Genomic DNA, 129,620 nt, shown 5'->3' with positions numbered 1-129,620 from the left:
CAAAATAGGTACCTTTCTATTTCGATATGGCTCAACATTAATGTGAATACTGTGTGCTGCAGAGGGCAAGGAGCAACATCCTTGAAATTCTTGTTGCCTGAGATAGGGATTGTAGATGGGATAGACAAGGAGTAACCAGATATTCCAGCAGGCATCCCAGGGGAAGGATTCTTTGCTGTCCTTGTAATGTGAAGCATCTGTCTCTGAATGTGTAGCTACCAAAGATGAAAAAAAGGGGCAATGTCTCCCAAGTACAGCAGTATCTGTAGAATCAGTGAAAATCTTGTAAATTCAGGTACATATTTTTAAGCATATATTTTAATTAAGCATACTCCTTCCCTCCCCCACCCCCTTGTCTTTACCCTAAATCACCTCCCCACCTCCCCCTCCCCCTTCCCCCCCTTGAGAATTCCTCTGTAGGGAGGCTAGGTGGCAGTGAGTAGTCTGCACCTGGAAGAGACAGTAGTGTTTGTGAAAGGTCATGCCTGAAGGAGTGACACAACATGTTGAAAGTTGAGAGGAATGGAGTGGTGTGGCAGGACCAAATGTAAAATCAGCTAAGGAGCAAACTTCTGGTGGGACTCTGCAGGTACAAATAAAAGAGAGGTAAATTGATAGAGAAGGTGGGAACTGGATTAACATTTATACTCAAGGAGACTTCAAAGACAAGTCATGGGTTCCTTTTCAGCCAATAGCTCTTTGTATAGCACTTTGCTTCTAAAACCAGCTCTGAAGTGATTAGAAAACAAAAAGGGCAATAAAAAGAAATAAACCAGCTTGTAGCTTGGCATAGATCTCACAGGCGACATGTAGTCTTGGGTAATCTAACCACACTGAAGTCCTCCTGCTTAAAAGTAGAGAAAAAAGGTAATTTGTTTTTTATCTCTAGGTACACGTTACATTGTTAAGAACTGATCTGCTCTTCAGGAGCCTTTGTTATGTGACACATGAGAAATGAGTGATCCACCTAAAGTGTGCATTCCGTAGTAATACTGCTGATTGCTTTATTTGCATCTTCGTGTAAAATACCAAATTCCCCTCTGGCAATAATAATCCCATTTATGATGGGATTATCTTGAGTGTGAACGTAATTCCTGACCCATGAGTACGTTCTTAAATTATAAACTGTGACTTGTGGGAAGCTGCCACAAAAACAGGGAATACTCAATCTCAGAAGAGCAACAGGGTTAAGATGAGATCCTATCAGAATATATGAAATACGTGTATAAATCATAGAATCATAGAATGGTTTGAGTTGGAATGGACCTCAAAGATCATCTAGTTCTACTCCCCCCCTCCCAGCCACCATGGCCAGGGACACCTTCCACTAGGCCAGGTTGCCCAAATCAACAAAGCCATATTTTTTTCTAGCTGCAGTAAGACATTAAATTGTTGCTAAACGAGCGCATAGCTATATTGTTTTTGACATTTCTCAGAATTTGAAGTAACTGGCTCACTGGTACACAAATACTAAGAAGGTAAAATACACAAGACCATTTTCTATACCTGGTTAAAGTGTGCATGCAGTGCCTAGGTCGCTGTTCAAAATCAGTGGCAGATTGACATTCCTAAAACACTGAACCTCAGTTTGCTGCAAACAAGAGTGGTGATTTTGCTCACGTGCAGAATAGCAGAATGGAGAGCTGTTATTGCTGAATACAACTGTTGGGCATGATTGTCTGTGGGAGAGGTGTGTAAATAGCTTTTAATGGTGACTGTGGGCTGCTGCTGGCAAGGAGGGTAGCCTTGTGTTCTGAGTTCAGAATTCACTTTGTTTCAGAGTTGTTGGAAAGGATCTGTTGATTGCAACCTTATTTAAGAGTCAGGTTTGTCACCTGTGAATTGTATATCCTACACTGCTTAAAGGGGAGCCTAGTTGAAATCTAAGAATGCAAGTGAGGAGAACTGAGAAGGTCACTCATGAAGTGGTAAGACCTTAGGTTTTTTTTGGGGGGAAGCGTCACGTTACTTAAGCAAACGAATGCAAAGTGAGGCTGAAGTTGAAGTCATGCATTTGATGCAGTGTATCTGATGTTCATACCATCAGGTGGCAGAGATAAGGTGGTGTTTTTAAGGAGAGAGAAATACCCTCTTGGAAGGTAGTGTGGCAAGAAAAATAGGTGTGACTAGTGGGGCTTCTTCTACTGCATGGGCGAAATTCTGCAATCTTCTGTGTATTTAGATTTTGAAGTCACTGACGCTGCAGTTTCTTTTCATGGCTGCACTGCCGGAGTTTGTGGTGTCTTTAGAATTATGCCTTAATATGCCCTGATAATACCTTTTGAATGCCTTATATCTAAGTGATTAGGCCTGTGCTTACATAAATAGGTATCTTAATAGTAAGATGTTATTTACATGATTCTGATTTGTAGGTGGAGAAACTGCAAGCTTGTCATCATATTACTTATTCCAGCTGAAAATACTCTGTCTACTTGGCTGGCACATCATCTTCGTAGCCTCCATGGAACAATTAGTTTATTTCACAAGTGTCTGGAAGATTGTTTTTGTCACTCTTATGTATTTCTCCTTGGGAGTTTTGCTTTATGATGAGAAGAAAACAAGTAATTTAGAATGCTGAGACAAATGAAACAAAGTTTTCTATATACTAGATTACCTAATTACTAGATTGTGCTAAGCTCCGGTTTTGTGTGTTTGTAAACGCTCCAGTGCTGTTAAAAGGGCTGCAATTTTTCAGTAAAAACAGTGGCAGGGTCATGCAGTGGCCTTAATTAGATGGAAGTATAGGTTACTTAGCTTTAATCCTGCTCTCCCTTCACCTCTGACCCCAGCCACAGTGTTGCTTGTCTTCACGTTAACTCTCAGATTTTGTAATTGTGGATTTAAATACACTTGGGAGATAAAAAGGAAGAATGAGCAGTTCAGCTGTCAAATTAAATTAGCAGCTACAGAAGTGTAGATAGAGGTGACAGAAAGCTAACCAGGCTTCTTGTATAGTTGCCTTACAGGGTAACTGTGAGAAGAGGCAGAAAGGGACAAAGTGATTCATTGTGCATTTGGGGCAAGAGAAGGTAAAATATTTGCCAGGTCACTGTAGCAGTCTGTGAAGCTCTGCTGGGGCTGTAAAGTTTAAGTCCTAGGTTAGAGTGTCTAACCACATGCAAATGAGGTGGCTAGAGAGGGTAGATACCTGAAGAAACCTCTCTATTGTTTATGAGAGGGGTTTTCTAGACATACGAAAGTGTATGCAGTTCGCATTTTCAGGGTTGGACTTAAGTTGTTATTTCTACTCAAAATTGCATCACTTTTGTCATGCACACTGAGTGTAACCTCATGATACCAGAATGTTTGCTACTTCTTAATGAAGTCTGTTATCGCAGATCTGAATATCTAAGTCTAAGAGCAAATAAAACTTTGGAGAGCTTGAGTGTAGAGGTGGGAAACACAGTCATTGCAGTTTGTCTGAGAGAATAGACTAGAGCTTGATCCTGTGCTTGATCAGAGTACAGGCTTTTGGGCAAATCTGAGCAACTTAAGTAGCATAAAGGACTAACAATTGCACTCAGAAAAAGTACTAAGGAGGCAGACTAAAGGGCATTTGAATACTCAGTTCTGCCACCTTCATCCTATGTCTTGTCATATTTTAAGGAGACCTGTCAAAATTAACAAAGCAAGCTTGGCTGTTAGTTCCTTAAAAATTTGTCAGTGATGTCAACGCAAGTTAGATTAGGCTTAAATTTATTTCTTTCTTAAGTTCTGATATGTGAGGAAAGCAAGTTGCGGAAACAGGTAGAGTTAGCTGACAATTCTTATGCAATGATGTGTGACATTACCATAAATTAAAAAAAAGAATTTTTGAATAGCTTATAATATAAATGCCCTATGCATCTCTGTGTTATTTAGTGTAAAATTGTCTGGCCTCCTTTACCTGGTATGGAAGCAACTGCCTGTTTGTTTATTTTCAAAAACATTGCTTCCACAATGGGCTTACTTTCCCACATCTCCTCCTCCAGCTAAAAGCATCTACTAGTGTTTGTGAAAAATCTTTGTTTCAAGAGGCAAAAGCCCTCCCAAAAAGCTTAATTGTGTGGTGATTTTTTTTTTTTAACAGAATAAAGCACACAAATTTTCTAAAAGTGTAGACTGAAGTAATTTTAGAAAATTTTACTAGGAAGTCCTACTATTTTCAGATCAGCCATACAGCTCGCCAGTCTTGTTCACTCTGTCTGGGTTGGGAAGAAATGAGTAGAATACATCATAAATATCATACAGATTGCAGTGACATAGACTCCCAGGCTTGCCTCGAGGAGAAAACCGGTTCAGTCCCTTGGGTGAGTTGTCAGAAGGTGGGAGAAATCACATAGCAGAGTCCCTGTAGGCTATAACAGGGATTGCTTAAAAATTATGTGGCAAGACTGTTCTGCTGGAAGAAACAAGGTGATGTTTCACAGTGTGCCAGTGTGTTGTGTTTTCAGACCATTCTACTGAGCATGGAACAAAGCAGATGCACAAGCCAGTGCTTGCTGTTCCTGTTTTCAGCTCTGGGTTGGTGTGTAGCTAGACGTCATTTCCTTTGATACTCTCTGGCTGTGGGACTGCCATGATGGATTGCCAAGATGAGTGCATTTACTTTGTGGGGTTATCTTTAAGTTCAGCTGGAAACGATGATTAAGGGGGAAGTAGCACAGTGGCATTTCTAAACAGACTTAATTTTCTTTGTCAACAAGTTAGTTCTTTGGGTGTAAGTTGGGTTGAGGTGGAAATCTTTCCTATGTCTTGTAACAGCTAGTACTGAAAATTTAGAAACAAAATGAGTCTCACCACTTACCATTCTGTGGTGACTACTTCTGTCACATCTCAGATTTTTATGCTTTGGAACTTGTACTTTCCAGCTGTCTATGTCAATGTAAAGTGAGACTGTCACTGTCCTGAATCAGTCTGTCAGTCCATGAGGTGTAAAACAGTGTAAGCATTTGTCAGGAATTTTAGGAGCCAGAAAGTCAAAGCTCCCTTTCATCCACAATAGTAATGCACTTGTTTCTTGGGAGATGCTTGCTGAAATGTCTCCATTGAGACTAAAGGTTGAACTGCTTTGGTCTCCATGCCACTAAAGCACTTTGCTCAGTGAAAAATGACAATATGAAAAGGAATACCCATGTGGAAGCTTCTCAGAGGATTTGTCACCTGATGATTACTGAACAATTAAGAGCAGATCAGGGGTGGGAGGAGGAATTCCTGTTCTGGAATGACAGGGCAGGAGGCAGCACCAAATGAGGACTTCTAACTGTCTGTCTGCTATTTCACTTCAAAGGACGCCCTCATTATCAGTCCTGAAGTTATCACACGCCTTTCCAGCTGTGAGAAAATGGAGGGATAGAAGGAAACATTTGCTTCTCAAGCCTGTCTCTGTTGCTAATGCACACAGTCCGAGCTATCTCAAGCCTAGAAATTCTTGAGCTCATTCCTGAGGGCTAAAAGTTTGACAAACCAACGAACAGAACTTTCTGCAGTGGATGCAGAGAGAAATATTCAGGCTAAGAGAGCGCTCTGCTTTGTTCCTGAATGAAGGTCTGCATTTTGTGTGCCTACCTGCCCGAGAGGAGGCAGTAATTGAAACAAGCCACGCAGTGGATGGGTACTCTGTGCAAACAAAAGAGCTATCTGCTGACCAGACAGTATCATATTGTACAGGGTTTTCTGACAGAGAACACTAATAGTGATACTCCTGTTGTGTGAGAACAATGTACTCGGTGCTGTGAAGGACTCCAGATACACTCTGACAGTATAGGAGTAACACCACTAGGTTAGTCCTTGATGCCAATCTGAGAGCCTGAAAATGGTCTTGTCTGCTTTTTAGACTTTCATACACTATAAACTGTGGCTTGTTTGCATGGTGCCTGTTTTCTGTACATCTCTTTGATTGTATTAGCAAATTAAAAAACTTGCAACTGCTTTTCTTTTTTCCATCCCTTCTGGACCCAGTGTTGGAGATTGCCTTTGAAACGGTCACTCTGACAATAAATGGAGACTCTGTGGTGACCTGAAGGTGTAACTGATGTAATGAAGGAAGAAGGAAGTTTTTCTCAGCCTCCCTAATCCAAAATAACCCTGGTGCTCCCCAGATCACCTCTCTGTTGCATCTTGGTCTTGACTTACGAAAATGGTGGTGGTGCCTAAATAAAAATGGAACTGTGATTTACATCAGTTGGCCTGAGGGTATGTTGCATTACAGTGTATAGTAAAGGATGCTGTTATGTTTGATTTCCTCTTGTCCCTGCAAGTCTCCTGTAATCAGCGTGGAAATCTTGCTCACATTAGGAACAAACTGATCAATAGGTGTTCTTGCTTTGCTTTGTAGGTCCTTAGACTTTAAAGGGTGTACTCACATGAACAAAGATGGCAGTTGTCAGCCTGAGAGGGGATTATCTGTGTGATACCAAACTAGGTAGGGCTATGTATGAGGCACTTGAATCACACCTCATCTTGAATGGCAGTTGGAGTTTTATGGGTCATATGAAGTGGAGGGCTTTCAGTGCCTAAATGACAGCCCAGCCTTCACGGGGATTTTAGTGAGAGTTTGGTTTCTTCAGAAGGACTTCAGTTCTCTGAAAAACTTTTGAGAGTGGACCTCTCGTACAAAATTTTAGGCAGCTGGGTCATTTGTGATCACCTCAGCACCAGTAACTTTCATCATTCATGGCAAGAAATAATTTAGAAAAAGTGTAATTAGAAATTAGCCTTATGGGAGTTTTTAGTAACTAGAGCAAAGACAAGATCACTTGTAAAGAATGGGTCAACTGACACGTAGCCCCATCGGTGCCCCTGTAACTAGGTTAGCCTGCATCATCTCTGCTGTCGTCTGAAGCAGCTGGCAGTGCTGAAGTAAAGCACTAGGCTGCTTTAGATCTGATGTGGGCTGATAATTACCCTTCTCAGAAGACACTGCAGCCTGTTTTGAGACTCTTCTTGTCATGTGAACATGAATGTGTCTGTCTTTGAAAAGTCAAGCTGCCTTTGGTGATCTGATAAGTAGAGTGCATTTACTGCAGCAGAATAGTGAACTGGGGAAGTAGGTTTTACTTGTCCACATAAAAAAAAACAAACCACCCCACCAAGTAGTCCTTTGAGTGCCAGAAATAATAAAACCTGGTTACATGTGGGTTTGTGGCTCTTAATACACATTGAACCCTCATAGAACTTTTCCCTATGTTGAGATGTTTATAAAACTTTTCTTTCTTCTGTAAATTTTTTGATTTCTCACTGTATGTGGATGAGTTTGCACAACAGTCTGCTTTTCTGCAGCATGATGAATTTTGTCTTTTGCTGCTTAACCTCCTAGAGATGCAAACCTCCATCCCAGTCAAATTTGAATAGGTTTGGGGGAAGACTGGAGGTGGCTAAACAGATAGTATGGCCACAACATACTTGAATATATCAATCTCACTGATACAACTTCTTAGGAAACAAGGTTCTCTTCAGAAACATAGCAAAAACCCTAAACTCTAGAACTGAACCCTGTCCCTCAGTGGCATATGAACTTGTCACTGTCAGTTCCCTGTGTCCCATTTTGGACACTTTCCTCCACATTGAATGCCTGAGCCTATCCAAAATGTTTGGAGGCATAGCCATTATTGAGCCATTATTTCTTTTGCTGATGGATATCTCTGATTGCTACTCCAGTTTTCCCAACTGCCCTTCCAAATAGGCCTTTTTTATTTTTAAAATGTCTGATAAAGATGCAGTAACCTTCAAGCTGATCTGTGTTGCATAATTACATTTCAGATACATTTTTTTAACTTTTTCAGGTCTCCCTTTAACCCCTCTGCAGGTTTTGTCAGCACCCCATAAGATCAGTATGTTACAAATGTTGCACTGTTCACAATGGCTTGCTGGCCGCTGCAAGTTTCAAATGATGTTGATCTTTTCCAGACTCTGTGCAGAACAGGAGGAACCGAACAAAAACTATGAGGTTCCCTCTTGGAAATTCCACTTCTCTTGGGCGTCTCTTTCCAAAGCCAGAGCACTGTAAGGAAGGCTAAATGTCAATAAGAATCAGACACTGTTTAGAGTGAAGAGGGCTGGCAGAGCCGTTAATTTTCTTTTTGCAATAGAGAAACGAATGATATCACAAGGGCCAGAGCATCTGTTGATGTAAGTTATCATTATTTATCTGGTCAGGGGATTCATATTCCTTCATCCCAGGTGGGAATGTGTCACTGAGAGATAGTTTAGTGATTTACACCATCAACACTGAGGGTCACAAAGCAATGTTAGAAAAAGCAATGTGCTTAGGTGGATAAATGGGGTGTTAAAAGCCTACTTTAACACAAAATAGAAGCAGCCTACGCTTTGTAGTTAATTTGGATACAGGGTTCTAGTGACTGTTCCAAGTAGAGTGATTGTGTGGGCAGGTTAAAAATAAGGCTTTTTGTTTGTAATTACTGGCTTTACAGATGAAATAATGTTAAGAAAGTGCAAATTAGTGCCCTGCTCTTCAAATGCTCAAGTATTCCTATAAGTAGGTCCTTAGACTTCAAAGGATTTACTCACATGAGCAAAATGCAGAACTGTTGTGTTTTCATTCTCTTTCTTCTAGGTTCGTGTCTCCTAGTGTAACTTTAGGTGCTTCATTCTCACCACCACACAAAGGTCCTCTAGAAATTCCTAGTGTAATTCACTATCTGCTAATAAACAGCTCTCTTCTTTTTCTTTTTTTCTTTTTTCTTTTTTTTTTTTTCCTCTCCACATAGTAGATTACTTTGCTATACATTATTTCCTGGGTATTAATGAAAGGCTGAAATTAACTTTTGGCTGGTGACGCTCTTGCCAGGACGTGCAGTCTGGTCAGTCAGTGGTCAGAGACATGACAGGTATTATCACTCATCTCAGTCTGGGATAGCCAACTTCCATACTTGTAGGAGACATTCCCAGTCCCGGGCAGGTGTCTGAAGAAGGCCAGGCTAATACAGCCAAGTTTGCGAGAGGCAGCATGTTTCACTGCTGCTGAATTTGTTAGAGATCTGCCTTCTCTCTGCCTCTGCTGTTTTTCTTGCAATTATATTCCAGTCCAGTTGCATGGGGCTGGGGCGAGGGAGTGGAAGGAGGGGAGATCAATAAAATCGTCCCATGGGCTGACAGCTAACCAAACCTGTTTAACACTTTCGCTTGTTTGTACGGCATATTTACTGGTGCATTTTATATTCAGAACACTCCAGTGACTTGGTTTACAGATATGGCTCTGAGAGTAGGTACATGTGACCCAACTGAGGGGCATTATAGCTTGGCTAATTCAGCCTAATTAGTCCTGAATGCCAAATACACTAGATTCCACCAAACTTGTGAGACGGATGTTGCTTCCATCACTTCCCACTGAAGTTTTGTATGTAACTTTGTATGCTGTGTTCGGGGTGTAGGAGTGTAGCATTTTGCTTTTTAACCAGATTAGAAATCCTGTTCTTGCCCCCTCCATCTGTATTGAATCCCTCTTTATGTCTGTTTCTGACACTTCCCAGGCCTATCTGCAGGTTTGCATCCATGCCTCTTGCTTCACAAAGGTAAACACAAACAAGTCCTTTGTCTAATTTCCATTAAAGTCAATAAGAGTCTTTCCACTCAGTTCAATGGCAGTCACAGTGAGTCTTTCATTTTTCTTTCCTATAAACTGGTTGGTCCAGGTCCCTTTTTGTTCTTCTTGTTCTTTGTCCCATCATGTCTGAGCACTTAAGTCAGCAGCAGATCACTCTTGTTCTGGTACTCTTAGTCTCTGTTGCATGATGAGGCTGGGGAATAATAGTGTCTCCATTATTCTGCATGCCCTCATGTTTAACTGAGGATAAGTGGCAAAGATGAAAGGCCAGATTTTCAAGATGTGAATGACAGTCTGGTGTGATTTTTCACAGGTATTTAGAAGAAATATCCAGAAACGACCACTTTGTTCCCATAGCTATCCTGAAAAGACCTAGCATTAAATAGCTTGAAAAAGGTTGTGGGGAAAGTCTGTTGCAGAGGAGCTGAAGAGGCATCAGTTCCACATCTGCTGATGAATGCTCCCTCTTCTGAAATACGGACACCTCTCAGCCTTGTGCTTCACCACAACACTGGCTCTACAGGCAAAATGTCAGCAGCAAACACCTGAGAGGAGCCCTGCATGGAAAAGCCACTCTTCTGTAGTACATGATGGTGGCTGTGGCCACATTTAAGCATTTGAGGGCTTCTGTCCCTTTAGTTATCAGTTTTCAGGGACCGGGTTGCGTGATTTAAGAGAAACCTAAGCAGACTAATACTTGCAAGGCTCAAACCTCACAGAGTGACCATTATGTGAGTATGAGTAAGCTTTCAGACGCAAAGAGCAGCCCAGTGACTTGATCCTTTCAGATAGGAACAGTATAGGAGACACAGGGATGCGATAGATGAGAGATCTGTAAAACACTTATTCTATGCCCTATGACCTGTTGATATAAACCAGCTCAACCCTCCAACTTGCAGCTTTCCTAGAAGATTTAGCCTGGTTTATGGCTGCTCTGAAGTGTCCAGATATGCATGCTATAGCAATTAGTTATGCTGGCAATTAGTTGTACCTCCAAAAATTGAGTCCTTCATTAAAGCCTGGCCCAAGATGTGAAGACCTAGTATTTCACTTGGAATCTTTGAAGTCTCTGAATGTTGTAAGTCTAATAGTAATAATAATAATAATAATATATAAACACATAATAATATATAAACACATAAACACATCCCAAGTGTGTCACAACCACATGAAGGATAGACTAAAGCATGCTGGTAAGAATGCAAGAAGCAGCAGAACAAAAGTTCAAACATACTGACTGCACATCTTCATAATAAACATCACTATTTTAATACAAAATGTGTCCATTTGACCAAATTTTCTTTTCACTTACACTGGTACATGCTCAGGGTACCTCATAGTATAAATGAATCACTAAGTTTACAGAGAGAAGGACTGGTGTTCTCTGAAGTGAGCATGTGACTGGGCAGCTAATGGTAGCCATCGTATAAAAGTGTTGCTGAATGATTGCTTGAAAGGTTAATGGAAGTACATCCTTCCAATCTTGGCTGACAAGTAGGAGGAGATCATTAAAATAATCTCTGGAATATGGCAATGACCAGGCTTTGCTCCAGAAACTGCTGTGTTAAGGAAGAGATTGAAGGTTTAAAAAAATAGAAACTGCCATCGTTGGTTAAGGAAAGTTCACGGCCCATAAGCTCAAGAATATCTTGAGCCAACAGAATATAATTGTTGGGAACTCTGCTGTGCGAAAGATCTTTTTCAGTCGACAATAGACAACTAATTCTCCCTGAGCCTTAATAAAGCCATCTGCAAAAGATGTTACGCCCTTTGTGAAATAATATGGATGTGGCATTGTATGGAAAGAGAAAATGACAGTTTTGAGCATTCCCAAAGGAAACCTGTGGAAGCTACCGATCAGACATCCACAGTGACTGCTGGCTAGCTAATTTACTGTTTTAATAGCCCTCCGAGATGGGGACAATATTGTTATACAGAGCTGAGAAGAAAATTACACTAGTAACCTGTGGGAAGCAGCAGTGGCATAATTTCTTTTCCACAAGCTTCTCATTTGTTGAATTTGACATATGGGCTGGGGGGAGGGGCAGAGGGAAGGGAAGGGGGAGTAGGGCCTTAATGCTAGGTGACCAAGTCTTTTCAGAAGGAAAGATCAGAAAAGAGTTTTGATCCAAAAAGGTTCTTCCCCCCCCCCAAAAAAAAAAAAGCTCAGAAGCTGAGGGAACAGAACATGTGTGAATACAGTCTTAATTGCTCTCCTGTGGCTTGTGCACAGAGGAGGGCAGGATTCACACGTACTTAGATGCTGAAGTTGGGTGCTAGTGCAGGAGCAGAGCACCAGTCTGAACCTCCCTAGCGAGACAGGTCTGGCCATCCTCACCTCCTCAGAGCTCATGTCATGTGTGAAATGAAACATCTCCATGCACTGCTGGACTTGCAGCCCTTGGCTGTAGCCTGTGCCAGGTAACGTGCAAGACTCCTTTGGAGCATCATTGGAGTTTGAAGCTCATCTGAGCGTACTGGTAAACACACAGCATTCGAGGAGCTGCTCAGTTTAGAAGGTAGGGTGTTGGTTCAGCGCTGGGGAAATATCAATGCTTATCTTCACCACTGATTTCCTGTGCATTTTGGGGTAAGTCCCACACCATTTTAGCATGCAGACTGATGTTGTGTTTCCAATCCTGGGGTGACTGCTTTTTTAAGTAGAAAGCTGTGTTACTTTAATTTTGTTTTGTGGATGAGGTGTAAGCCTCAAAAGAATGAACAGTCCTGTGCTTATTGCCCAATGGCCATTAACGTCTCAAAATAATTACAAAACCACGTAGTGCTGGATAGAAAATGAAATCTGTGAGTTGTTTGGGTTCCAGATCTGAACCAGTGAAACATTTCCTGAGATTTCTTTGCAATGGCCTGTGCATAGTAGAAAATCGGACTGAGTGGCATAATGAATTACTCTGACCACAAAAGTCTAAGCATCTGCGACCTGTAGTCTGCATAGAGGTTTTTGGGAGGATTGCACTTCCTATGAAAGTCTAAAAGCCTTTGTCTAAAAAAGAGACATCCTAGATACATTAGTTTGCAATCCCTAGTCGGGGGTTACAGTTTAAAACATGAAGGGAAAGGGGACAGCATTTTCCATGGTATAGAGTGAAGTCTGTAGGTAAGAATGTAGTGGGCCATTTTTTCAGGAAGGAGCAGTGCATTTAGAAAATCGTTTGGATGGACTTTACCAGGAGGTACCAGGCACACTTCTAGAAAATCTGAGGCCTTGTGCATTTAACTTCCAGAAAACATGCATTACTTTTGAAAATGTAAGTCCTTAGGGCTTCTGGGCTATTATGAATCCCAAGGTCACTCAGGCTCTGTTGCAAAGATTTTCAGAGCTGGAAACCAGGGAAACTGATCAGCATTGCAATAAAATACCTCCTGTTGTCCTGCCAAGAGTTTTAGGCTGAACAAAGGTATTACCCTTTTTAGGAGATTAAATTATGCCAAGCACAGAAGATGAAGTCCCAGGACTTGATTTCTGAAACTTAGCCACATGATCTTTGCTGGCAATCCATGTAATTTATTGCAGAGGTCAAACAGCCCTCTTGCTGTGTCCATGCCAACCTGATCTGCTGCAGGGAAGTAATTTCTTCTTCACATCTATAAACAGTCTGAGGTTTTTTTTACTTCTCAAGGTAAGGGCATGTTTCTTTTCAGCACCAAGTCCTGGCTGGTGTTAATGTCGTCTGTGCTACCCCTACCTGAACTCAAGCACTAAACACTTGTTAAAAAATCGGGAGATGTATGGGGAAAAAAGGAAATCTCTGGTGTTTTTCAGAATTCCAAGGTAAAATAGGCCAGTACTGACAGCTGTCATGATGCAGACTTGTAGCTCATATCTTAAGAATTGCCTAGTTTCAACTGCTAGCCACTTCAGCAGCTGTCCTTGTTGGCAAGCATGAGTTACTCTCTAGCATCTGATGTCTTTTCCATGTGCCAGTATCTGGGTTGAGCTGTGTCTCAGTCACAGTGGCTCCCATTCTCCCTCTGCACCTTTCTTTGGTAGCTCTCCTGTTACAAGCCCTCTTTGCTTATCTTTGTCTTTCAAGCTCCTTGGAGCGGGGATGGACATGGATTAGCTATAAGGAGGCACAGGACAGCATCCCACCCTGTTGGTATGACACTTGCTCTGTGCCCAGGGATGGTACCTAGTTTTTAGCTCTACAAAAACATGTTTTTGTTGTCTTGTGACCATTAACCAGTCTTTTCAGATCATTCTGTAAGGATGACCCATCCTCCTTAGGAGGACAGCCTACAGCCTACATCCTTCAGCCTCTGAGTCATCCACTGAGCTTACCTGCAAAGATTTGGGATTGTTGTCTAGATAGCGGGTAGTCAAACAAAACAATATTGCAGCAAGGATTCCATCTGGGGGTGTTGGTAAAACAGACCCACACATTTCTCATGATCTCATTAGGAACCACAGAACTTGGAAGACCTGTCACTGGAGAGAGTGTTTATTCATATCATGTCTATCCTCTTAAACTTCCATAATGCAAGATCTTACAACAGACTGTAAGGTAAAACACCTTTGAAAATTCAAGTATATCAAGTCAACGCAGTAATCTCATTGAAATAAAATGTTTATTCCTTAAGGCATGCTGGCTGGTATTAATTATGTCAGTTAGACTCTGTCATTATATCCCAGAAGCAATTGTCATTTTGCTCCCTGAAGGAGGTCTAAGTCTGAAGCCAGTGTACCAGAAATGAGGTGGCACTCTATGTGCTGGCTGTTCACAAATTCATCCAGAATTAGAAAATGTTTGTAATTCCTTGCAAGCACTAACATTTGCACATCAGGCAATCCTTTCTGCCAACAATCCCCCCACCCCAACAGTCTGTTTGGCTGGAAGTCACTCATGCCACCACTGTATCAGCTTGCTCAGAGCTCTTACAGATCAAGCGCCGTGCTTGCTTCACTGAGTTGGCATGTGTGCATGCAGGTATGCATGTTGCACATACAGAACATGTAGGATTATCTCTGAAAGGCTCTGTGGTTGTCAAGCACTCCCCTGTGAGTGCTGAGGATGGCTGAAGAGGTTGGCTGGGTAACTGCAGTCTGCAGGCTCTCATGGAAGCCTGCATCTGCATGTGTGTATGCAAGGTTGCAGGAGGTGTTAAACCCTGCTTAATGCATCAGTGCTGCCACATTTAAAATTCACAGAGTAAACAGACTTCAGACTCCTCTGCTGCGTGCATTGGATTACTTTAGTGCTGCTTTGTTTTCCAGTTTCCTCCAACTGTAATTTTCTCTTGCCAGTTCCACTGTAGGGGAAGAAGTTGAAATGCAATTCATAGCTAATGCTTACTGAACCTCTTTTGGAGTCCTGTGAGGTATCTAAAGATGGCACACATCAATTAGCCAAACTACAGAGGGAGAAGTCTGCGTAATGTAAATAGGTACTTTCTGCAGACTTCCTTTACTTGTAATGACCCTGTATCAAGGAATAGGTGATGTAAAATATGTAATTAAGGGCAAAGGTAGGTGGTGATACCCCAGGACTTCCAGTATCTTCTTTCTGGCTGATTGCAGAGATCAGCATTTTGTACCACCTTGGGCCAAATTCTCCCAGGAGCTTACCTCTTTGGAAAACCAAACTATTTATTTAGATGTAAAGTTATTTTTAAACTGGTTTCCTAAGGAAATCAGGGATTAGGCATTCCCCCTGCCTGTCCCTCTGTGACCATCTCTGGTTTTGAGGGCTCACCCCTGAATAACTTCTAAATCCATTTGCTAACCACAGGTGACCCAGCAGCAAATAGCCTAAAAGCATGTGAACTCTCTATCATAATTGATTTTTCACATGAGGAAGTGGAAAGGCTGCTGAAACAGCCTCTTATCCTACTGGTGAGAGAATCAAAATGCCTATTGTTGTGAATCAACTTCTGTTCACTTAACCCAAGGGGCAAAGGGCTGTAAGAAAGGGGGTGGTTGCATAGCAAAAGGAGTTGGAGACAGGAAAGGATCCAGGGATGCTATGGGGGCTCAAAGAAGAAAGCGACATGAGAATATTGGGTACAGAGTTGTAGGAAACTGCTTCAATGTGAGTGTTCCCACAGTGGCATCTTTGCTTGGGTTTCTGCTCCTGGGATGGCTCCATGAAACATGGGCCTGAGTTAACATGTACCTCAGAAACAGCTGAGCTGAGAGGCATGTCACGGTAATCTCTCCTACTCCTACGGGGTTTGAGAAATGAAAGGTATAAGAAAATGGACTAAAATAGGTGGGGATCTTTTTTTTCAGCAGGTACCCTCATGATACCTTCCAGCAGAGCAAGTCTCTGCGGTCAGAAGCCTGCCACGAAGACCAGTTCTGCCTCCCTCTGCCATGGCATGGGCTGGGTGGGTTGCTGTGCAGCTCAGGAGTTTGCACCGTCTGGGTTCCCACCTGGAGCAGGGAGGCAGCGAGGCGCTCGGACAGGGCAGCGAGGACAGTGGCAGCATCTGTCCTAGCACAAGCTGGGTTTGGGAAGGATGTTCCTAGGTCCCTGACTTGCTGCTTCTCCTTGTTCACCAGCTGGGGCAGGAGTGAGCTTTGTCCAACATGTCATTTAGGAAGGCAAAATCATTTATGTCAGCACAGCCCACCTCCTTGGTCTGATCATTGATCCAAGGCTAACTTGCTGATAGGGACTCTTAACACCCTCAGCAGTGAGGAAAACCTAGAGGCAGTAGGCCACAATGGTAAAGGGATGGCTTCGGGACCCTTATTATCTCCCCGTGTAACAACGCATGTAGGTACTCTTGCTGTGGCACTGGAGTATGATCTGCACTGAGAGGAACATGAGGAAACTGTATGGCATGGATGAAAGCCACTGCAAAGTCCTGCTCACTTTCTACTGTCCAAAGTCCTTAAGCTTCACTAAGCACATATGTCATTAAAATATGTATTTTAAGTTGAATAAATATTTTCCCATTCATATCTTTGTTACAAAAAGCAAGAATTTGGCCAGAACTGTAAAAATACAAATTAATCCTTTTTTTGATTAGCCAAAAGATGAAGCTGAGGAAAAGGACATCTGAGTTCTGGTACCACAGCTGATGCTCATGCAGTGTTTGATATGTCTAGTGGTAATATGTCTGGTAATTCCCAAGGAGTGTCTTACTGTAACCCAGGTTTAGCATAGTGAGGTAGCTTTACTCCAATCCTCATAAGCAGGTCTACCATCTCAGTCTCTGCTTATTTCACTAGCATTACATTCCCTCTGCACCTTTCCCAAGTATCTGCCCCCATGTAATCCCAGGAGCATTCGGGAGACCAAATATGGTCACACAAAGAAAAGCCATCTAATGTCAGAGCCAGAGGGAATGTTGAAGGAAAGCTGTCCAGGCAGGTGTATATGTTGGCCTGGAGAGAATCCCAGTCAGCGACGTTTGGTGGCTGTGCAGCCTCTGCTTGAGTCTGTGCCAGGGCACCTCCCAGCAGCCCTGTCTGCACTTCCTCATCAGTACTGCCCACAGCTGGGTGCTTCCAGCACCCTCCAGCATTTCGCTAGATCATTGGTGAGCTGTAGGCTAAGCTTTCCCCTGGGGGAGGCAGCCGCTTGTCTCCTCAAAGTCAGGCTTGCTTCAGCCTTTGACTCTCTGGAGATAGAGCTCATCCAAAACTGATGGTGTACTACGAGCCTGCTCATTTCCAAACTGGATGTGCCTGTCTGTACATGCTATTGAAAAGGCAAGCATAAATCTCATTAATGCCATGTGTGAGGGGGCCCCACATCCTATGTGTCAACTCAAGGACATTTTTAATGTTTCCTGAGGGGCAGGCTTCTTGTGCACTCGGGCTGGGAATGTTACCAAGTGGGCAGGCAGTCTGCTCTACCAGCTGAACAAATATCATTGCTCTACATATTTTGCCATAAAAGAGCATTTGTTGACCTTATACTTTCTAAACACTATCACAAATCCCATCCCTCTGCCTCCACGCCAGCTTGAGTACTCTGTCACTGACTTTCTTTGGAGTTGTGGCATGTGTGATCAATGGTAATATAAAGGTTGCCTTACTTGGCGTCCCTGACAAAATCCCAGAACATTGCGTATGGATTGGGACCTCTAGAGGTCTCTACTCCAACCTCCCACACTGGGCTCCACATGCCTGAAGAGTAACTTAAAATACATACATACCCATCTTCCTATTTTCACTGGAGCAGCTCTTCCAGGATGCACCCCGCAACACTGCTGCACTAATAGCATTCGCTGGGGTAATAGGGAGTAAACCCGCTGCTTTTTGGAGCCTATAATTATGATGAGGCTTTAATGTAACAGGAAGATTTAAAAAAAACAGTGAAGGAAGAAGCTTATGTGGAAGGGAGAAAGGTTATGTCTCTCAGGTTGTTCACCCACTCAAACTGGCCTGAGCAAGTTGTATTTCAAGCTGGATGACCTTATGACCACAACTGTGCATACTGGTGGCAACAGGCAGCCCCCACTGTGTACAGCCGTGAGGCTGAAATCACAGGGCTATAAGGGGAAGTGGACAATGTGATTTGCACCAGTCATCTCACATCCTTAATTGCAGTTTCTGTACAGGAGTTGTTATTACTCGCCTCCAGCGAGTCTGCTACTGGGTCAGAAATAGAGCCCCACCATTCCTGCTTGACTCAATTTCAGCCGAGGTTGTATGGTTAATGCCATCTTGCTCAGTGGTGGTGCATCTCACAGCTGATCAACAACATGTCTGGGATGAATATCATCTCATTAAATTATTGCTTGTGGCATTCAACTGCATTGCACACATTTCTGAAAGAGCAACACAAAGGAAAAGAGAGGTCTTCAAAGCTGCTGTGTCAAAAAGCTACAGAACAGGTTGCCAGCTGCACTCATAGTTCATTGCTTCCTCTGCAGATGTCCTGCCAGGGTTCATGGTCTCATGCATCACCTAGGCAGTCACCTAAGGCAGATGCTGGCAAATGATTGTTTCCAAATCTTATAGAAAAGTCTGCAGTAGCAAAAATGTTGTCCTTCTCTGTACTGATACTGATTTGATTTTGCATATCAGCTTGGTTCGCTGGTTGTTTGGGCGGTGGAGAAAAGTCAACTCCCCTAATAGTGCCTGACTGGGAAACGTCTCTTTTGTGTGGGTGTTCTGGTTTCATCTGAGACAGAGTTAATTTTCTTCATAGTTACTACTGTGAGGCTATGTTTTGGATTTGTGCTGAAAATAGTGCTGATAACACAGGGATGTTTCTGTTCCTGCTGAGCAGTGCTTACACAGAGCCAAGGCCTTTTCTACTCTTCACCCCACCCCACCAATGAGTAGCTGGGGGTGCACAAGGAGTTGGGAGGGGACACAGCCGGAATAGCTGACCCCAACTCACCAAATGGATATTCCATACTATATGACATCATGCTCAGCAATAAAACCTGGGGGAAGAAGAAGGAAGGGGGGACATTCGGAGTGATGGTGTTTGTCTTCCCAAGTAACCATTACCCATGACAGAGCCCTGCTTTCCTGGAGATGGCTGAACACCTGCCTGCCCATGGGAAGTGGGGAATGAATTCCTTGTTTTGCTTTGCTTGTGTGCACAGCTTTTGCTTTACCCATTAAACTGTCTTTATCTCAACCCACGAGTTTTCTTTTTACTCTTCTGATTCTCTCCCCAGCCCCACCGGGGGGAGTAAGTGAGGGGCTGTGTGGGGCTGAGCTACCGGCTGGGGTAAAACCACGACAGTGGGTTCACCAGGCACTTTCACACTGAGGAGTTAATAGAGCTAAAAAACAAAGGACAAAGGACTAAATTCCTCTGTGGAACAAAAATAAACAAAAATTAAATTCCCCAGCAGACAGTTGTGCCTTTGCATGGTCACAACAGTTGGGACTATGATCCAAGAGCTTGGTCCTGGTGGCAACTGTTCCATTACTGATGCCTATGAAGGATCTGGGTTAATTTTCTTTGTAAATGTGTGAGAGGCAAAGGGATGTATCCCCTGAGAAAGAATGGTGAAACAATTCTGTTGTTTCAATGCCAATAGACTATTCTACTTCAGCTAAGCTTCATACACCAGGATCACTTTAAGTAAAACACAGTTAGACAACGTATTCTTACTGTCCACTTCACAAATGAGGTGACAAGACAGACAACATGTTGGGACCTTCTAGCTTTCTGCTGTATGGCTCTTGCTGTGCATGCACTCCGAGTTGCCACATGCAGTCTGTGCAGCTCTGTGCACACATATGCCACATCCTACAGTGTTTAACATCTATTAGAGAAAGGCTTAAGAGGAACTAAGGATGAGCTATGGAAATCCTCGCCACGGGCTGCTGTGGAGACCTTCTGCACTGATGTGCACTGGTGTACGAGCACTTAGCATTCTTCATGCTTAGTTCAAGAAGGAAATAAAACTCAGAATGTCTATAATGAGAATCATACAGTTCTGGCAGGAATGGACCTCAGCGCTCCTGAGGGCAGAGCTCATCCTGAGCCTCCCTTGAGGGAACAATGTCATGCACAGCTCTAACTAGTGGTTTACAACACACACCATTCCCAGACCTTCTGAGGGCATGCCTGCTTCCTTTTCATAAAAAACGTGCTGAAAAAAAAACAAAACAAAAAAACCCAAAAAACCCAGCATTACATAGATTGGGGACACAACTGAAAAGTAGAGTAAGTAAGGAAATAAAGATGATGTGCTTTGAATACAGATAATCTTTTCATTGAATTGGAAACAGAAGACCAGCAGGTCTTCTGGCCCTGATGTTCACCACCAGCTATTATGCAGTTGCCAATCTGTTGAGATCAATAATGAGTTTTAACTTGTACGTATCTTCCTAGCCTGACATAATGTGAGAGTGTCAAGGAGTAGTGACTCTGGCTTCCCTCTGCTGTTGGTTATAATGTTATCCAAACTTCCCATTGAAAAAGTAACCCTCATTCCTAGTTTGAATATGTCCACTTCCAGCTTTCAGCTCCTTAGTTCCTCTTAAACCTTTCTCTAATAGATGATTAAACACTGTAGGATGTGGCATGCCCTTCTTTTTCAAATTGATTATGTCTGCATGGTGCTGTAGTGCAGAGATACCCAAAGACTGTAAATGAGCAAAACTGGGTTTCAGAGAAGTCTCAATATAGCAACATATACCTTTTCTTTTTTTTTTTTTTTGAAGCAGATGGTGTTGGTCACAGTGAAAGAAAGCACATGGGGAATTACATGGGCTTTTGGGCTGATTTATTCTTGTGTGCTGGGTTGTTTTTTCCAATCATTGCCCTGCTGTGCAATTCATTAGTACTTTTCTCTGCCTCAGTATCTTGACTGTGGAACTGGATTCAGTAATTTTGCCTCAAAAGACGGGAGTGCTGGGCCATTTCAGTGACATCCTTAACCCTTTTTGCTCTGTATTTCCAAAAATTTCACATAAAATGCTGTAGCTTGCCATCATAGCAGGGAGAACCTTGACGTGCTTTGTTGCCTTTGCTTTAAATGATCATTATGCAATGTGAAATGCATGGCTTGGCTTTCCTCAGATTTGCATGGCTTCAGTTTCCATGTGTGCCCATTCTGAGCTGCCATGACTCCATCACTACCATAAAGCTGATGTTACACACTGGGATAAGGAGCTTGGTTTCCATCTGGCCCACTAGTGAAGTGCTGTCTGTGAGAGTGTCTCTCCAGCTTTGTGTCCTGCACTGCTAAAAAGAGCCCAGACTTCTCTGAAGAGAACACTTAGACTTGTCTGGCTGTTGCATTTATGTTGGTCCATGCTCTGCAGCCTATTGATGGCTTCCTGTCTCATCCATAGTGAGTATTTTGGTGATTGTGTCCTCTTGAAGATTTCCCACCCTTTCCAGGCATTGGATGGGTCCAATATTTGTAGGAAGCTCATGAAAGTTTGTGTGAAATTGCCTCTTCCAATGTACAGGGACCTACACAGAAACAGACACTCAAACATCTTTCAGTGGGCTGAGACTTGGGATAATCAGCCTGGGCCATTTTCTTCTACTATAGTGGGGTGTCGTCAACAAGCTCATCCCTCACCTTGGCCTCAGAGAGGACATAGGCACCACCTCTGAGTTAATTGTGGCTATGTCAAGGGCTGATGGCTTTACAGTAGCTTTGCATTAGGCTGCAACAGCTCTCCAAATGCACTGAGAGGCGAGCTTGAAGGTAAACAAGATATAAGCTCAATGCGGAACCTCTGCTGAGCCACAAGAGGAATAGCAAGTGCTATCAGCCCTGCTGGCCAAGCGACCTTCCTTGGGGCTTGTGGTGGCATGGTCTTGATATTCAGGGAGGATGGAGGGGATAAGCCTGGTGCAGCTCTACAGGGACACTTCCTTCCACCTGCAAGCTGGCAGGGTAAGTGATCCAAGCCTGGGAAACTCAAGAGTTGATCCTATATAAATAAAAATGGTTGTTTTAAAAAGCAAATAAGAAACAGGTCCTTCTCCTCTTCCACCCACCTTTTATAAGATAGATCAGAAGCAAAGCATGGTGTGCCACCACTATGAAGACTCAAGACAGTGAACATTCTTTCAATACAGTGTGTCTACATAGGCTTCCTTGAACAGAGACTGATATGTGTGAGGATTTAATCAGTGTGTGAACAATAACAGAACAAAGAGCAGCAAGTCAGCAGGCCTCTCTGCTCACCACTTCATGGTTGTCTGCCTGTGTTTATCTGTACCTACACACTGTGTATCGCTGAATCTCATCCTACACTAGCATTGCTGCTCATGCCAGTTTAGCACCGATGTGCCAGCTCTTCCATGAGGGCAGCTCTAGCAGCTCAAGCTCACATGGTCATATGCCATAGTTTATTGTGAAACACTAAGCTTTTTTGTTTATAGATCCTAGATACAAATTTTAGATAAGTATGATGAAATAGTGGGTCTGTTTTGTTTTGTTGTGCTTTTCCCATATGCTAAATACCACACTGAAACATGCTCAAACAGCTACTAAAAAGGAACCATCTGGGAGCTATTTAGTTTCGCAGCCAAATATGGACCTTGGTTGAATCAAATTCCAGGATGCAGACAGTCGGGATCAAATCTAGATCCAAAAGTCAAATTCCAAACTTTCGTAAGGTACATGGAAAACAAACAGCTGAAGCCATTCACCATGATCATTGAGAAGTAATCCTTTAAAATCTCTGGGGTTTTTTGTAGAACAGAGAAAAGTCAGCCTGACTTAGAGCAGTAGGCCCCATCTTTCCTGCCCTTGTCACACAAAGCCATATCACACTTGGAACGGAAAATGTGAGGATCCTGCTGACTGAAGTGCTGGGGATGGGCAGCTGAGGGGTAGCGCTGCTGCACCCTGCCTTGCAGAGGCTGGCAACAGGGCTGGGATCTGCTACCAACCCTACCGGTAATTCGGCAGGCATCCTGGGTGAGCTGCTCCACCTCCCACCCTTTGCCTTTTCTCTGTATCATAAGGTCTTCAGGTCAGCAGCAGAGTCTGCCGGCGGTGCTACACACAGGGGAACGGTATGCCTAAAGCCACATGGCAACATGTCAATTAGCATGATGGTATGACACAGTGTTTAGGTTTCACAGGGTTTCATCCCCCCTTGATGCACCATGCCTTGCAGCTGAGCACCTCACCTGCTGGCCAGAGCTAATTGGCCTCACTGCTGCTTGTCTTTGGGAATCCACCTGGTGCCATGAATGCCTTTTGGGTGCACCTCTGCCGTTAGACAGCCCACAATTCAGACCAGCTCCGTTGCAGGACTGGGCTTTCACCCTTCATCTCAGCTCAGGGCTGGAAGAGCTGCTTCCCATCCACACTGCAAGGTGGAAAGCGTCCTTCGTGGCCCTAAATTAGTTTTTAATTTGTACTGAAATGGGAGATGCCCGACTTGAGCACAAATTCTGCGCTGCTACACAGGGTGCAGCAGAGGCAGGTGAGTGCATGAGCCAGGCTAATGTCAAAGCCGTTCACCTGGGGCTTTGAGCCACATCACTGCTGCTGATACAAGGTACAGCAGCGGTTCAGGTTGTTCGCAGGTGGTGACCTTTCATTTGGTGGTTGGTTGGGTTTTTCTTTTTCAAAGTGCCAGATTTGTTGCTGCATCAGACACATGCTGTAGTGGATGCCTGATGAAGCATATGTCTCTTTGCTTTCATCAGCGTGTTCTACAGCCTCAACACTTGTTATTTCTTAAGGGAGGGGAAGGTTTGTGTGTAAACAAAGGTTTACAATATACATTATAAACCTGTCACGTGCGGTGTGAAGCACAAAGCTCCTCATAAATGTGGCAATACAAACCCAAATACTCTAAGCAGGGCTTCCACACTGGTGCTTTGGTTTCAGTTTGACTGTGGACTGGAAAGAAAAATTTCTCTTTCAACTCTGGTGTCTGCTGTACATTTCCAAGAGACCAGTGTAAAGTGTTTTGGCTGTTTTAAGAAGGGGCAGGAGCATTTGTGTTTGGGGTCTGCTCTGACTGGTATAAATAGAAAGATAACTGCATAAAAGCAGAGACTGTTGGGAACAGGAATCTGTAAAACATTTTTCATTCTTAGAAGGTGTGAATCTTCTTCTCATCATTTGAAGCAAAGCAGTAAGAACAACCAGCTTACCCTTAAGGGAGAAATGACAAGGATAAATCACTGCTGCACAGTTGTTTTTTGCCTTCCTAGAATGAGCAGGGATGGGAAGCTGGAAGGCAATGAGTTCTTAAATGTCTCTCTCCTGGACCACTAGCCCAAATCTCAGCTAGTCATGCCAGTAATGAGAAGTATCAGACTGTCTTTTCCAGGAGCTGAGAAACTAAATTTGTCTTTCTGAACCTAAAATCTTGTCTAGGTTGATGGGCATTTATTCCTTGCACCACAATATAAAAGCTGTTGATTCGAATGGCATGAGATTTGAGAATTTTGTTTGCTTGATCTTCTTGAAGCATCTCTTAAGAACCAAGTGTGAGATTTGCTGATCTTTTCCACCCACCACACTCTGACTGTGGCTGGCCGGGTGGCTGTTTCACACGCCAGAGAAGGATTTCCCAGAAGAGGTGAAACTTCCAGGATATTTAGGCGCAGCAGCTCTTCCTGGCATGCTTTTTGCCAAATGCATTTGCAAACCTCACCAGGGTCCTGGCGAGCCTGCCCGGATCAGGCGTGTCCAATTATGCACACATGGCAGCATTGAAAATAGGCTGCCCCTCCTGGCATGTGGCTCCGCAGCACCAAAAGCATGCTGGAGCTGCTCAGCTGCAGCCAGGGGACTAACACCAATTTATTTTGATTAACAGCTCTCCTGTGGTTTTCTGACAGAAATCTCTGCAGCAGCAGACATGAGACTGTAATTTGGTGGAAGACCTCTGCCCTAGGGCATATTATGCATTAGCCTAACAGCTCTTTTCCAGAAGTGCTTTTGGATCACTGGACAGTGCTTACACACAACCTTTCTCGGCCAGCAGGTCTGTGTTCCTGGAATAGCATGGCATGCTCTGAAACAGCCACATTTCCAACTAGGCTGCTGCTTTGAGGCCAGCTGCAGGGTGCCCGAGCCATTCCTGCCCTCCTGCACCTGTTGGTACCTCATCAACAGGTTATCACACTCTGGTGATAAGGTGCATGTTGCCTTCAAAGTGGGTGGCGGTTCCCCGAGTAGGAGGTGAGGTAACCGACCTGTGACACTGGTTGCCTCCAGAGCAGATGTGCCAGCTCAGCAGCTCTCCTGTCACTGAGGCTGTGTTTTAGCTAAGCCAGCAAGAGAAAACAAAATCAGATGCTTTCTCCTCATTAATCTCCCCATGTAATTGTGACAGGCAGTGACTGAGCTGAGGCTTCTCCACAGTCACTGCCCCAGAAGCCCCAATGCAAGAAGAGATTTTAATGGTACCTCCTGTACCACTGACCAGGAGACCACTGTGCACCGAGACGTTCATGATCCACACAACAGCTAACGAGGAGGCACAGACCTGCGCTGGGCTGCGTGGGGAGGCAGGTCCAGCGTGGCTTTCAGGCTTGGCTGTGCTGCAGGCATCCCTCAGCTGTGGGGCAGCCCCCCAGCTCACCCTCATGGGGGGGCCTTCGGGGACCTCCCACTCAGTACCGGCAATTAACACCACCTGCATGGCCTTGCCTTTATCTAAAAGCGCAGCAAGAAGATCTCATTTGAACATCACCTTCGTTTGACAGTTCGAATGATGAATAGAGTTGTTTTCTTGTAAGAAAATTCTATAGTGTCTCAAATGATCAAAATGAGATAAACCTCCCATGGACTGGATCTGCACAGCACACTGCACATGGGTTGGATCATTAGATACTGCACAACTCAGGTTCGCCACCATCTGAAGGGATATAATATTATCTACAGTTCTGTCTCTTTCCTCATAGTGTTAGCTCTAATAAAAAGCATGTAAAATGAGACTGCCAAAGTTGGAATGCCTTTCTTACAGTGAACACGATGGAGCAGCACCTCCTGGTGCAAAAACACCGCCATGCAGGCAAGAGCGTACCACTGTAAACAAGTAACAAATAGCTGGACAGAACATGAAAGTTCACGTTGAAAATGGAGTTCTGCAAAGAGGAATCTGATTTTGCTGAGGTGAGACTGCTACTGGAATATTTTAGCTTAAGCTTTTTCATGACTGGCTCTAAATATCCTGTGGAAAGCCCAGACCCCTCAAACAGATTTCATGCATTTACAGGCAAGCAAATGAAAAAAAAAACCCAACCCTAAATTATATCTGATAGTGCATTTGAACACAAATATAGAATGACCAGGAGAGATCTGCTATGGGGCTAGCTAAAGACACCCTGTCTCAGAAAGAGAAGAACTAGCAAGAGCCTTGGGTGTTTTGATCTCAGCTCCTGCAATCAGGCTTGGAGACAGCTTATGTACACTTCCAGATGCTCTACCACCAACTCTCTGAAGGTGGTAGTGTTCCCTTCTCCAAACTTGCAGCTCTTACTCCAAATGAAAAAGTTAAATCTCTAGGGACAAGGAAAAGCCAAGCAGGTGGGAGGAAAAAAAGTCACAGAGGGAAGCCCTTGCAGAAGTTAATCAGCACTGTCCTGGTGAGCTGAAAACTGTCCTGTTCATCTCAGTGAAGAAGTATCATCTCCACTGTTCTGTGTTGAGGGCTCCTTCTCCCAGGGTGTTAACTTGTTTATCCCTTTCTGGAGCAAAGTGAGGGAGTGACACAAAGATGCACAGTACGTTGTGGTCACTGCCTCATTTTGTTGCTCTGAGAAGTGCTGTAGAAAAGGAGATCCTTCTGCTTGGGCCTGTCCATGTCCCATGGACGGGAAACTGAAAAATAAAGATGCAGTGCAAAGGTATTTAGATATCTCCACTGTCATTACGGTGACTTGTGTAGGGACAGGCACATTGTATTTTGTGGAGGGAATTGGAAATGCTTTTCACTTCATTCTGCATTTGCAAATGCCAGATCTTGTTCAGAATAATCTCTGCTGGATCCAGTAGTATCCCACCAGCAGAGATGGGGCAACCCGCAGTTATGAGTTCTGGAAGCTCCCTTTAGCATATTGGATGCAATCTGGGGGAGGAGTGGGTGTGTGGAAAAGAAACTTTACTGACAAACCTATAGGTAGGCAGGGAACCAAAGGTCTTAAGGAATCAAAGGTCCTTCTTCATAGCAGGGCAGTACTTAAACTTGGCTTTCGAGAATCTCAGGTTTGTCCATATCGTGCCTCAGAGAGGAGGAAAAGTTTCTCTGAGTTGGTAATACCCTGTGCGCAGTATTTTGTTGAAAAACATCCACAGTGACACTTGAAGGCAGTTTAGCACATATTATGAAAACCAGATTGTGATGTGTATGGCATGAGAGACTGTATCTGACTGTATCCCAGCAGCTGACTTGGGATAACTTATTGTAAAACAATAAGGCACAGGACAGCTAAAGCTCTTAAATACCTGCTTGGTGGTTTGTGTCCATAACTAGTCATGAAGCCACAAACAGGGCCAGTTCTGTAATGTGGGCAGTAGCATGGGCTCCATGGTTGATGAATGCCTGGATACTCATGTTCTATGCTAATATTGACAGAAAAACTACTTAATAGAGGAAGGCTTTTCCAGATCTAAATCTTGCTTCTTCATACGCACAGATTTTTCCTTAAACTTTCCTTGTGTTGCACAGGACATGAAGTTACACCTTATGCTTTACTAACAAGCCTCCCACTGTGCATACTGTTCCATGTTATCAACAGCTGGTCAGAGACATAGAGTCAAAGCAACATCCCTTCAAAGCATGTGGTTCTGTGGATACAGAGATGGCCGATAAATCTGGGCTGCTGTCACTTGCATTTTGTTTTGGAAGAAGCAGCAGGGCAGGAAAAAAAACAAGTATCGCATTGCTAACGTGCTTCAGGCTGCTTTAGATGGGGCAACCATGGCCAAAGACATTTTGAAAAACCCCTCCCTTGTGGTAAGATGCGGGCTGAAAGTTTGCCAGTCAGACTGATGTTTCCACTGCTAGTTTTCCACTGCTAAAGTGTGTCAGTTTGTGAAAGGATGAGGACAGCAAGCATTGCGAGGACATGATATACTTTATTAACAATTATTCACTTGTCATCTTAAATAAAAGAAGACAAAATAAATACAAAATTTAGCTGGAAGTAGGTTCTTAGGGTAAGTCTAAGATATGCCAGATATAAAATAGGTTTTCACGTCTTTTCTCACCAGCTCAGCTGCTGATCTGAAATCAAATCAAACCAAACAAAGCCTTGTGATGCTGGGCTCTAAGTGTCTCTCCAGGAAGCAGCTTGAGATGGAGACAGGAATTTAACTTAATCATATTAGAAAACAAAGAAGCAGAAATTACAGCATCACTAGACTCACTGAAAGTATTTTGAGCTGCCTTCTCAGAGTCTTAATAAAAGATGGATAAACAGGTTCCAAAAGTATGTGAAACCACCACACCTAAACCCTAACCCATTCTTAGCATTAAAATGTTAAATTAAATGAAATGTTTTCAAAGGCTTTGAAATGTTTGGTGATTATTTATATGATGGCCTTCAAGCCCAGACAGAATCAGGGCCCCACTGACCATGCACAGCTCTTGCCACTTAAACAGTCGGGGCTGCACTTCCAAAAATACTAGCATACTGCATCTTGTAGAACTGGGCTGCTGGCTGCAGTGACTTGAGAAGGCTTCAGAGGACCATTCTTTGACACTGAGGGAATTTTAACTCCTTCTGCTGTATCTTTATTTTTCCCCTGCTTTCTTTCTAAACGCGTTTTCCCTTACATTAAACGTGCTTCCAGGTGCATGGTGGTGCAGCAGGAGACATGGCAGCAGTGTGGGGTCTCTGCTTGGTCCCTGGGGGCTGGCAGCACTGCTGGAGTGCAGGCACTACTTCAGCTAGGAGGACAGCCTGGGGCACTGGGGTCACTTTGGCAGGCACCTGGAGCCTCTGTGCTTCTACGAAGCATCCATGATTATGGAGAGGCTGCAAGACCTCTGGTCTGTTTCTAAAAAGCAACTTATAACCACGTCCCCAAGTCCTATAAACTGAATTTTTTGCATGCTCATGAGAGCATGCTGGGCCTGAACCTGAGTTTGGCCGCCCCACAAGTGCTATCTGAAAGAGAGTTCTCAGTTCATGCGCTGCTGACATCCATTTGTTGTGGCATGCCTTGTGAATTACCACGTTACCGGGCTTTGCTAGCATGATTACATATAAAATGTTGTCGTCTGTGGGGGGAGGGAGTTGCATGCGTGCCCGAGTACCGGCTGATGAAATTCCAAGCTGCGCAGCTCCGCGAGGTAGTTCATCTAGCGATTTGCTGGGGGGGTGGGGAAGGCTCTTTGGTATTTTCCTTTGCAGGCACCCTGGAGTAGTCCCTGTCTTGGTGGGCTGGATATGCAGCTATGCAGGGGCAGAAGCGTGGCCCTGGCGTCTCAACCCACAGTCAACACACACCGTGCTTTTAAAACCTTTGTACATCATCTACTTGTCTGACTTTCTCCATGAAGATAACCCTCAAACCACATTAAACAACTAGTACATGGGAAAACTTTGTGCAAGTTCCCAGAAGTTTTGTAGATGGAATAAGGGAAAATAAATTGGCTGATTAGATTCATTCTACCCACTTAGCTCAAACGTGGGGGCAAAGGTTATTTTAACACAAGTGTTTATCTTGCTGGTTATGATTCAGCTTGCCGACTGTTGCCATATGATCAGAACAAATTTATTCTCATAACTAGAGAATCATTAATAACCATTTTATCAGTCAGATGTCTAAAAATCTCATTTGCTGTTCTAATGCACGTCCCCAGCATGGAGGGCCGCTGAATTGAATGACCTGTTTGCTTTCTGCTTCCCCCGTGGACTTTTTAACTTCCTCTTCAGAAGAGCTAAACAAACTGCTTGACGCATTTAATGGTGAAATCAAAAACCTAGTGTAGAGCGTGAGTAGTTCGCTAAATGTCCTGGAGGGCCTCGGTCATGCTCGTTGGCTTAATGTTGGCTGTAACCGTCAGGTTGGAGCCATGCATATATACCTGAGGCTTAAATAACCCGAGCCTCATGGAGGCTGTCTTTGGTTACTCCTTTGCATATTCAGATTGTGAGTGGAGGCAGCCCAGATGTCACTGCTATATGCCTGGCCAAGCCAAGCCACCACCGGTGGATCAACTGTCTGGGCAAGAGGAGGACCTGGAGGAGAGACCTGCAAACGCATGACTTTTGGATGCAGCACTACTCGCAGCAGCCTGCAAAGACCTGGCCATACTGCCTGTGCCCCGATAAATATCAAGACCTGGCACAAGCAGCCTACCGTATCAGCAAGATCCAAGATCTATTTTCATTTCAAAAAGTCCCCTGAAATAAATAAATAAATGGAACTTGAAAAAAAATGTTGTCAGAAACCATCCTGAAACAGATGATAGTGAAAAGTTTTCTTCCTGATGCATGCAAAGTCAATTAGCGTGTTACTAAATACAGGCCGGGAGACATCATCATAATAGGAACAATCAGGTCATTTGAATAGCCAAATATGCTTTTATGCCATATTTGTTTACCTTGTAGAGCATATCCGCGATATGCATGTAAATGCCAAAGTCTATTTCTTGTTAAGCGTGGTAATCCCTCCGCCCCTCAGCTATCAGCGCGGTTCCTTGTTTGTACCTGTCAAGGGTTGCTGAAACTTACAACTGTTGGTTTAAGCAAATGCGCAGTCCTTCGCCAACAGGAATATCCTGTTTAGGGGAGTGCTCTAAGGTGCCAGTTATATAAACTTAGCTGTATACTGTTCACGACAGACCACTCCATGAAAAAATGAAGAGGTATTACAAGCAAGGGAGCCCCTTACTAGAATCCTAACCATTTGTCTTAGCAGAGACACTGATTTTTCTCTATTAAAGTAGGCTGTAAATGATTAATTCCCAGTTATCTGCTGGCAGTGGAGAAAGCCCCTCTCAGCGTGAAGAGGCTGGCAAGGTACCACAGCATCCGAATGCAAAGAAAGGCAGCCAAACTGAGGCCTCCAGCAAGTCTGGTTCTCACTTGAGCTGCAGCTTATAAGGGAACAGGCCAGCACATAACATGGTCCCAGTCATTACGCTCAGTTCTATGCCAAACAGACTTCAGCCTAAGCATGCAAAGTGAGTGGGAATAGGGAAGCGATCTTTGTTCCTTTTCTAGGTGTAGGAAGCTGAAACGCAGGGAAGTTCTGGCACTAATTCAGCAAGGTGCTTAAGCCTGTATTTAATTTTTAAGCTCTGAAATATGTGGGTGGGAGCTGGCTCCATGAAGTCAAAGGCAAAACTCACACGAAGTAGGATTTTGCTTTCTCTGACTATGAAAGTGGTTTGGGAGGGAAATAGCTTGCCTCAGGTCACACTGGGAGTCTGTGGCAGAGCTGGGAATTGATGCCAGTTCTCCAGCGTCTCAAACTAGTGCCTTAACCTGTTTTTAACTGACTGCATGCTTCCTCCCAAAACATCATTGGCCATGCTTAGATACACCAGATATCCCTGAATAAGCCTGTCACTTGTTTTGGCCAGCTTTGGAGAGTAAGACAAAAAATGCAGTTTTTATTTCATCCTTCTATTGATGTTTAAATAAGACACAAACCAACCTGATTGCATGCTCATGGAAGATTATGTTATGTGGTGCACATCATTGCAGAATCTCTGATTTTATGTATCAGAGAAGTGTAGAGGTGAAAGCCAAGAACAATGGCATGGCACTGGCCCGTGCAGGTAGCCTAGTGCTGTCTTGAGCTTCTTTCCTAGGTTTCTAAAGCTGGAAAGCACGTCTGTGCTGGGATTGCTCAGAGATTGCATCCAGCACCAGCTGTGTGCCATGCGGCTAGCTCTGTGCACTGATTTATTTACACAGATTGATTCTGACCTAAAATGATGCTGCTAGCCTAAACTCCTGACAAAGCCCCCCTGCCCCTCAAATAAACAGGCTGCAGTCAGCTGGCACTGACTGCGGCGGCCTTGGCAAAGGGAAAGGTGCAGATCCTCATAAAAGGCTTTGGCACGGCCACCGGCGTGCAGGTCTGGCAGCAGGGCTGCTGGTGGTGCTTGGGCAGAGCAGAGCTCACGCCATGATGAAAACCCAGGCCCAGTCATCCTAGCAGGAGCTGCTGTTGGACAAACTCAGCGAACCCACGCAGCGGACGCCTTCACGGGGCCCGTCCCCTGAGACACCCGGGCCGCAGCACCCAAGGCCGGACGGGCTCACCCACGGCGCCGCTGCGGGGGGAAGTGCTCTGCCCTGCCGGCACACATCAGAAGCTCCCGAACAGCTCGCAGCTGCCCGGGGCCAGGCTCAGCTTCAGCGCTGGTTTGGAGGTGTCACCTCTTGTTGTCCTCCGGCGTCTCCCGGCCTTTTATTGTCGTTATCTCGGCGTGAGCCAGCGCCCAGCCGCCGCTCCCCACACGGGCCGTCTGCCCGGTGCCCGCTCGCCGCCGCGGCCCGGCGGAGCCGGCAGTCCTCACGGTGGCACTAGAAAACAATTAATCACGGCTCGACAAGCCCATATGCTGCTGCTGCTCTTCGTCAGCCGAGCCTCTGCTGCGTAGTACCTGCTCCGCCAGATCCTCCTTTGCACTCCGGTTGTATTACCTTCCTGTCAGCAGCAAGAGACTTTTAGGGTGAAGTCTGCACCTACTCTAAAACCCACTTACACTTCTGGAATTACTCAATATTTCTAAGCTAGACAGATGTGAATGTTGCCTGATAATGTTTGCTGAAAGGGTTTCATCCAGCCCCCGAGTCCTAGAAAGTGGTACCTCATATTAATGCCTTCATTCATGTTCTAGTAGCAATACTTCATCTAGTTTTCCTTATATGAAACACTAGCATTAAAAGGAAGGAAAAAAAAACAACAACCAACAACACACAACCCAGCAACTCAAATATCGGGAAACATGATTATTCTCAGCATTCAATTAGTATTGTGGTTATTCAGTCCTGAATATCAGCATACAGGTTTTGCCTCCTAGGAGAAAGGCAATAATTCTTTCTTCTTTGTTGCTGGAGCTTCAAACAAGCCAAATTCTGCTTACATGGCCTTTAGAAACCAGGGACAGCTGTGTCTCTGTAGGGCCTGATTCAGCCAGGTAATAAAACATGTGAGCAGTACCTGAGGGGTGATGAACAAACCTGGGGTTACAGGGTTACCCTATGCCTGCCAACAACAGAATGCGAGGAGGAACACAAACACAGCCAAAGATTTTCACAGGTGACTAGTGGTGTTGGATTGGATTGAGGATGTTATGATGTATGTGCAGTTATGAGGGTGGCTGATTATTCTGCCTCTGAAGATCCAGGGCTCTTTATGAGATGATCTTTAAGCATCAAAGCAGTGCAGCTATCATTTCTTTCTGAAATGGGAGAAACAAACTGCTCTCAAAAAGGAAAGGGCCAGCTTTACTTCCTCCAACAGGAATGCATCATGTGTTGATGTTGGCTGCAGTTGGTGCTGCCATAGGACTCAGACCACCGCATATCCTCCAAATTCCTACCTAAGAGATATACCAGCAGCTGGTCACCGGTCAGCCCTGGGCAGGGGGATGACTTCTCTGCCGAAGGGAGGCAATCTCAAAGAGCCAGCTCTTATTTCTAAACACCATTGCCTGTTCATCCGAGTATGAATTTGACCCCTCAAGTACTGCCATGCCTAGCACCACTGCACTGGCCACCCACCTGAGCCAGTGACCATTCGCAGGACCATTAGCTGGTGCACAGCCTGCTCAGATCTGTTTGTGTATTTATACAGAAACAGTTTCCTTTACCTGGTGCTGTGGAAGGCATCTGTTCCAGCCTAACCTCTATTGAATTCAGGTTCCCACTGAGACTGAGCTGACTGGCAGACCTTTGCTCCAACTTCCAGCGCAAATCTGTGCTTGACCTGTTGTCAACTTGTCCTTCACAGTCCTTCAGATCAGCTCTGCAGGACACCCAAGACCATCGTACCAGATACCAGAAGGACATTTTACTGTGAAATACTCCACAGAGGAGAAGGATACTGTCACCTTCCTTTAGAGGATGGGACACCGGTCACACACAGAGGGGAGATGACCAGTCCGAGCTCATGCTTTTGGCACCTCAGAAAACTTCAGCCTCTCCCCAGTGCTTGCTGCTTATCCTCCTGCAAACCCTTGGCTAAAGGCATGTGCTGGCCTTTCTAGGAGCCCTGGCCACACAAATATAATAAAAATAGCAAGCTAACCCCTCGAAAAGAATTTCATGGGGACTCTGTACTTCCCCATTTAGGGGGAGAGGCGTGTGTGTGTGTGTGTGTTTGTTAGTGCCCTTTCAGCCTGCTCCTAGTTATGCAGCCAGTGCCTGGATGAGAGAGGAAGGCAGAAGCATGCGGCAGGGTCCCCAGTCAGGTGTCAGATCCAACCATCCCAGAAGGGCACACTTCCCTGCTGCTACCCCGCCACCCATGTGCCGGGCTGTGGTCAGGTGCTGTGGCCCTGCACACCAGGGTAGTGGCTGTGTGAGCATACAGCCTTAACAAGACTGTATTCTTCCCCACTCACGTGTACATGGCAAGATACAGCATTGCAAAAGCAGTGTTTAATTGCAGGGCACAAATCCCTTCCAAAAGCAGAGCTTAACTTTTTTTTTTTTTTCTCTGCCAAGAACATATGTATTTTGTATAGATTTAATTGCATGATACAAGAAAGGAAGGAAGATTTGCCCAGGCACTATGGTGATGAGTGCCATAGAAATGCCTATAAATAAATAAAAACACAGAGCAAAACCAGACATCTGCAACAGAGTATGGAAAAAAACCCCACCAAACCCAAACCAAAAAACCAACCAAACAAAAAAACCTGCTGGAGTTTTTTTACACAGTCCCTCTTTTTAAAGTAAGAAAAGCTCACCACCACCTCTTTCTGACATAGGATCCAATGCTCATTTGGACTCACTCCTTCTGTCACTTTCAAGAATCACAAAGTGGGCACATCTTTATTTGCATTCTCCAGTCTCTCCTTCCTCCTGCTGCTGCTGTGAATCCTCATCACCTGAGAACTTGTTTGTGCATACTAAATAATGAGGATCCAGAGTGCTGGGAACCTTGTGAACTTTTATGTGATTTGAATTTGGAGAAAAAAATCGAGCTTTCACACACACCCCAGGTTGAAAATCCTGTCCATGTTATGTTTTCTTCATTGCAACAAAGGAAATAAGATGAAGCCCTGCAGGGGCTTGCTTTTTCGTTGCATCCAATAGACATGGAAAGCACCTGCGAAGCTGCTGAGTGAGGCCCCCTTGCCATTTGATTTCTGATTCCTCTTCTTGTGTTTTTGAGCCTTTCATCTCAGTTTTTCTGTCCAGCAATAAGTTTTGTCATTTCACTTAAGCCGTGGGACTCCAGGGGCTGGATCTTCATGAACAGCACCCAGCTGTGAAGTGAGAACTCTGTCCCCCAAACAAAACTATTACCTCGGCTCCACAGCACAATTGCAAATTCCTTTGCACTATATTGGTAAGGTTAAATGCTGTCATTGCAAAGCACTGGGTGGGGTGGAGGAGAGAGGAAGAGAGGGAGGGAGGAAGGGAAGGGAAGCACAACAACAGCAGACCCTGTGTACTTCAAATTTTCACCTGCTCCAGCTCAAAACAGCTCTGGTTTTGATTCATTTATCTATGAAGGGGGAGGAAATCAGAACAGCTGTCGCTCTATTATTCCCTCTAGCATTGCTGAGCCATTTCGGCTGTCTGCAAATTTTCCTCCTACCAACCTCTCTCCTGTTTTCACATCCCTTTCTCAGGAGCCATGCAGACAGCAGTGGAGCACACCCAGAGACCTGAGTGCCTACAGCCACAAGCATCTTTGCCCTGTTAGAACTGCCTGGGAAAAGAGAGACACTGGCATCAGAGCAGTGTCACTGCATTTGTCCTGGGAGGTTTGTCTTTCTGCTGTCACCTCACTCCCAGTAGCTAGCCAGTGCAAAGCAGCAGGCAGTGAAAGACTGAAAAATCCACAGAGTGACTTCCCTGGGTTGGAGGAAATTAATATATCAAATTTTATATACAATGTACATCTGCAGAGGAAGAGATTTCTTTTCTGTCTTGTGCTACTGTGCTCCCTAGTGGGATGCATTCATGGACAGTCAATATTTATTTAAATGACTAACTTGGGCAGAGTTATTAAATGTAAACTCTGGCACCTTATGTTTAGCACAAAATAAAATACTGGGAGAAGTCAGTCAGAGAAAACCTCTGACTTACGCAGTGGTTTGGGCAATACTTAAATCATTCCTCTGCTCTGTACTCTCCCATACGTCCCCTCCCCCGCTTTCTTCCCTCCCTCGTTCACACATGGCTTCCAATTTTGGACCCTGAAGATTCAGATCTTAAAGTTTTTCAAAGGGCTACCTATTTTTATAATGCTTTGGATTTGCCTGTGCAGTTCATTTGCATAACCCCAAATCAGCATAAACCCTAACCTCATCTCACCAAGGGGATTTACCTGTAACCATCCGAATCTGGTTTGCTAATGAAGTAGTCGGATTCCCAGACAGCTAAGATACACCCTGATCACTTCTTAGAAAGCTAATTCTCTCACCTGGAATGAATTTCAGTACCCAGTACAAAGGGATACTATTTTTTTGACACTTGCTCTTCAAAACCTGGGGCACAACAGGGAAAGACATGCAGAAAAGGGGGTGTGAAAGTGTAATCAAAGAGAAAAAGCTGGAGTTAATCTCGAAAAGGTTAGATTTGGACCAATAAACACTGCTGTGGTCAGCTTCCCTTTCCATGTAACAATAAACGTAACAATAGCAAATACGCAAACCCAACAATTATTACAATTTCTTAGTAATAAATGTGTACAAATAAATAATGAGTAATGCCAGCCCATGTGGATGTTTGGGTACATGAGGCGGAAAACATTTTAACCAACAGTGTTACATCTTGCTAAGATTCATGACTTCAAAGAAAATTCTGAAAAGTAAGAGTTTTTCTGTTTTGAATAAAATGTGAAGAAACACAACATTGATGGGTGAAGGCTTCTCAGATTAAAAAAACAGTGAGCCAAAACATCTTTTAAATATTGACTGAAATATCATATTATACTAAATTCTTCTCGCATTCTTCTAGTGTACAGTAGACAAGATGAACTCATCCATATGTAAAAATGCACATATGTAAAAAACTCATATTTACTTTCTCTTCCCAAATTCATTAAAAAAATATAACCAAAGTTGAATCTTTCCAGCCTTTGGCAGTAAACAACAAAATCAAGGCTGATTTAGAGCAGGAGGTGAGGTCCTTCCCTTCTCTGCAGCATGTAGGAAAGAGGAAATGGCTGGAATCTGGAAGGCAGCAGCCTTGGAAACTACAGAAAGGAAATACTTTCCTCTCCTCTCCTCTCCCCCACCTCTATTTTTAGGCTAGTTCATAATTAGCCATGGAACTCCTTGCCACAAGGTCTCTCTGAAGCCAGAAGCTCAGGAAGGCACCAAAGAGGATCAAATATTTATTAAGTGGAATCTGTAGAGCTGTGGCATAAAATAAACACAGATTGGAAAGGCATCTGTGCTCCTCAAACTTCTGAGCTTGAACAAACCTGTAATCATCAGGGCTCAGAAGAGAGTTTTCCAGGGAGAGTGGGGTGTGATCACCCCAGAGGTTTGAGTTTATGGCCAGTGGCTGAGGCAGGATACTGGTGGCCGGAGTAAACTGGCCACCACTCTGCCCTGTACTCCTCTGCTCATCCACAGCAGAGTGAAAGGAAACCCAGTTACCCCAACCACAAGTTAGTTTCTTTGCATATGAAACCTTGCCAGTAAGTTTTACATTGTGAACATGGGAACTTTGTCAAAGCAAATGCTGGTTGGAAAGTGTTTACAGAAGGAAGGTAGTCAAACATCTTGTACAGGTGACAGCAGCTTTATAATATTCTCTAAGGCTGAAGAGAGCATGAACAGTTACTGGGGAGGCAGGAATGCTGAAAGCAGTAAAACATTTTGCATTTCACTGGAAAACATTTTGATATCTTGAAACACAAATAATCACCTGTTGCATGGCCAACAAATTCAGCCATCCCTTGTCAGGCGGGGGAGCCTGTTGCTGAAATAGTGTGATGCAGAAACTGAGAGAGGACAGCTAAACCTAGTACATCCCAGTGCAAAGACAAACACATCCCTTTGGGTAGCCTCCTTGAGTAGCCAACAGCGTTATTAACCCAGTATGTTTGGAGCCTAAACACAGAATAAAACCTTGTCCAGAGCTTGGAAAGTAAATTCCAACATTCATTAGTAATCACCGCCAATGTTGTCCCTAGTAGTTTATCAACATACTAACATACAATATTCATTTTTATCAGAAAAGAGGAACATAATGATGATGGATGCTAAGGCCGCAGGAGATCACTCATGCTGGAAGACTCCAGCTGAGATCAAATGGCACTGATGCCATGGCACCCTCCCAGAGGCCCATTGTGCAAATCAAACACACAGAAACCTCAAGAAACCATTCTTTCGTATGTGTGAGCAAAGCCCTCTCTGCAGTATTTCTACATTGCAGGAAGCACACAGTGTACTTGGGGAGGCCAGTGGCAAAAGCCTGGGGAGGCAAGTTTTTCCACTTGGCAACTGCAAGCCCGCATCCCTGGACCAGCAAAATCGGATATCCTTCCCACGCCTTCAGAGGGGTGGGAGGACAAAGCCGACCGGACACCGCTCCTGCCAACCATGAAGGCACCGACACTAGGATGTGCACAAACAGACATTGAACACCATCGAGGAGGGTCCCAGTAAATAAGCCCCTGTGTGCTGGTGGTGCAATGGTTGTCAGACTATTTCTAACTGCTGTGGCAGTGGGGGAAATGATTCTGAGTAACTGTGGGATATCAGTTTCTAAAATTAAGAGTCCTCAGACAACACAATACAGGGAAGCTGTATCATTTTGTTGAATAAAGCCTGAAAGTTTAATAGTGGAGAACTTGAATGGCAAGATTTAAGCAAGCCTTAGCTTGTGCTTGATAAATAAGCATGCTGTACCCAAAGCAAAAACATGCAAAACTTTTCAGAGTTGCAACAAGATGGCTGGGGTGATAGGAGCACACGATTACCCTTCTGCTCACCCAAGCTTCAGAGTGAAAGGGGCTTGGTGTGTTCCCTAAAATGTCTTGTAATAAGCATGTCACAAAGCTGACCCCAAGCTGACCAGGTCCATGTGAAAATCACCATCTCAATTTCAAAAGGAGTCACAGCTCCGAGAGTCTGGAAAGCATCACCAAAGGGAAAAGGTCCAGCTGCCTAATACCTCTTGTGAGCAGCTACTAAGGCCCTTGTCTTCTGTAAAATTCTGGGCCCACATGCTCTAAATATAGAACAAACATTAATAAAGCACAAGCCACTTTTTTCCCTCCTGTCTTTCACACCATTAAGGTTCTAGCCTTGAGGGCTCATAGGTAAGCATCCAAAGGTGAAAAGGAGACTAACAGATAACTATCTGCAGCCAGGGTGGAGAACAAGGCTGCGGAAACACCACCACCACCCACTTCCATGCCACAGAGACAACTTCTGCACTCCATGGCAATGCCCTCAGCAGTAATGAAAATGTCCCCCCCGTAAGTCATAGCAGGAGCGAAGGGCAGACGAAACGTGAGTCATCCAGGTGTATGGCAGACTGGGGAATGTGGGTGTGTTACCCTGTGGCTCCATGCCAATGTGACCTCAATTAAATTTCAGTGAATGATGGGCCTTCCCCTCTTTTATGTACACATTCTCTTTTTGGTCTCCAAAGATAGATCCACTGAGCCTACACACAGCTATTTAATCCAGGGAGCTCTCCTGGCAAGCACGAACCAACATGCGGCAGTGGTGCTGGCAGCGATGTCCCTCTTCTTCTCCACGTGAGTTTTGCTCACCATACCTTGGATTTACTTACTTCAACTGGCACTCCTACCACATCCAGACCCTTAATAGTAGTTACCTTGTGGTGTAACTACTGGTCTGTCCATCCACTTTTGCAACCTGCTCCTATTTTCCTGCTGCCTTCAAGCACACAACCCAATCGCGTGCAGGAAGGAGGAAAGCCCAGGGAGGAATACAGTTTGTGACTGGGTTAATTTGGAAATTCTTGCACTCAAATGCCATTAAAGCGTTTGCCAGGGACTTCAGTGGAAACAGGCGAGCTCTAATGTCTAGCACACTCCCATAAGAAACCTGTGTAAACTAATTCGGTTGAACCGTTAACACTTGGGGTGATTAACCACAGGAGTCTCTGATCTCCCTATATTAAAGAGAAGAGGAATGAAATTCACTGATTCGTATCAGCTTAATATAAATCTTTGTGAGATTTGCAGTTGACTTCAACAGTGGTAGGATCTGGTAACCTCCACGGGGGAAGAGCAACTCTCTTGCAAATACACCTTCATGTGACAGGGGAAAGCTGAAGGTATTTATACTGGATTACAATCAACAACTGAGTCTGAAGTGTGCAAACTTCCAGCCCGTGGTGTGCAGCAGACAAGTGCACAGAAGCACTGCAGCTCTGAGAAGATTTTTATTCTGATGCCACTTTGAATACTTGGCACTTGGTAGGCAGGCATGTGTCATCTTGTTTTAAACAGCTCCATCTTCACTGTGAAACATGCTCAAGAGAGATTTGGGCTATGGGTGAGCAGGATTAAGGATGGCTGCAGCTTGACTGCAGAGATCATCCTTTGCTTTTCCATTTGGTAGCTAAAATAATGCTCTGGGGCAGCTCTGGAGGTGCTCACCCCATGTCAGAGGCCACCCCCAATAACCTCAAATGTTGTGTTTAGATGCCACAGCCTGAGCAAAGCAGCACATGAATATAGCTTTAGTAATGCTAAACAAATCTCGTTTTTCAAGACACCCTTACAAGACTGCTTGGTGTTTTACATATGTTTTACCAGATATGTTTTTTGATACATGTGGTGTTCCACTGCATCTGCGTACAATCTTGCACCTAAGTGCAACTCCAGGACACCAGACACAATGAAACAGGTGGCGAACGCAACATGCTAGTTCTACCGAACTTAGCAGAGCACAACTGGTGCAGCTGCTCATTTTGGTATTTCCCCCAGAGACCTCCTTAAGAACAAGGACTGCCTCTCACAAGCTGCAGGCTGTACAGCAAAAATTGAGTGTTGGCTCATGTCCCAAAAGTACAACAGTGGCATTTTGGAAATGGTTAAAGGAACAGCAGCATTTCTTTTTAAATACCAATCTACAGCTGAGCCTGTTTAGGTTTCGAAAGAGAGTCATACATGAGGGCAGCTTGGTTAGGATCAGGAAAAAAAAGAAAAAAAAAATCAAGTGAGAGAACAAAGCCTTGTTTCAAGAATGCCATTGTTTATGCAACTATAAACCTAGGGTCTATAAAACCACCAAGAAGAAACTGAAGTTGGCTGAAGCAGATAATGCATTACTAAATGCTAGAGTATCTTATAAAATTCTTAAGGTTGCATAAGGACAGAACACTTGAAAAGCAAAAGAAACAAGTTTCTCAGATGAAATCTTCAGATTTCAGTACTTATGGATGTGTTGGGATGTAGACCTTGCACAGATGTAAAAGGTTCTGAATGGCAGAACAGAGGTGAATGTGCTGACAGAGGTGATCCTGCAGCTACCCAAGACTGCTCCAGTGTTACTGAGACGGGACAATGTGCTTCAGGCACACAGTACGTGCCAGTTGCAACGTTGACCCTGGATGTCTCATCCAGAATTCATAGTCAGAGCTACAATGAGGTAAAATTGACCAGTTTAACTGTAAGAAGTTTTCACATAAAAAAGTTTTAGATAAAGGATGACTCATAACTTCAATTTATCTTTAAATACTTGCTATTTGCAAACCAAACAAGACATTCCCTACTCCCCTTGTTACCTATAAACCAAACCAACAAAGATAGCTTTCAGTTGAACAAAGCATGCCTAGGAGATAAGGGGTGAGAAATACTTTCTGCATCATTATGTTACTTTGATGGACTTAGAAATGGCACAGGTCACCACACAAACAACACATCAAAATAGCAAATTTAATAGCATTCCTAACACACATTTGGAAACAAAAAGTTGATATTGACACTCTTGTTTTAACTACTGCAAAAACATTAATGGCTCTTGCCTGTAATTTGTTTTCCATGCTCAGCTTTATTGAATGTTGTACATCCCCAAATTCTTTCTTCTCTTTACAAGGAGCAGTGAGAAGAAACAGGTCCTAATCATCAAGCATTCATGCTGAAATCATCTTATTGCTACACATTTGTGAAGAAACTAGAGCAATGATGTCCCTAAGGACAACTGCAGCAAAAAATGGTAACAACCTGAGGCATGCAGCAGGCTCGCTGCATCCAACTACAGCAGTGAGTGCAACTGGAGGTACACTCGGGACCTTGCAGTGACACATCTTGAATTTACTGTTTGTAGACTCTGCATGCTCAGCCTCCACATGACACATGCAGTGGGATTCCAACAGGAGCTCTGGTTCTTCAGATACCACTGAATAACTGAATTCCCAGCACAGAGCAGGCTTCAAAAAACTCCATGTAATTTATTGTTAAAAGGTGTTTTATGCACAGTCTTTATTCCCTCAGTCAAGTTTATTCTTTGTGACATTAGTCAGTTGATTTTCCTTCATTCACATGAAAGTAGTAAGCCGCAATAGCTTATCTGACAAGCCCAAGAAAACGAAGCTAGAATTTGCACCTTGAAAAGACCACTACAAAAAAAATTCTAGAATTTGTTATGACTATGCAAAGTCTAATGTCCCCAACAGTAGTATTTCCTCTAACAAATACTTCAGACTGAGTTACCTTCAAAAAAAATGGTACATTACAGTTTCATCGCAGAGGTGAGATAAGTAGCAAGTCAATACTCAGAGCAAAAGTTTTCAGTACACCTTTTTCCCTTAAAAAGCTGTTACATCAGCATCCCACTTACACAATCTGATCTTTCAGAGTCTTGAGACTACAAGCTTTCACTGCCACCCCCCCCCCTTGGCCTGGGAAACAACCACTTAAATACTTAGTAAGCTTTCTTTGGACAGCCATGCAAAGAAAACTAAAGCAGTCATTCAGATAAAATAGGATAGGTTTATTTAAAACTTATTTTCCACTTGAATATGCAAAATACAAATTCCAACAAACTGTTCATTTTACTTTGTAGTTTACAAATATACAAAATAGAAGTTTGCTTAAACTTATATTACATATTTATTATGTAAAGAACTATATAGAAAACATTTGTTCTGCTTAAGGCATATTTTTGAATAAACCATTGTACAAACTATTGCACATAGAAACCACAGTGCATTACAGACTGTCTGCATAAAGTTAATTTCTTTAAAAAAAGATAAACCAGGTTTATTTACCTGATTTAGGTCATAATCGGTGATCAGAAGACAAAAGTATTTCCTTGTCAGATATGCAGCAGTTTGAGAACTTTGGCTTCTTGGTTTTGGTACCTCTAGAACCAACAGTCACTAAGCACCATGAAATAGGCTTTTAAAATACAATTCTGTACCTGAATTTTTCCTCCTCTTTTAACATCATAATGGCTTTTAGAAGGAAAAAAAGGAAAGTACAAGATGACATTTACATCTAATATTGCATTGAAAGAAAACTAAGGGAATTTCATTTCCCTGTGTAATATCCCCACCCTCCGAACTACACAGTCTGTTTAACCCTGATATCCGTGACTCCCAGTCACTCCTTGGCATTTTGTAGTCCGGAAATAATTCAAGTTGGATTTACAAATGGAATGATAGAAGATCCAGTCACTGACCCCAATGTTTTTGGTTCTCTTTTCTTTTAAATGTATCTATATAAAAAAAAGTTGCAATGTCTGTATGCAATTATCCCTCTTTTCCACTCTTTGAAAGACTTCACCTTGGTTATCTGTAGTGCTTAAACTGTGTTCTCCCCATCTTGCAGAAAACAGTCCTTGTGCTGTAAATACTGAATCTCAACAGCAGCTGGGGAAAGATCCACTGCTTCCAATTAAAAGTGCCTCTTCATGTGTAAGGCAAGGTGGTCCGACCTGGAAAACGCTCTATCACACCGCTGGCACTGGAAAGGGCGGTGGCCTGTGTGTTTTCTGTAGTGACGAGTAAGTTCATCGGATCGGGCAAACTTCCATCCACAGCCCTCCCAGTCACAGTGATAAGGCTTCTCACCTTTAAAAAAATAGACAATAAACCACGTCAGTTCAGGTTTTTATGGCTTCTAACACCTTTCTTTCAAGAAGCACAAACATGCCTTGTTTTGGGTAAGAAAAAGGATGATGTCAAAGAACATGCAATGAACTTCCCGAAGCAGTTGCAAGCAAACTACAAAGACTATCAGAATAAGACTGTCTTTTCAAGATGTACAGGTACTATAAAATGTGGAGTCACTGAAACTTTCACTAAAACATTCATTTCCACTGTTTGTGTTGCACACAAGACTTCAGAGCACACAAGTTCAGATAATGAGTGTATTTTTGCTGGCTAATGTTATATGCTCAAATAGCAACCAGAAATAGCTCAGCAGGCATAATGTATTTAGATAATTGTAGGTCTCAGGAATTAAAATACAGCTGGAAACTGTTTTCATTAGCTCAGTCTGATTAAGAACTCAATCTTACTGTCTTCACTATAACAAAACCACTGTTGACAGCAAGACAACTTTCTTCCCTGACAATTACAAACTCCCAGTCCTACACATACTGGAGACAGTGCTGACCAGCTCAGGGCAGATGGGAAGTGCTGCTCACTTCATCGATTTCTTTTCCTCCACTGCTGTTAGCTGAAGATGTAGCCTAACTCCCGCACTACCAGTAGTTTCTCCCTTTCCCATCTCCTCTTCTGGAGAAAGTTTTGAATCAAGCTCATAATCCAGGAATTTAAATTATGCAAATTCCCAGGTTAGTTAATTACTGTTATGGAATGCCCACTCTGGCGAAACTGTGCACAATGTACCTGCTTTCACAAGCTCAGATACTGCAACACTGCATTCAGGTGCAAGGTTAAAGTTTGAACTACGGCTCAGATACACACTTTGGCAGATTTCATCCAAATTCTAGCAGTAGCTAATCAACCGTTAAACTCTGCCTCTTTGGTGCTAGTGCAGGGGAAGATGTGCTCCCACGCATAGGTGGGGCACCCCGCCAGTGCTACCAACACAGCTGAAAGCACCACTCACAAGGGGCCCATCACAGTTTCCTCAGAAAGGGAACAGCAGCTTGCAGAGGTGCACAATGTCTTTCACTACAGCAAGCCAAGACAAGTGCACATGCAAAGCGTTTAACCATGAGCAAAGAAAGCAGTATCTTAGAGAGAGGTCTGCTCCCTTCTCAGAAGGGAGTTACTCTCCAGAGTAACAAATCTCAGCTGACTTCCAATTACCTACTAATTTGCTAGCCACATAGCAGGAGAGGAGCAACAAACTTTGCCTTGGCAAGAAACCCACCCGCTCCCACATCTGAGTCATTCTGAACCATTAAGCAAAATGCCAAGCTAATAAGCAAAGACTGCACAGGACTTCATGTAGCCAAGAGGGGAGGAAAAAAGCCCAGAAACCCAGCAAAGAAGGGTTATGACTTGCTACTTTTAGCCCCACTTTTCACCGAGGGGCTCAACCCATGCCACTCACACCAGGGCATCCCACTGACCCTGCACTGGGACTAACCTGTGTGGGTTCTCAGATGTGCCTTGAGATGAGAGCTCTTGGTATAGGTTTTGCCACAGCCTGCATAGTCACAGGTGTGTGTGGCTGTCCTCTTCCTAGGCCATGATCGGCGTCCCCTCTTGGGCTTGGTCTCCTCAGGCAGGCAGCTCCCTGGCGGCATCAGCTCTAGAGGCGGACAGGGAGGAGTGAGCAGCACTGTGGCCAATGCCAAAGCAGGTGCCCTAGCGTGCCCAAGGCCGAAGCACAGGGACTCACCTTGGTACTGGAGCGTGCCAGGCGGCAGCTGCTCAGACAGGAAGGTGGAGTAACCAGAGGCTGGGGGGTACCCTGGGGGCAGTGGCAGCGGTGGGTGGCTCAGCCCTGGGGCAGTGGGGAGACAGTCTCTGCCGCTCAGCATCTCCTCAGGCCCCAGCGAAGGTGTAGTCCGGGCAGGCAGTGGGCAGCCCAGGGAGAAGTCATGCTGGGGGGCTCCTCGGGAGCCGCTGCTGTGCGGCGGTGGTGGCAGCGGTGGGGCCAGGGTGCACGGCGGGGCAGCCTCCTGCTTGATTTTGGGGCACATCCGTGGCAGGGGGCTGTAGGGGGCCCCAGGGCCCTCGGTGCCAGGCGGCGGGGCGGCAGATGGGGGGCCACTCTTGGGGCTGAGCGCCGGGTGGCTGTACTCGCCCACAGCTTTCACCACGAACTTGCCCTGCAGACTGCCCAGGGGCGGCAGCGCCGCTGGCGCCGGCAGGTACACCGGGTCCAGATCGGGCCGCATGAGCTCAGCCACGAATCCTCCCGAGGGGGACACATCGGTGATGTCGGCCAGGTTGAAGGGGGTGGCGGGGCCAGCAGCTGGGGCCCCGTCGCGGCTGCTGCCGCCGCCGTAGAGGAGGCCAGCGGGCTCGGGCCGGGGCAGCGGGTAGGCGAAGGGCCCGGCGGGGCACGGGCTGGCGGTGGGGGCCGGGGCGGCGGCGGGGGCCACCACCACAGCAGCGGCGGGCTCCTGGTGCATGAGCGAGTTGGAAAGAATGAAGTCGAAGTCCAGCAGCTCGTTGAACTCCTCAGCGTCGCGGCGGGGCCCCAGGGCGGCGGCGGCCTCCAGCTCCGACGGCGGCGCCTCCACGGGCCGCGCCGCCAGCGCCGGTGGCGGCCGCTTCAGCTGCGACAGCTCCTCCCGCCACCGCTGCGGGGAGACAGGCACGGCTCAGACCCCGGCCCGCCGCCGCGCCGCGCCCGCCCCGGCCGGCCCCCGCCACCGCCCCCGCCCCGTCCCGGCCGGCCCGCGCCGCCGCGACGCCGATACTCACGTTGCCGGGGCCCGCGGGCCGCGCCGCTTTCTCGCGGCCCGCGGCGCCCGCCGCGAAGGTGGCGATGGAAGGGAGGAGCGTGCCGCTGAGCGCCATCTCGCACTCGCCGGGGGGCTGCCTGCGGGTGGGGAGAGCACAGCGGTGTCAGGTGGCGGCGGCGAGGGAGGACCGGGCCGGGGGTCGCGCCCGGCACCCACCGCATCCGCGCCGGGGAGTCACGCCGAGCTGCTGCCGCCGCCGTCGTCCCGAGCGCCGTCGAGGAAAGGGAGGAGGGGTGGCACGGACGCGCCGTCCAGCCGCGGAGAGCCGGCCCAGCGCCGCCGGTGTGGTGCCGCGGGAGCGCCTTTCCTCGGTGCTTTACCGGAGACCAAGGTGAGCAGGACGCGGGACGCTAGCGGCACCGCGGGGAGACGGCCGCCGCCCGGCAACGGGACTCCGGCACCGGCAGGGCGGCGACGCGAGGTGCTTCCCAGGGAGCCGCGGCCATGGGGGAGCCGGACGAGACGCGTTGGTGCCAGTGGGGAGGGAGGGGCCGGGCCGGGCCAGCCCGCGCTCTGCCTCTGCCGCCGCCGCCGCTCCTGCCGCCGCCGCCGCTCCTGCCGCCGCCGCACCCCGCTCGGCACTGCCGAGAGGTCGCCGCCGCCGCCCTTCTTATAACCTCACTTCGCGGTTGCCCCGCCTACCGTCGCCAGGGCAACGGCGAAAACAAACTGACACGTGGGGAAAGGGGGCGGTGCGCGCGGCGGGGGGTGGAGGGAGGTAAAGAGGGGGAGGGGGTTCTCGCCCCGCCCCCGCGCCCCGCCCTGCCCCGCCCCGCCCGCCCGCGCACCTCCTACTGCCGCGCGCTCCGCGTGACGCAGGCGGGGTGCTGACGGCAGCCCCGGGGGGGGGGGGGAGCCGGGGGGGGAAGATCGGCGTTATCCGCGTGCCGCGGGGTCTCGCGCAGCTTTGGCGGCGGTGGGGGAGGGGCGCCGCCCGGGTGCCGCGCAGCTCTCTGCACCGCTCCGCGTGTCCCGCCGGGCGTGTCCGCCTCCGTGGGAATCGCGATCTCGTGTGGAGCCGGAGCGTCTGTGGGGTTTGGCACCGACACTGCTCCGTGCCCCATGGCGCGTCCGGGAGTGCCGGCAGAAACGGCAGTGCAGTGCCAGTGGGGCGGCCCGAGAGCCGGGCTGTGCCTTTCCCTCCTTATCGCCTCGCTTCTCTCCCCGCTCTTCCCGGCTCTGCCGTTAACTTTTTCTATTTTTTTTTCATTTGCTTCTATTTTTATTTTTTTTCCTTTTCTTTCTGAACTGCGCCCCGTCGGCGGGACTCTTTACACGCATGGTTTGTGCCGGCGATGGACTATTTTTGGCTAACGGGCTTTTCCGTCGCGGGGCACCTACCAATCTGGGCGGGAGAGAGCGACCGCGGTGCCCGCGGCGGAGCGGTGCGAGGCCGGGGCCGCGCAGCTGCGGACAGCAGGCCCGGCGGGCAGGCGGCGTCCAGGGGGCCGGCGGCCGGGACGGGGCTGCTGCTGGGTGCCGGCTGGACTCCCCCAGGGGACGGGGCGGATGGCGGGCGTGGAGGGTTGTACAGTACTGTGGGTGCGATGCTGGAAATCTTCCGGAAAAAAAAATTGAAATGGAGACATTAAAAAAAATTAAAAAGGAACCCCAAACACAGCAACACCCCAGAGCTCCCCGACGGGAGCAAGCGGGGCGCGCGGGAGCGGCGGCCCGGCTCCTCCAGAGGGCAATGGCGAGCCGGCGCCGCTCCCCGGCCGCGAGGCGATCCGGCGGGCTGTCGCACCGGCCCCCGCGGCCGCCCCCCCCGGCGGTGCCCCGCTCCGGCCCGGCCCGGCCCGGCGCGGCGCGGTGACCGCGGTCCGGTAGCCCCGCAGATAGGCGGCTCCCGGCGCGGCCGCCACTCCGCCGCGCTGCCCCGTGGCGCTGCTGGCCGCTCTCCAGAACTGGTCGGGCCGGGGGGGAGAGGGAGGTGAAGTCCCTGCCCTGCGTAATTTGCAAACATGAGCCTGAGTAACTTACGATGACTAAATTAAACCCTAAAATAATAATAAAATGCCCGGCTTTATTTTAGCAAACTGGTTTTACCAGTTTTGTGTTACAAATGTTAATTATTAATAACTTTGGCACTAGAAAATAGGGTTTTTTTCTGCACAAAGTCCATGTCTTGGCAGAAGATGTGCCAGGAGCCACTGGTATAATAAGGGTTAGGGTGGAGAGATGAAGGCTGGTGAAATACTAGGAGGATGCCCAAAGACTCCTTGTGAAGGGAAAGGAGGTACCTTCCCTACTTGGAGGTGCAGGGTTAGTGGTCTGCTGTGCCACAGCCTCCTCGGACAGCCGTGCTCACAACGTTGCTGCCAGTTCCCAACTGTGATTTTTAGACAGGGCTTACACTTTCAGTCTCTTTGACAACCACGTTAGGAATTAGCATCCAAACCCAACAGCAATGGTTTTAGGTCTAAACCTCCCTTCTAGCTAAGTCTTGGGAGAGAGCCCCTGATGTGGAAACTTGCAGGTCTCTGGACAGTTTTTCCCCATCAGTTGTTTTTCTTTTGTTCCCTGTTGGTGTTAATTTATGGATCTCCTAAGCAATGCAGTATTTTCCAGGTCCAAATTTCAAGCTCAGAATCACTCGAGGCCAACATCAAAATTAAAGTTACATCCCGTATTAGGGATCTGCTTCAAAAGCAGATAAGTGATCTGATCTCTTTGAAATAAATGGCAGAACTTTGCCAGTTCCAGGAAGAGAAGGCTTGAATAATGCGGGTTGAAATAACACAGGCTGCTTTCACAATCTCTCATTAAAATAGACTTGGTCGCAATGTTTCTGAGTAATTCAGACAAACACGTGCGAGGTATGTGTAAGTTCATGGTAAAAAGATGTGTCCCACTTTCATCTGAGTCTTGATTTTGAATTATGTAAATGTTGGCATGGTGCTTAAAAAAGCATATGTTTGCAGGCACTGATAAGTTCAATGCAACCTGCTTTTGAACATCCCGCATAAAGGTCAACAAATTCTTTTTCACTAATTAAGCACAAGGCAAAAGGTTTTCTTTTCCTCCCTTAAATGAAAGGGAATGTGATTTAATGGTCCCAAGTGTGGAAATTAAATGCATTAAATTTGCAACTGCTCACAGCCAATGCTTTCCCAGCCTACATAACAACCTAAATGTTGTTTTCTTAAGACAGGTTTGTTTTAATATGCCTTCTCTCGCCAGACAACCATTTCTCCAAGTCTCAGTTTTCTCCAATTTCCCAATTTTCTCTAAAACTTTCCTTCCACTAACACAGAACACAGCATGTTTCTGTGCTGTTCAAAGCTGGCTTTAGGGATTGCTTAATTCAGATAGAAAATTGCACAGAATTTGTGTCCCTCTTGCCTTGGGATGTGCAATGACATTTTTCCAGATTGTGCTGTGCTTGGACAGAAAGAAGTCTGCTGTAGCACTCGCTGTGCTGGACTGCTGTGGCCTCTGTGTGTTTCTTTCCCTCCCTGGGTAGAAGGAGGTTTCTTCCACATCTGCCACATCTTACTGTGAGAGCAGGGTTGCCCTAGCTTTGCCATGGGTGCTGTTCACCCATTTTGGGAAAAGAAGAATTATTACCTGACGCTGACAACTCTTACCAATGGCCAGTCCAAGTGGCAATTCACTGCAAGTGCAGGGCAGAGTAAAATGACTGCTTAACAGGACTGATCATGAGGAAGCCTTAGTGGCTAGCCTGAGCTGGTACTAAACTGTTTACCTGGGAGTATACACCCAAAAAGACACAGAAAAACCAAGGTGACGAAAGAGCACAGGTTTTTGGACCACAGACGGGCGTCAGGAAACGGCATCCCACATTAAAAACATTAAGAACATCATCAACAAGAAAATAAGTCAAGCTGATTATGCCTGAAACAAAGACCAACCTGTTTATCTTGATATGTTTATTTTAAAGCCTAAGTTTGGAACTCGATTTTCAACGAACTGCCTCTTAGGAACCACAGTGTGCAGCTTATCCCCTTTGATTTGGTTGTCTGCAACAGCAGCTGATGGAATCAGGGACTGCAGACTTTGGGAAAGATTGTGTCACAGTGGGCGTCATTGGGGTCAGACAACAAGATGCTTTCCTGGCATCTTCAGGACTGCGCTTTGTTATCTTTGCAGCATGCTGCAGCAGATAGCCTACAGGGCCAGCAGCTGCCAGGCCCCCTGCTCCAGTGCCGGTGTAAAATAACAAAAGGAGAACTGAGAACAAACCCATGATGCTGGGTTATATCTAATAGCATCCTTGTTACTACTTAAAATCAAAAGTGGCGATTCCATAATCCTTAGTGCTGTGCTGGGTTTTACCCTAACAAGGTTGCTTGAGACCAGATGGAGGTAGGTAGGTTTATGGAAGGAAGCTTGTCATCTGGAGGGTTTCTTAAATCCCATGCAACCAAAATTAACTGACCTCACCTGCACTGAGTCTGAGAAGGGGGAAAAAGTGGGAGAGGTCTCCGGTACACCTGCTGTGCAAGGCGCACTCTGGAGAGGTGCGGTGCAGTGCTGAGGATTCACCCTCCTCCCGCAGGGCCTCTGCTCACCGAGGAAAGGGAGACAGTCCAGAGCCACAGCCACCAAACTGCCTTCCTGGGAGTTGCCCAGGGAGACCTGCCTTTTGGGGATCTGTTTTCTACTGTCTATTGTATAGTCTTCATAAAATGCAACTGAGCTCAAGTTTTATTTACCTTTTCTTGCATGGGGTACTTTATTTTTTTTAAACAGAAATAAAACTCCGCTTGGTTGGGAGTTATACTTGTGGATTATTAGTACAGTGCAAAGGGCACATTTCTGAAGATTGCGGGCAATTCCAGGCAGGTTTCAAGCAGTAGCAAGCACATACATACACAGATGGCACACACAGACTTAAGATCATAAACGTTCATGCTGAGAATGTCAGCAGCACCTGTGGTCAAATCTGTTTTCACCCGCTTTTTGAAAGCCCGATCCTGTCTTTTTGATAGTTATTTTACTTGGCTGTGCAAGCGAGGTCAGAAAGACCTGGTGATACGTATTCTTGCCATCCAAGAGCCTTGGGTTGATTTAGGTGAAACACTCTGTAGCGAGGTACTGTAGGTCGGTGCTATTGGTCTTTAAGAAACAGCGTTGCTGAGGTTGTTATCGGTGCTGATGCCTGGAGATCTCTGGACCATGAGCTGTTTTTTCTGCTGGGCAGCCAGCATGCTTTTACACCCCAGAGGAAAGGGGTTTGCGTGCAGAGGAGAGCCCTGATGATGACTTTCACTGTACTTGCAGCACATCAGTGCCATGTTTCTTCCTTGAGAGCCTGTAACTAAGCAGGGCTTAACCTCAGGGGTGGGATTCTCAATAGGAGTTCAGGTTGTTGATTCCCACTGAATTCCCCCAATGGGGATAACTCCCTGTGAGATTCAGGCATCTATTTTCAGAGGTGCTGATCCTCTAGTGGAGTACCTACCATTCACTCAGCCTCACCAGCCCCTGGCAGACGTGGCCAGCACCCTTGCACAATTCAGCACCACCCAGGATCTCTTGCATGCAGCAGCTCTTCTACTTTCAAGCAATCCAAAGGTTGTTATGTTTCTCTAAGAGGCAAAATATCTTGAATTGTTAATGGTAAAGAAAAAGCTTTATACTTTTTTTGTCAAGCTTAAGCATCCTTGCTTTTTCAAATGAGTTTGCCCCATCTTTGAGTTCAGATGTTCCCCAAACTTTAACAATGACTTACATAAGTGGCTGTCACAGTGGGACTGGTGCAAACAGGAACTCCACAAAAAGCATCCTTTTCAAAGTCCCGCATGTAACGTGGGGACACTCACACACAGCAAAGAGGATGAATTCTTGTTTATTTCTTTGTTTGTTTTTGCATGCATGGGGCTGATTCATTGTATTTCTTCCAGACCCAGTGGAGGAGTTGCAGAAAAATAGAGTAAACTTGAAAAATTACCAGCTGTTAGCTAACCAGAGGATGGTCCTCATTGATAGCTGATAGATTTGGTATATCCTGGAAGATACAGTGAGATGTATGGGTGAGAAGCCCAAGTTGCTTTGTGGAGCTGGCTTTAAAGGAGAAGCAAGGTGCTGGGATTACTATTAATTCACCTTCCTGCACTTTCCTTGGGGACCAGGTTCTCTCATTATTATCTGTGTGAAATATTTAAGGCACTGCTGTCCAATAGCCTCTGGAAAGAAAAATATACTTATAGCTGTATGTCCCTGGAGGAGTCTCTTTTCTGCTGGAAGACGGGGTTTCACTCTTTGGCCATCTCCCAGCCCCCTCAATTGCTGTGGAAAAACTATGTGGAAGAGATCTTCCTCTGTCCTCCCCATCTCAGGCTCTTCTTTTTTTAGTCTTGCTCACCTTTTAATTATTAATCTTTAGCTAATAATATCTGTTAATAAAAATGAAGAATCTTACTAAAGATTTGGCTTCCCAGAACACTTCCAAACAGTGTCACTATGAAATCCATTTCTCTCGCCTACATAATTCTGAAATGGAGTGATGTTAATAACTGCCCTCGCTCATTTCAGTTTTCTCACGGTTGCTGAAGCTGATGGCAGCAGTGAGACTTTGGCAGACCTGCCTGCAGAGTTGGGAAGATGACACACTTGCATCATTGGTATTTCTTTTACACATACAAGAACCAGCAACATTTTGCTCCTAAGGAAGCTCTAATACTGCAGAAATTCGTAAAGTAGGTCTCAACACCCACCTAGAAGAAGTCAGCTTGCACTGCTGGTGGATTTTTCAAGCCCTTTCTGCCTGGTTAAGCTCTGAGTTTCTTTTGTTTGGTAGAAGTGGTGCTTCTAAGTAATGTAATCTGAACTGATAACATGCTTCCTAACAAAACATACATTAAAGTGCAAGATGTAAGAAAACTAGAAAATAGGAGATAGCAGCTTCTATTACGTAAAGCATCTGAATTTGCATGAGAAGAGTGTAAGAGAGAGCTTAGCAGTAAAGTACTCCTGAGTTTAACCAGAAGTATTTGAAATTAAATTTGTGCTAATTAGCTAGGTAATCACAGGACAGTAAACAACACCTCTGCCATCTTTCCATGGTTCCTCCCATGCAATGTTGTGGATAAACTGACCTGGATAGCTGATTCACCCAAGATGTCTTTCTCAACTATTGCCATGCTGAAGTCAAGAACATCTGTTGTTTCCTTGCACCAGCATCCAGCAGAGGAAATTATTAGATAAATTTTCCCCTCATTTGAACAGGAATAAAGACATTGTAGGAGAACACTGGGAGAAAGGATCAATGCTGCCTGCTCTGAGAATAAATACCAGACTTCCACATTGTTTCCATAAATGCCTCCAGCTCTGCTTCAACATTAATGGACCATCAGGAGCCTATTACTCCATGATAACAGTCTCTTGCTCTCTTAATGAGAGCAATATGGCATCTACTCTCAGATTTTTGACATAGACACTACATAATGATGCTCTGATGGTATTGCTGAAGGCCAGTTTTGGTGGCTCCATTGCTTCCAGGGAAGCTTTGTCACTAACAGCAGCACACCCGGGACCCTGCCCGCCAAGGGGCACATGGACGGCTGGTGGCACAAAATGTTAACTGCCCTGGGAAACACCTCACCATGGATGCCCCACACCAGCTGAACAGTTCAGCTGCAATCATTGCTGAATGGGAGATCCACTGGTCACTTCACAGGTTGCCATGAAGCACATTGTGTTTGCAGGGCACTGAGATGTGGGGATGAGGAGTGCCATAGGAAATCAGTAATGAGGAAACATGAGGAAATTAATAATGCTGCATTCTGAGCAGTGATTGAATAGTGTGCAGTAATTGAGGCCTGGGGCCACACTCTGCACAATGAGGAAGAAACAAAATAAGGAATAGCTGCTCATTAGGCTCCAGATTCAGCTTGTCTAAATTCCACCTAAGTCTTTGTGCCAAGTGTTTCCTGCTGGCAGGCTCTGGGCCTTCAGGGATGCTGAGCCAATGGGAAGCCCTAGGTGGAATTTAGGTTAGAGCTAAATCTGTCACTGAGCAACATCTACCTTGAGCAATCGGTGAGGCAGATCTGCTCTGGAAAGTAGCTTGTGATCTTGTAATGCAAGAAAGGGGCCAAAAGACCATGGCATGGGCAACTTTAGTTCTGGCACATCCAGTTTGTTAGCACACAACGTTGTGTGCCTGATTTTGCAACATTAATGTTTTCACAACTTTTTTTTTTTTTTCTTCCTTTTAAATGGGAGGCATAATACCATCCATTTGTGGAGAAATGCTACAGCTAACTTAAAAAAGAAGTATTTGTTTCTGAACTCCTTTAAAGTTTCCTTAAGTAACTGAGCTAAACCCTTTGTAGCGTGGTTATGGTACTTACGAGAACCAATGCAGCCAAGGCTATGAATAAGTGCATAAGTAATTAAGATATAATAGAGTATTTACACCAGTTAATAAATTTGGATGCTGGCATCCCATGAGCAAAGACACACTCATTGTCAGCTGAATCTATGATTTTATCCTCAGAAGTCTGATTGCCAAAGAGTCTTTCTATTGATAAAATCTACATTGCTTTACAATCCATTGTTTTACACAATAGGTGGTAATGACTCAGTGGAGGGCACCTAGCCTACCAGCCGAATTTGGAGTGTAGATCTGTCTCCAGATTGAGGGAAAGAGAAAGAGTAAGCCTAGAAACCTATTTAAAGCACAAAATTGCCTCTGTGTTCAGAGACCATAGGGTGAGCTTAAGGAGGCGCGTGGGCTAACGCTGGGGACTAGAAGAGTTTGCATGGTCGTTCCCCAAAGACTTGCGTGTGCCATGAGACGTATCACAATATGGGCAGCTCTAGTCTTCAGTGCCAGAGGTAATTTAAAAAGGTAAGCTAGATTTTGCTGTGACTAAAAGCTTCTCAACCAGACAGTGACACCTTCTCTATGCCCAAACCCATGCGTGTGCAGCTGTAGGTCCCTAAAAAAAGGGGTAGTCCTGCTCCATATTTTTTGTAACTTTGGCCAGCGCAAAGGATGTTCATGTAAGTCCTGTGGCTCCTCCTCTGAAAGCATTTCTGTCACAGAGATATAGAGAGATCCTGAAACTCCCACTCTGCTTTGGTCATGAAAAAAGGAAATATTACGATGTGGCTGGACTGTAAAGGAAAGGAAGACATCTCTTAATGTAATGGAGTCTTAATTCAGTTGGTGAGGTCCTAGCAAGACCCATCACCCGGCAGCGAGAGCTATGTGAATTCAAATCATATTTCCTTTTTGGAAGGTGGATAATCAGCTGTTGGACCTGCCATGGTGTCTGGGCAGTTCTCCACCACTGTAAGCCTGGGCAGAGATGATGTGGCTAAGTGGGAGGTGGTGGGTGGGAAGCTTACAGCACAGCTCTGAGTCTGTTGGAGGCAGGAGGTCAGACCTGGCAGGTGGTACAAGTCCTTTGAAAGGTTTTGAAAGACTGCAGTTCCTGGCTGCTGTCTTTTAAACAGGCATGAGGTGCTGGTAGGTAGAGATCTCTTTGAAGTTAGTGTATGCAGTGCATTTGATATTAGAGAGAGAAGAGATTCACTTAATCCCAGGGCCCCTTCTTTGAGACTGTCCTCTGTAGGCAAGTCCTGCCAAATTGTAGAAACCTCATAATTGCAAATCTGTTCCGTGCAATATTTGCGGTTTCTCTGTGAGCTTCTTCTCCAGGCTACTTCCTTGCATGTCTGAGCCTCCTATGCACTGCTTCTCCTTTGCAGATATTATTTACATTGTTTTCACTCTTCCAGTGTGTGCCAGGTCCACATTTTTTTTACTTCCCCCCCTTTCCTCCCAATTATCTCCAGTTTCCTCTTCTTTTGATGATAGCTAAACATATCTGTCTGAAGAAAGCGCTTCCCCTCCTGTATCTCAAAGCTGTCATACTTCGGGTGAGAAGAGCCTCCTCAACTGCCTGGTGAAGCTATGGGTTGGGAAGAGCCCCTGGTACCCTAACAAGTACCCTGCCAAGTAATGCTGAGTTCACCCACATTGCCTTCCCTTTGGGAGAGAATAGCTTGACTCTCAGCTATTCGATTACTGTGCACAGGTAATGAGTGGTAACATTGCTGTCTGTGCCCAAGTTTTTGGAAGCCAGGAAAAATTTTACAGTATGACTCGCAAGACAGACCCAGGGTGTTTCAGGCATCCAGAAGGGTGCACATGGTGTTTCTTAAGAGCAGCCTAGAGCTGTTACATGGTCAGCTGTCGTCTTGGTTATGATGGAAGCGTGATGTGCAAAAACTGCAGAATAAAGACAATGCATCAGGGCACATGAGCTCCCTCCCCATCCCAGTCCTTGACTCTGCTTTACAGTGACTAAAAAGCTGTGTGTTGCTAGAATTTTCTTTAGCCTAATAAACGTCATGACAAGGAGGTGTCTCCAGACAGTCATTCTGAACTTGTCTCAGTTTCCCTCTGTTGCTGTGTTACATGCTTTGCATTGTTCCAGCCCACTCCTTGGTTTTGGTATTCCCAACCCTCTGACTGCAGCAAGTGTTTATCACAGCAGGTTAGCATGCCTGCTCTGTATGTGGTGATCAGGGCAGCCTTCAATGCAGCTGCCGCCACAGGGACATAGACACACAGCCCTTCCAGGGCTGTGGAGCACCAGACTGCTATCAAAATCAGTAACTCATTTCTCTCCGCAGCACTAGTGTTTCACAGGTCTTCTCAACCATCTGTGACTTCCTTCTGCACAGTCCACGTGAATATGGAAAATACTTATCTGACTGTTGTCTCCCACAATGTTACGTGGAGCACCTTAATACACAGTGAAAATGTTACCCTGAAGGACAAATATTTAGGTTTTTTTGGCCAGAAAGCATGGCTGAAAACATGACCCTGAAGGACAAATATTTAGTTTTCTGGCCAGATGCTTAGCAGTGGTCAAGGCCTCAGTGCATTGGAAGCATCTGAAGCAGGCAGCTTCAGTAATTCAACATGTCAGACAGAAAATGTAAATACTATGAAATATTTAACTATTCATATTTAATTTAAGGCAAGGGCTGTGTTAGTAATGTAGGTTGGGAATGGAGGATGATTTTAGTGCTGCTACATTGGTTAAAATCAGGTGGCTTGGATCAGTTCAGTGCTAACTAATTTTGCTTATTTTGTTATCTTATGCTAAATTTGTATTAACTTTGCTAGTACAAAATTCATTTATTTAGCTGTCAGGAGCAGCCTCCATGCTGCTGGAGAGTTTATTCATCAGCGAACCCTTTGTCTCAGACCTTTTGTGCACAAGAGAGAGCAGCACACGAGGGAAAGCCATCTAGTTTCTGCAGCTCTGTATGGTCCTTTCCATCAGCTGCACAGGGATGACCAGTTCCCACATACATTTACTGCTGTCGTGAGTGACAAAACGTCTGCCGATCTATTGCAATCTGCATTATTAGTCTGACCTGTTCTTGAACTAAGTCTGCTTGAGGGTGTTTTCTTTTTTCCTTTCAGGGTTAAGGCAGACTGAAGACCACATGCACCACCTTACCATGGCTTGATAGACAGTCTAGTGAGCTTGTTAATTTAGACCCTGTTTCTACACCTTAATTGTCCCGAGACATGTTGTGCTAGGTGTAGCAATGCAAGGAAAAGCAGCAAGCTTTTATTGTTGTAGGAAAGTGATTGCATGGCACTGCCTAGGGTAATTTTAAATATGAGTAGACACAAGAGTGAAACAGACAATGAACATATTACCTATAATGTGAATAAGTGCTTTTTACTGAAATTCTGGAGAAAAAGAAAAGTCACAGTGTTGAACCTGTGAGTCACAGTCATCTCCGTGTCCATAGATGATGGAGTAAGCACAGACCTATGACTTCACTTCAGGGGTGAGCCATTTGTGGGGGGGAGCAAGCTTACTCAGATGCCAGCTTCTAACGGTGGCAGGGAAAGGCTAAAAAATGGGCTGTGAAGAAAGTCCAGCTGCTTTCTTCACCCACGCACATCCTGTCTGGGAAGGTCTTATCAATGTCCTATGTCACAGTCTTACTCTCTGGGTTTTTTTGGAGCTGCATAGGAAATCCACAGGATCTGGGTTAAGTGAAAGACATGAGATAGGAACGGGATTGTGCTTTGCCTGGTGGGCCTTTGGCTGAGATAATCTGAAATGAGTGCAGCTGTACTGATCAGTAAAAGAAGATGGTCAGGCTGGTTGACACTGACTTAGATGGTAGTGCTATTTTTTTTTCTGAAAACAAGGCAGTGAAAAACTGGAGATGTGCAGTTGCTCTTCCTCTCCTGCACCCCGCAGGTTCTGCTAACCTTACCCCTCTTCTGCAATAGACCTCCCTGCTCTCTCCATGGATTGGCAGTATATGAAAACTGATGCCAGAGTGAGGTTTGTAATATTTTGTTTCCACACCTTACCTTTTCAGTGGGGTAACCAGTGCAAGAGTGAGTGTGAGGTGGTTATGTGCATGGGGCTATATAGAAACATTACTTTGGTGGATGCTCCCCAACAATAATTTCTTAATATTTATTGGGGACTGAGTAATGCATGTACAATAGATGACATTATAAATGTTAAGTTTCAAAGAAATCTGAGTGGACCTTACAGTACAATTTCTAGATCTTGGTGGTGTTAGAGTCTGGTTTCTGTGTGTGAGCTTCTTGATAGCTAAGTCTTCTGACAACAGAAAACTGTAGTGCTGAAGTTGAATGGTAATGAGGTCTGGAAGAACAGAAGTCTGAGCTGGGCTTTCTCCTTGCTTCACAGGGTGACTTCCAACAAAGTACTTGTGCCTACCAATTCCTCCTCTGAAAAGGGGATATTGGTACTCAGGTACCTCCTAGCCCTACTAGGGGCTATCGCTTAGTGATGCAGTCTGCGCACATCAGTTGTGTACCCCCAGCAGGACAATATTTTCTGTTGGCTCTAGGTTGGAAACAGGCTGGAGCTTCAAGTCCTTATCAGAATCAAAAGCCAGAGGATGTGTCAGTCCTGGTTTGCCTTGCCTTGCCTTGCCTTGCCTTGCCTTGCCTTCCCTTCCCTCGAAGGCTAACTTTGAAAGCTGGAATTTGAATTTCGATTTACTCAAAGTGGATTAAGCAGTGCCCTTTTTTGTTAGTTTGCTACTGTATCTAATTATAAGCCTTGAAAATAAAGTATCCTGCTAAATTAAATGCCTTGGCAGTACCCTTCTCAAATTGCTATAGCTGAGTTGGAATTTCTAGCCCATTACAGTGCAGTTGGTGGAAGAGATAATCTCTGCCTTCCTTCCCCAAGGTTTTTGCTTTACCATTTTTTTCCCCTGGTTCTCTTAACAGAAGGCACCCAAAAGTTCCTTCATGCTGCGTGAAAGTGATCAAACCCTTTCCCTATGTTTGTATGTATGTGCTGTAATACTGGGGGACATTGCAGCTATGCTTCAGTTACATTTGAAGTATTTCTTACTCCTTTCCCACTGAGATATCATTTTAATCCAAATTAACAATATTAGGTAACTGGCATAGAGTAAGACCACACTTTTTGTTTGTTTGTTTGTGGTTTTTTACACTAAATTGACTTTCTGAAGTCATTCATAGGCTAGGTGTTTGCAAGATGAAGGCCCTTTACTTCATGAAAAGGACACACCATACAAGTCTGATAATTTTTCAAGAACAGATCATTCAGCCCTAGTTAAATACACTTCCCTGGCAAAGCACATGTAGCCTTTATTGAAAACTGATCGGTGTGCCAAGTTTCAGTTGTTAAATATAAGTTTGGATTGTTCAAGGATAAAAGAAAGTAATACTTTTTCTTGGCATGCAAATATATCAGAAACATGCATGCTAAATGTAATCAGACATGAAACAGAGAGAAAAAAAAGAGCCTGCAGAAAAAAATAGACTTCCCTCACTTGAAGAAGAAACACAGAAAGTTCTGGCATCAAAGAATTAGTAGTTCCAAGTTTGTTAACAATTAAAAATAGTAGAAATGCTAATTCCAGGTGAAAGGTCTTGTGTTATTTTTAACTCTGCCATAAATAGACTGGTGTAGCATATGGTTAGTTAGGCCAGAGCCCTATTAAAATCAAAGTATTTACTGGATAGCTGGAGTGGTGTTTCTCACTGTGTCAAAGAACCTCTTCTCTGTTCATACATATTGGTGGTTCCATGTTGAGGTGTTAGCAAAAGCAGTAAGGGCAACATGAGTTTTTTTCCCTCTTCAATAGCCACAGAGCTGCCTGAGCCTGGGGAGCTCTGAAAGCAACCTGGGGACACCTGCCTTCTGCTTTGTGCCTCAGCTTGTTCCCAGGGCTTTGGATTCCCCTAGCAGACAGCAACCAGTGAGCGTACATCAGCCTCTGCAAGAAGATGGGCAGCCCAGCTGGACCATGATCATCCCCAGACCCACCACAGCAGTAAGAAAGGCAACTCGCACAATATGCTGCTCTGGCATTTAAGCTGAACTTCTCACTTCCTCATGTTTACTTGCTGTGCCTTTGTTTTCCAGCCTGGAAATGCTGTTTTCAATTCTTTTTGTGCCTATTTGTGCATTTAGCTGTGTGGGATCAAATACAAAATGTAGCTCCAACTGCAGTTTTGCACCCTGATGGTCCATGGTAGGCCACAGCAGATACAAAGCAAGACTTTAGAAAAGTCTCCTTTGATCCCATTTCTCCAGTATTTTTTGTGATTTCTTTAGCTCACATAAAATGGGACTGTTACAGTGGGCTACGAAGTCTTATCCCTTGCATTAGGGGGAGGGTTTGCTTACTGTTCATGTTTAGCTTGGTTGTCTGTCACTGGGTGTTTGTATCAGCCTGAGCTCCCCAGGTAGCCAGGTAGACACACAAATCAGTCACGAGTCCATTGTTTTGACAGTGCAGCCCAGCCAGATTTCATCCAGATGTTACCTCCATTGCAAGAGAAATGCTTGGGACTGGTTTTGCCTCCTTACGGACATCTGTGTTTGGTGTTGCTGCCCATGTGTGGGCTGTTAAGGACTGACCTCACCACCATGGATGATGTCTGTCCCTTGGCCCCAGGACGGACCTTCATGTGGACATGGGGCTCCTGCTTATCTAGCTCTTATTTCAGCTTCTGCACCTGGATTTCCTTCTCATGGTACACATGCTCACAACGAGTGAGGTGTGAGCCTGGTCTTGCCCTGCCACACAGTAAGGAGGCAGCTAGGGTTGCGCCCAGGAGCTGGGAAGCTGTTTGAACACAGACGTCGTGTCACCGCTAGATGCAAAGTCCATCTGTACGGCTTTACCATCGTGGCCGCCTGTGACCTGGAGATCTGGAGAAGCTTGCTGACATTTCCCTCAGAAGGTAAAAACATGACCCAGTGTCCCTAAAGGAGTAGGAGTGAGATGCTGAGATGGGAAACGAGTTGTTTTCCTCGCTTGGACATAAACCTTTCTAAATGCCAGCCAGAGTTAGTTTTCACCAGATTTCTCCTGCTAGACATGAGTAGTCTGCTGTTTGGCACAGCAATGTTCCTGTCTGCTATCTAGTGAACCAACGTTAAAAAAAACAAAGAGTAATAGTGTGGTGAAAGTGCAGAGTCGATAGTGCTGAGTAATGTATTTGCATACTGGCATATGCTCTATGAAAGTAAATAAGATTATGTCAAACTCATCTGGAAGAGAGTTAATTTAACATCCTAGCTAAAGTTATGCAACCAGAGGGAGGCGGGAGTGCGGGGGGTGGTGTGGTGTGGTGGATGTAATAGACTGGCTGATGAAGCCTGGGGGACAAAATGTCCTAGTGGAAATTGTATGTAGCACAAAAGAATGTAACATAAGAACCCAGCAGAACAGCACTGATTCAAGGCTGCTTATATATACACACACAAATGTTTTTCTGCTAGTTTTAGGAACGCACAGGACGACAAGAGAAAAAAAAGGATCTGCAAGACATATTAGCTGTCTCATTCATATTGAGGTCTAAGTTGCTTCTTGGTCCTGCTTCAGAAAAGCGCCTGCAGGACACGCTAGGGTGTGAGCGTGCTTCTGTGCATGTGATGGATAAAGGCCAGTCTGTATTTTAAACTGCAGGACAGAACAAATGCTCAGGTCCTGTTTTGAAAAAACTGACAGTGTCGCGAGAGATGATCCCCCCCCCCCCAACACATCATAGGTTGAAAAGTTGCAGGACTTCAAGGGTGTTTGGATTTGAACCCTTCACATTCGAGCTTTACATTTAACAATTTGTTTTAAGTGCTTGTGTTGAACAACTCCAAACTTTTGGGCAGCTTTGCTCTAGACTCTCCACGGAAACTTTGTGTTTCTCTCTCAGTATTATAAGCTTGGAGCTAACTTTGCTGTAGAGAAATGAATGTGTTTCTAGCAATAAGCAAAGTCTGAAATGAAGATCAAACCCTTACTTCTAAAGGTCTTTGCATTCAGCATTGCAGATCATAGCAGACTAAACTCTTTTCCTCTGTGCTGATAGTCACATGTCTCCAAATTCAATCTGACTCTCAACGCTAAGTCTAAACAGTAAGTTATTAAAGCCTGGAGTTTGAGAACAATTTATCTTCCAAGAAAATTGAAGCATAAGCTTGTCAGATATATCAAAATTTGTGGACAGCTAGAGCAATGATACTGTATCACAGCATAGTGATGGGAGCATTTGTGTGCTGTTTGAGTCATGTGCTGCATCAAGGTGCATGCACTTAAGGAAGCAATGTCTGCAAGCATAATTACAGTGCCAGGATGTGAAGTTTTAGAACATAGTTAATGTTTACAGTAAGGCTATCTTGTGCCTCACAGTGAGTATTGATGGCAAATCTACCTCCAAGAGCAATGGGCACAAGAAATTTGATGCTAAGTTTACTGATGTCACCAAATGCTCCTGCACGGTTAATTGAGAATGTCTTTTGCATGCAGTTGGCACAGGCCTCAGAAGCTTCCTGGACTAAATCTTTACCCAGAAGCTCTGCAAAGACTCTGAGCCCGCTTTGAAAGCTGCAGTGCAAGCAGTTGTTCCTGCAGCTATGTAACCATGTCTCTGCCGGATCTGGCTGAGGGGAAAAGAACGGAATTGGCCTACACTCCAGGGGCAGGGATTTGCACCTTCTTGCTCTGGGCTAGGGAGATTTTGGGGACTTGCAGTTAACAGGGGAGACAGATGCTTCCAGACAGTGATGTAAAGTAAGGACTTAATCTTTTTCACTGGCTCCTCAGGGAGACCAGACTGCAAGTGTCAGCATCTAAGGTCAGGCAGAAGGAAAGTTAAATTAAAGATTGTTGGATCCTTGCAAAACTGGAGGAGCCCCAGGAGGAATAAAGGCATTTCAGTATCAGGAAATTTAACTGCAGCAAAGCTCAACAGAACACCTAACTTTAAAGGGATGTACCAAATAAAGAGGCAGTGACTTCTGTGAGGAATGGTACTAGGATGGCACATCTGTGGTGTTGTGAAGTCTAGTTATGACCAAGTTACCTCTTCCTGGGATCAAGTTTTACCTTATTGGTGTTAGTGGTGTGCTGTCAGCATCGAGGCCCCAGTAACAATCTCCTGACAGTCATCTGGCACGTGAAGCTTGAAGCTTGAAGGCAAGATAGATAAAGAGTTGGAAAAACAGAGAAAATATGAGTTGTCCAGGGTCATTTCACTGAACCTGAAACACAAGTCTCTTGAGTCTGGAACAGGAGTGAAGCAGCAGCTGATGGGAGAGCTGGAGTCAATGCTAGGAAGGAGGGAATATGCACCTCAGCAGTTTGGCACAATAAAGAAAATAACATAAAGCAACGTCTCTTTGAGGAAGGTTTCCCACTTAAAAAATTGACCAGTTTGGACTGGACCAGCACCTGTGATTCGAAAACCTATGAGACTTCAGTCTAAAGAGTGCACATTTGGGAATACCTCTTATTCACCTTCTACTTCAGCTATTGGTAATCCTAGTGCTTGTTTGGAGGCCCAGCAGTGGTCCCCTGTGAAGTGCTCAGCACCCACCCCTAATGGTGTGGCCTTCAGCTTTCTCTGCCCATCTTCTGTCCTGTTGTCCTCTGTCCTTGCATTCGTACAGGGCAGCCCAGAAACAATGAGAAACAGACCAGGTTTGAATGAAGAACATGCCTAGAAAATGACGAGAAGAATAAGAAATATGTTCTGCTTGAGTATAACGTTTTTCCCTGGGATTTCTTTGCAAATTCTTGCTAGTTTCTGAGGATGTCTTGGATAGAGGCTGAAGCTGTTCTTTGATAAACTGTGAGTGTTTTGATTACATCAGAGCTGAAAGTCTCCAGATGGATATTAACTGTGAAAGAAAATAGTCTCCAATAGAACAGGAGTCGTTTAGCAAACATGAGATACCTTGCATATTTGAATGGTTACAAATGCATTTCAATTTGCTGATATATATTTAAGCAGTTTGCGTTTGAGGATGCCGAGGTGCCCTGCTATTGTGCCCTGCTCTGTGCCTGCGTCTGCGCAGCTAGTTGTTGATGGTAGTACAGGCGGTGGAACTTATGCCAGTATCACAGATGCCAGGTCATGTTAGCTTGTGACCTGACTTCCTCTTGTAATATGTCCCACCCCCTGCCCCTCAATCACTCAGTACCTGTACAAGCTGCCTGTGCATTAGGCAGGTAGGCATTTTTCTGCCTTAAATCCCTCTGGGGGGAAAAAAACACTTCCCTCTGTTCGCATTTCTTACAGGGGGGAAAGGAGGGAATTTACAGGTCCTTACTGATGCTTAAGCATCTAAGTCACAATTGCCGTAGGGGTAATGAGACATCTGAGACGCTCATTAACCATGGTCAATAAATTTGTCCAGCTTCTGGAAGAAGCAGGAACTGAACGCAAATCTCCCCGATCTCTTTTCATTTCCTGAAATAAGAGCTAGCCTATCTGCCTCTTTTATTTTTTTTTTTTTTCCTCCTGACAGAACACTACTTCTCTCAGCTGTTTTCTTTTTCTAAGCCAACACCCTTCTTTGGCTGCATCTGACTATTTCCTAATTGTTTCCCTTTCTCTTTCACCTCTTATTCTTTATTTCGTTTTACTTTCTCCTGTTTTCTATTTTGCCCATTATTTTCTTTTGCTCCACTTGTATATTGGTCCAGCCAACCTGATCTCCAAAGGGAAAGCCATGAAATAAGCATTGTGGTTGCACTGACAGGTCTGTGCTGGGCCTCTTTGTCTTTTACAGACAAGATTTTCAAATCTAGCTGTAACAGCTTTCAGTGCATAGGGCAATGCTGTTGCCTTTATCTGGTATTGTGGTCAGCAAACCACAAGTCACAAGTAAAGGCTTAGGACTCTCTTAGGAGGACCCTTAAGGACATACTTACTGTCAAGTCATGTTGACTTTGTATGTCTGTGTGTTTTGGTCGAGAAAGGTGCTTTTCTCACACAGGAAAAGGGATTCTTAAGCTTTACACTTGCAACTATGCGTGGTAGAGTCAGACAAAGGTTTAAAGGCTGAAATAGACTGTTCTGATAATCTTGAGAGACATCTGGAATGGCAGAGGTCAAAGAACCCCATTTCTTCTTTAGTGGCCTTTTAACAGCTAGTGGAGACACAGTTAACTTTATTGTTGCTACTATCTTACCACCACTACATAAAATGCTCCCAGACTGGTGCTGTCTGTAATTATCTACCTGGCACATGAATAATATTTTTGCAATGGCATGCTTGTTGTTGTCATGGTATCCAGTTACAGGCATCATTCTACTTAGTAACTGTGCATCTCCTGATATTAGTGGACTACAGATGATGAAGTTGTCTGCTTTGTATGATCAACCTCCTCCTGTTGCAACAAGAGAAGCAGAGGCACGGGACAGTGAAATGAGCATCTGGATTAAGGAAAGGGAGAGGCACTGCACTCACAGTCAGACCAGTGCTATAACATCAGAGGCAGAGTGCCTTGGTGTTTTATTGCACCCTTGAAGCAAGCTCAGTGGATTCTTTTGCCATGGCTTACATAGGCTTAATTTTTCTGTTGCTCTGCTGTATGTAATATTTCCCATAATACTTAGAGGTAGAGTACTAGAGTACTTTAGCTGCTGCTAAAGCTGTTTGAAGATCTGGCCTTAGTGTCAGCAACAGCTAGTTGAAGTCTGCATTTCTAATCCTGACTGGGATTTTCAAAGGAGTCTCCAAGGTGACAGACCCTACTTTCCAGTGTCCTGTTCCTTTCAACTGTGTTTTATCTAAATTCTCCTTCATTCTTTATACCCTCTGCTTTCCACAAACCGAGAATTCATATTGGAAGTCTTGCTTGTCATGCCTCAGTCTTGACCAGTAAAGCAGGTAATCAGGCTCCTGTGCTGCAAACCCTTGTTCACTCTGGGGCTGCTTCCAGATTTTTCTACTAAAGCAAATGAAAAAATCACCTGCAATCCTTATGGAAAGTCCTTCAGTGAGCTTTGGATCAAGTAAAGGGGATAGTCATCTTGCAAGCACCAACCTCACCCCCATTGCCAGCGTCGTCCCCCCTCATTCCTGATGCCCGCCAAGCACAGCTGGAGACCTCAGACACCAGGGAGAGGCAGCCCCTTAGCTCTTCCTTGGTGCTGGGGGCAGAGGGGGAAGTGCAAAAAAGCTTTATACCATAATCTGAACTACACATACCCAGAGCAAGCAGTGGAGGAGCAACTTTGCCAAAATACAAGAGAGGTGGTTTCCCTTTTGTCCCCCAGTTATAAGTGGGGCTGATTGTGACAAGACCACCTAAAAAGAAGCCAGAGGACCTTCCTCTTGGTTGTGTGGTAGGTTGCCTGCCTCTTGAACTGGTAGCTTTCAGGCTGCCAAGCAGGGTTTTTCAGCCTTGTGCATGGTGCTGCCCTGAGGTAGCCTTCCAGCCTCTGGTACTGAATTGTGTCCATGACTGGAGCTGCGTGGCACCAGGCAGCACTGCCGCAGACTGAGACTACTTTACTCCTCAGTTTCCTGCAACATCATCTCCATTTATGTTTACAATTTTTACTGGAGCAGAACTAAAGTATTTTTTAAATTGCTCTTTGTCATTGATTTCTGGATTTCCATGTCAAGGTGAGGAAAAAAAAAGTGCACATCATCTGCTCGTGGGCCAGGCAGCACTATGTGCATGCCAGATGGTGAAATGGTGATAGAGGGGCTGAAATCCAGGCAGAAATACACCAGTTTCTATGTATATATATCTATGCCCAAATTGCCCACAGCACAGCAGAGAGATGGTCTGGCTTGCAGAGGAAAATGTCTCTGTAGGAGCTGTGAAAACATAGACATGGTGAAGCTCTGAGGTGGTAATCAGATTTTTCATTTGATAGGATGCCAGTACCTGGTGTTTTGGTTTGCAAAGTCCTTGACTGGGCTATTTAGCAAGCAGCATAAACTTGCTGATGTGTGAACTTAGGCCAATGCAGACGGTTGGCTAGTCTGCCTGGTCTTGGCTTTCACAGACACCCAGCTATCCTTCTATGCTTGGCAAAAGGCTATGTGCTCTGTCCATAATGCAGTGGCCCATGGTCTGCTCTGCATTAGTTACTAAGCAGTGTTATGATAGTTTATTACATTTAGTGGTGGGTAAGCTTCAAAATGCTTGGCAGTTCAGTGAATCACTTGAACCCTCTTGATCCAAAATGATTCCTGGACAAGGAATAGTTTTCTGAGCTGCTCTCACAAAAACCTTGAGTGGCTCCACTTCACAAAATAAGGCAAAACATAAAATATGCCATGAGTGCAGAGATGGTGTTCAGAAGCTTCTGCTAAATGCAGGGTCCTGCAATGCTAGGTAGTGGTCAGATGTCTAGAAAGGGAATCTTCTTGCCCCGAAATACCTGCCAGCTGGACAAAACAGGCAAGGATTTGCCAGGATGCTTGTGCACTGAGTTTGAGCCTTACTTAGGCTAGAAGATCACCCCATTACAGTCCAGCCTATATTGAGTTTAACTTGCATAGATGTAGCAGCAGCTTAAAACGAATTCAGTGAAGAAGTTGGCACCATGCACTAATTACATGTATTTTATACTGGGATAGAAATAGTTCTGACCGATGGTAGATATCTGTATGTCTTGTTAATATAAAAATGTAAATTTGGAACGCTTTGGAGGAAGAAACTAGGGGGAGGTCCGTTCAGTCATTCCCCTGAAGTCTCTGGTCCTGGGCCAGTTTGGCCCTGCTATGAGTCTGGCCCCAGTTAAACTCTCAGGTCGTGCTTCAGTGACATGTACGGACTACTTGAATTGCAAGGCACATGCATGTGTCATTCCCTGGAAACTGTTAGGCACATATGTTTAATTAGACATATATGCCTTTGGATTACTTGTTACAATGATTAAATCTTTACTAATGACTCTCTGATAATTAATGGATAGCCTAAAAATTAGTATTTCCCACATCTTAGAATAAAACAGTGATGTTTTGAAATGAAATTCTTGAATACAAGGTAAGTGGCAAAATTTGTGTTTAGTTACATGTGGTAAGCTTGGCAAGATACGTTTTGCAAAGCAGGAGTCTAAAATTAGGTCTTAAAGCCACAGTTAGAAAGCTAAATAACTGGGCTTTTTTAAAGGCTGAATGCCTGTGAGTTACCTGGCGAGAGCACCAAATAATACAGATTTCAACATTTGTATCATCACTGAAAGACAGTACCAAATTCCCTTGATTTCCGACCAAGTATCTAGGTCTGAGCATCCACATTCACACAGCCAAGTATCATCTGGGTCTCCAAGTGCTGGCAAGGATTTCCTGAAAATGTGGAGCCAGCTTGATGGACAGAGGAGGCACAGGGACTCAGGCAGACTGGAAGCTGTATAGATTCAGGCTGGGGAAACATATGTTTCTGCTCCTAATTTTAAAATCCTAATGCATTTAGATTTATTCTATAAGCAGTGCAATTTATGGCATCATTAGAGATTCGCATGTTTGTTTTCACTTAAGGAGTTGGCTGTTGTTGGTGATCTTGTCAGTAAGGAGAGGATTATCTCACCCTCGTGCCAGTCTTTTAGACCAGTACCCATTGGTGCTTGGGAAGTAGGGATCCAGGAACAGTGGGTGAAGCTGGGGCTTTGCGTCTATGCATCTTCTCTTTTCCTACTGAAACACATACGCGCCAACATGTACGTGCATTCCTTCACTTACACGGCAGTCCTTCTCGGGCTTGCCAAGTCCATCATCTCAGTTCCCCCAGAGAAGGGTGGGATACTGATGCAAGACGCTGTATTAGATGGCCGTTCCCCTCCCTTGAACCAGAGTCTGATGACATGTCTGCTAAAATGCGTCAGACAGTTGGGGAAAGAGAGTGAGCGAGAGTGACAGAGAGGGAAGTCTGGGTGGAGGGACTTGGTTTTAATTAAAACCAAGTAAAGCTGTGTTTTCCAAGCCCCAGATTGCATTCAAGTCTGGCAGAAGCTGCTGGGTGAAAGTGAATTTTCAGGTGGCTTGGTTGTTTTCCAAGGGATCCTCTGCTGTGCGAAAGCCGTGATGTCAGGACACATTTGGCCTGGGATTGGTGGGGTGGTCAGCATGGAGGAGACCACTGGAGGGGTCTGAGGTGGGACCAGACAGTGACTCTTAAGATGGCAGCCCTAAAACATTTCAGCTGCAGAGCAGAAATGGCATTTTCCTGGCTGGAAATGTGTATTTTCACTCCCTTTGCTTAAAGAGGCAAACACATAGGTCTGTTCTGTAGTCCTCACCAGCCCATGGGAGGCCCTAGGGAGGTCCTGGTTCTGCCACTGGCCATGTGGCAATACATTTTCCTTCCCCGTATGTCTCTTGTCCCTCCTGTCCATCGCCAGTAGAGACTTCAAGCTCCTCAAGGCCAAAACCTTTCTCTTTGTGCATGTTTATGTGGTGTGTAGCATGGAGGGACACCAGTCTTGTCTGGGTCCCCAGGGACTACCATGACAGGAGTTGTGCAAGTAAACCAGAGTACATGTCCTATGATCACGAACAGCTTTTCCTTCTCCCCGTCCCTGCCCCACCCCCCAGCGCAGAATGTTCCTCTTGCATGAGATAGCTTGTGTTGTCTGTGAGAGAAAGCTAGGAGGTTTGGATGGCTGTCTAAAGCTGGTGACCGAAGCTTTGCCTGCAGAGCCGAATACCAGTTTTGTGTCCAGGACCCTGTTGTTATTTAGAAGTGGGATTTGTGTGTGACACAGTGGTCCTCTTCTCAGGCATGCCCGCATCTTCCTTGCTGAGATAGTTCATTATGGAGTTGCTGGAGATGCTCAATGCCATAAATTTGCCCTGTGAGTGATAATCCTCAGTGTGTTGTACAGAGCTCTGGAAGCCAGCTCTGACCCCATGGAGAAATCCTCACAGTACTCCAATTCATCCACACTGGAAAAAACTTCAGATACCTCTGGAAAAAATACAAACAAACAAATAAACCAAACTAGGGAGCTTTTTGGCATTAGTTTCTGAAGATGCTTTAGGAGGAACGAAGGCAAGCCTACTTCAAAACTCTGTTTTGCAGGACAGTGTCTGGAGACCTCTGAATCCTGTAGAGTTGTGTCAGTGCTTGATGTGGACCTGCATTTCTGGATTGGCTTCATATGAAGCAGCCAGAGGAGCACTGGAGGGGAACTGTCCCAGGTTTGTTGCTGCGGCTGAGCATGATAACAGGACTGAACTTCTTTTAATAGATGTGGGGGTATGATGTGGAAAATTAATGAAGCTAATTTCTTCAGATGTATTATGTTTTCTTCCTTCCGTCCAAAGCAGAAGCTTTGGTCAGAGACACTGTAGCAGCGGGACCATTTAGGGGCAAGGGCAGTATTCTCCCTCTGTGCATCCATCATGTCCCTTTGAAATGAGTCAGCTCAAGTATGTTTTTCTCCCATGTCTTCCTCACAAAGCCTTGACAGCTTCTCCTGTGTCACACAGCCTGATCGATCTGCACGACGACTTGCCTGAAGTCCTTTACTGAGAACTTCTCCGAGAAACTTTATTGATTCACTGCAGGTGAACCCAGGCTGGCTTTCAGAGTCCAGGTTGAGCTGGCAAGAAAAGGAGAAACCCTGCTGGTCTTACTCTGAGCCTCGGTTTTCCACCCTCAGAGGGAAGATAACAACAACCCCACTCCCCCGTGGCGGGATGTCAGATGGATGACTGCCAGCAGTTGCAGGGCCACATGTGTCACAGACAGCAGACTTGTGCTGCTCCTGGAGTGTAAGCACCCCTTGTGTGGATGCCTTGAGCATGGTGACGTTCCCATCCTGCCAACCACAGTAAAAAAAGAATCCCCATGTGAAGAACAAACAAGCATTTATTTCCTTTTGCCTTGGTGCATGCCTGGCATTTGCCTGGAAGACTTTAATGCACTGTTTAGATAAGATGGAGAACCTTTGCTTAAGCCAAGCCAAATAACGCTCTTTCAAACAAAAGGCGGGATTTCAGGGAAGGAAGCTAATGGTGCAGGTCCAGGGAACTTTCTCAGTTGGAGCCTTTACAGTGAGGAAGGTGTCAAAGGTGCTTTTCCCTTGTAGAGAAGAGTCATGGAGAAAACGTGCGGGACCAGCCAATTCCCCCAGGTGTATCCGTGTCCCCAGGTGACCTGTGTGGGTGATCGTCTGCAGAGAGGTTGCAAAGAGACAAGGCTGGTCTGGGCTGAGGGATGTTCCTGCGGGCAGGGTGGCCCTGGCCTTTCCAGCCATGGAAAAGCAACCATTCCTCTGGTGGTGTAATGCGCATTCTCATGCAGACCTTCTGAAGAGGCTGGGCCTCTCGTTGCCCGCCTTGTCCCTGCCTTCCCACTCTCTTGTTTCTTCTTGGCAGTTGGACAGCAAGGAAACTCCTTCATTAGCTCACCAAAGGCCCGGAGGTAAACTCCCTGCTGCACAGAAACCAGCACCAGCTCATTACCTACCACACACAAAGCTTTGTCACATATGCAGAAGTACCTCTATGATATGCACTGCATGAATGTGTGCAAGTCAGTTAACACCAGCAAATCCCTGTTAATTTCCTGACTAGCTGCTGGTTTGTTTGCTGATATTTTCCTTGGGAATGATGTTTCCAAAACACCAGTTTTCCATCTTGGTTAGTACATCACACTGCTGTTTATCTCAGACAGTTTCTATATGTTCTACTTGGTCTAGACTGAATTCTTCCAGAAATTAAAAACTTATTTTTTTAGTGTAATGATTTTTACAGTTGCCAGGAAGCAGCTTCAAAGTATGTTTTGAAAGTATCACTTTTTCAAAGCTAATGGGAGGGCTATTTCAAGGGTCTGCATGCCGTTTTCTCTCCTTAGGTGTTGCATACTGCCCATTCTCAGAAATGAGATTCGGATCTAGGTGGATCCTGGGTCTGACCCTGTTCTTGCTTTCTATTCTCTTCTGTCTATTGCAGATGAAAAAATCATAGTACTTGCCAAAATGTCTTTGAATAAATTTGAATAATTCATTGTATTTACTGAAAAATGCTCATGAGATCAGCTAGCTGACTGTTGACTAGAGGAAAACCATGAGGTGCCAAACCATAATGCGAAAATACAAGAGCTGGCCTACGGACTCTTAAGCCTAAAAAATGAAGTCGTTCATGGGCAGAGGAGTCAAAATGCAATTAACTGAGCTGCACAGTACCGGCAGTTCCATGTTAGCAACACAGCCTTCAAACAGATACAGAGCTGAACATGATTTGCCCTTTGTACTTATGGTTAGGTTGGGATGGGTTTAGCTAAATGGCTTGCTGATATCTACAGCAAGTGAAATGACTTAGCCTTTCATTTTAAGTGGCTGGGCAGGAAAGGGTAATGCTGGACTTTAATGCTTCTCTGCTAAGTGCCATAAAAAAGCCCAGTTCACCTTTTCAAGAGATGGTTTCTTGTGCAAAACTTCGTACTTTCTCCCACCACTGTGGTATCTGAGCTTTCTTAGTGCAATGCTTTTGTAGGAAATTCCGCCTTGTTTGAGTCTTTAACATGCTGATTACTGCCAACAGCTTTAGAAGTATTTTTTTGAAAGAGGATTTTTTTAGATGGAGCAGAATAGCCTAGGCAGAACAGAATAGACACTGAAATTCCCTGTGAGTGTCTTTTTCCCCTTCTGACACTACATTACCTTTGCCTACACTAATCCAAGTGTGTCTGTTATATGAAAGAGTCATTAACCTGCCCTTGTGGTCAGCTGAGCTGGTGACTTCATGCTGCCTCTGTGATGCAAAGTAGTTGGAGATCACAGTTTATAAAGCAAAAGTTATGACTGAGGTCTGGCACATGAATGGTGATCAGTGAACTGAGAGCATCCCTGTGGTTAGACAGGCACACCAGCAGCAGCAATTTTTCCTTGCAAACTTTCAAGGTGTACAACTGTAGGGAGATATCATGAAGATGGGGTGCCACAGCTTCCATATTGATATACGCCAGCTCTGTTTTTATGACCTGTGAAGGTTTGACCTTCAAGAGCAAAAGTATATGAGGATGCTGGTATGACATCTCTTAGAAGATACATCTTGTTTCTCTACTGCCGTGCCCTGTAACATTAGTGCAAAGGGAGGCAACTTACTTCGTTGAACTCTTAAGTGCTGGGGTCAGGCACTTGAAAATCCATCTGAATGTATGTTATCCTGACTGATTAATTCAACCTTCCTTGTATGGCCTATGGGAATGTGGTAAAAGCTCTTTTTCCACTTGTGCCTGGGGCATAGACATTAGAAATTCAACTGTATTCCCTTGCAGCGAATGGGATGAGGGCACTTAGGCTTTGGGTCATACCTTGGAGTCAGAGTAAAAGCAGTTGCTCTGTCCTTAAGTCACCTCACTGCTGCTGGTTTATTACTGAAGGCTCACAGCTGAAGTCAAATGCTGAATGGTTGCCAAGTACAGCGTGTCATTTTGTATATATGAAATTATGGGAGAACAACATTTCAAGCCTGTTCCTGCAGCTTTTCCCTACACAAAACTTGGGAAGTCTCACAGCAGTGAAAACCTCCACCTCTGAGCTTGGTGGCACTCACAGCCTTGCAAGTGGGAAAGGCTAGAAATGCCGTCAGTTTTCTTTGAAGATGAGTTAAAACAGAGGCTTCTGATATTAAATGTTTTGTAAAACTGTTTCCTTTTTCTGTTGTGAATAAACTCATTTGCTACTGCAGGGCTGTTCTTCTCTATGGCATAGCTATAGTGCCATATTTGAGGCAAGAGAGACTGTTGTTCCTGAAATTTCCCTCTCCTCAGAAATAAAAGGTATGTCATTAACTAGTATGTCAAGAGACCTTATATGCCTACACTGTATTTCAGGTGTTGTCCCTGGGATCTTAATTTATGAATCACCTTTCATTTTTCCAGAATTTTAGGTAGTTTGTAAATTAGCAGATCAACTCATGCCATAAATAGAATATAGGTTACCGTGGATACTAAAGTTACGTTATCAAGAGGAGGTAATGTAAACGGTTTTAAGACACGGTAATAAATAATGCATTCATCTCTGGAGCTCTGCAACAATGTAAAATGATTGATTATTCTTGTAATAAAGACTTAGTAATGATTTATTGTCTCTCCATAAAACAGAAACATAGCACAGTTTGGTGCTGCTTTATCTTAGTACTAGAGGAAAACAAGGAAACAGAAATGTTAAAAAAGATTTGTGGTGCACATGCTTCATCTCAGGATGGGATGAAATGTCAGGACTGTATCTTTCTGGGTCAGATCCCAGTTTCAAACATGCTAAAGGCAGTGAGTAAAATTTTAGAAAGACAAAAGATATCTTAAAAATGAGAAGTTTTTTTTTTTCTTTTTTCTTTTACTTATTATCAGGACTCAGGTGAGGGGAGGATTTGAATTGAAAGCATTGTGTCAGGACTCGAAGCCCTTAGAGCCGTGGAGCCCAAATGGCAAACAACATCCTCCTTACTGACAGCCCCGGTTAATACTGGGCTTCCACTGGTGGGACGTAGAGGCTAGAAGAGACATGATCGTTTCTGTGGGGAAACCAAGACTTTCCTGGGTTGGGAGGGAAGGTGGAATTAACATTGAATGTCTCTCAGTTTAGGCCATCTCCAGAACTGAAACTTGTGCTGAGCCACACACAGCACCCATCAATGACACCTGTCTGCAGGAACCTGCCAGAGCTTATAGGGTCCCTATAGACACTGGGTCTGTGGATAACTCAGCTTGGCTGGCAACAATTTGTTACTGTATGCCTTTGTCACCCCAATGTCTCCCCAACATCTAAGTTCTAAGGGTGCAGGGAAGTTGGGCTCCCAGTGACTTGCCTGAGGTGCAATGGTTTTTATGACTTATCTGAAGGGATTTTAAAAGGATGCTGGTGCAAATCCTGCACGAGCATGCACTTCTTTTAGTTCAGCTCTCGGATTCAATTTATGTATTTGCTTCCTTGGGCCAAACCAGTTTATTGAAGATAAAAGAGATGTAAGTGTGCTTACCAGAGGGGAGTTGTGTGAGTAGAAGCAGGTTAAATGAGTTAAAATTGAGCAGCTCTTCTGGTGCCTAACTTCTTACAAAAAAAATCATCATTCACATTGATGGCCTTTAATTCAGCTTGTGCTGCATGCTTTTAATCTCTGAAAAACCTCAGATTGGTACTAATCCACCTAGCAGCCTAGAGATCAGTGATTTATGATCAAAATAATGCTGCTTTTTATGTAATTAAAAAATGGGGAAAAAGATTGAAAGTACAACCTTTTCTCCCACCCCCCCCCAATTTTATTTGTCTCTCCATAACTGAAATAAGTGGACAGGTGAAAAACACAGTATTCTTTTCCTTGGCATGCTTACCTGATTCTTCTGCACCATAGTGCTTGTTCTATAGAGAGAAATCTTGGTGACGCTGTTCCTATATTACAAAGGCTCTAACCTCGCCTACCATATAAAACAGAGCAATAAAAGTTGGGAACAAAATGTCTGAATAAATAACAGGCAATGCTGTCCCCTGAGAAACCAAGGTTAGGCTGCAGCTGGCTGGGAGTGCTACTGTTTGTGGAGTCCTATTCCCTCATCTGAAGGGAAATACTTCTCAGGATCATCCAGAAAAGCAGGCAGAGGGAGAGATTGCTGAAGCCATGCATCCCTCCCCTCTGTAGAAATAGGGTATTTGCTAGAGAGTGGGACTGCTGTAAACACTGGTAGTCCTGGCCAGGAAATAGGAGTAGCCAGGTTTAATGCAGTCTCCCCAGAAGCCCCTTATGTTATGGCTTCTCTAGATGTCCATTTGCAAAGCTAATAGCTGATAGATTGGCCTCAGAAGTCGGATGATAATCCAGGTGATGAGACAACAGTTAGCTAAATTGTTTCATTATTCCTTACCCACAGCATGGCTAAGAGCACAGCACCTGCCAGCATTGCAGGAGGTGAGCATGAGTGAATTGTGAACGACCTGACTTACCCATCTCCAGCACAAGCAGAGCTGGTCTTTCTCATCCGAGAAGGTAACATTGACATGTTTGGAAGTGCCTTGTTGCAAATCATCCCGATGTGTTTGTATATCAGAGCGCAGGCGTGGTCTCTGCCTTTGCTCCTGGAAGCTCCTGTGCTGTGCCACCTCTGCCTGCAACAACTGGGAGCTCCTTAGTAATTTCCATGGGGAGAAATGTTGGATTCCTCAACATTGGACACTTACAAGATTCAGCTGGATGGAGTGCTGGGCCATCTTGTCTAGATGCTGCTTTTGTCTAGATGGAGCTTTTGCCAAGAAAGGTTGGATGAGATGATCCTTGAGGATCCGAAAAGCAAAATGGTACACTGGTCTTTGGTAAACATCACATGCTGAAAATGGAAAGGTTCATTACAGTGAGGATGTGTTAGCAGAAACATTCAGTGATGTAGTTAGAATACTCCTGTGAGAGGCTGTTAAACTTTGTCACTTGGAGTTGCAATAAAACTCTAACAAGAAGCTAAAAGTAAAGAAAGCAAGTTCAGCTCTGCCCCTTTCAGCTAGGGTAAACTGGTGCAAGATGGAAGGGGATGACAGAAGAACAGTTTTTGCCTGTTTCATACTGGTGTTAAGTCACAGGGCAAAACAAAACACATGCAGACTCCTGCTTGCAAGTCATTTTATAACAACAAGCATGCAGCTGCCTGGGAATGAGAAATTAACTCGGTCACCCCTGGGCAAATATGTCGTGCTGCTAAACAGAAAGGGCTGGGAGTGCTCTCCTGAGCCAAGGCCAAGCAGTGACAACAGGCTCACGCCTGCTGAGGGCTGCAGGGGTGATGGAGAGGTGGAATTTCGATGTTTGAAAAGAGATGTCTGGCACCGTTCGAGACACGTTAGGGTGTCCCACCTGGTCTCTAGCTGCTTCTCTAGAAAGGGCTGGATCTCCTTCATCCTGCATCCTCTGTGCCTGCATCCAGCCTCCAGAGTCTAAAATGACTCTATAAACCACCCACTGAATTCCAGCTTTTATTTCCACATTACATAGTGCTTGTGCCTAGCTTTCCTCCAGGCCCCATGCAATGCCCCATCTGCCCTGAGAGGCAGTCATCCTTTGGTGAGTGTTCCCTTGGCTTGAAAGTATGTAAAGTAGTGAGAAGAGCCCATCAAAGTAGTATTGTGCAGCACAGATATCGCACAGGCACTGCTGCATGCTCAAGGGCACAATGCAAAGATAAGCAGCAATGAAACACACCAGGCTTCTTTTACATTAAGACACTTTGCAGTAAAAGCACAGGTCTGGTTGCGTTTTTATTTCAAATGAAGTAACTGTTGGGTTACAGCTGTGCAGGTCTAAGGCTTTAAATGAGGTAAGCTTTGTGGTGAGAGATAATCCATTTTATCGGACTAAATTAGCTGAAAAAACAGAAAGAAATCAGGCACACAAGCCACTCTTCAGGCCTAAAGCAGCAGACTTCAGATTAGGTATAAGCTGATAACAGTTGTTCTAGCTTTGATTCAATTATGCTAACTAGTTAGACAATCAGAGGGAAGAGTCAGCCCCTGCCTGTAAAGCAGAGGGGGATATCAAGAGGAGAAATGATAAGGCATCTAGCTCCTGCAAGACAGAGAAATGTAATTATGAAGAATCCACTCTCTGCCAAATTAATAAGATCAGCTCTGAGGCAGCGTTTTGATGCAGTAAATTCAGCTCCTTTGGTTTCCTAGTATCGTATCGAAAGTGCTGTGGCCGCACAATACAGTTTGCTGATCCTGCATAAACCTACCTTGCTGCTCAGATCTGTTAGGAAAGGTTGGTGAGTTAATGTTGTAGGCAAAGGTTTAAGGTACGGTTTTTCCCACTGCAGCTGACGTTGAACTGTCCAAAAAGTTCAAGCTGGGGTTAAGTTTTCTGTTGGGTACGCTTGCTACATAAATAGAGGTGTGATTGAGCACAATCAAGTCTGATCCAGACTGACTTTGTGGTACTGATTACTTGGCACTGATGACTATAGAATCACGGACTAGCCTTCCGAGCAACTTACAGATACATCCCACCATCAGGAGTTAAACTTAACTTAAAGATGGGCCCTTTGAGGAAACTGCTTCCAAGCTTTTTTCAGACTTGACAAAACTGTTTTATTACTTCATTGCATCTGTTTTATGACTTCATTGCATTTTCACTGGATTCTCTGTGTTAAACTATAGTTATTAGAAGATGCATTCATGTGAATGAACTTTGTTGTAAAATTCCTTTTATGAAAATAATTTAAAGTGACATCCAAGTAAAAAGAGGCATTTTGTCTTGGCCTATTTGTAACATATTTCTTTTTAATTTCAGTTAGCCCAAAATTTTGAGAGTACTTTGGACGATACAGTTTTTTGCACCTAAGTCAAAACCCAAAGCAATTAGATCTAGTTTGCATTCTGCAAAGGGATCTTTCCTTGTCCTGAGGAGCTGTGGTAGTAACCACACCCTTCATACTTTTCATACAGTCAAACCCCATCAAAATTGTGTGTACAGGCTACATTTGTAAAAGCTGGTTGATAATTAAGCCAGTTATTACTGTATTGTAATCAGCACTTTTATTCTGACACCAGGCAAGGTAGGTCAACAGCTCGGGCATTGTTTAATTCAAACAGCTGATAGTGGAATTTTGAGTAGCTGTGGTGCAACAGGTAATTTTGGACAGAAATACAAAATGTACTAGGAAGAGGCAGGATTACCCTTCAGAGAAATTAAGTTTTAACAGATTGAGTTAGTTGAGCTTTAACATAGAATGACTGAAGAGATGTATATGTATTTTTTTCCTTTGATGTTGGCTACAAAGTTAGTGATTTAAAATCACTAACTCAGAATGTCTCTTACACTTCATTCACTTTATTATAGTTCATTACATTACAAGTTTTTTTCCTTTTTGCATAATGCTTGAGTTGTATTTTTAACAGCCATCATCACTATCATTGTTGGATCTATCAGCTAGCTTATAGTGCTTATAATTATCATATCAGGTAGACCAAAAGAATCTAAGGGCTTTAATGAAAACCTTTGATCAAAACATTTTTAGGAGTCCTATATTCCTTCTTATTTATGTTTAAAGATGGCTTGCAGAATGTATCTAGCTGAAAACCAAGCCCAGCTTTCAATGTATTTAAAACATCTTTAAAAAGTTCATTAGCTTTGCATTAAATAAGTGGAAAAAGTTGTTTGCTTTTCTTTATCTGACTGAAGAGCAGCAACAGATTTTAGCATTTTGTTGAGTTTGTGAAAAATGATGCAGACAATCTGACTAACTAATATAAAGATAGCTGATTCCCTGGAAATGCTGAACACACAGCAAGCTGCAACTGAAACAATCATTACAAAAAGCGGTATGGCCACTGCTAGCTTCTTTCTTTTTTGCCATTTGAGAAGAGGGCTGTTCTTCCTAACATAGGATATGTAGAGTGGGGTTAATAACTGGCCATGGCAGATGCTGTAAAACTGTCTTTTAGACGACCCCATCATCTAGTAATGGTTCCTCTGGAAACCACCATCCTGTTTGAAATTGTAGTTGCTCAAGAGGCAAATCCTCATTCAGGGCTGTGAGGGCATAAGGACCACATGAAATCTTTAGCTGTGGGTAAGCTGGCCTGCTTTGGGCTGGTCCATCCCTTTCCTGATGTCCTCTTGGGTACCAGAAGTCGCCAACCCCACAGTTTGGTGTTTGGCAAGCACCACGTGAGAACGGGCACGAAGCATGCTTCCTCCTCCCTCCAACAGATAGTGTCTCCAAGTCATATTTCTCTCTCTTGACAGTCCTCTCTTGTGTTGAGGTGTCTGTGTGTTACAGGACCTGTTGGGACCCTCCACACTGGAAGGTCTAAAAAGGCACAACCAAACCCAGAGGAGATCTCTGGGTCCTGGGAGTGTCTGCCCTCCAACTCTTTGGTAGCCCGGTGATCTCTCTCTTCCAAAGATCAACTTATTTTTGAGCCTGTCAGACTCCACTTCTACATTGCGTGACTCTGTGACATGCTCCAGAACCTGCCCAGCTAGTTTTTCAAAGGAGGATAGTTTATTTGAGACCAGCAACAGGTCTTCACCAGAATTTCAAGCCATGCCTTGTATTTAGGGGATGTTAAGTTGGAAAATCCAGCCACGTATGTCCCACGGGCGGCTAGGTGGCCTAGAATTTCTGGCCTTTAATAAAATTCATTGGAGGGGATCAGTGCTTGGAAATCTACCCCATAGTGATTATCCAGCCTCATTGTAACACAGTCATTTACCCTGGAGGTGTTTTTACCCCTTCAGCTGCATGGAAAAATGAGCCTCGCTGCAGGCACTGCAGTCAGCTGGCAGGAGCCTGCCCTGCGATGGGCACGCATGTCCCATTGCTCTCAGCAGCTCATTAGCTCCTGACCCATCCTCCTCAGTGCACACCCGTAGGCAACAGGGAGCAGTTTTCTGTGCACCAATGGAGTTAAGCACAGGAACAAGACTTGTGTATGCTGGTACAAACCATGGCTTCTGGAAGTATGTCACTAACACCTAGTGCAAGTAACAACAGTTTAAAATACCTGCTCAAGGCCAGATCTGGTTCTAGGACTGGGTGCTGATAGAGTCACAGCTGCAGGGATGAGGATGATAACTAAGCTAAAAAGATGAGGGCATATCATCCAATGTGCAGGCAGAAGAAAGGTCCTAACCTTGACCTAACGCGTCCAGCAGTCTAGCAGTAGTTTTGCTCAAGGCAGCCTAAGTTCATACTGAGAAGTTTGGGATTTTTTTCTCCCATTGAGCAAACATCTCTAAGTGCCCTATTAAGCTGGGTGAGAACATGCTACTGTGTTGTACAGCCTGTAGAATGAAAAAGAACGCTAGAGGCTGTAGGGTAATGATGCTGTGACATGGGTTACTTCTTCCCTGGGAGGGAAAAAAATATTTGGCTTCAGACAAAGGGCTGAGAGTTTGCCTTAGTGCAAGCTAGCAGAGCACCTGTTACTGCAAGGTAGCTGGAATGTTTTCAGTCATCTCTGCTTGTAGCCAAGGAACACCTGCTTTTGAATTACTCCACACACAATCTGTGCTAGCTGTCTCTGCTTTGTGACTGCTTCTCCTAAGAGTCCAGGTGCCAGTCTGAGAGACACACCAGGCAGGCTAACCGCACTGAGTATCCCATCCACTTTCCTACCATTATTGTTTATTTTATGTCCCTGTGGAGATGCCATCTGGGGCCAAGTAGGCAAAGGAATAACAGTGTTGACACATCCCAGCTTTGCAGGCATTGGGGGGACCCAATTGTAAACAGCTGGTACCACAAACTATGCTCTACAACCTCGGACTTGGTGCGACAGCTGATGAGCAGTCAGCCCCAGTGCTGCAGCCAGGACCACGTCCTCTGTCACAATATGATCTTCTCCAACCTGAGAATGGTCCTCAGGATTCCTACTTTGTGCCTCAGCCCTCTTGTGCTGGCAGACCCTGCAGATTCTTTGGGTAGGAGGAGGAATAACAGTGAATGACTTGAAAAAACTTAAGGAAGACAAATGAACTTGCAGAATTCTGATCCATATATGTTCCCTGGTAAAACTGGGCGAGGATTGTAATCCAACTGCAGGATTTGCCTCCTGACAGCCCTGAGTGAAGAGACCTTCCTGCCTCTCCTTGAGCAGTGCCCACTGGGGTGCAGGCACCACAGTTCCTCTGTCCTGGCTGAGTAGCTGCTGCTTGGGAATGGAAGTAGAAGAGAGAGAGAAAAGGCTGGTCAACACCTGGCTGTGTCTGCAGTTATTTCTCCAGAATGATTCACCTGTCTCCTGTCCATGCCCGACACAGGGAATTGCCTACCTGTGTCTCTCTTTGGTGAGACAAACTGTAAGGAGCATCTTGCAATTTACACCCATGCAAATGAACTCTTGATATAGCATCATTGACAGTGCTGTTACAGAAGGTGCCGGAGCCCATTGATGGTATTTTATTGCTCTTTCCTTGGTCTCTCCCCAGCCACCACTGCTTTAACAGCAGAGGCAGTGAACAGCCTGAGCAGTTGCCCAGAGTCCAGTCCAAGCCACAGGGAGAGGATAAACCTCCAGCTAAAATAGATGTCCTTTAGCATGGCAATGAAGGAAATAAGGACCTGGATTGAGGTCCAGCTTTAGAGCTGAGCAAATTAAGTGTTGCCTGGGCTGTGAGTTGCTTGTGCTGCCAAAGGATGCCCTTTCTGCTGCCTTCATTCATTTCAGGCTGCTTATGGAGACTGCAATCAGGGGATGTGGTGTGGAGAAGGGGCAAAATATTGCAGCTGTGTGGAGATGACCTTCCTTAAAAGCAGCCGTTTCTTCCCATATGCTGTCACCTTTCTGATTGCAGTGGGAGCAGCTGCAATTGGTCTTGAACAGCAAGATCTGAGTTTGCTTACACTGCTGAGAGACCCACAGCTGGTTCTGCTCAGCTCCTTAGCCAGTTCCCAGAAGTCTCTCACTGCAGTGCTGGGTTTTTCTTGGCTATAATGGTGGTGAGAAAATAGTCATTCCTTGGACACTGTTGGAATTATACTGGTGCCCATCAGGGGTAAGCAAGAGAAGAGCTGATATCATGTCAGGATCAGACACTTGGAAATAGTGTCAGCACACATAACAAGACACAGGGTAAAAGGCATACCCCCTGGTTTGGGTTTCATGCCCCGATTCAAAGATCGGAGCTGCCTGCCCTTGTGCAGTGCAAACTCTGAGCCTGTGGCTCCTCCCAGGAACTGGTGAAGCTGTGAAAATTCAGTGTCTTGCAGAAAGCCTGGGACAGTACCTGGGAGGCCAGAAAGGTCCTCTGCCCCCATGATGATGGGATGGAGTGAAATAAGATGCCGTGTCCCCACACTGATGTAAGTCAGCCTAACTCCTCTGTGCCTTCAGGGACCTCTCCAGCTTTGCTCCTGGTGGGAATCGCTTTGGGCAGGGGTGGGAGGAAGCAAAGAAACTGCCCATTTTCTGAGGAGGCAGTGAGTTTTCTGAGGGGTCCAGCACAACTGGAGGAGAAAACTGGGGTGTTGGGCATCTCAGAAGCCACTGGTATCCCCAGGCAGAGAGGCATGCTCGACCTGCCAGCCTGTTGTAGATGGGTGAGCAAGAGAAAGGTCTGGAGAGCACACCACCAGCATGCTGGCACTTATCCATCAGCAGTATTTCAAAGAGAAAGGGTGGGTAGTTCAGAGCAGTCATTTGCAGGTTCAGTGTTGTCACTGGGGACTGGAGAAGGAGGCTTTCCACTGCACTAGGAGTCCAGTCCTGCCAATGTGTTGGGGAGAACCCAGCTGGCAGTTAAACACTGTATGTCTTGGCAGTAACTCTCTCTAATTAGACTTAAAGGGCAAGGCTGTAAGGCTGTAATTCTGTTAATAATACTGAGTTAATTTTTTCCCCTCTTGCCATCTGGCACTGGGGATATAATGAAGAGAGAAAATGTTTATTAAGCAAGGAAGCGGTGCAGGTAAGTTTAATCTGACATTAGTGATGCTGTTTGGGACACGTGGATTGGTGGCATTAAAGCTACTGAGCTACTGCATGACAGGAGGTTGATCCTTTGGATCAATCTCTGCATACATCGAGGGCTGCATTTGGGATGGCATCCCACCCCACTGAAGTCAGTGATTAGAGGAAATCTGTGTGTGGGAGAGCAGTCGCTGATTTATACAAGCAGCTCTGACTGAACAAAAAAGACTTGGGTTGCTGTGCTGGTTTTGGCTGGGATATAGTTAATTTTCTTCATAGTAGCTAGTATGAGGCTGTGTTTTGGATTTGTACTGGAAACAGTGTTGGTAACACAGGGATGTTTTCATTACTGCTGAGCAGTGCTTACACAGAGCCAAGGCCTTTTCTGCTTCTCACACCACCCCACCAGCGAGTAGCTGGGGGTGCACAAGGAGTTGGGAGGGGACACAGCTGGGATTGCAACTGACTGAGGGGCTATTCCATACCATACAATGTCATGCTCAGCATATAAAGCTGGGGGAAGAAGAAGAAAGGGAGGGACGTTCAGGGTGATGGCATTTGTCTTCCCAAGTCACTGTTACGTGTGATGGAGCCCTGCTTTCCTGGAGATGGCTGAACACTGCCTGCTAGGGGGAAGTGGTGAATTAATTCCTTGCTTTGTTTTGCTTTGCTTGCATGTGGGGCTTTTGCATTGTCTCAACCGATGAGTTTTCTCACTTTTACTCTTCCGATTCTCTCCACCCTCCCACCGGCGGGGGAGTGAGTGAGCAGCTGCGGAGTGCTTAGCTGCCAGCTGAGGTTAAACCACGACAGATGCCAGGGCAGGACTTGGGACAAAAAGAGGTGCCCCAGTCCAGGCCTTGCTGCTAACACATCACCTTGCTCTGCTGCTACCTAATCCTGAAGGCACCAAAGCTCAGAGCTGTGTGCGCAGTAAAAGTTTCACCTCTGCTGTACCCAGTAGCACCCTGACCTTAGCTGTAGGGTATCTAAATTGAGAAGCCTTTGAGGATCTGAAAATCTCTACCTTCATCCCTCAAGAGGTCTCCATCTGACCTGTATGTGCTCTTTTGCTGTAGCCAACAAAGCCCTCAAACTCATGCCTTGGCATTGCTTGGCTTATTAGCATAGGCATCACCTAAAAATGAGGTGCTGGTGGCTGGTGGTCCATGCAGTTCCGAATCCACCATGCCTCTGGCAGTGGCTGGCTGTCCTGCTCCTCTGTTGGCATTGCCCTCCAGCTGCTTTACCTGTGCTTGGGGAAGGGGCTTGTCACCTCCTCTGCTCTGTGGCTGCTGGCAAAATGAGGCGATGCTCCAGGACATGGAAGGGAGAAAGACTTTCCTCTGCTCATGGCAAAACCTTAAAAAAAAGAAGGAAAAATAATTTTTGCTGATCCCTAAGGAGGGGAATAAAATATATATTGGGCCTCAATTTTTTTTTTTAACTGAATTGTAGTTTCTTAACTACCTGTTGTTTCCTATCCTTATGTACATTCTAATGTTTCAATTGAGCCTCACCCCTTCCTTTCAGCTGCATATTTTCCAATTTAAGATTTCCTGTTCAAGCTAAAGGGCAAAGATCTTTTAAATATCAGCATGAAGCTGGGCTTACTTGCAGTGTGTAAAAGGTAGCTAGCTCCCAGCTCTTGGTTTGGCCATCGCACTTTCTCCTTATCAGAGAAAATGAAGTCCCAAGTTCAATGTCTTTGACTTTCTCACTGATGTGTTGGACTAAAGTCCTGACCGTGTGGGCAGCCAGGCGGGAGACAGCAGAGTAATCTGCATCTGTGCTTGATGGCCATTATTGTTATAATGATTGGCAGCAGACACACAGACTTCTGTCTTCAGGGTGTTTCCCTTCTTTACTGTCTCTCTCTTTTATTTGCATGCATCTGCTTATCTTACTTTCTCTCTGACATCTACAACTAGGCACGAGCGAGTGCAGGGACAGGGCAGCACTTGAAGAGGCTTCATCCGCCTGCCTCTGCTTGTGTGGAAGCAGCACTCAAATCTATCTGTGCCCCAAACACTGCAAAAGACCCAACTGAACAAAAGCCACAAGCCCATGCCTCAGACAGTGGTATTCAGCATTAGCCATTCAACCAGAGCCTCTCTGTTTAGTATTTGTTGGGGCCTGGATGGATGTTAGCCAGGTAGGCAGGGCCAGCTGGCGCACCAGTCAAAGAGGCTCCCGCTGCAAGTCCATGGGTGAGCAGCGGCTGGGTGCCAGGGAAGGCAGGGTGCACCCCAGCCAGCCCCTGCACACAGCCAGTGCTCTGTCAGGTAACGGACCCTCTTCCTTCCTGCCCTGCCCTGCCCCCAGGATGGTCCCCAGCACCGATGGCTGCCCAGAGCTGGGCTGCCGGCTCCAGGTTCAGCTGAATCCCGTGCGGATGCCATGGTTGCTTCTGCACCGAGGGGCATCCCCCAACTTTCCCCCCACTGCGAGAGCTCAGCTTGGGCTCACCTCCCCCTGAGCTCAGGCATCAGTTATTCTCCCTGGGGTGTCTCCAGACTTACCCAGCTGCCCCTAATTGAATTAGGATCACATTCAATAAAGCCAAATACCTGGCAGGAGGAGGGCAGTCTGCGGGGGACTTAATCCTGGAACAGGCAATGCTGCCACTGAAACATATCTCTGGCAAATATGGCTAAAAATACCATGAGATGGGGAAGAAGACAGAGAGATAAACATGGGTCACAGCTGGTGAAAACTGCTTCTGGCCAAAACACTTTTTTGACAGAAAGTGAATTTTTTCCTGTAACTGGAATTTCTTTTGGAATACTTTATATTTTTTAAAAAAAGATAAAATCCATGTCCCTCTCCCAGATCAAAATTATGTCAACCATTACTTTTCCCTTTGTGGGGAGGAGGAGGGTGGGGAGGTGCAGGAGATCATGCAGAGTTTTGGAAGGACGGAGTCTCACCCTGCTGGTCACTCTGGGCTTGGTGTGGGGTTTGCTGGTTGAAATCCCCTGTTGGTATCCCACTGGGAGCCCCGGCCAGCGAACGCAGCCCTCTCCCCTGCTCTTGAAATCTAGTGCCGGGATGTTTAGCCCCACTGATGCCAGCTGCTAAGCTCCTGGGATGCACTGCCATGTGCCTGGGGTACCCAGACCAGCTCCCCAGCTCTGACCCCAGGTCTGGTGATGCAGACCTTACTCACATAAGCAAAGCCAGGAGGCCCACAGGACCAGCGGAGAGTGAGGGACAGATGCTACACTTACTCATGGTGACTCAGTGTGTGATTCTGGGAAGAGCCTGACTGAAACCTGTGGGGCCATTGGGGTGCAGTGTGTTTTGGCACAGACTGGGGAGAAGGGCTTTAAGCCCTGCATGAGTAAGCCTGCCATCGGCAGTGACCGGAAGACACCCGAAATCTGTTCTTAGAATTTCTGGTTGTTGTGGATATCCCCGCAGAAGATAAACATCCCTGCCAGAGGGTTGTGCAATGCCTAAATGAATGTAAGGTATATCATCCACAGCTGTGTTGTCAAGGTAAAGCAGATGTTCCAGGGTATCAGCAACACTGTGGATGCAGCAGATTGGCATGGAGAAAAACAGCACCTGTTGGCGCCTACTGTGACTTGAGTGTTGCTAAACCGCAATGAGGGTTACCAAACTCGTCCTGTGCTCAGCCTGACTGTGCCAGCTCAAGGTGCAGCCAGCATTTTTTCTGCCTGTGGGAGGCTAGTGAGCTGTGTTAGAGGAGGGAGATATGGACATGTGTCTGCAGCACAGCTGGGGGACACCCAATCTCCTGAGGCCATGCTTGGACGGGAGCAGTTGGGGAGAAGATGCTTGCTTCCTTCAGCCATGTCTCATAGCAGAGGGATGAGGGTGGTTAGCTGAGGTCTGTGACACCATAAAACCAAGCCACGCTTGTCAGCCAGCCCTTTTTAAAACCCTTACAGCCTCACCAGCTCAGGTCTGCTGTGACTGACAAAGACTGACTGAACACACAGTCGATTGGGAGTTTTTATTACTGCTTTGTTTCAGAGAACTCCCTTTCCCTCTTTCTGTTAAATTTTTCTTCTCAGTAAAGTACAGGACATTTGTTTTCTCTTGGTTTATCATTTAGAAAGCAAGCAACTCTCTTCCTGATGCCTCTTTTTTAAAATTCCTATGCAGGTCTTCATGGTCTCACATTTGTGATTATTAATAGGGCTAGCTTGTTTCTCTTGAAATAAAAATATTTTTTAAATGTCTTGACTCTAAGGAACTTCTTCCTTTGAAAGAGAAAAAAAGATGTTTTAATTCTGGAAAATTTCCAGAGGTATGCTTTTTGTTTATAAACAATTTTTCTGGATCTTGATAGTAATTTTTAGAATTAGCCTTTCTCAGGAAACTAAAAAATATTTTGCCTCAATTCCAAATGAAAATGAAGGCACCTATGAAATACACGAAATTCCAATGAACTAGGAAGCCCTTGTTTAGCTGAGCACAAGCTGCCAAACAATTACAAGTGCTGTTCTTCTTTCTCCTAAGAATTGGTTTCAGCAACTACCTCTGTAAAACACAAGTAATTGCTCTATCTTGATAGGAAAACCGGCCTCTTAAGTCCTCTGGATTAACTTCAAATACGTGCGAGCTGCAAGGCTAGAGCTTGTCCTGTCCCAGCAGTTTCCCTTTCTCAGTGGGTTTTCCCACTGCATTAGTGTTCCCTGACCAACTGCAGATGCTTGTGCCAGGATCAGCAGAGTCGGAGCAAATGGGAGCTTGTAGAGTGATTTTGGGTGACCCCTGGTACCTCCTGAGTTCCCAAGCAATAAGTATGAAGAGAAGGGGCTCTTCCCAGACACTGGCCAGTGGACGTGGGGACCTGACTGATGGAACTCCTCTGGGACTGCTTCTTGGGAGTGCAAACAAATGCTGGAGTTATTGAAAATGGAGGTAAGGCTGCAGCTCAGGAGGCACAAAACAGAGAGAACATTTCTGTGCTGGCCATGTTCTGCTAGGTAGTGCAGAGATAGAGCCACCATCTGAAAGCCAAGGTAAGGTTGGTGCAATGGCTGCAAATCCTGTAGTGTGCTGCCAGCGTGACAAAGGGAGACTATGGAGGGACAACAGACTCTCCTGATGCTGAGTGTGCTAGAGGAAATAGATATGCAGAGGTAAATTGAGTTCTCCAACAGACGCTAGGGAGATGATAAGGAATGTCAGTAGATCATTTATTTTCATTTATGGCTCAAGTCTATCTAAGAGCGCTGATAAGGTCATTGTTTCCCTTGAGTCACTGTCGTCAAGCTATATTTGTACGTTTACATGATTAAGCAGCAGGGGAATCTGGCTTTATCTTAATTTGTATTTTTATGGTCTTGTCTTCCTTGTATTTGCCTCTGTTTCTGTCTGTGCCCAGGAAACAGGAGAGCTGAAAGGTCCGATCAGCACCGTTTACTCCAGGGCACATGTGGAAACCTGCTGCAGAACCAGGATTTGAACAGACATCTTCCAAATGCTTGGCCATGCACTACAAGGACAAAATAATTATTCCACCTGCTGGCTGGTTAAAAAGATACAGAGATCTCACTTTCTCTTAAGATTTGACTTGCACATGATTAGTGCATGATTAATGGACGTCATCAGCATGTGACAGACGTGCGTCTGGCTGTCTTGTACAGTTGCCTCTAAGTGCCTTGTGGAATGTGTTCTAGATGACTGAGTCAGGACCATAAACGTTTACTAGGCTGATGGACTCCAGAACAATCAATTAAGTCTTTATTAAAACCATTCATAAGAGGATCCTCCACATAAAGCTGGACCAGCAAAGACTTGTCTCTCTTGGCATCCCTGTCCACCTCATTGGGAGACTCTCTGACCATGATTTCTGCATGCTTGGACAAGCTGCTCTGAGTAATACTGTGGTTCTGGTTAAAGTTTGTCACTAATAAATTTAATACCCTCTTACACATGTGGGAATAATGTGCGTCTCCTGCGATGTTGGTTTTTTTTTTTTCTTTTCTGTTCTGTGAGTTTGGATTTGAACCAGTCATTTTTTTACAAGCTTTCTACTCTGGTTCATAACAGGTTTACATCAAAAGAGGACTTTCCTCCTGGCATGGCTCAGTGAGGCAGCTGTGGTGATAACAGAATAAACAAATAAAATGACGTGACACTTTTCCTGTGTTACAAGACTGCTGGAGTTGTACAGAGGGCTCCCACCTTGGGCAGCGGTGAGGATAAAGGGTAATTTCAGTCTACCTGAGGACTGACTGGCCGGATGGATTTTTTGCATGGTGCATAAGACACGTTGCCTTTTTGGCAAGGCACTGCTACTTCCCTAGCAGTAGTTCCCACGCACGTGCCCTGCAGCTCCCACTTCCTGTGGAAGGCACTGCAATGTACAGCAAGGCAGGGCTCTGAGCAGCGCCGTGTCACTGGGCTGCAGAGGGGAGCAGCGGCTGGCCCGGATCTCCAGGATTTGTCCCCATCCCATGGCATGTGCCTTGCCCTGAAAGTATCTATCTGAACTGCAGTGCAGAGAGGGGGGCACCATGATCATCTGTTCGGAGGTGGCTCAGTAACTCCTCCTGGCTTGCATGGCTGGGGATGCCAGAGCACCTGGGGACATCCCGCTTCACCTGCTCAGCCCCTCTGGACCTGCAATGCTGCAGTAGCTTTGCCCTTTAATTTTGCAAGGATGCAGAAAGGCAGACTCTGCAGAGTTAATTTCACTCTCATAAGCTGAGCGCCTGGGATGCAGCAGCTGCCAAGGCATTCCCTTCCTCTAGGATGTGGAGCTGAAAGCCAACAACGTGCTTAGAATGCCTTTAGACCAAATCTTTGGGGCTAATTCATACATCCAAGCTGATCTTATTCCACTTCTTTTCTTTATGTAAGTACCAGTTTTTAGTATTTGGCAGTATTAGAAAATCTGGTCTTGGGACCAGGTGTATCACAGGGAAAGGTCTCCTCAGCTGCTCGTTGCTGGAGCTTCTCCGTATGCAGCTTTTTCTGTCCCTGAGATTAGCATCCCAATAGGTCTTCCTCCATCCTAGCCTGAATCTGGAAAATGTTTCTTATATACATAACTGACCTTTATGAGGTGAACAGTTATGAAAATAGACTTCAAAGAATCTGACAGAGCTGAATAAAACCCAAGGGCTATGGTTTGCCTTGTCACAAGGTCTGAGATGTAGAAGGAGGAGAGTTTGGTTTAATGACCTTTCTTCCCCACTCCTCCCACACAGGCAGAAGCTTTGTTTTGTTTGTTTTCTCTAGAACCATTTTGTTTAGTAAATGAGGTGATTAAAAAATGGCTAGGGAATGTTTCCTGGTAGAAACCAAAAGAATAAAAAAAGCCATTTTTAGTCAACCTAGAGTGTTTCTAAGGATACAAATGATTCTCATCCACGTCTGTCAGGAACATTGTGGTGGAGGAGGAGGATTGAGACGGGAGGCCACATAGGCAGCATGAGGTGAGAACCACCTGCAGGTCCCTGCTTTGCCCTGATGCAGGATTTTCCACCCCAGGTAACGGCACTGTCAGGAGCAGGGGCTCGATGCTAGGTCCCTCACCTGGGCATAACTCCTATGGAGCAGGTCGGGAGGGCTTCCTACCTCCCTGAACTCCCAATCATCTACTTTTCCGCTTGCAAATTTTTTGGGTTTTGTAGAGTGCCAAGAACATTCCCAAACTTCTGACACAGGAGACTAATACCCATGCACTGGCAGTTTTTGGGCAGGACCACGAACACAAAGGCTGCTGCTCTGGTTGGGAAACACCAGCAAATATCCCCTCTTTGGGCACCCGGGGGCCCAGGGCACCTCTTGGTGCGGGAAGCCATAGCACCAGTCCCTGCCCAGGAGTTGTCTCACTTGGCGGCGGAGTGGGGAGTTATTGTTTGGTACCTGCCGATTACTAATTGCCAACTTAATTCCGTGTTTTGTGTCACTGCTGGGAGAGAGCCAACTGACACAGCGTTGCAAAAGAGACCATGGTGTGTTTAAATGGCTTAATGACTGTGTAATTACAAGTCTCCCTAAACGCCCTTCCACAATTAGACTCCTCACGTCCTCACGACCTGACGGGATTTTAAAAATGTAATTAGAGGCTGGCAGCACCGCTGGTGTTGATCTTGAGGCGGGGGGGGGGGGGGGGGGGGGGAGGTGAAATTGCTGTGAGCAGTGGGTGTCTAGCTCTTACAAGTGTCTTATTAACCTCTCTGCAAACAGATCTGTGCAAAGGCCTAGGCTGTCACAACAAGGCTGCTCTGCCTGCCCCGGCTTCCCTGCTGCCACCCCGTGCGAGCCAGGCACCGCGGCTCCAGGAAATCCCTCCTCGCCTGTCTTCAGCCACTGAGTCTGGCTGCACAGCACGCGAAGCCAGGGCACAGTCTCTCCAGGACAAGCTGTTTCACTGGCGAGTTCAGCCTTGTGGGCGCGGCGGACAAAACCTGTCGTCGTGCCCTTGTCAGAGCAACTTCCTGTGTAAGGCATTTACAGGCAGTGCCTCCGTGAAATGGATTGATTTATAGATGATAAACCCCTCATGAAGAAAAGATTCTGCTTATGTGCACAGCTATAGCAGCAATAGATATGCATTTATTTATATATATTTATACATATATACACATGCATATATATGTCAGAAATATATATATATTTCTGACTGTTTCTGGTACCTAAAAGAAGGTGTCATAAGTAACAGCTTGAATCATACATTTTCCTCTTCTGTTTTATTCATACTCCCTCTCCATCTTCCCTGGCCCTGTTTGATTGCTTTTTCACTTGTCTCTTCTCTTCCCTCAAATGCTGATTCGTTTAGCGATAGAATCATTTAAGCCTCTGAGTGTTACCCTCTTCCTTTCACTGGAGGCATGTACAGCTGCCACTCCCAATCTCATACAAATGGTATTGCCTCACAGCTATCCAAAATAGTTTACTCACGTGGTGGAAAATTGTGAAACTCTCCACTAGAATTTTTACTTTCAGGAGACCTGGGAGGTGCAGTTGCTTATTATAGTTTACCATGCCTTTCAACTAGCTGTTCATCAATACCCAGCACAGTCCACAGAAGCCTGCTTATTGCTAAAATTTCCATATTTCTTCCCACTTCTCTGTAACACAGTTCATCCTTATTTAATGCGGCAGGAAATTTCCAGCTGCTGTTAAAAGGATGAGTTTCACCTTGGAAGCCCTGTGCAAGGCTTGCAAGTGAGATGCTGTTACTTCTAATTAAACAGCTGGAGGAAGTCAGCTGTATTTTTTGTTTATTTAGGGTTTTTATTTCTTTTTTATTTTTTCTTCTTTTTCACATGCCACAACTCTGGTAATTTATTGTGCTTACTCAAAATGTGTAGCATTCACTGTATTTCTCATTCTTTTCATAACTGGATTGGGCATATGCTTATGTGGTATCCAGATAAGCAGGAAGTTAGCAAGCAAGCACATTAAGTTAAATTCAGTGTAAATAAAATGCATTAACATCTAATTTAGGATGATGCAACGGTCCAGTAAGCATGGGCTGAACTTGAAAGGTACCTGCAGGTACAGCTAGCTGACCCTTTATTTTTATGTTCATGGCTTGGCTGTAAACCAGCCCATGTGAGCTTTCATCAGAGAGACATTACCGTGGCTACCTCCTCCTCCTCCTCTTTTGGACATCAGAGATAGCTTCCTTAACATTGAAGTTGCAATGCTGCAAAGCTGGTGCAGGTGAAAGAAGCTCTCCTCATTCTTAGCAACCCAGCAGCAGACCACATATCCTAAGTGTAGTACCAGTCCCTAACTGGAGGAAATCTGGCTAAAGAGTGAAGAGGATGAGAGAGCACCACCACCCCCATTTTCAGGTTTGAAACTGCATGAGAGTGGGAATCACAGCTCCAAGGGTACTTAGTCATCTAAATACCACTGGGGTGTCTAATTCCCAGAGACTTCCACAGGACACAGGGACCAGGGCACTCAGGAGGATGTTACCCTGAGAGACACTCTGGAGCCTGTGTCAGAGTTGGCTGATGAAGCCAAATCCCTGGAGGTACCATTCAGTGCTTAACTGAAAAAGATCTCACTTGATCCGGCCAACTCAAGTCTCTCATCCAAGCCAAGAAAGCAGGGTATTCTCCTTAATGCCCAAGTCCTCACCAAAGCACAGCTCAGTGCAGGAGCTGCAGTGGTGGGAAAGGGCTGAAGCCCTAAGACTGCTGGCGCCATCAGAAGAAAACCACTTGAAGCAGTACCACCGCAGCAGCAGGGCCGCCAGGACAGTGGAGCCAAAAACTGGTTTGAGGAGGTCAGAAATCCCATGCTATGAATTTTGGCCTGGCTGTGGTAAGGAATTTTCCTTGGGGCTCTGGCAGCCGTTTCAGTTCCACGAGGCCAAATGGCACTGCTACCCTGGGCTGCCACCTGCCTGGGCGAGCAACCTGGCTTTGCTGAGACCCACTCGTACTTCTCTCTCAGAATGATCTCCCCTCAGACCAAATGGTGTGGGTGAAACCTGTGACGTCTTCTTCACCTTCAGCATATGCCACTTCCACAGAAGTTTACTTCCCATCTCGTTGACTCCGGAGGGAGTCAACGATAGCCACCCTGCATTCAGTGACATTGTCAGCACAGTGTGAAACTGTGGACAAGAGATGGGAGCACAGGGTGCTTAGTGCTCATCCTTCATTTACCCTCCACTGCATAAATGAAGCAAGTGAGAAACCCCTTCCAGGGCACTTTAGAGTAAATCCCTATTTCTAGCAACCCTCTCTGCATGCACGGGTGCTTTGGCAGTGCATGGAGTCAGGATTACAAAAAGGTTAGTGCATGCCAGCAAACAAACATTGGACAAAATTCTACCAGTGTAGCCATGTAATATTGCTTGGGGAAAAAAATCCAACTGTTTTACTTAAAACTCTTTCTTGGCAATTGTAAGTACACATGAGGTACTGTAAACACCCTGGATTATCTGTCTCTGCAGTGTCAGAGGAATTGTGTTTCGGTATGCAAAAAATATTGTGATGTAAAACTCATTCTAAGGTACCTTTCACAAACCAAATGAAATTTTGGGAATGGCAATCCATTGCAAGAGGGAGCAAATGTGATCTGACATCATTATTAGTACTGTTGAGACTGGCATTTGGCAGAGGTTGACAATGTCCCTGCTGTAATTCAGTGATCCCAGGGCTGCTCTAATGTACGTCAGGCTTTTCTGAAATGCAGTGCAGCTCAGATGAGCCACGGCATTGTGTGCTACTCACCCTAAGGAAAACTAAGGAGCCCCATTCCTGCACTGGGGAAATCCCTTACTTAACCCTTGTTAAATGAGCCTCGGATATACCCTTGAAGGAACTACAAGGGCTGGATTGAGCATTGGGGAACAGGAACCCAAACCTAGTCTCTCCATTTACAAAGGACAAGATTCCCCTTGTTTTCACAGGAAACAGGAATGTGGCTCTGGTCAATCTTACCCCTGCTTAGCGCTGCTGAATTGTTCCCTGACCATTTTTATTGCTGAAAGAAAACTTGGCTGGTCCCTGTAGGAGGAGGAAGCCTTCTCCACAGGAAAAATGTCTTTTTCCCCAGCCTTCACTCCTCACCATATAAGCCACTTCCTACATGGTCACCAGGAATGCAAATAATCAGCCATTTTCTAGATCAATAAGGGTCCTTTCAGCATGATGAGGTGCTGGGCTCAGCTATGTCAGGACCTGATGAAGCAGAGGCTGACGTTTCTCCAAATCCTGCCCAAGGCAGTAAAAATAAAGCTTGTTCTAAGATTTCAGTCAAATTCCTCACTTCTAGAAATCTTGTTTTGGGCATACCTGGGCTGTGAAAATCCCTTGTTTATCCCTGCAGAAATCCACTAACAGAGGAATCATATTTAAGGTGACTAACTAAGAATTAGGCTTGTCTTTCATTTGCTGTTTTTTGTTGTATAATGAGAACCTGACAGCATAGTCATCATCATTATTAGGGTTTTTTCTGCTTGCTTTGTTTTTGGTTTGTTTTTTTTTTTTTTTTTTGAATCTTTAAGACATTAGGGACTGAAGGCTGGCCTCCCCCTCCTCACAAACACACACTTTGTTGAAGGATCTTCGGAAGGTCTGAGGAGTAATTATTGTGAGCTCTTAATGCCTAAATTGAAGGTGTTGAATCTTCAACAAAGCCTGATCTTATTAAACTTGTGAATTAGCCCTGACATTAAACAGTTGTTAACAACAAACAAAAAAGAGCTTCTTCAGAATTTTTTTTCCTTTCTCTTTTTTTTGTGTGAATCTGCTCACTCTCAAATGGCTTGGCTGCTGCTCCTCTCCCTGGCTCTGTGCTCTTCTGATTGCACATCAGCCCCAGGGCTAAGGAGAAATGATGGTGGGGGGGCAATCAAAGAAAAGGATAAAAAGGAAGGGAGAGGAAGCCTGTCCCCCTGTTCCTTGGAAGCAGGACAGAAGGACTATGCTGGAGAGAAGGTATCATCTGCAGAAGTTTGTGTTTGTTGCTGGCGCGGCTACAGCTTCCTGCGTGAAGCTGGGCCACCGCTGCCAGGGAATGTCTGTGCAGATGGCTCGAGGTGTGTGGCCAGGATCCTTGTGCCAGCCCGGGGTGGCCAGCTCTGCTCCACAAACCATGTAGCCGTGTTGGATGCAAAGCTAATAGATCCAACTGAGAGATTTATTGTGAGTTCCAGGGAGAAAAGGGTTGGCCTGGCTCCCCTGTCTCCTGCCTTGCAGGGTCATGCCTTGGCCATCGGGTCAGGCAGCTTTCCAAACTCACCTTGCTGTCTCCTGAGGGGCACGGAGAAACCCTGGCACTTGCGGTGGCAAGCACATAAACGTTCCACAGTGTGTGGGCACAACATATGATTGGGCTGACGTGCCCAGACTACCTGCTTGTGATGCTGTGGCAGGGCCTGGGGAACAAAGCCTTTCAGATCATTCCCGAGATTTCTGCCTGCGAGTGGCACAGACACACCACTCCTGCCTCAGAGAACAGAGGAAGTGTTTTACTGGGGCTGAAGCAAATTTGGAAAAATAAAAAAAAAATCAACCAACGAAAAAACCCTAACAACCCAACCCAGCAATGTATTTAAAGAAGTCTTTGGAAGATGAAGTCTAACTCCAAAAATTAGACCTCTGCAGTTGGCTACTCCAGAATGTGAAACCTATGTCTGTTTTCAGCCTGTGAATGCACAAGCTAAAATGTTTTCCTCTTTTTAATTTTTATTTATAAAATCCAGTTCATAACAAGATTCATCTGTTCCATCAGGCTTTTTAGTAGCCAGAAGGGTTTTTATTGTTGGCGAGCATGGGTTTATGAGGGTGGAGAATCATCTGGTTTTGTGGCCAGCTGTTGGCCATTGTTAGGGACTATTAAAAAGTCTTTGTACATGTGCCCAGATATGTGTTTGAGGGGCATGCCATTAATCAGCTTCTGACTACGGGAATAATGATGAGACATCTAAGGAAGATGTTTCAAAATTATTAAAATAGCATTCAGGTGGGAAAGTCATTCATTCTTCTGCATGGTGCCTCACAAGTGTCCAGAAATGATGCACTAACTCCCCTGCCACCAACACTTATCCTAGTCCCACACATGATATTGTCCTTTAAACAGTGTCAGCTGTGCGTCTGTTGCAGCTCACTCTCGTTGGTACTTTGGCTTCATGAGCTATTATGTCTTGACGGAGAATGGTGTGTCAGCAGAGCATGGTCTTAGACCCTCGCAAAATAAGTTTGATTTTAATGAAAGTTTTTAGCTAATGCACTATGCCTCTCATTTGCTGCAGAGTATATGTGTGCATGCAGTCAACTGGAACAGGGTCGCTGGCAGAGATGCAGTAGCTTGATCGCATGTCTAAGCAGTGAAGAAATGCTGTTTGCTGATTCTTTACCTATTCACATAGCCATGTTCTCTTCAAATGTATAGTGGTTTCCACTGGCTGATTTTAGCATGGAGATCCTGTGGCATCTGGCGAAGGCTTTCTGCTCTTCTGCAAGGGTGAGAGGTACTGTTTCTGGGAGGTACCACACAGGAGAGATCCTCAAAGGGGCAGGCACGTGACCCCTGAGATGTTACCACTTGCGCCTTGTCCTGGCTTTCAGCAGCACTTGGGATCTCCAGGAATGGCTCTATTTATATTTAGCAATGGAAGTCCTCCCACCACAATGCACACAGTTCACTCTGATGCTGGCTGGTGCAAGCTCCCCTTAAGCCATGAAGATGGTGCCCAGCCTCTACCGGAATTATGTTTTCTGCCACCAGTGGAGTGGCTTAAGTAGATCTGTGTTAGTGGCATCTGAATAAAATATGTTAAAAAAAAGCAAGCACTCAGAAAATTGCAAGTTCCAGAACATGAGTGTTTCCAAAATATGTTAAAAAATAAAAAGATGAAGGGGGGCACTTCTGTGGCCATGCTGCACACTGCAAGATTCAACCTGCCTTTGTGAATTCACGTTAGAAACTGAAAACTGAAGAACTGACTGTGTTAGAAATGATCTGTAAAGCAGATTCAAAGAGGCTAGAAGATGGCATGACAGCACCAGCTGTGACTTCTTCAATTTTTGCTTACTGTGTTCAATGTCAATTGAACATTGAATGTTATGTCCATGTCAAAAAAACAGGTTTACACTGGAGACTGTAAAGGATGAGAACAGGTATTTCCACTGTGGATCGCAATGATGCTTTCTGAGCTGTTGAAGCTTGCCATGCAAATAATCTGTACTTTGGGACTGTGCTAAAAGCTGGTATGCATAAAGAACAAAATTACTTTGAGTGGACTATGATGGTCTTATATTTGCATAAGCAACTTAGGAAAAGTACCTCTGCATGGTAACATCTCCTAAGAGTCTGGAAGACTATCAGGTCATATTGCATGAACTTAAGCAAAGTTGTCCTCCTGATTCTGCTTGAATATTGTCAACCCTGGCCTTTTAAAACTTATTAGTCAGACTATCCTGAAAAAACATAAGATTGAGAAATCATGAGGTTTAAAAAAATTGTAAATTGTGTGTTTTTCTCAGCCTTGAGGGTTTATGTTTTCAGTCTTTTCTCTGCAACAATGCCGGCTAAAGACTTACTTTTAAAACACTGGAAATAGGGAATGTTTGTGTAATCACATGACTCCAAGAACTGGGACCTTAGGAGGAAAAAAAAACCCCAAAACCAAAACAAAACCAGAAATGAAAACTTGTGATAAAATCTCTTGTTATCACAGGAGACTGTGATAACATCTTCTGGAGATGAATCATATAGATGAACAAAAATAACACATCAGCTGAAAACAAAAGCCATGGATTTCTACTTTCCCTCTCTGAATATAAATCACATTCAGATTTTAACAAAAATAACAAGTGGGGAAAATACTCAAATATAAGAATAAACACATGAACATTAACTTCACAATGTTTTGCTGTAAGCTGTCCATTTTTAACCCCGGCCATGCTTTTTATTCCCCTGAAATGGAATAAGGGAAGTATTAAACTCAATGGCTAGATATCTTTAAGGTGTAAATCAGTGCAGTTGCATTGCAGTCAAGGACTTGGGTCACTGGATGGCCCATTTTCATGAGTTGTTGTCTTTGGTTTTGTTCCTTCTCATTTCAGCTGCTACTGGGGAGAATATGGGAGTCCAGTCTGCAAAGAGTCCTCAGATGAACTCACACAGAGCATCCCAGTAGCTCTGTTAGTGTCACCTACTCCAGATGTCCTCACCAACCAAGAGACTGTCAAAGAAAATATCTTTATAGCTTGCATGGACAGCAGAATCTAGCCCTTGAACAGGCTCTCACGAACAACAAATACGAGGCACGATTTTTGCCTTTATATTCAAATACATGCTATTGTTCTGTAGTTACATAAGTTAGCCAGTCAGAGAACAGAAATATCATCATATGACTTATGTAACTAACCATTGCCCAATCCTGCAATGAGATCTGTGTGGCCAGGCCCCCCCCATGCAAAGCCCCATTGAAGTCCAGACAAAGATCACTCCGGGGTTGGAACCCAACATGGTAGAATTTATGACTATTTGCAACAAGCCACTCACGAACAAAACTGAGAATTAATCCCTGAAGAAACGGGTGAATCATTTTTTTGATGAACAAATACATTCTATTCTGTTTGTAACAGCTTTGTGGATAATTCAGGATTCAGAAAAGAGGCAAAATCCATCAAAGCAAATAGACATTAATTTCTAATTATATGTCCGGTTCTTCAAGAAGGGCCAATATCCTAGGGCAAACAAAAAGAGGAGTCTGGAGAAAACAATCTTCTGAGAAACAATTTGTTGGTTCTTGATAACTCAGAAATTCATCTGAGGTGCAACCAGTGGTTGAAAGGGTTGAATTCAGCAAACGTGGCCCTAAAAATCAGATGCTGTGGTCTGTAGTCAGACACTTCCACAGACCATGTGAGAAGACCTCCGTGACTGGAGGTGCTGCTATGGCCTGTTTCAGTCTTTGGGTTTGGTGCACCCTGTCACATCTCAAATGCAAACAGTGAGAACGCTTTCCAAAGTTGAACAAAACTTTGTGGGATGCTGGAAAAATCCTGAAATGCACTCTTCTAAGGAGGAAGAGAATAAAATGGATGCAAAATGGAAACATTGACAGGAATTATGAGTCTGGGCAACACTCAAAGCTCTTCTTGCCTTGTTTTCCATTCTTGACCACAACCCAAACCAGTCCCTTCCAAGGAAAAAGCCCCCAAACAATGGATTCATATCACTGTCCCCCCGACCTTCTTGAACTTTAGCAGTGAATGACTGTCTAAAGCTCTAAAACTCTTCCAGTGTTGGGGGATTCTATAAAATGCTTCACGTGGTGACCAGCTGGCAGCTTGCCTGGCCCTCTTAAACCCTGCCTTTTATTTAAGAGGCTGCCTGCCATCACATGCCTCGCTGCAGGTAGGAGTTTCAGCTGGGGGCTGGGCTGCACAAAGAGGAGTGTAAAATAACTTGGCAGTATGGCCACCAGTGTGGCCACCAGGCTGTAGCAAGCGGAACTTGCTCACAGGAAAAGCTGCTTCCCAATGCTCTCCTTCAGCCTCCACGACCAGTCCTAGTGAGCACAGAGCTGCTGCCAGCAATTCAGAGAGGTCTGCTGCTCCCCCTTGCCCCGCCTTCCTACATCATTTCAGACCACCTTACATAGAGTCAGTGTGTTCACTGCCAGTTTGCACCTGATCATGCAGAGTAACAGGACATATCCAGCCCATGACTTCAACTGAAGAGGTGAGATGGGGCATTACAATATATAAAAACAATTGTTTCTATAGGAAGTGTTATTCCAAACTTTTCAGGAGGTATCAAGAACTTTACGGTATACATAAAGAGGCTTTTGACTTAAATGCTGTGCCTGGAACATGCAGGAACAGCCAAAATACTATAAACAGATTTGCTTTTTACTCTCTAGCAAAATATTGGCAAGAGGCTTAAACATCTGATTGGGCCATTTTCTTACCTTGGCGTCTGCTTGATTTGCATTTTAGGGTCAAGATCTGTTGCTTTTGCACCCAGTGATATTACTTTTGCAGATTATATTCTATATAAGATGTATTTTGCTAAAGCCATTGTTCTTTGCCAAATGAAACAGAGAACTGAATAGTTGGGCTATGGGAAAAAAACCATGGTGGCTAGCATATGATTTTTTTCTTGTAGAAAGTGAGTAGAAACTGTTTTTTTGTAATCTGCTAATACAAGATCTATGGCAGGGCCATCCGCCTGAGAGCAGTCTGGATGCTACCGTGTGTCTGCCTACGATCCACCCAGTATTTGTGATCCTGAAACGCAGCAGTTGAAAATAAACTCATTTAAACCATCCTCACGGCTGTCTGGCCAACTTTGATAACCAAAAAAATGGCACTGCATATTTGCGGTGTCTCCAGATGACTGTGTTTTCCCTTGTTGATGGGGTGGATGAGGAGAAAACCTACCATCAATTGTCATGGCTTACAGTTGACTGGCTCTGAAAGCCCGGCGGAGGGACGCTTGACTGTGGTTGTGGTCCCTATCCACACAAGTGCAAGACCGTGCACTCCTTACATGAGGAGGAGGATCACCAGGTCAGTGGCTGCTGCGCACTTGCACGTGTGGCCAGGTGTGTGCAGCCTTTGCTCGCAGCTGCTTTGAGACCAGTTTGGATTACAGCCGTCCAGAGACAGCAGTTGTAACTCTCCCCCGTGATTTCAAGGAAGGTACTTACTATGCGGGCTGGGATGGCACAAAGGGGTAAGGCAGTGGTCCTACAAGGACTGGTTGACTCCAAGACTTGTTTCTCAGTTTGGTTTTTTTTTCATCAAGGGGATAACTCACAGTGCTCATAGGTAATGCACATGCCTAAGTCCCTACAGTAGGCCAACTGTGTCTACCTAATCTTTATTGTAGGATAGCAACCCTTCCCTTGTTAGTACCTGCTGCTGGCAGGATGTTGTAAAGGACTAGTGTATCTTGTCCCTATGTTTACAGTTATTTCCACATCTCCACCATCAGCTACATGTAAGACATTAGCTCATCTAGCTGTTTTTTCCCCCAATAGCTCTTAAAAACCTGGTTCCTACACAAATAATGCCACTCAGCTCAGCTCACCCTGGAAGCATGGGAAAATGCTGGGTTGGACTGAGCCTAACATGAGCTCTTCTCTCAGGAGGCTGGGCTTTGGGGTCTGTTGAGCAGAGGTGGTATCTACTGGTGGTATCTAGTGATACCACTCAGCTGCCTATTTCTATCTACTGATCCTCACTGACCACAAAGCACCATTGCCTCAGACTGAAAAAGTGCTTGAAGCAGGTATATGAGGGAGCCGAGCAGCAGCGGCTGAAGGAGTCAGCCCCCAGTTACTTCCTCTGGTGACACCCCACACCCCCCCACACCCCCCTTGCACCAGGGAGTAGAGGAAGGGCAGAAATTGTTCATGCATGGCAGGCAGGATCAGACCCTCTTAATAAATAAGCCATGGTGAGCCTGAAGGTCTCCAGCACCCACTAAAAGTTGGCATAAACAAGGTGTCCATCTGATTGAACTGGGAAAGTTTTCCCAATTAAAAGCTAGAGGAACACTCAGGACCCTGCTGCAGAGCTACATGGCTTCAGCACAGACACTGCTCCTGCATTCAGCCTAGCTTCTGCCTCACCATGTGGATTTGTTCATAGAAACTGTTTTCAGTAATATCTGCCCCAGCAAGTGTTTTTGTTTTGTTGTTTTTTTTTTTTTTTAAGAGTAGTTCTTCATAACAAAATGGAGGTAGGCTCCAGTCCTGCACACTCCCCATCACTCGTGCTCTCCATGCAAGGAGCTCATTGTTGTCCCTGGAAAGTGTTGGAAGAGTTTTCTGAAAGCATCCAGTACTGTCTGAGATTTGTCCCAGTGAAATCAGTTTCAGAGCAGAGAAGAACAGATGTGAAAATCCCACCCAAGAAAGGACAGTTGTTTGTGGATCTGAATGACCCACCGCAACCACATCTTACCTGGCGATCTCTAGAAGCATTGTTTTTTTTTTTAATATTAACCTTAGAGAAAAGAGCCCCAGACTGTTACCAGAGACACTGCCTACATTTTTCTCTTTGCGTGTTCTGGGTCCAATCCTTTTCCCACAGAAAGGCTGCTCCAGCTGGTGCTGCTGCATGTGTTTATATTGGTAAACCCAACTCAAGCACTTGTGATCATCTATATTATTTAATTGCCAGCACAGGCCCTGGCATGGTGTGGGCTCACTGCCAGCCACCCTCTCCAGACAATATGCAGTTCTGCTGGAGGGAGCTCTTGGGGGCACGTGCGGATGAGGAGGCTGATGCGGCTGGACGTAAGCTGCAGCTGGAGGGAAGGTCCTGGCCTCCCTGATTTATCACCACAGACCTGGCTGTCCAGAGCAGGTTCAGGCATTTGAAGCACAATCACAAAACCTGTTCTGGCAGCGGGCTTGGGATGCGCAGCCCTCATAAATTTCAGCAAGAGGGGTGGGTTAAATCCCCTCCCACTCCCCATCAGCATTCAGAAGCTCCATCGCATATCCTGCCCTGGGGTTTTTCCTTGCTGAAATATTTATTTCCTCCCTATTTGTCACTCCTGTTGCTGAAGTTCAGATTATCCCAGACCTCTGATTGACAATTGTTTGCAGCACTGTTTTCCTCAGCAAGCCAGAGGAAAAGCTATCTCGAGTACATTAATTTTTTTTTTTTTTTCCCAAAGAGGGCCACTACCCTCTTTTGAAGGCCCTTAATCCTCCCTTGGAGTTTTTCTCCTATAGCTCAAGCTCCTTTTGTCAGTGCTTTGAGTTTGCTTAGATGCCTAACCTGGGCTGAGTTAAAATGTAAGAACACTCAAAAGCAATTATAGTTCCTGTCCTGAGGACCCTTTGTTCTAATTACAAAAATTCTAGGAGGCCACAGCAGATCTGTCAGCTGAGGTTGGGAATACAAACTCTTTTTTTCCTCTCTTACCCCCTGCCCCCTTCTCTAATAATCAGGGAGGTGGGAGGCGGAAATCTCAGCAGGAACAGATTGAAAACATTAACATTTGGTTGGTTTTGTATTGTTCTTTAGTGAGACCGCAACTTATAAGGCTGTTTTAATAAATGTCTGGTTAGGGGCCAATCAAAAGCTGCCAAAATGGGTGTAGGGAAGCCTGTTTCCCACACAGTCTGCTCTTTCCCACCCTAATCACTGGAAATAAGAAGGCCTAATAACCAAATGCCTTTTTTTCCCCTGCTTACCTCCTCATTCTTGGGGATTTATGCAGCCCATCATTCCTAGACATGAGCAAACTTAACTCTCCCCTCCAACCACTCCTCCTCCAAGGCAAACTGAGACCATCTTGTTGAACCATAATGTAATATATGTTGAGGGCAAATGCTCATCTGGTGTAAATTATCCTAGCTCTGTTCAATTCAATAGAGCTCCAGTAATTGAAATCAGCTGAAGACCATACCTTTGTTTTATTTATGGTGGTTGAAGGCAGTTCCTTATAGGGTATGGATGTGCAAGGGCTGGGAGTTTTTGCTGGTTGCTTGTCACCTTTGGGGGGGGGGGGGGAGACAATGAAATGGCTAGATGTGTTTTCAGGCTGCCTTCACCTGGAAAGTATTATGGGAGACTGAGCACAGCAGCTCTCTTTCATGCCAAAGAACATTTATTTCTCTGAAGGTGACATGATAAGGAGGCTGGGCTCTGCCTCAAAGCATGAAGGGAGCAATAAAGGGAGAAATCACAGTGATGTCAGTAGGGTAAAACAAACCTGACTTTTCCAAGATACAGCTTCTGTTAAAAAGGCTGAGGTGAAGCCAAGGCTTCCTCACTCTGTAACAAGGGGGGTTCCCTTACCCTGCTGGGCAGCCGACCTCAGCTCTGTCTTAGCTGGCTGTGGCAACAGGAGGTCCTACAAGGGTTTTGACTCTTGTATGGGTGCACACCCAGAATGAAAGAGATCATGAGGGAAACCTGTTTCATGGCATCTGCAGCCTGGATATGGTTGCAAACATGGCCAAAGACCAATCACAGAAGTTAAGTGTCATGACCAAGGCCACATAGGTGATTAGTTGCAGAGAAGCCAGATATCCTCATATTTACCCTATCAGGGTAAAAAGAAATGAGGGCCATGTTACACTGCAATTCACATTCACGTGTTTCAACAGCATCCACTTTTATCTTTCAGCAGCAGACCAGGACACCTGATGGCAAGAAGAGAGGCCTGTTAACCTCTGGATGGGTGACTTTGGTTTGTGTTAGGCTGTAGTGGCTAGCGAATGAAAAACACCACCAGAAAAACAAAACTGCAGAGACTTGAGCTTTGAAATTTAATTATAACAATATGGCCAGATACATAGTGGGTGGAGAATGGATTGAAAGCAGCCTTGAGGAGAAGGACTTGGGAGTGCTGATGGAAGAGAAGCTCAACATGAGCGGGCAGTGTGCGCTTGCAGCCCAGAAAACCAACCGTGTCCTGGGCTGCATCAAAAGAGGTGTGACCAGCAGGTCGAGGGAGGTGATCCTGCCCCTCTACTCTGCTCTTGTGAGATGCTACCTGGAGTACTGCGTCCAGCTCTGGGGGCCCCAGCACAAGAAGGACATGGAGATGTTGGAACAAGTCCAGAGGAGGGCCATGAAGCTGATCAGAAGGCTGGAGCACCTCTCCTATGAGGACAGGCTGAGAGAGTTGGGATTGTTCAGCCTGGAGAAGAGAAGGCTCTGGGGAGACCTTAGAGCAGCTTTTCAGTACCTAACAGGGACCTATAGGAAGGCTTGAGAGGGACTGTTTACAAGGGCATGTAGTGATAGGACAAGGGGTAATGGCCTTAAGCTGAAGGAGGGTAGATATGGACTAGATACAAGGAAGAAAATTTTCACTGTGAGGGTGGTGAGGCACTGGAACAGGTTGCCCAGAGAGGTTGTAGATGCCCCATCCCTGGAAGTGTTCAAGACCAGGCTGGATAAGGCTTTGGGCAATGTGGTCTAGTGGAGGGTGTCCCTGCCCATGGCAGGTGTGTTTGAACTAGGTGGTCTTTGAGATCCCTTCCAACCCAAACCATTCCATGATTCTATGTGAAAGAAAAGAGAAGAGAAATGGCTTAACCATTGAGGGGTTTGGAGTTCTTACTCATTTAGTAAAGGTGTGATGGGAGCACCAACTGGAAAAATCTATCAGTGGGAAATGGTCAATAAGAAACAGCTCTTTTTTAAGGCATTATAACTACTTACTAGTGTTAAAAATCTGGGGCCAATTAAGTTTCTGTGAAACTTTTGTTCTGAAACTCCAAAGCATGTGAAACTTGCCGGGTTGTGTTCACTGCAGAGAAGATTTGGCAGCATGACAACACCCAAACACACATGCCCGCCTGCCATCCTCTTTACATGACTGTGGCAGTCCAGGATGAAATTTTCTAACGCCAATTAGCTCCATGTGCTGGTACCACTGTAGGTGGGTTATCCAAACTGCAGCAGATGGAAACGTGCAGTGGCACAAGGACTGGTTGCCTTCAAAGCCTGATTTCCCTGTGTTCACTCTCACCTGGGTGGACATTGGTAGGCTTTGGTAGATGACATCTGCTGAATCTTCTGGGGTGATGTGGGCAGTTCCTCTCCCTCCACGAAGGCTAAACCCCTTCATCTCATGAAGGGATGACTGTGAGGTGTGGGCATGTGTGCTACACTTTGGGCAGCTCCCATTACCCCTGTGGCAGCAAGAAGGGATGGGGCCTGAGGCTGATAATGCCTAAACTGCCTGGAGGAAGATTCACCAGGGGATGCATGACAGCACCAGAGGAGGGTGACAGCAGTCCTTGTGGACTAATGAATTGCTTTTACATTGCCAGCCTTGCTGCTTCTGCCAGGAAAGCCAAGAAGTCATGGATTTCCCTGGCCATGTGTCCTGCTCCCCTGCTGCCAGCACCTGAAATGGCTGGGAGCAGCCAGCCCGCTGATGCAAGCATGTCTGTGGTCTCCATTAAGCCCCTGAAACCTTGGTGGTACTCCATGTGGTTGGACAAACCCAGAGATTTAGCCAGTTTCCAGAATTGCTTCAGGACATGGGTGCCACGGCAGGCATTTATGAATCCAGGTGGCTGCACTCGGAAGGCTGAATTACCCAGCTGCCTCCCACGGCTTCTCCCAGCTGAAGAACATTTCAGCCGCCTCCTCATGCAGGAAGAGTTGATGCTAAGGAAGGAAGGAAGGAAGGAAGGAAGGAAGGAAGGAAGGAAGGAAGGAAGGAAGGAAGGAAGGAAGGAATCGGCTCCCATCCAGATGATTTGTACTTAGACATATGAAAGTGATTCATGAGATGCTCCTCAGGTGCTGGGGAGTGGACTGACATGCAGCAGGGCAGGGTGACACCCCAGGTCTCCCACTTACACCCAGATGTGTAAAACTATTTTCCCAGTGAAACTGGAGGTACTTGAACTGGATAATTGGACATCAGGCCTTTGCTCTTCCTCCTGTGCAGCTCCATATTTATATAAAGTGGGGATAATATTTCCATGTGTAATAAAGGGTTTATAAGATCAAAGTCCATTTGGTCTGAGGGGTTCTCAAATAATGTGTTGTTAAATATTAATGATTATAGAAGTATCTACATGGAGGGCTGCTTGTGAGGCTGAAAACTGAGGCTCTAGCCATTGCTCTCAATAGTCTGTTTTTCTGGCTAGTTTCAGTATTTCACTCAACTTGAAAGAATAAACCTAGAACATATAAAAGTAAAACCATAAGCACTTGCAAAAACAAACAGAAAGTCCAAGCAGGTGTAGTGCCTTACAAATGCCCTTAAACTTTTTTTTTTTAATTCCTTGTAATAAACCCACATAATTGCATAAGCAATAAACAAAGCTTAAGTTTGTGCCCAACAATTGTCACAACTTCTCTAAACTGGATTCTTGTTACACTGGGTCTTACAGATTGTGGAAGGGGAAATTCCAAGGTAAACCAAAGATAGTAATTTTATTCTCTGGCTAACATTTAACAGAACTCTGCAGAAGAAATAATCTCAGGAACAGTATCTGTCCATCATCAAGCTTTATAACTGATTTCCCTCCACAAGAGGAGAAGGAGGCCACTCATCATTTCAGGAAGGAGCCACGAAGCCTTGTATTTTCTTACTAGAAAGATCCCTGAGTATGCGAGGAAAACAGATTGCTCCAATACTTGCAACCTGCCCAGACAGGTAGTTTCCTGGCCCCTTGGCACAGGTCTGCAGCAGGACTGTGAGCCTCTGCGTTGCAATGGGCAGGTAGCAGAGGCCATTTGGGCAAATGAGTCTTCAACAGCACGGGAGGAACAGGGACTGTAAAGCACACTGCTGTTAGACCCCTTTGCTACTCGCTGGTTAGTTACAACTACGGTCTTCCTTTTAAGCAGGAGTAGCCTTTGAAAAGCCATGGCGACACGTAGCTGTGCCCATAGAAATGCACGGGCTTCCGAAATTGCTCAGCTCCTGGCAGGGGAAAAGGGAGCTGCTGCGACCACTGCCACCTCCTGTGTTTTGCCCCAGCACAGGGTGGCACTAAGGGAGATGTGTGCCCTGAGTCCCCTTTTCTCTCCTTTCAGGCCCTCTTGGCAATCCTGACTGAAGGAGAGGGGACAGACGGTGACATGTGCTGGTGCTGTGAGGAGGTTCTCCTCCAAAATACAGGAGTGAACACACCATCCATGGTATATTCTGCTTCTCCTCACCTGTACTGTCCTAGTCCCTGATGGGCAAAGGAAAGCTGAACTTGTACCGTTTGCATGTCAGTTTTAAAGAAGGGCTGGCACTGCTGTCCTTGCAATGACAGCCTCCTAGTAGTAATGACTCCTCCATCACTGTAGTTGTGGCACACACTGTCCAGTATTACTCTTTCAAAAATTACAAAGATTACTGACAATTGTGACTCTCAAAAGAGTCTCAAATATAAAAGAGGCTGCCATTACTGCTTGAGCCTTGTGGTCTGGCTGCTAACTACTTCTAATCAACAAAAAAGATGTGGATTGTATTCAGCCACACTTGTGATTTGGAGGAAAGAGGCTAATGAGACTATAAGGGAAGGTGGCGGTGCTGTCCCAGCCTCTCCTTCTCCTGGGCTGCGTGTAGTTTCGTGCCCTACAGAACCCCTGGATGGAGGTGAGTGACAGAGGCTTACACCTGAAGCTGAGCAAGCCCCACAGAAACCAGCCTGCTGAGGGTTTCACACTCTCTCTGGATGCCCCTGTCCCTGCACCAAGCACAAAATACCAGGGATAGATGGTGGCTTTTTGAAAAATACCTGCTGTGCTAGCAACAGTGCGTTAGGAGAGAAGAAAAAGCTCTCTAGTTCTCCCTTCCTTTTTTATTTTCTTTTTTTTCTCTTCTGGGCCTCCCCAGGGTCTAACTGTTTCGGTGCTGCTGCCAGGCATATATTTGCAGTTGCATCATACACAGCACATCACTTCGGTGCATGCGTGCAGCTGGGACTGGTGGTGCTGGGTGGCTGACCAGGCTCACTCTGCCTGTGCTGGGATTCCACAACCGGCCTTAAATATCCCAGTTATTTTTATCCTCCTACGTAATTACACGAGAGGCCCTCCCACCGGTGGCAGGGCAACAGCTACACAATGTTTCCCTTTAGTCGGGAAGGGAAATGGAAAGAGGCCAGGCTTCCTGATCACATGGTGCCTGAAGTCAATGAAGAAAATAAAGGAAAAAACCCCCTCCTCCCTCCCACTTCTTCTTTTGTAACAAGCTGGTCCAGCTTAACCCTTGGCACAAAACCCGTGTAAGAGAGAGCAGCCTGTTGGGACACAAGCCAGGAAAGCATCAGGGGAAAGAAAAAAAAGCACAAAACCAGAACATAAACACAAGATTGCTGCAGTAATTGGTGGCTCTGAAAAACACTAAGGAAATGTGAGGCTTGTATGAAACATCAGCAGACAAGAAGCAGGGTGATGTCAGACGGCCTTCCAGGATTAGAAACCCTTAAAAGCTCCCGAGCCTGCGAGAAACGTAGCAGTGCTTCAGCATAGAAGGAGCTGAGAAGGCTAAGTTCTGTTTAAAAAAGTAACTTAACGACTCCAGATTCTCCCATGGGAGAGGGAAAAAAAGGGTGGAAAAACACAAAACCTGTCCTTTAATTATATGATATTTTTTTCTTTTCCTCTAGAAATCTTTTAAGAAGTTAAAGCACCCAAAAAAGTGAAAGCATGCACAGTCTGCACAGACTAGGGGAGCAGATCTTTGGCTGGACTACGTTCACATTGCTCCTCTGGCTTAAGAAGTTTCTGACAGCTCTGAAATCAGTTTTCTGTGTTCCCCAAACTGCACAGTGTGTGAAATGCTCATGGAGAGATGGACCATGTAAATACCTTGCTATTTATTAAACAGCTTTCTCTAGTAAGGGTTGAGGAAGCCATGGCTGCTCTTCAAAGTGGAAAAACCTCTTGAAGCTAATACACTATATTTTCTGTGCTCTGTGTGTGTGGGGTGCAGGTTGGTGGGGTGCAAGGAAGGGTTGCTGGTTTCCCCCCTTTTCACCCCACCAGCTTTCTGGAGAAATGAAGAGAGAAGTTTAAGATGAAATTTTATTTTATGAGATTAATATGTGACTAATACGACTCCTCTTGCTGCCTTCAGAGAAAGGGATACTAAATACCGGGTACTTTTGCTTGCTTAGGAAAAGAGCAAGTCTGGTCACTGGTTTACATCTAATAACAGCGTGCGGAGAGGCCTGGATGCATCTCACTTAAGCACCCCTGCAGGGAAAAAACACTTTCCCAAACAGTGAAGCCCGGAGCTTGGAAGGCAGTGAGTATGCAAGGTTGTTGCTTCAGTGTTTGCAGACTTGTGACCAATTTTCCAGTCCCAAATAACACTTTCCTACCAACTACCCTCAGCAGAAACCTCTGCTCCTGTTTCTGATGCAGGGTGCAAGCAGGGGAGCTCCTACCACCCCAGCACAGTCCCCCAGGGATTAGGCTGCAGGTGAGTGAGGATGCCTTCTCCTGGGTTGCTTCCTTCCTTGCCTCCCCTCCCTGGCACACCTCTTGGGCAGTGAGTTTCCCTGGAGCAGGAGCATCATGAGGGGACCACGGCACTGCCAGGGCATGGCTAGGGGGCTGCAGCACTCACAGGGTCCCTGCCTGGGGACTCCTCGGCCCCTCCGGTCCTGGTGGGGACCACCTCCGGCAGTCTGAACAGGCCCTGCTGCTGTGCATTTGCTGGCAGGTAGGTTGAGGATGAGCAGGGGTTTGTATGTGTTTGCAGGAGGGAGACTGAAAAACACGGGTCTGAAAATTATCCCTGGCACTGCCTCTGGGCTGAAGTGGCCTCTGCCACATTTGCCTAGGGCAAGAGAGAAAGGAGGAAAATATAACGCTTCACTTTTAATTTTTGAACAGATGGAGTATTTTTCATCAGCAGTCTCTCATCCGTGGTTGGAAACCACATACCGTAATGGTTTAAAAACATGTGGGAACCTGGGACAAGCAAGATGAATTTGCCACTAATAACAACAGCAATCAAACAGTCTCCCCACTGCATGTTTTTTACCCCTCTCCCAAATAAATAGGTGGCTCTGTACCAAGGTGTCTGATGAGAGTACTTCATAAAGCAAACATGCTTCACAGCTAGTCTTTTCCCAGAGACATTTCCTTAATTGCTACAGATGATTTGCTTAATTCTCTAGTAGTTTTTTTCAGAAGAATTGAAGGGAAAAAAAGAAAGAGAGGAAGATAAAGAAAGGAAGAGGAAGAAAAGATGGGAAAGAAAGAAGGAAAGCAGGAAGAAAATAAGAGGGAGGGAGGGAAGGAAGGAAGGAAGGAAAGGAAGGAAGGAAGGGGAGAAAAATAGATGAGAGAAAAAATAGAAAAAGATGAAAGAAGGAAAAGAAAGGGAACAGAAAAGAAGAAAAAAGAAAAGAAAAAAGAAAAATCATGTGAAAAGAGTAAGCATGACAGAAGAGATGCAGAGCTTTTAGGATGCAAATATGAAACTGTCAAGGGGTTCAACATAAACAAGCTCATTACCCCAAATTAAGTCAATACAACTATAATAGAAAAAAAAAGATCAGAGAGAGGGAAATTGTAGTCGCAGTAATGCTGGAGACAAACAGAAAGAGGTTTTGAACAGAGGTACAAAAAAAAAGAAAAGAAAAAAGAAAAGAAAAAAGAAGAAAAGAGAAACGAAACGAAAAGAAAAGAGAAAAGAAAAACACTCTCCCACACATTATTTGTTGTTCCTACTTCTTTTGGCTTCTTTCCTCAGGGGAAAATAGAAATACAATACCCGACATGATATGGTTACATATATATATATATATATAAAAAAAATAAATAGCAGGAGAGTTTTCTAGCAACTCCCTTAAAAAACAAATGGTGAGAGGCAAGCACTATCCAGAGAAAACACGCACTTTTTGAAGCAGAGTCGGGACGGTGAGGAGCCATCCTCCCTGGCAGCAGACTCTGGGACGCATCGCTGGTCGGACGGATGCCATTTGCGGGGGGCGGGGGGGTGGGGAGAGCGGCCTGAAGGAGGCGGAGGGAGGCGGAGGCGGCGGCGGCGGGGGGAGCGGGCGGGGGGCCCTCACCTGGCCGCGCTCCGGTGGAGCTGAGGTGCAGCCGCCGCCCCCCCCGCCCCGTGCCGGGCAGGCGGGCGGCAGGAGGGAAGGGAGAGGGGAGCCGGGCGCTTGCTGCCCCTGCCCGGGCGGGGGCCGGCAGCCTGGCTGGAGAGCCTGCCTCAAGCCCCGGCCGTCAGAGGATATCAAAACGCTTCACACGCATTAATTGAATAAGCCTCCTAACTCCCCTGTGATGTAAATATTATTACAACTGGAATAACAAAGGCGCAGACCAGCTAAGTGACTTTGCCCGCAATTGCACAGCGAATCGGTGTCGGAGCAGGAATTAGAATATGGGTCTCCTAACTGCTTCAGACAGTGCTCTAACCACAGAGCCAGCCCGCATTGTCCTCTGGGTTGTTTCTCCTCTCCTTCAGCTGGAACACTGCAGACATTTCCAAACTACTTGCAAAAGCAAAACAGATGTCCCATGTCTCTGTCATTATCCATCCTTGCAGGACGCGGTTCCCTAGATGCTGTTTCTTCCTGGTACATGGCCCCGTGTGTGCACAGGTGGAGGGAGGGTGGTGCAAAACCCCGAGCAGACAGACCACTGACAGCACCAGACATGGGCGAGGTCATGGCATCAAGCTGTTTAGGCCAGCTTATCATGGCATGATGATGGGGAAGTCCCCTTTCTTTCTCTTCACAGTCGTGCACATATTTCCGGATCCCATATGGAGGTCCCAACTTCTTGGAGCAGCTGAGACTGCAATTGCGCTGGCAGAGACAAATAAACTGTTCCTGAGGTACAAGTGTGTAAAACCACTTTCTTACTTAGTCCCTGGTAAGAGAAACTAGGTACAAACAGCAGTGGAGTGGCAGAAATCGCACTGGAACCAAGGTTGAAGGACCTACACACGTGGGCAGAATTGGAGCCTAGGTGATTTGTGCAGGTCTTCCACGTTTCCCCATCCCAGGCTACCTTCCTGCTCATTTTTTCTCTGTTTTCCAGAGAGGGAATTGCCCTTTGGGAACTGCTGGCCTGGTGTTCTGCATCCCTGTGGAAGAAAAGCAGGTTCAAAAGAAAAACCTGCCTTTCACCTGGCTATTGCGTGGGATAGGTCTGTCTGCTGGACATCATTGCTTCAGTGGAGTTTTGTTGGTTTCTTCATCTTCTGATCACTTTTCTGCATTCACCTGCAATGTGTCAGCAGTTGATCCCTTAATAGGCTTGGAACAGCCCCCCAGCTCATCTGTTCATCCACTGAAGTTGGTGGGAATTTCAAATGCCGTTGTGAGGAGGTAACCAAACCAGCATAGGGCAAATTAGGCAGCAGAGCTCTGCTTCTTGCAGAGGCAGATACTGAAGCCTGGATACTTACTCTGTAAGGATGAAGGCTGAGAAATTTATCTCCACCTGCGATTGGCTTAATGCTTAGCTTAAGGTCAATGCCACAGGATGGTCAGAGGAAGTTCTCACTGTTTAGGTCCTGCTGCATCCTCTGCAGTTCTCTCAGTGTTTGGCGCAGCTGCCAGCAAGTCAAAGAGGATCCATCCATTGCTGCCAACAAGAGACAGATTGAGCCCTCAGCAGGGTTAGTGAAATCTTGTTTAGAAGTCAAGAGTCTGCTGCCTGAAGTCAATATGCACTGTGAGCTGACACTGGAAAAGGAACTGTGCAATAGCTGTTCCAAGTTCAACTAACTCAAAGTCGCATATTTCAAAGAACAGCTCAGTGCTGGGCTCAGCTCCATTTGTCATCCAGGGAGAGATTTTGACACTTCCAGAGGGCAGTGTGGCCCACCCACAGTTTAAGACAGTCTGAGAGCTGCATCCCTTTGTGCAAGCTGTAGAGTGATAGTGTCCAGTAAGGTGGGATATATCTGCATTTTGCTGCCCTTTCACAATCCTATACAAGGGTAGCTATGCTGACATCAAGTGTCTCTGAAAGATCTACCTTGAGTTTCACAGACGGCAAAATTTTGCAGTCAGCAAGACCTCTTTTTACTTTTTTTTTTTCTGCTCTGAGAATCGTTCAAGGGCATGGAAGTAATAACTGCCAAAAGGCTACAGAAGAGTGTTTCTACATCTCCAAACTAATAGCGACATAAAATTAAACATCTGTTGATGCTATCTTATACATTGCCAACAACGGTCCATACTATAAGCAGGCCACCCAATTAAAATGAAAAGTTAATTCCTTCCTATGTTTTTATAGAGATGTATAAAAATTTTATGCAGTCAGATGACCATTTTTGTGCTGCTGTTACATTAGCTGAGGTTTTTACTTATTTTTATCTGTGGCCTCTTCTGTTATTATTGCAATAATTGAAGTCAGAGAGGTAGACAGTTTCTTGCACCACAACATCGCCTTGTAGCTTAGGCACTTTATGACATGGTGAGGCTCGCACTGCCACTTCAACAGGGAGCTACACCGTTTCCCCTGCCTGTTTTTCAGAGGAGGTATTGCTGGTCCAATTTTGTGTAAAAGGATGGTCAGAAATAGACTGTATGTCCCATTGGCAGGTGTACTGCCCTCATCCCCCTCTGTATGGCTCCTTGTGCCATGCTGGTACGGTTATTCCTCTGGGAAGCCATCAGGGTGGAAATGTCCCTCTTACGTAAAATGTCCCGGTAGCTTTGGAGGCATATTTTCTACCACATTTCTCACTCAGTGGGGACTGCCTTATGTAGTCCCAGACATGTAGGTTAACACTCAAATGTCTGGGTTTGGAGGGCCCAGGGGACCGTTCTGCCCTTACAGCAATGACTGCAATGACATGGTGATGTCTGATACAAGCCTCACTCAGTTAAGTGGCTGTCCTCCTGCTGATTTTGGTTGGCTTTGCTTCACCTCCAAATGCCAGAGAAGTTTTCCATGATGAAATACTCTTTTTTTTTTGTTCTTGTTTTGTCATACCTCTTACTAAATTTATCTTTAGAAATTACCTCAGATTTTTGAATGGCAATCTCTTTTGCTTTCTAAACAATGTCTTGATTTTGCCAAAGGAAAAGGGAAAGAGACTTCTTTAAACCAGCAGACTTCCCTTTTGTTATATCTCAGATAAATCTGAACTAATCATAAGTCAGCCCATCCGGTCACACCGACATCATTGTCTCCAATGCCGATTAATGGATCAGAGCTAACTTTAAACTGACACTTCCTGGTTTGCTTTTTAAATCCTATTTTAAATGGCTGTTATATTGCAGTTTCAACATGGCCCACTTATGAGAAGACTGAACTGAGGGCTGTTCTGGAAACAGACATCTGGCTGCGAGCCTGTTATACCACATTAGCAGCTGAAGAGCTGGCCTGAAACTGCATTTGATCACCTGAAAGAGCTTCCACAGTGCGACCAATAGCAAGGTATGGTGAAGGACTCAAAAGAATGAAGAGAAAAAAATCACAGTGGATGTCATAACAACCCGGGTTTGTTTATGTAACGTAGGGGGATGAATCATATCTCAGCCTTTCATCACCCAGCCCTGGAACAGTAGTACTTTAATAATGTCTAATGACAAAAATATGGAAAAAATTAGAAGCCAGAGCAAACGAGGAGGAGTTTTTTTCTGATGCAGTTCAAGTTCCCTAAATGCCAGTCATTGTTTATTTTTGTCCAAAGCTCCCTTTTCTTATTTATTTAACAGCTCAGACTCTTATTTCTCTTTATGGTTTACAGTTTGGGAGGCTGATATTTTAAATATATAAAGGGTATTTAATATTTTGAAATTGCTACATTTTTTTTTGGCAGATAACTCTGGAGGCGTTCTTTCCAGTGTACCTGCTGCTTTATTAAAACTATGGCTTTAGCATGGTCACTAATGAGCTTTTCACTCTTTTGAATACAGTGTGGCTCTCAGACCTCCCACCTACACACCAACTCAATAGGAACATAGGAGATCAAGAGCTTTAGAAACAAAATTGATTACTGAATATTTGTGGGATGGGACATTGCAAAGTCCTGTTTTGGCTCTGGAAAGGGAGAATTTCATTTTCATGGATAATATTCCTTCAAGCTGGCTTCTCATGCCCACAGAAGATCTAGGTCTATCAAAGGCAGACGGACATTCTTGTTTGTGTTCTGGGGGATGTGGACCATGAGGGCTGGATGCAATAATGCCATTTTCTAAGCATCATCATGGCACAAGGCTTGTGGGTGTCTTGGTGTCCGTAAGTGCTGGAGATGATGGTTGAATTTTAACCCAGAACATGCAAGTAGGTCTTGTGCAACCGAAGGTCTACCCCTCCTGAATGACTGTTTGGATTGTGCCTCCATCCTGATAGCCAGCTCAAGGAAAGAGGGTGTGAGAAGACTGGTTGACAATGATGAGCAAGGGTCAGAGCTGGACACAGGAGGAGACACCCTTCATTTTTGGTGACTTGTTCAGTGTAAGGCAAAGCAGTTGAAGCTCCTCTCCATAGATGCAGAGCTAGAAGTAGGAATCTTCTTCTGCCTGTATTTTGAACGCTGCCCTCACCAGATTGGTACCTGTTATGGAGGGCTGTGACAATCTATCTGGACAAGTGGTCAGAAAAGGGAAAATAGGGCTGATAGGAGTCTACAGAGGCCAAGAGATACAGTGTAGAATCAGCTCTATGCCACTCCTGCAGATGTTTGTCTGACCTGTTCTTAATACCTTCCACTGATGGAAACTCCCTGGTGATCTGTTCCACTACGTGAGTAACCTTACCATGAGAAAAGTCCTTCAATGCATCTTCCTCGCTACAATTTAAACCACAGATTCTTATACAACCTGCCATAGACATGGGGAACATATTATTAACTACCCCTCTTAATTTCCTTAGGAAAGCTTGCTGTCCTGCGCTCTCTGGAGTGGGTACCCTGTTGCAATGTCCACACTGCAGGACGGATGTACGCTGTGTCCCCTGATGTACACCCTGGTTTCCTCCTGGGTTTCTCTTGAGAGAAACCTGAGCAAGTGATGTGGACAGAGAGCTTTCCAATAGATCCCTTACCATGGGCGCTTGTGTGAACCAGACCTAAAAGTGTACCTACCTCATACAACTCAGCTGAATACAAGGTGCCTTTAAGTGTCCATGGCTACAGGAACTGGCATGCCCTAATCACGGCAGCGTGATGATTTTCTAGGCTACATTTATGAAAGCAGAGGGAAGAATGACAGGCCTCACGCCCAGACACGAGCTCAGTTACTCACGCTGTGAAGCTGCTGTGACTGCCCCTGCCCCAAGCTGATGAGCTCTGAAGCATTTCTGTGCTTGATGCAGGGTTTGGCCCAGGCCAGGGACCTTAACCAGCAGGCAGCTTGGATTTGAAGAGAAGTCAGTAATGTGTATGTGATTGAAAGGTGCCAGTTGTCCTCAAGGCTGGAGAGCAGACCTGCTCATTTCCGTTGTATACGTGTACCCTTAGATTTTGGCAACCACTGCCTTTATAACTAAATCCAGTATTGTTAGGACTCTCTGTGCTTGGGGCAGTAGCACAAACACGGTGTTACCGCATTACCTCTTACTTCTCCGTTGTACTTCCAGACTGCAATGCTGCTTTGGAAACGGGACTTTTTATGGCAGCTGCTGCGACACAGCAGCATGTGAAGGCATGGCCTGCTACACCTGCAGGGGGTCGAGCCAAATTTGCAGGCCAAATTCAGTGTGTGGGGCTGGCATGGTGGAAACCAGAGCATGGTTAAGACCCACATCTAGAAACTGACAGGTCTGTTGTTTGTGAAATTGAGAATGAGCTTCCCCGGCGTGGACCACTGCCAGCATTGAGCTTTTCTGCTCAGAACCACATGCTGCTTCAAACATGTATTTGGATTAAAAAAAAAAAAAGCAAAAAGATTTGCCTTTTTGTAAGCAGGGCAATTTAATACGTATTTTTGGGGCATGCAGAATATGACCTTGAGAAACCACCAGGGCTATAATCTTATTGGAGAGCTGGTCTCCACTGTGGTGGAGTCTTGAAATGCTGGTGAGGCTGTCTTACAAATGACATGGTAATACAATATAAATATGAAGTTTTATTTGCTTGTCTGGTTCTGGAGCCCTGGGCCATGTTTTCAGGATTTTCTCTGCAACTCTGAGAGCAAGAGAATTATTTCATATTTAAAAAAAAAAAACAAACCAAACCTTTGATATTGTTTTGTAACTGCTAGCTGACAGGAACTGGAGCTTTAAACAAAACATCAGATACTATGAAGCTTGTGATAAAAAGCTTTAAGAGCCGGCAGCTCCACACTGGAGCTCCACTTCCAGCACTGACTGTTCCCTGCAGCAAGGAGCAGATTTCACAACGCCAAAGAAAGAAGCAGCTGGTCAATGGCCAGAGGACAGAGTCTGTAAACATTGCAAACGAGCAAGTCCCTCTCGGCTGCAGCGAGTACTTCAAGCACAGAGCACTGCGGGGCCGAAGCAGAGAAAACCATTGCAGCGGCTCCTCCCAAAGGCAGCAGGTGCTTGAAGGTTGTTGGTGGTAATGGATTCCACCCTGAGACAACTTGTGCTTGAGTTGTCTTGGCCCCAACAAAATGGCCAGCCTGATGAACCAAACCAAATCATTAGTGCTGCTTCAAGTCCTCAAGGATTGGATACATATTAATATCACCTTGGTCATTATCCTCTGCTTCTCTCACAGAGGTACCTGCTCACCCACCTTGTCCAGCACAGGCACCTGCACTACCCAACTATCTGTTTCTCAGCAGGCATCTGACTGCAGCAGAGTTGCTGCAGCCCTGAGCCAGGCTCCATGGCAGAGGGACCCAGCATGTCCTGAGGGCCACCATGGTGCCACAGGCGAAGGAGGGAGGGAGGAGCGAGGAAGGAGCTCTTTGTTTTTCAGGTCCTGCGCTGTCATTCACCTGTCAAAAATACACCTTGGTTGTAGCAGAAAGGGACAAGAGGGCTGGAGCAGAGCAGCTTGCAAGGTAGAGAATCTAAGCAGTACCCTGCCGTTCTCGGTGCTCCTGCATCCCTCTTGAGAAAGGAGATGGTAGGGCAGGAAAGCCTCTGGGTTGCAGATGTCAGTTTCCCCTTCACCATCCTGAGGGTGGGCAGCCAGTTTGGCCCCTGAGGAAACAGCAGAATAAATCCCCAGCAGACTCTAGTATTCAGAAAGGATAACCTCAGTGCAGGGGAGGAAAGAAAAAATAATTGAAAAAAAAAAAAGGACTCTTCACTTTGGGCAATGGAAATGAAACTTGTGACTTGGTTTCTGAGAGGCCCATCTGCCGGAACAGCTGTGCCTGTTGCTCAACCCACTACTGTTAGCAGATAACTGACTCACCACAGCTAGACAGCGTGTGGGATAGACCTAACCCTTTCCTCCAGGAGTGAGATATGGCTGCTAAAGTATTATGGGAGGCTACTTATGATGTGAAAAGGAAATGTCCTTGGCCATAGTATTTTAATAGAGATTTTGTGAGCGATTGTTATTAAAAACTTCAGAGATTCCTCCATGAGTTATAAAAGGAAAAGGCTTCTGCAGTATGTATGTACTATATGTGTATGCATATGTAAATGTACCTATAGTTTCTATTTTCCCTTGACTCTCTTTTCTCCCCCAGTGTTGAGCTGTGTAGTCTTGATCAATGAGCACAAGCAACCTGGTCCATCCCCTCCTACAGCTGAGGATGCAGCCCCATGTTTTTAAAAAATAGGAGTGATTTATCCTTCTAGTCCTCTGTGAACTCTGACTCCTCAGTCCTTGTACCTGCCTCTGACCACAAGCTGCATGGAAACTGCATCTTTCCCAGCCCTTGACTGCTGTGGATGAGCTGCCTCAGTCGGACAGGTAGCACTCACCCTGTTTATTTTGCAGCTGGATGGATTACCTACATCATCTCAGGACTTCCCAGGAACAGGGTGAATTGAACAACAGTCTAATGTACACACATTTCTCACTCCTTCTGCATGCTGTGAACGGCACTGTCCCAGTCTGGAGAAGATGCCTTCCATTTCCAGAAGTGTAGGACTGGTCCAAGCACTATTTACAAAAACAGCATGCTTACTTTTTTAGCAATCAAGTTCTGGGTGAAAGCTGGTGTCACAGGAGTAAACAGAGACTGCAAAGGGTTTGATATTCAGCTGTGGAGAGTAGTTAGTTTCACATATAGCAGAGAGACATCACTGTGTGATTTCTTTTCTTTAAGGCTCCATCCCCTGGCACGACAATAGGCATGATTTGTTCTCTGTCCTCCATCAGCCAAGCAACCTTCTCAGCTTCACCCATCACCAGAAAGGCCTTAATATCACCGCACAATTTTTCTGACTCCTCAAACGTTTCTGTGTCTTCAGACCTACCCTTATACCTCTGTGGGGCACTGTGGACTTAATTCCCTTTAGCAGAGGCTCCATTTGTGGTTGGTGAGCAAGAAAATCCATCAAGAGTTGTAAGGAGCAGAACCCCTTGGAACACCTGTGTTCCCTTGAGTCCTGAAGGCTTGTATGAGACACAGTGGTGGCCCCAGTATTTAGGCCCAGATTAATTTTCCCTGGACGCTGGAGCATCAGTGACTGCTCAGGAGATGCAGCTGGTGTGATTAATGCACAGTTTTAGGTAAGTCTTGGTTAGGGTAGTCTTTCTCAGATGTCCTAGTTTGCTTAGAAGAAAAAGGTCCTTGGCATGGGGCCTGCTTCTTGCATTTCAAAAGAGTCTGAACATTTCCTGCTGTGTGAATAACAGCATTCTTCCTGTCTGGACATACAAGATTCAGGGAATGGATCAGGTCTCTCCAATTCGCAGAGACTAATACTGGTGGAGCATCAGCACTGCCACCCAGGACAGTGAGAGCTGGCAACCCCATGGGGTAGTTGGGCAACCATTGCCATTCAGAGATAAAGATGCAACCTGTCTGCAGGTTTGGGCACATACTGTGGTGTTTGATATGTATTCACATTTTTCTTTGCTGCAACAGAGACAAGAAAATAAAAAAGGAAGAAAGAAAGAAAATGAAAACAAAATCATAGTTCTGATTAAGTTTGCAACCTTATCCTTGATATTTCTTATTTATTCAGCCCAAATTTGGAATATTTTAGTCTTTTTCTTTGTAGCAGGTAGCACATTCAGTTTAGCTCCTGATTAAGTTCCAACTTGGGTAATTGAATTCTGTTGCTCAGAATTCCTCTTGCAGTTTCAATTAGATGCAATCATTTAATTTTCACTTCCTTTTCTGAGCTGTTGAGTAATATTAGTGTGCATTGTTCAAACAGTTGCTCTCCATCATCACAGAGATGCTTGCCTTATCCTGGTAGATGATGCAATGTGATCCTTGCACATGGCTTGCATATCACTTTGCTGAATGGATGAAGTGTTTTGAGATGGTTGAATTGCTTTTTGACAAGAATTCTGTATAAATCATTATTATCAGGGTGGTACTCTATAGCAGTCAAAGTCAATATGTGCTCAAGAAACTGAGAATTGAGTTTAATCTCAGTCTGTGCAAAAATCCCACTGGTCTACATTACTGAAAAACTTGGCATATTCATTTGGTTTGGGAGATAAAGCTGTATTGCATGCTCTCCCATGGAAAAAATATTTTTGGCGCCAGATGGGTGATCTTAAGCCCATTCACTGCTTTGTAGGTCACAACAGTTCCTCATTTCATACCTTGAGGTTTTCTCTGTTCTGAAGAGGGGGCCAAGTTATGGATACTGGTGAAGAAGATTTAGTTCCCCTTGTGGCAATGTAAAAGATGGGGCTCTTCCTAAAAGAAAGCAGGTCTTTAAATTCAGGTATTAGTAACTGTGGCCCTCACGAAGGTAAGCTGAAGTGGAAGATAATCAAGGAGAACTGAAAATTACACTGTAAATTAATTGTGAGGCCTTTGCTTTATATCACAAGGTTTAGGTTTTTTTCCCCAATGTGATAATTATCTCCTGCAATGACTATCACCAAAGTCTTGTGACTAATTGGCAGACACTCATTTAGTGTTCAAACTGTTTGGGGCAATTTTATCTTCTTTCATTCTGCTTACACATCTTTATTTCCAAAGCTGCCTGAGAGAATCAGTGGTAAATTTCCCAGATGTGCAACTATATCAACTTGTTCGGAGATTTCTTCAGTGAACGATCTTTGATGAGTTACTTTATGAACAACTGTCTGTGAGCTTCAGTGATTTCAGTTATGTGGCACAGAGTGGCAGGACTTATTTTGTTTGCTGACGTAAACAGACAACAGAAAAAGTTCTCTGTCAAGGCCAAAACTGCATTTTGCCCATTCAGTGCAGCCACACTTCATACTGTAGTCCCATTTAGAGATGGTTTTATAAGGGCCAATATACAACCAATAGATGTCATTAGACATTAGAGACAGGATTTATAAGCACAGGAACAATACAAACCTCTTACAGTCTGTGTGAATAACTATTATTCTCTCCCTGTAACTACTGAGCTCTTGAAACATCTATGAACTCCTTACAACCTGTGATGCACCGAGTGACCACTTTAGCTAGAGGTCTGATTTGGTGGGGCTGTTTGGCACCAGGCTCTGAAAATGTCATCCTGAAACAGGTTATTTATCTGTCCATTCAGATGACTGCTCATTTTTTCCTGTTTGTTCCACTTTGACCAGGGCACTGGAGCTGTGCTGATTATGTGTTTCTGTAACAGGCTCCAGCAGTAGCCTCAACCTGAACTGTGAACTAGATTGGTTTTGTAATGATAAGGTAAGGATACCTCTGAATTCTTTCTGGATACTACCTTTGCCCCATCCTTTCTGATGGAGACTTGAATCTGGAAAGTTGCTGAGGGGTTCTCAACTACCTCTGCATTAGTTCCCCAAGGAAACATGCTTCACCACATAAAGCCAAGAGGCAGAAAATTATGTTACTCTGTGGAACAATATGTTATCCTGATGAAAGCAGATCGTTGCAGTTAACTGTGCATGCAGCTGTACAAACACACCCCTCCTCTACTGCCTGTTGGGGACAAGGGGGTTTGCCCAAGTCACTGTAATGGGCTGGCAGCAAGGCAAGGATCAGGCCGGAGCTCCTGATGCCTTAGTCTCTTCTTCTGACCCAGCTGTTCAAAAGCACACCTGCAGTTCTTAAAGTTAGATTTTCCTTTGAGTTTATTGCTGAGCCAAGGTCTGAATAGGGAAGAAGTAAATACATAATACAAGGTAAATAACCTGGAGGTAAATAACATGTTGCATAAATAACAGACAATGTGCACTTCCTGACACTTGCACTGTCGGCACCTATTACAAAACATGTGAAAGGTCTGGCAAGGGGGTGAGCTCTCTGGATATGAATGGAAAACAAACAGATGAAAGGGGAAGAGAAGCAAACAGGGTGATGAGATGATGCTCTGAGAAACCTCTCATGAGTGGTACTGTCTGCCAAAGAACTAAACCTTCTGTGGAGAGTGGAGTGACTTGCTGGCTCTGGGAGAGGCAAGGAATGGGATAGGGACCGACAGACAAGAAAGGGAAAGGGATTTTCATGCTGGTGAGGAACCACTGAAGACCATCTGTCAACTCTATTTATCAGGGTTCTTTCAAACCTGGTAGAGTAGCCAACTTTGCATTGTCTGTGTTGCAAGTTTGGCAGAGTTTTCCCTCTTTTCCTCCTGTCATGTGCTGGGATAACAGCAAACCCAGACTGCTTTCGGGCACTGCAAAACATTAACCCTTTCCCTTCTGCTCTTCCCCTCTGAGGGCTCTTCTCCTGCCATTCTCCCAAGGCTTGGTTGACTATGAGGGCATGTTTAGCTGGTATGGCTGCAGTGACAACAGGCAGGATAGGATCAGAAGTGGCATGTGGTCAAGCCCCCCGCTGTTGCTGTTTTGTCTCTTGCCATTTTCATCTTGGCTTGGGCTCTCCAATTTCATCTGTCAACACAAACACTGCCATTAACAGCAGAGCCATGTTGAGGCAAGATTCTGCCCCAGGCCTGTACAGGCACTGTGGGCTTGAGGTCTGAGGGTGTAAATCTCACAACAAACTGACTTTCTCTGCAGAAATCCCCCAGCATATTTCATGTTAGGTTCCAGGACCTGGAATTGGGCTGCCTCTGGAGAGCCAGCAACCAAACGTATGGATAAGCAATAATTTTTTTTTTCTCCTTTTGTCATTTTTGGTGATTCACCTTCTGACCTGATCAGAGCAGGAAGTGGAAAGTCATGAATCATTGAAAGGAATTGGGCATGCACCAGTGGGGAGCCACCGCCATATCATGAACCCTCTCCTACAGCTATGGTTTTCATCTTCCAGCTGTGATACTGTTACCAAGATACAAATTACCTGTGGCGCCTTTCATAAGACCTTCTGCTTTATAAAGTTGACTTGAGGTTTTTGAAAGAGAAGATGTTTTAAAAGCTGAAACTGCCTTCCTTAGGTAAAAGACTGGGAGCCCCCACAGAGCAACTGAGATGACCATGCAGAAAAGGCTGGGTCCCTTGTCCTCAGCCTGCTCTTGCTGCTGCCTCCATGTTGCCCTTTCTGCAAATGTGAGCCTTCCTGTGTGCAGGTGGCCTTTGTGCCTGGCCTTCCAGATCTGGAGTGCTGCAGCAGTCACCCTCTGGGGCTGAAGCACGGTTCTTGGCCGCTCTGCTGTGCTTTGAAATTTTCTGCTGGGAATCCTTCCCTAGGCAAAGTAATAGAAAGTATATGGAAAAAAGCTGGGCCACCTTAGATAGCCATTGCTGTTAGCTACTGATGTGGTTTAGCCCCAGCTGGCAGCTGAGTGCCACCTGCCGCTCGCTCACCCCTCCCCCGGCGGGATGGGGAGGAGAACAGAAAACAAGGCAAAGCCTCGAGGTTTGGGATAAGGGCAGTTTACTGGGACAGCAAGGGAGGGGGAAAACAATCAACAACAGTGCTGATAACAGATATTAACAATGGGTGATAACAGAGAACAATTTACCGAGCCAACGACCGGACGCTCAACCGGTCTGGGAGCCAGGCTGAGCCCACCCCTGCCCGACTAGCCCCCTTTTATGGTGAGCATGATGTCACATGGTATGGAATAGCCCCCGGCCAGCTTGGGTCACCTGTCCTGGCTCCTTGTGAAATTAAGTCTATCCTTGCCAGAACCAGGACATGTCATGTGCTACTTAGAAGACACGTTCAAACTCTCTCATTTCATCCTGAATCATCCTTGTTTCTGAGCAAGAGCAAAGTCTTTTAGCAGTTTGGACAAGAACAGCATCCAGTTCTGCATGACTAGTGGTACTCAGACAACCAAGTTTCTTCCAGCCTCAGATCTGGGCTTAAAACTAAAGCCCAACACTAAGGATTTGCAGTGGTTGAGGGAGAAGAAGGGGAGAAGTGACTTAATGCTACAGTGATAGAGAGGACACTTCTTGTGGTGTGTGAAGTAGCATTTGGCAGAGCTTTAGATAAAAAGTCCGTAAAGCAACTCTGCAACAAAGTGAATCGATTCATCCTAGTAGAAGGCTATTTTATTAAACCCTCTCCTCTGAACAAATTAGTGGGTTGTTGTTTCTGGAGGATACATCTTGACTTCTGAGGCAGCAGGCTGCAACTAATTCTATACAGCTTTCAACTATGTACTTATGATAGATCCTTTTGGGTATTTCCTCAGTTCACAATCCTGATTGCGTATGAACGTCATCCCATAGAGGTTATACACATGGATAACACTCCCATCCTTATAGTTACTTTGGCGTCAAACCTGTATTGCTACCAAACAGAGAGGCTTAAACACTTCTCAGTGCCTTGGCTGAGGCTATGCAGCTGCCTGTAGAAGGGCAAAAAACGGAGCACAACTTTCCCAAGACCAAGTCTCTGCTCACCTTTTTACACCCTGTATCTAGTCCACCTTAGAGACCCAAAAGGGTATCTGGAGTTTCCAGTTGTTTTGGCAGCATGCACCAGAGCTGAACCATGAAGTCCAGCCCTGAACTATCTTCCGTCCCACGGGCAAGGACACAGACTGTCTCCTCTCCTGGGCACTGTGTGTCAACCAAGCTCTGCAATAGGCCCTCAGTCTTCAAAGCAGGCAGGCAGGGAGCGGGCAGCGATTGAAGGGAAAAGGGCAGACTTTGACAGCCCTCTCAAGGCATTACTACTGTATGTGAGCTGAAGTAGATGAAGATTTTTTAAAACAAATTGTTGAGGCTAATCCCAGGGAGTTGGCTCACAGAGCCTTTATTTTTAAGCTTTGTCTTCCTATGTCTAGTTTGCTGCTTTTGGCAAAGTCACGGGGCAACCCAGTAGTGCTTAATTTGTGTTTCAGAATTTAATTCTAGGAAAACAGCCTGCTTTGCCACATTGTAGCTCTGCCTGGGAAAGCACTTACTGCAAGACTCAGCAATCCAACGTGCTATTAAGGAGAAGGTATTCTCCTGCACGCTGCAGTGAGTCTGAATTCAGTGTGCTGCACTCAATACAGCTCTGCTGGCATTATGGTGGTGTAATGTGGCCAGGTTGCATCCTCTCCTCTTCCTCTACAAAGACTGTCGTTGAGGTCAGAAAGTGAGACCATATAGTCTGGTGATTAGAGATGGATGCAGTCATGCAAGAAAAGGCATGGACAAAAGCAGAAGATGCAGCAGTGATTAGCTGTCACCTCCAAGACCTCTGTGATCAGTGCTGACTACGCTCTCTTCAAAAAATGAAGCCTGAGGTTTCTCTTTGGAAGTGGATCTCAGATGGAGCTGTCTGCTGGGGACTTCTTGAGGTTTGCTTTGGTGTTGTGGGTGTGATGTGCCTGGTCTGTGAAACTCAGAGGAAAGCCTGAGGAAAACAGAGGCCTCCTTTCTTCCAGCTTTGTGTGTCCCTGAGAGCCTGAATAATATTTCCATTCTTTTAGGAGACATAGACTTCACTATTCTGGCTCGGCATTTAATTCATAAACAGTCAGTCAATAAAACTGAATTTGTGGCTGACTTTGGGGCTACCAAATTTTAATTAAACAAAAGGGACTACTGGATGAGAATCATCCCACTCCACAATATGTCCTTTATGTGTCACTGGAAAGGATTAAGCAGGGTTCATCACTGCACTAGCAAAATTCAGTCTTGCTTTGCAGTTAATGGGCAAAAATGTATTAGGTTTTGTGTGTGCTTACGTGACTTAAAGGTTTTGTGACTTAAAGTCAGGATCCTGTGTGGCAAAGACACCTGACAAATATTCAAGCAATCCAGGAGATTTCTGGAGCTTATGGAAGACAATTTCATGATGCATGCAATTGATGAACTGATTAGGGGAGATGCTCTGTTGGACCTGATACTCACAAACAATTAAGAATAGGCTGAAGGGATGGGAACAGGCAATGGGATTGAGCGCACCCTCAGCAAGTTTGCCGATGACACCAAGCTGTGTGGTGGGGTCGACACGCTAGAGGGAAGGGATGCCATCCAGAGGGACCTTGACAGGCTGGAGAGGTGGGCCCGTGCAAACCACATGAAGTTAAGCAAGGCCAAGTGCAAGGTCCTGCACGTGGGTCGACACAATCCCAAGCACAGCTATAGGCTGGGCGAGGAATGGATTGAAAGCAGCCCCGAGGAGAAGGACTTGGGGGTATTGATTGATGAGAAGCTCAACATGAGCCGGCAGTGTGCGCTTGCAGCGCAGGAAGCCAACTGTGTCCTGGGCTGCATCAAAGGAAGCATGACCAGCAGGTCGAGGGAGGTGATCCTGCCCCTCTACTCCGCTCTTGTGAGACCCCACCTGGAGTACTGCATCCAGCTCTGGGGGCCCCAGTACGAGAGAGACATTGAGCTGTTGGAGAGAGTCCAGAGGAGGGCCACAAAGCTGATCAGAGGGATGGAGCACCTCTCCTATGAGGACAGGCTGAGAGAGTTGGGATTGTTCAGCCTGGAGAAAAGGCAGCTCTGGGGAGATCTAATTGTGGCTTTCCAGTACCTGAAGGGGGCCTACAGGAAAGCTGGTGAGGGACTGTTTATCAGGGTGTGTAGTGACAGGACAAGGGGTAATGGGTTCAAGCTGAAGGAAGGTTGATTTAGATGAGATGTTAGAAAGAAATTCTTTACTGTGAGGGTGGTGAGGCACTGGAACAGGTCGCCCAGAGAGGTTGTGGAGGCTGCATCCCTGGAAGTGTTTAAGACCAGGTTGGATGAGGCTTTGGGCAACGTGGTCTAGGGTGTTCCTGCCTGTAGCAGGGGGGGTTGGAACTAGATGATCTTTGAGATCCCTTCCAACCCAAACCATTCTATGATTCTATGAAGATGTGAAGGCTGAGGGCAGCCTCAGCTGCAAGGATCAT

At 45.4% G+C, this 129,620-nt stretch overlaps 1 protein-coding gene and 1 long non-coding RNA gene across 3 annotated transcripts; one reads left to right on the top strand and one right to left on the bottom strand.

Moving 5' to 3' along the window:
- Positions 1 to 42,986: 42,986 nt before the first annotated feature.
- KLF4 (KLF transcription factor 4) lies at positions 42,987 to 47,454 on the bottom strand. 2 transcript variants are annotated; one of them, XM_075740174.1, is made up of 5 exons: positions 47,064 to 47,454; positions 46,867 to 46,984; positions 45,833 to 46,742; positions 45,578 to 45,742; positions 42,987 to 44,085 (listed from the first exon to the last, which is right to left on the bottom strand). In XM_075740174.1, exons 1-5 carry the CDS (start codon positions 47,066 to 47,068, stop codon positions 43,910 to 43,912), a joined length of 1,374 nt encoding a protein of 457 aa, XP_075596289.1. In that variant the 5' UTR covers positions 47,069 to 47,454; the 3' UTR covers positions 42,987 to 43,909. The 2 variants fall into 2 exon arrangements, with proteins under 2 accessions (XP_075596289.1, XP_075596287.1); XM_075740172.1 differs by having other exon boundaries at positions 45,578 to 46,742.
- Positions 47,104 to 96,420, top strand: LOC142599455 (uncharacterized). Its single transcript, XR_012833011.1, has 3 exons — positions 47,104 to 47,238; positions 89,900 to 90,713; positions 92,716 to 96,420. It is a non-coding gene; the product is annotated as an uncharacterized LOC142599455 (long non-coding RNA).
- The last annotated feature ends 33,200 nt before the right edge of the window (positions 96,421 to 129,620 follow it).

The sequence above is a fragment of the Balearica regulorum genome, chromosome Z (assembly GCF_011004875.1).
Source record: "Balearica regulorum gibbericeps isolate bBalReg1 chromosome Z, bBalReg1.pri, whole genome shotgun sequence".
Classification (NCBI taxonomy): domain Eukaryota; kingdom Metazoa; phylum Chordata; class Aves; order Gruiformes; family Gruidae; genus Balearica; species Balearica regulorum.
Note: the sequence above shows the minus strand (reverse complement) of the source record. Positions and strands in the feature narration are given on the sequence as shown.

What these genes read in the sequence shown, in the direction of transcription:
- KLF4 (XM_075740172.1), bottom strand. An exon ending in GGCCCGCGGGCCCCGGCAAC is followed by an intron (nt 46,743 to 46,866) that starts GTGAGTATCGGC and finishes GTCTCCCCGCAG; the next exon opens with CGGTGGCGGGAGGAGCTGTC. An exon ending in ACATCTGAGAACCCACACAG is followed by an intron (nt 44,086 to 45,577) that starts GTTAGTCCCAGT and finishes ATTTTTTTAAAG; the next exon opens with GTGAGAAGCCTTATCACTGT.